General features: G+C 40.6%; 1 protein-coding gene and 1 long non-coding RNA gene across 5 annotated transcripts; one reads left to right on the top strand and one right to left on the bottom strand.

Moving 5' to 3' along the window:
* Positions 1-33975: 33975 nt before the first annotated feature.
* Positions 33976-51976, bottom strand: LOC134349312 (uncharacterized). Of its 3 annotated transcripts, XR_010018639.1 has the most exons (5): positions 51748-51976; positions 51256-51348; positions 45364-45471; positions 39830-39960; positions 33976-37647 (listed from the first exon to the last, which is right to left on the bottom strand). It is a non-coding gene; the product is annotated as an uncharacterized LOC134349312 (long non-coding RNA). The 3 variants fall into 3 exon arrangements; XR_010018637.1 differs by having other exon boundaries at positions 51256-51976; XR_010018638.1 differs by lacking the exon at positions 45364-45471 and having other exon boundaries at positions 51256-51976.
* Positions 51977-52143: 167 nt separating this feature from the next.
* ube2d2 (ubiquitin-conjugating enzyme E2D 2 (UBC4/5 homolog, yeast)) lies at positions 52144-86448 on the top strand. 2 transcript variants are annotated; one of them, XM_063053417.1, is made up of 7 exons: positions 52144-52542; positions 80764-80827; positions 80933-80964; positions 81056-81133; positions 81210-81315; positions 84451-84544; positions 85363-86448. In XM_063053417.1, exons 1-7 carry the CDS (start codon positions 52519-52521, stop codon positions 85406-85408), a joined length of 444 nt encoding a protein of 147 aa, XP_062909487.1. In that variant the 5' UTR covers positions 52144-52518; the 3' UTR covers positions 85409-86448. The 2 variants fall into 2 exon arrangements, with proteins under 2 accessions (XP_062909487.1, XP_062909486.1); XM_063053416.1 differs by having other exon boundaries at positions 52470-52542; positions 80913-80964; positions 85363-86220.
* Positions 86449-127923: the final 41475 nt, after the last annotated feature.

The following is a 127923-nucleotide window of genomic DNA, read 5'->3' as shown; positions in this document are numbered from 1 at the left end:
AGAGCAACTTGTATATGTATCTCAACATTCAAGATTGTTTAATGTCAGCTCCAGTCCAGAAGTGTAAAGGAGAATAAAATATTTGTTACTCCAGATCTGATGCAACACAAAACTGAACACATTAAGATAAAGAACTCAATAAGTAAAACCACAATAAATATAAATACATAAAATAGATTGATTGTAAGTACCTCCATAAAGTGATGCGAGACACAGGAGTGCCTGTACATAAGGTGACTCTAACAAGAAATGATAAAGTAGTGGTGGGATGGGTTAGTGGGTGGAGGTATTGATCAGCTTTACTGCTTGGGAAAGTAACTGTTTTCAGTCTCGTTGTCCTGGTGCAGATGCTACATACCTTCCTCCCTGATGGGAGTTGGACAAACAATCCACAAGCAGGGTGGGTAAAATACTTCATGATCCTTTCTCCTGAAAGGGCCTTTGTCGGGTACCTTTCTGTATCCTGATGGTGGGTGATGTAGCTTTGATTATCCATTGTGGAACTTTCCTGTCTACCGCTGTGCAGTTTCCACACCAGTTTGTTAGGATGCTCTCTACCACGCATCTGTAGAAGGACTTGAGTATTGATATGCATATTCCAGCTCAGAAAGTAGAGGCATAGGTGAGCTTTTTTGATTATTCTGGGACCGTGAGAGGCTGTGCGAGATGTGCTCTCACACGAGTTTGAAACTATTTATATCTATATCAACATCATTTAATTTATGAAATACTTTCATAAATGTAGCACTTTGATCATAGCAACGCTTCTCAAGACACTTAAGGAACATTGTCAACCGTCAATTTTCACCAAGCTACATAAGGAAATACTAGGCTTGCTCAAAGAGGAAAGTTTCAAGGGATACCATGTTGAAAGGAAGGAACAAAGTATAGAAGTAATAAAATTTATATAGGGATTTCAGCGTCTTCAGCTATCTAGTCCCAATGATTGACGGAAAGCTAATATCTTCCTAATAGCTTTGATTCTAAATGAAATTAAATATTTTGTATAGAAATTAATATACTTGAGTAAATGTGCGCTAACAAATTTGTTCGGTGAATACTTCTATGTTTATTGAGATTGTTTTAAATTTCATTAGAACAATATTATGGACATCTGCTAAGTTTTCAAGCATATGAGTTCATTTTATTTCTTTGAGCATCTTATAATTGTAGAATATAGGAACAGTCTTAAAGCCAAAGATATGCTAAAATCAAGTGTATCCTTGTTCTTTATCTGTTTCTATATTTGTATATAGAAATTCTATTAATACAAATATACCTTTTCAAAAGACTTTCCCGAAAACAGTTTCACTTTATCTGTTTTAAGCCTGTGGTAAGTTGTCACTTGGTATATTTCTTTGATCCTTTTAAAACAATGTTACAATTCACTAACACACATCAAAGTTGCTGGTGAACGCAGCAGGCCAGGCAGCATCTGTAGGAAGAGGTGCAGTTGACGTTTCAGGTCGAGACCCTTCGTCAGGACTAACTGAAGGAAGAGTGAGTAAGGGATTTGAAAGTTGGAGGGGGAGGTGGAGATCCAAAATGATAGGAGAAGACAGGAGGGGGAGGGATAGAGCCAAGAGCTGGACAGGTGATAGGCAAAAGGGGATACGAGAGGATCATGGGACAGGAGGTCCAGGAAGAAAGACAAGGTGGGGGGGACCCAGAGGATGGGCAAGAGGTATATTCAGAGGGACAGAGGGAGAAAAAGGAGAGTGAGAGAAAGAATGTGTGCATAAAAATAAGTAACAGATGGGTTACGAGGGGGAGGTGGGGCCTTAGCAGAAGTTAGAGAAGTCGATGTTCATACCATCAGGTTGGAGGCTACCCAGACGGAATATAAGGTGTTGTTCCTCCAACCTGAGTGTGGCTTCATCTTTACAGTAGAGGAGGCCGTGGATAGACATGTCAGAATGGGAATGGGATGTGGAATTAAAATGTGTGGCCACTTTCTCTGCTTTCTGCTTTCTGATCCTGCTTTCTCTGGCGGACAGAGCATAGATGTTCAGCAAAGCGGTCTCCCAGTCTGCGTCGGGTCTCGCCAATATATAAAAGGCCACATCGGGAGCACCGGACACAGTATATCACCCCAGTCGACTCACAGGTGAAGTGATGCCTCACCTGGAAGGACTGTTTGGGGCCCTGAATGGTGGTAAGGGAGGAAGTGTAAGGGCATGTGTAGCACTTGTTCCACTTACATGGATAAGTGCCAGGAGGGAGATCAGTGGGGAGGGATGGGGGGGACGAATGGACAAGGGAGTTGTGTAGGGAGCGATCCCTGCGGAATGCAGAGAGAGCGGGGGAGGGAAAGATGTGCTTAGTGGTGGGATCCCGTTGGAGGTGGAGGAAGTTACGGAGAATCATATGTTGGACCCGGAGGCTGGCGGGGTGGTAGGTGAGGACCAGGGGAACCCTATTCCTAGTGGGGTGGCGGGAGGATGGAGTGAGAGCAGATGTACGTGAAATGGGGGAGATGCATTTAAGAGCAGAGTTGATAGTGGAGGAAGGGAAGCCCCTTTCTTTAAAAAAGGAAGACATCTCTCTCGTCCTAGAATGAAAAGCCTCATCCTGAAAGCAGATGAGGCGGAGACGGAAGAATTGCGAGAAGGGGATGGCGTTTTTGCAAGAGACAGGGTGAGAAGAGGAATAGTCCAGATAGCTGTGAGAGTCAGTAGGCTTATAGTAGACATCAGTGGATAAGCTGTCTCCAGAGACAGAGACAGAAAGATCTAGAAAGGGGGGGGAGGTGTCGGAAATGGACCAGGTAAACTTGAGGGCAGGGTGAAAGTTGGAGGCAAAGTTAATAAAGTCAACGAGTTCTGCATGCGTGCAGGAAGCAGCGCCAATGCAGTCGTCGATGTAGCGAAGGAAAAGAGGGGGACAGATACCAGAATAGGCACGGAACATAGATTGTTCCACAAACCCAACAAAAAGGCAGGCATAGCTAGGACCCATACGGGTGCCCATAGCTACACCTTTAGATTGGAGGAAGTGGGAGGAGCCGAAGGAGAAATTATTAAGAGTAAGGACTAATTCTGCTAGACGGAGCAGAGTGGTGGTAGAGGGGAACTGATTAGGTCTGGAATCCAAAAAGAAGCGTAGAGCTTTGAGACCTTCCTGATGGGGGATGGAAGTATATAAGGACTGGACATCCATGGTGAAAATAAAGCGGTGGGGGCCAGGGAACTTAAAATCATCGAGAAGTTTAAGAGCGTGAGAAGTGTCACGAACATAGGTCGGAAGGGATTGAACAAGCGGTGATAAAACTGTGTCGAGGTATGCAGAAACGAGTTCGGTGGGGCAGGAGCAAGCTGAGACAATAGGTCGGCCAGGACAGGCAGGTTTGTGGATCTTGGGTAGGAGGTAGAAACGGGAAGTGCGGGGTGTGGGAACTATAAGGTTGGTAGCAGTGGATGGGAGATCCCCTGAGCGGATAAAGTCGTTGATAGTGTGGGAGACAATGGCCTGGTGCTCCTTAGTGGGGTCACGATCGAGGGGTAAATAAGAGGAGGTATCCGTGAATTGTCGCTGTGCCTCGGCAAGGTAGAGGTCAGCACGCCAGACTACAACAGCACCCCCCTTATTGGCGGGTTTAATAATAAGGTTAGGATTAGTGTGGAGCCAGTGGAGAGCAGAGCGTTCCGAAGGAGTGAGGTTGGAATGGGGACAAGGTGCGGTGAAGTCGAGACGGTTGATGTCCCGTCGGCAGTTAGCAATTAAGAGATCCAGAGCAGGCAGAAGACCAGAGCGGGGTGTCCATGAAGAAGAGGAAGGTTGAAGACGGAAGAAGGGGTCATCGGTGGGGGTAGAAGAGTCCTTGCTGAAGAAGTAGGCTCGGAGACGGAGACGGCGGAAGAAAAGTTCCGCATCATGGCGAACACGGAACTCACTGAGGTGTGGGCGAAGGGGGACAAAGGTGAGGCCCTTACTGAGAACAAAGCGTTCTGCCTCCGACAGTTGAAGGTCGGAGGGGATGGTAAAGACCCGGCACAGATGAGAGCTGGGATCAGAGGGGGGAGGGGGGAGGCTGGGGGTGTCAGTGGAGAGGGGAGGGTTGGGCTGAGAGGAAGGTGGAGCCTCTGAGGGCCCAGAAGTTGACGGTGGGATCTGAGGAAGACGGGGCTGCGGAGTAGTGGTGGGGGAAGGGGAGACGGGAGTCACAACAGCCGCACATAAAGACACGGCCTGGAGTTCAAGGCTACAATTACAATTAAAATTACAATTCACTAAATATGTTGAATTATCAATAAAGATGATACCTCAAGGAAAGGTATCATCTTTACAGGGCAAGGTGGCAGGAAGTATGGAATGAAAAACTGGTTTATTAAGCCTGTTGCTTGAATGGTATTGATGCCAAATTATTGTATTGGGACAGATCCAGGATGCTAGACAGTGTTCAAATTCAAAGTTCAAAGTAAATTAACTATTAAAATAAGCATCATATACTATCTTGAGATTCATTTTCTTGCAGGCATTTATGGGTAAAATAGTAGCAGAGCAGTTAGCACAATGCTATTACAGCTTCAGAGTCAGAGTTCAGAATTCAATTCCGGAATCCGCTGTAAGCAAGTTTGTATGTCCTTCCCATGTGTGTGTGGTTTCCTTTGGCTTTTCCAGTTTCCTCCCACAGTCGAAAATGTACTGGTCATTGTAGATTGTCCTGTGATTAAGCTCGAGTTAAATCAATTGGTTGCTGTACAGAGGGGCTCGGTGGGCTGGATGGGCCTGTTTCATGCTGTATTTCCAAATAAAAAAAGAAATACTATGGAATTTTATGAAAAGCTATACACAAACAAAGCCTGTCAATCAACGTGCAAAAGAAAAACTGAGCAAATAAAAATAATACTGAAAACTTGAGTTGTAAGGAGTCCTTGAAATTGAGTCTGTAGTTTGTAGGATCAGTTCAGAGCAGTGGTGAATGAAGTTGTCCATGCTGGTTCAGGAGCCTGATGGCTGTAAGGTAATAATTGTTCCTGAACCTGTTGGTGTGGGATCTAAGGCTTCTGTACCTCTTGTTCGATGGTAGGAGTGAGAGGAAAGCATAGCCTGGATGGTGGACATCTTTGATGACGGATTCTTTCTCTCGTGGCCATAGTCCATGTAAATGTACTCAATGGCGAACAGATAATGAAACCAATCAGAGTAAAATTTTAATGTTACTAAGATACCTCTGAATAGATGAATTAGGGGCTTGAGTAAGTCACTTAGCATCTCAAGCCAGCTCTATCATTTATAAGTTGAAGGGTGATCTGATTGTAATGATAACTCTCCATTCTCATCTGCCCTGGTAAATTTCCCTTCTTTCTTTATCAAGAATCTATCTCTGCCTTAAAAATATTCTACTTCCAGTGCTCTTTGAAGAGGAGTCTTCCAAAGATAAACAAACCTCTGAAATTTCTCCTGGGCTGTGTCTTAAATGAAAATCCTCTTCAGCTTAAATAGTGAACTCCATCTTTAGATTCTCCCAGAACAAACGCATCCTCTCCACATCCACTCAGTCACGGCACTTGAAGATCTTACATGTTTTGATCAACATACTCCTGGAATTACATCATCTATCCCTTCCTGGAAAAATCCATCATTTCCCATGTTAATACCTTTCTACTGAGCTCCCCTTCTGCATTTTCAGTTATCACATCTTTATAAGGTTGATCCACTTCCCCAGGACTTAATACAAATCCTCAATCTTCCCTAATTATGTGGCTCACTGGATCACAGGTTGTAGAATGGTTCCAATACAGTATAACTCCCAGTTATCCCAACAGGATAACTCCCAATATCCACATTTCCTGTGTCCTCACCCACCACCCGACCAGTCTCTGCAGCCAGCACATAATTCTTTGAAACTTCTACCACCATCCCACCACCAAACACATCTTTCCCTCCTCCCCCACTCCACTCCCAGCTTTCCACAGGGATCACCCCCTACATGACTCCCTTATCCATTCGTCCCTCCTGTCACTTATCCTTACAAGCAGAACAAGTGCTACACCTGCCCTACACCTCCTCCCTCACTATCATTCAGGGCCCCAAATAATCCTTCCAGGTGAGGTGACACTTCACCTGTGAGTCTGTTGGGGTCATATACTGTGTTCGGTGGTCCCGGTGTGGCCTCTTGTATATCAGTGAACCTAACAGAGATTGGGAGACCGCTTTGCCAAGCATCTATGCTTCGTCTGCAAGAACAAGCGAGATCTCCCAGTGCCCACCCATTTTAATTCCACTTTCCATTCCCATTGCGATATGTCCATCCATCGCCTCGCTCTGGTACTCTAACCCCCACTCCCTCTCTTCTTTCTTCCATGGCCTTCTGTCTCTTTCATCAATCAACTTCCTAGCTCTTTGCTTCATCCCTCCCACCTCCAAGTTTCACCTATCGCCTGGCATTTCTCTCTTCCCTCCCCACACCTTTCAAATCTACTCCTTGGCTTTTTTTCTCCAGTCCTGCTGAAGGGTTTTAGCCTAAAATGCCGACTATACTTTGTTCCATTGATGCTGCTTGGCATGCTGAGTTCCTCCGGCATTTTGTGTGTGTTGCTCAGATTTCCAGCATCTGCAGACTTTCTCTTGTCTGTGAACTATGCAGAGGAGATTGTTGGATTGTATTATTACGCTGCAACTCCTATGAGCACAGGTACCAATAGCAGTTTGTTGCTGCGTGACAATTGCGTAAATTCGTGTAGGCTTTCATCTTGTACTTTGAAGTTTATCAGCAGCAACACTCCAATGCCTTTGGTTGATTTACCTTGTTTAAGCAAGGACAAAGAACTGCAGGAGCTTCAGCATCTGTAGTCAGCTAAATTAAACAGCTTCATAAGTTGCACAAAGGGAACAACATATTTGAAGCTTGCTTTAAAAAAATCAGTTCACCCACCATTAGTATTGCTTGGTTGTTGTGCTTTACCGCCTGCATATCACAGTGCCTCCCTCATGGCCGTCATCTTGCTGCTGCAGAATTGGTTCTATTCTTGACTCTGAGTTACGTATGCCCTTCAGAATGCCCAAGATAAGCTCCAGCCTTCGATGGGCCAGCTTCACACTGCAAGGTGGTGTGCTTGCCCCTTGCCGTTTGGGGAAGCAAGCCTGGCAAACTGGTGAGATCAGTGGAGGAGAGGCAGCAGCTGCTGGGGTCAGTTCCCGTGCGCTCTCGGGGTACCAGGCAAACAACACACAGACTGCACATTATTGTAGCCCTTGAATCCTGCCAATTCTGGTAAATATAGCACGGAGTGCAGTCCCAGCTACCAGCACCGATGTCTTGCAGAGCAACAAGCTGCTGTCCCGGAGAACCAGTCTGCTGCAAGCTCCGTCAGACTGAAACTCTGTCTCAGCAGAGGCAGAAAATTGCTTGCTCAGCTGCTGTGTTTCCTTGGCATTGCCCTCACTTGGCACAGAAGTGGAAATCAATTCCAAAATCACAATGTACCTGCTCCTGAGAGTGTGTGGACATGAACTCCACTAAATCCTCGCATGATAACTAGGTTTGACACTGCTGTAAGAAATTCAGTGTGCTGATCTAAGGTCTTTTTTCCAAATACCCACCTCTCATCAGACGCCTCTAAGGCAGGGCTACTGAATTGACTCGACCTGGGCTTGAGACAACACCATCCCATCCTGACTGCAGTCCTCAGGTGCCCGGATTCTTCCCTCATGAGGTGTGCCACTCTAAACTCCTCTACCGCTGCCAGTAGCTGCAAAAGGACAGGTGCACTGATCAAATAATAGTCATAGTCATAGTCATAGTCATACTTTATTGATCCCGGGGGAAATTGGTTTTCATTACAGTTGCCCATAAATAATAAATAGTAATAGAACCATAAATAGTTAAATAGTAATATGTAAATTATGCCAGGAAATTATGAAATAAGTCCAGCACCAGCCTATTGGCTCAGGGTGTCTGACCCTCCAAGCGAGGAGTTGTAAAGTTTGATGGCCACAGGCAGGAATGACTTCCTATGACACTCTGTGTTGCATCTCAGTGGAATGAGTCTCTGGCTGAATGTACTCCTGTGCCCACCCAGTACATTATGTAGTGGATGGGAGACATTGACCAAGATGGCATGCAACTTAGACAACATCCTCTTTTCAGACACCACCGTGAGAGAGTCCAGTTCCATCCCTACAACATCACTGGCCTTATGAATGAGTTTGTTTATTCTGTTGGTGTCTGCTACCTTCAGCCTGCTGTCCCAGTACACAACAGCAAACATGATAGCACTGGCCACCACAGACTCATAGAGCATCCTCAGCATCATCCGGCAGATGTTAAAGGACCTCAGTCTCCTCAGGAAATAGAGACAGCTCTGACCCTTCTTGTAGACAGCCTCAGTGTTCTTTGAGCTGCTGTTTGACTGCTGGAGCTGGCACTGCCATCTCTTCCTAAAAATTAAAGTTTAGTTCAGGAGTGCTGCATATGCAGGGCCCTTAACATTGTCAGTGATGCCTCCCACCCGTCCAAATATCTCTTTGGCACCCTACCATCAGACAGGAGGTACCACAGCATGAGGACAAGAACTGTTAGGATGGGAAACCGCGTCTTTCACCCAGGCTATAAGATTACTGAGCTCCCTGCTATCAGCCAGGTCTCACTACGTATCGAGTGCCAGTGATGTTATACTGTACTTCTTAAACTTTTATTATATGTACAATAAACGCTAGGCCAAACAGGGCCATTAACAAAAACTCTCAAATGGGAAACGAAGCCTACACTGCGGCTGAAAAGAGCATCTAAATATTAAATGAATAATGCTAGTCTTCAGAGTCAGTTGACTCGACAGTCCAATTTCTCAGGCAAGGCCGAATACAAGTAGGCAGAAAAGCGTTGCTGTACTGGGTTCAAGTTTCGACAAGCACTGCGACGGAAAGAATTGAGTTAAATACTATCACAATGAAATAATAATTAGCTGACATGTGCATATTCATGAGCACAATTCCCGTATCTGCTGCGCTGCTGAATCTGTGGTTGTGTCAGGGCAGCCCCTGAGCCACAAACTTGTGTCCACTGGAAGATGTCCTTCCAAGATGTCCTTCGCTAGGATCCAAGTATATTCTTCTACACCATACCCTTCCCAATCCACAAGACTCTGGACTTTACCATGTACCTGGTGAGATGCCAGGAGGTGCCGCACCATATAGACAAGGGAACCATCTACCAGGCGGGGAGGAGGGGTGACTGGGACCAGGGGAGAGGTAGTAACTGGCTTGAGCTGGGAAACATGGAATACTGGCTCAGTCTTCAGTGATGCTGGTAGATGCATCCAGAGTCAAGTGCCTTGTTGACAGCCTTTTCCACTACAAACGGTCCCACGTAGTGTGGTACCAATTTGCGGCTCTCGACGTTCAGGGGGAGATCCCTTGATGCCAACCAGATCTCCCCTCCGGACTTGAATGGCCTTACCTGTCGACGGAGCTGATCAGCCTGCTGGGAATGTTGTTTCTGGGCGTGCAGCAGAGAAACCCTGACTTGTCTCCAGGTGCGCTTGTAGCGCTGGATGAGCTGTTCAGCATCGGGAACTCCTATGTCAATCTCCTGATCAGGGAACAGCGGGGGCTGGAATCCCTTCTGGCATTCAAAGGGAGACACACCGGTGGAGGATGACTGGAGGTTATTGGGGGCAATCTCTGCCCAAACTAATTGGGAGCTCCAGAACATGGGGTTGGAAGGGGCAAGACAGCGCAGGGTTGTCTCCAACTACTAGTTCACTCACTCATTCTTACCATTGCATTGGAGATGGAATCAGACGAGAGGCTGGCCATGGCTCCGGCAATACAGCAGAAAGCCTTCCAAAAGCAGGAAGTGAACTGTGGTTCACGATGTTCTATGTTCTATGTCTGAGGAAAGCTATGAAGCCTGAACACATGTTGAACTATGAGTGTAGCAGTCTCACGAGCCAATGAGATTTTGGGAAGGGCAATGCAGTCAGTAGCCTTGGAAAGTTGATCCGCAATGACCAAAATGGTGATGTTTCCATTAGACGGGCATCCCAGTGATGAAATCGACTGAGACGTGCAACCAGGGGCGGTGGGGCACAGGTAGTGGACATAATAAACCTGCAGGATGCTCGCACTATGTCTTGTTCCAAGTGCAGGTGGGACAGGCAGATACAAAGTTGTGGACACCTTGGGACACAGATGGCCACCAAAATTGTCTTTTTATAAACTTCTGGGTCCGTTGAATTCCTGGATGTCCAGCCAGACAGGAGGAATGACCCCATTCTAACATCTTGGAAAACACCGCCGCAGGGACAAGCAGCTGGTTGGGAGGTCCCCCATCCGGGCCTGTGTCCGACTATTGGGCAGCCCTCACCCCTGCCTCTATTCCCCAGATCACTGAAGCAGCAATACATGAGTGAAGAAGAATGGGCTCTGGATCGGCATTGTCCTCAGATCCGTCGAACTGCCGTGAGAGAGCATCGACCTTATTATTCTCGCTGTCGGGACGATAGGTGAGGATAAAATTGAATCATGTGAAGAAAAGAGCCCACTGGGCTTGACAGGAGTTGACTCTCTTTGCATCTTGAATGTAGGAGAGGTTCTTGTGATCTGTCCAGACCAAGAATGGAAGCTCTGCCCCCTCCAGCCAGTGTCACCATTCCTCCAGGGCCTCCTTGACAGCCAGAAGTTCCCAGTTCCCAACATTGTAATTCCTCTCGACCAGAGTCAAACAATGGGAAAGAAAGGCACAAGAGTGCTATCCGCAGATGAGCACTGAGAGAGGACAGCTCCAATGCTGACATTGGATGCATCCACCTCGACAATGGATGGCTGTGACGGGTCTGGGTGTTGCAGCAGCGGGGCAGTGGTGAAAGGTCACTTTAACTCTGAAAATGCTTGGTCGGCATCGTCCATCCAATGGAATACTGCTGAGGTCTTCCAGGAGAGTGCATTAATTGGAGCCGCAATAAAGCCGAAATTCTGGATGAAGCGGCAATAAAAGTTCACAAGCCTCATGAGGTGCCATATCTGTTTGACTGTAAATGGTTTGGGCCTCTCTGTAACTGCCTGAACCTTACTAGGGTCCATTTGAACACTAAATGGGGTAAGTATATAGCCCAAATACGACACCTGGTCTTTATGGAATTCACATTTTTCAGGCTTGGCGTACAAGTTATTTTCAAGAAACCGTCTGAGAACTCTCCAGACATGCTGGACATGCTCCTGATGAGAGTGGGAATAGATAAGGATGTCATTTAAAAACACAATCACAAACTGATTCAACATGTCCCTGAGCACATCATTAACTTAGGCCTGGAATACAGTTGGCCAGACCAAAAAGCATCACCAGGTACTCATAGAGGCTATTAGAGGTGTTGAGAGCTGTTTTCCATTCATCCCCTTCTCTTATCTGAACCAGATTGTAAGCACTGCACAGATCAATTTTGGAAAATATGGTTGCTCCCTGAAGATGTTCAAAAGCAGACACGAGCAGGGGAAGAGGGGAAGTAGCAGTTCTTCACAGTGACGTTGTTCAGGGGCCGGTAATCGGTGCAGGGACGGACTTTGCCATCTTTCTTACTCACAAGAAAGAAGCCTGTTCCTGCCAGCGAGGTTGACAGATGGATAAACCCCATGGCCAATGCCTCCTTGATGTATTGGCCACCATTTCAGGACGAGAGAGGGAAAAGAGCCGGCCCAGGGAAGGACTAGTGCCAGGTAGGAGGTCTATGGCATAGTTGTATGGCCAGTGTGGGGGCAGGGTGGTGGCCTTTCTTTTACTGAAAACCTCAAGGAGATCTGCATATTCAACTGGAATCCCAGACAGGTTCACATCCTTAGCTGACATAGGAGGGGATTCATGGAATGGAGCTTGATTTGGACACAGAGAGGTAGACAGGCATGCCAGTCCCCACTCTTGGAGTACTTTCAGAGACCAATCAATCCATGGGTTATGTCAGGAAAACCAGGGGAGATCAAGTACCAGTAGCAGTTCAGGTGAATTAACCAGATAGAAAGATGGTTCTCCATGATGGTTGCCTTCAAGCACCAGTTGGAGGGGTTGGGTGGAAAGGTGGATCTGGCCGGTGCCCAGCATCCAGTGCCTTGATGTTGATCTTTTCTCTTAATTCCTGAGTTAGAACTCCTCATCTTTGAGCTAGAGAGATGTCCATGGGATTCCCAGCCGCACCAGGGTCGATAAACACCTTAAGTTCATGGGTCTGAGACCTTCACAACAAGGAAGCTATGAGCATTACAGAATTACGGGAAGCTGACTGAAGAGAGAACCGGCCCATCAGGATTCCCCTCCCTGCTGACAGGTATTCCCTTTTACTGGACGCTTGGAACATGCCACCCGGAAGTGTCCTGGATCACCATAACAGAGGCAGGAACCTGTTCTCCAGTGCTGCTCTCGTTCCTCCTGAGATAGGAGCCTGTGCCCTACTTGCATAGGCTCCTCCTTGAACTGGGTACTGGGTGGTGAGGGAGGGAGAGTGGGCGAGGAAAGACGGTGATCAGACGTAGGAAGTTTGAAACACATTTTCCCTGCACCACTCAATCACCCAGTCGTCAACTTGAACAGCCAGATTAATCATGTGTTCCAGACTATCCTGCTCATCCCAGACAGCGATTTCATGTGAATTCCTGCGCTCAGTCCATGTTGGAAAGCAGTGATGAGAGATCTCTCATTCCAACCCGTCTCTGCTGCAAGGGTACAGAATTTAACTCCATAGGCTCTCACCATTCCTCTGCCTTGGCGCAGGTCCAAGAGTCAGTGGGCAGCCTCTTGACCCCTTATTGAAAGATCAAAAACCCTCCCTAACTCCACCATGAAATGTCGGAATGACTGGGCTGCGGGGTATCCTTGCTCCCGTAAAGCGTTGAATAGGCTGGGTGGAGTCCATCCAGAAGATTAACCATGTACGCCAGTTTTTGCGCATCATCTCCAAAATTACCAGGCTGGGCTTGGAATATTAGCTTGCATTGGATAATAAAATTACTTCAACCATCAGGATCACAAGAATATCTGCCTGGCGGTGGAATACTCGATTCCTGGATGGACGTGGGAGTCTGTGGGGGTCCGAAGGCGGGAGTCAGCTCTGGTCCGGGTCTGGGTATGGGAGTGGGAGCATTAGTAGCAAAGATTGCCGGGGCAGCAGAAAAGGAGGACCTGCAAGATGCTGGGAGTAGAACTGAGGCGGCCAGAGGCTGCTGAATTGCGTTGGCAAGAACGTTAATGGCTGTCACCTGATGCTGGCTGTCCACAGTGAGCTCATGGATGGCGGTCGTGAGTGCAGAAATCGCAGATACCTGAGTCCGATTGTCTGCAGTGAGCTGTTCCACCTTTGCGGCTAAGGATGATACCTCTTCCTCCAGATGAGACTGGGCTTGTTGGCACGAGATTATCTGTCTCATTGCCTCCGTAACTTCACTCAGAACAGATTCCATTGCCTGTAGCTTGTCTCCTACCTGACCAACGAATCTCATGGCCAAGGTCAGCTGCTCTCTCTCTGCTGGGTCCGTTTTTGTGAGGTGCTGTCACTAAGTTCAGATATGGCCCAAGCACGGAGTGAGAGACACTGAAGTGGGTCGATAGTTCACAGACTTTAACGTGAACAGTTAGAGCAGCGGTCCCCAACCACCGGGCCACGGACCGATACCGGGCCGCAGAGGATGTGCTACCAGGCCGTGAGGAAATGGTATGAGTCAGCTGCACCTTTCCTCATTCCCTGTCACTCACTGTTGAACTTGAACATAGGGTTGCCAACTGTCCCGTATTTGCCGGGACATCCTGTATATTGGGCTAAATTGGTTTGTCCTGTATTTGCCCCGCTAAGGTAGAGCATTCCTATGAAACCTTTCGTGCCAAAATGGCGTAAAGTGCAGAAGCAATTACCATTAATTTATATGGGAAAAATTTTTCAGCGTTCCCAGACCCAAAAAGTAACCTAACAAATCATGCCAAATAACACATAAAACCAAAAATAAATAACACTAACATATAGTAAAAGCAGGAACTATATGATAAATACACAGCCTATATAAAGCAGAAATAATGTATGTACAGTATAGTCGGGAAGATGAAGGCAAAACCGACTTGTGGGGGAAAAAAATCGGCACGTATGCACATGTGCACACAGGTGCCTGCGCAAGGCTTCATGGTCATGGTAGTCTTTCCTGGGGTAAACACAAGTGTCCCAGGATTTGACTGCTACTTTTGTCCCTTATTTGGCAGTGAGAAAGTTGGCAACTCTAACTGTAAAAGACATGTTGAGGTGAGTTTAACCCTACTTCAACACCCCTCCTCCCCCCCGCCGGTTGGCCAGTCCACAAGAATATTGTCAATATTGAACCGGTCTGCGGTGCAAAAAAGGTTGGGGACCCCTGAGTTAGAGGGAGAAGGAAACAATAAATGCTTGGCCAAACAGGGCCGTTAACTGAAAATCTCAAGTTGAAAACGAAGCCTGCACTGCAGCTGAAAGAAATAACTGAATATAAAACGAATAGGCTAGTCTTCAGAGCCAGTTGACTCGACAGTCCAATTTCTCAAGCAAGGCTGAATGCAAGCAGGCAGGCAGCGAAGCGGTGCTGTCCTGGGTTCAAGTCTCGACAAGCGCTATGATGGAAAGAATCGAGTTAAATACTATCACAATGAAATAATAATTAGCTGACATGTGTATATTCATGAGTGCAATTGCTGTATCTGCTGTGCTGCCAAATACATGGTTGTGACACCAACTCACTGCTGCAGTTAGAGGTTACCACTTATTTCAAAAGGGCGATAATCATACAATAGCAACGTGAGCTGCCTCAAAAACTATCACCCTGTGCAATTCCCATCTACTATGATGAAGTGCTCTGAGAGGTTGGCTATGGCTACAATCAGCTCCTACCTAAGAAAGGACCTGAACCCATTGCCTATCACCACAATAGGAGGATGCAATCTCACTCACTCTCCACTTGGCCTTGGACCACCTGGACAATAGTAATACCTACGTTAAGCTGCTGTTTATTGACTAAAGTTCAGCATTCAACACAATCATACCCTCAGTTCTAATCAACAAGCTCCAAAACCTGGGCCTCTGTAGCTCCCTCTGCAACTGGATCCTCAACGTTCTAAATGGAAGACCACAGTCTGAGGAGATCAGAAATAACACCTCCTCCTTGCTGCCAATCAACACAGCCGCATCTCAAGGATGGGTGCTTAGCCTACTGTTCTACTCTCTACACCTATGATTATGTAGCTGGGCACAGCTCAAACACCATCTATAAGTTTGCCGATGATGCAACTATTGTTGGCAGAATTTCAGGTGGTGATGAGAAGGCTACAGGAGCAAGACAGATCAGGTGTTTGAAAAGTGTTGCAGCAACTACCGTACTCTCAACATCAGTAAGACCAAGGGGAATTGATTGTGGAATTTAGGAAGGGGAAATCAAAGGTAAACACACTAGTCCTCTTCGAGGGATCAGAAGTGGAAAAGGTGAGTATTTTCAAGTTACTGGATGTCAACATCTCTGAGAATCTATCCTGGATCCAACATATTAATGCAATTGCAAAGAAGGCATGACAGCAACTATACTTCATTTGGAGTTTGAGGATAATTAGCATGTGACCAAAGACACTCGCAAATTTCTACAGATGTACTGTGGAGAGCATTCTAATTGGTTACATCACCATCTAGTATGGAAGGGCTATTGCACAAAAGCTACAGAAAGTTGTAAACTCAGCCAACACCATCATGTGCACTAGCCGTCACACCATCCAGGACACCTTTAAAAGGTAATACCTCAAAAAGCCAGCATCCGTCATTAAGGACCCCATCACCCAGGACATTGCCCTCTTCTCAATGCTACTATCATGGAAGTCCAGGAGTCTAAAGACATACTCTCAGCTGTCAGTTTAAGATGGCACTACTGAACGTGTGAGACTGGTCATTCAAAAGGCAAGAAATTTGAGTAAAAATATTTTATGAAATACATTGTGGTAAGTTATCTCCGCAAACAATGAAGAGGTGAGTGAAAGTGAAGTGAATTCAAGGGATGAACCGTGCTGGTATGTTGCAGAATCCACGCAGATCGATTGAGCCATGCGGAGAGGAGAAGCGGAGGCCGAGGAGTTCTGAAACTTGTACAAATGGACCGGGTGCAATGTTGAATCGCTGTTTTCTGAGCCGATTTGGAGATATCAATAATGGCTTCGAGCTAGGCAATGAAATCTGGGAGTTGCCTCGAGCGAGTTGCTGGGCATTGTGTTCTAGGCCTGGAGCCTTTCGCGACAGTGGTGCCCAGATCCTAGTGCAAGGTATGGTATGCTGTTTCAACAATTTAAACAGTATACTGGGAAGAAAGGGCATCAGGATCAGCGGTAAGAGCCAATTTTGCTTGCTGTCTCGTAATGGTCACTCCTCTCTCCGTGGCTGCTCCATGCCACTAATATGATGGACTGATACCAAGGCTTGGGCGTACTCCAGGCTGCTCCAAGGTTTGGGTCTAAGGACTCTTTTTGTTTGGAATGTTGTTGCTCACTTCTATCGTTTGCATGATTTATGGTTTTTCTTTATTTCTCTGTGCATATACTCACACACACACACACACACACACACACATACATACACACACCAAATACTACTGTAATTCATAGCTTTTTATTAAGTATTGTAATGTATTGCTGCCACAAAACAACAAATTTCACAACATATGCTACTGATACTAAAGCTGTTTCTGATTCTTATTTTGAAGCGTGAAAGAAAGAGAGAGAAAGAGAGGAAAACAGAAATAGATAAATAGATCAGGGACATGCCAAAGGAGAGATGTGAAGAGGAAGAGAAGAGATGGATTTTACTGTGGAAAAAATATACTGAATTGATTTTTGTCATTGAAAACCTCTAACAAGAAGTGAAAACTTAACTTGATTTATTATGCATTGTTTGTGAAATCAAACAAAGCTGAAACATAATTTGAATTACACTGCAACTTGTCATGTTAATCTTGTTGTGTGTCCAAAGTTAGTTACAAAAAGCAATAGTATAATTGAAGATTTGAATTTGGTTGCCTTTTGTGGACAAGCACTTGTCTGTATTGGCATGATGTAAATATTGCCAGTAATTGTAATAATACATTGAACAAAGATGTCCCAAATGGCAAGTTTGCAAATTTTAAGAATAAAATACATTGTGTGAAAATTTTGCAAATATAAGGATGATTAGGAACAAAGAAGGATGCAAAATGAACTTTTATAAGGCTGATCTATTGCATCTGTAAAGTGATTAATCACTAGGATGATCTAGTTGATCTCACGATTAAAAAACATAAGTATTGTGTGGCTAATTTCCTATCATCTTTCTGAAAGAAGTGACATCATTAAATAGCTAGAAATTGTAGGCATCCATCTCCTGGAGCCAAATAATAGGAAGACTGATTTTAATAATGTAATATACATGATTTACATAATTTAACCTTTATCAATGAGCAGTGAAGGGTGAAAATAGTGATAAATATTTCTGTACTGAAAAGAAAAGATTGTGAGCAATGGAGGAAGATAAAAGGTTAGATAATATGCAATTTTATTATCTCAAAATGAGAGAAATTTGCATTAGACTGGGAAAAAAGTAAACTATTATGGACCATAAAACATAAATACGCCAAAAATATGTTGAAAATGCATTTTGACAGGATTTTCCATGGGACCAAATGCTCTTCTAACAAAAAATCCAAGTCTGTAGATGTAATCAGCATTATGAGGTTCTGAGGAAATGAATCGCATTTCCCAGTTCTAGGAAATTTTGAAGGCTAAAACAGAAGACCGAAGTTCTCAGGAACCCAGGACAAGGAGTTTATTTCCACACTCATGTAGGTGGACTCAATGACTGAGTCATTGAGGCTTTGGTTAAGATGTAGAAATTATGGAATATTTAGTATGTCGAAACTAGTTACAATGAACATGAAATGGAGAGTAGGTGATTAATAAGAAAGCAGAGTGTGCATGACAAAATCACTAAGGAAATAAGCACTCATTTACATTAAAACTACATTAATCCGATGTTACTTTTTCAACTGTACTTTTTTTTCCATAGATACTGCCTGGCCTGCTGAGTTCCTTCAGCATTTTGTGTGTGTTACTAGAGGAAACAACACTGGTGGAGAAGCTACCTCTCAAAGTTCCTCTGAATTTTATTTATCCCAGTGATATTTTTCACTTTTTCTAAATCCCTGACAGCATAGGCTAAATCTGTCACATCTTTCATTATAGGAGAACCATGTTATCTAAGGAATCAAACATTTGCTGTGAGCTGCAAGAAGAAAAACGATGTGAACTGTACCTGTGTAGAAACCTGTGTGGGTGAGTTTTTAAAGTGGAAAATTCACTGCATCAGCAAAGTTCCATTCTCTCAACCTCTTAATTTTTTCAGATGCTGTAAATGAAGTGTGAATGAGAGGCAAGAGTGGATATTGACACTAAAGAGGTAGTAATGTGGGACAAAGAAATGGTGGATGAATTCAATAAGTATTTTGTATCAGTCTTCACTGGGGAAGACACCAGTAGCATGCTAGGAATTAGACAGGGACAGAGGGCAGGAGTGTAGTTGCTATGACTAAGGAGAAAGAGCTTGAGAAGCTGAAATGTCTGAAGGTAGATAAGTCTCTTGGACCAAATGCACTATACCCCCAGGGTTCTGAAAGAAATAGCTGAAGGGTTTGTGGAGCTATTAGTAGTGATCTTTCAAGAACCACTACATTCTGGAATAATTCTGGAGGACTGGAAAATTGCAAATTACACTCCTCCCTTTAGGGAAGGAGAGAAGCAAAAGACAAGAAGTTAAAGGCCATTTAGCCTAACTCAGTGATTGTTAAGATTTTAGAGTCCATTATTAAGGATGAGGTTTTGAAGTACATGGTAGTATGTGATAAAATAAGTCAAAATCAGCCTGATCTTCTTAAGTGAGATACCTTGCTTGACAAATCTGTTGGAATTTGCTGAATTTGCAGGGGCCTGCTGAAGGGTCTCGGCCTGAAATGTTGATTGTAATTTTTTTCCATAGATGTTGCCTGGCCTGCTGAGTTCCTCCAGCATTTTGTGTGTTTTGCTCAGATTTCCAACATCTGCAGATTTTTTTTCTTGCTTCTGTTTCCTCTAGTAATTGGCATAATCTCAGGTTAAGGGGTAAATCACATAGACCAACATGAGGAGGAACTTCTCCTCTCAAAGAATTGTGATTCCTTGAAATTCTCTAACCCAGAGAGTTCTATTCATTGAGTCATTAGATCTACTGTATTCAAGGCTGGCATGGAAAGAATACTTGACAATAGGAGTTATTGTGAACAGAGCTCTTTGGTGATTGTAGAGGACAAGAGGCATCCCCTACACAAACAGTTCAGTGCACCACCTCGCAACTATACCTGAGTAAGTATAAACTAGGATAGTTTCCCGGGAGTGTTTCTCATCCAAGCTTCACATCACAGTGACCCAGTTAAATGTTTCCTTACTTCATTATATCTCCGAGGTACTCTCCTTGTGACCTGAGAAAAATTGATAGTCACGTTGGAACTTCTGAAAGGTGTCTGTTTCCAGGGCGGCAGGCCCCTGGAAACAGCCAGCATAATAGTGTCAGCACAATAGTGGACTTAATTGTGGTAGAAGGGGTGGAGTAGGAAGTGGAGTGTGGGGGTGAAGGTCAAAGAAAGAACTCTACAGATCCTGAGAAACAGCAACATCAAATGCTCTTATTATGGTATTGGCACTTCCACCACTTTGACTCATTGCTGTTAAATTCTGTATGTATTAATAAAAAAAATCACAGAGCAAGCACTGAAAAATAGGCACATTTGATACCTAATATTTAGATAGGGAGACAAATTTGAAAGAGCAACATGATTCCTTCAAGATGGAAGCACTGAGAAAGGCATTTGATTAGCCATTGCAAGGGTGCTTTTGAATAATGTCAGATTATTTCTTCATCTTTATAAAGAACCAGCAAAAATGAGGGTCAATTTTATTCCAGTGTACTTAAAACACCAAGCTCTAAAGCTACATTAAAAATAAGATCATAAATGATTTATGCAATAGATCTGCAGAGGAGAACAGCACATCAAATCTCCAACACAAAAACTCATAATAGGGTAATTTCATCTCAAAAGTGAATTTCTTATTATTATATCATAGCTAAAAAGATTGAGTAAAAATTAGAAAGTTTCCCGGAAAGAAATCAGAGAATTATCTAGTGTTGTGGCTGAACAACTGTGGAACGATACATACTAATTAATCTATACTCTCGTCAGAACATAATGCACACTTTTATTCAATTTAGTGACGAAAAATTCATATTAATGTTACAAAGAACAGATCAATATACAGAATTGTTAAAATAAACTAAGTCCCTAAAAATGCACCCCCAGATAACATGACAAAAATCTATATGAAAAGTAACGCAATCAATTTCTATACAGTTCAAGGAATGTGTATTCCAAGACTGTCAAGTGGGGAAACTATTTGTTAACTCATGCTAACTAGATTTAATAATTCCTTTCATATTGCTACATAAACATACCTATCTAACAAGCAGTGGAAATAGTTTCACAGTATGGACTATAGCAACTGACAAAAGTCACTTACCACTGCTTTTTCAGAGGCAACTAGGAATGTACAATAAATTCTAGGCTTGTCTGTGATTAACATATTTCATGAGTTAATTAAGAAAATCATTTTTGATAATCTGGTCTTTGAGTTTAGGCTTGGGAGTCCTAATAACAGCATAAATCATAAAATGTTTAGAATCATGAGCCTTCCAATCTCATGAATGTCAGCTGACTTCAAACACCACATGGCTAAAATGACTGCAAGAACCTGTTAGGAAGGCAGCAGTAAGCACACTCTCACAAACTTAACCACATGCCCAATTCATTCTCATCAGGTGGGCTGCATTAAAATCCTCTGTCATTTATGTGTGAACTTGAAAGCAGAAATACATGCTGCCAGAACCCTTGTATCACAACGGTAATTAGGAATGAGTCATAGCTAAAACGTTACACCTTTGACCACCTAGACTGCCTGTACTTAAATTTCCCAGATCATTTGGGATGAATTTTGGCACTCTTATGCCAGATTATTATAAAGGTTAGATGATAACATCACAGAAACAGCAAAACCCATGCCATAGATAAAATTGCTGTTAGGAATGAAGAATAATACAATAATATGACCAGAAAGTGAAACATATGAAAATATACATGAAAACTAACATTCCAAATATCATTATCCTGAAGTAAACAACTACTGTTCTCCACTTATTAGTGTGGATTTTGCAACAGGGCATATGAACCTTAGAGAATGATTGGACACACAGCTGATTTAACCAAGTTTGTTTAAGAATTGATAATGTAATAGCAGAACATTGGAAAAGAATGATTTAGAGCCAAATCATGTGAAGAGTGAAAAATAAAGTGAAAGGAAGGAAGAGGAAAAAAAACAGAAAGGGAAGTTATTTTTATTTTTCTTTCCCCAGTTTTAATATCAATAAGCCTCAACAACAATTTACAGTAGAAACAATTTTCCACAGTTTAAAATGTTCCTTTTCTGAGCTGAAACCAATGCTTTGTAAGATGTAAACATTAATCCCTACAAAAAAGTATTTATTCTGTTAATTCTAACTCTCTTTATGATAAGTTTAATGGAAAAAAATCAACAATTTTATGACAGTCACAAAGATGCTGAAATTGAACTGAGTTCTTCACAAGCTATTGACAGACTGGTTCAAATTATCCAGAATTCATTTTGAAGTATAGCAAATAATCAATATCTCTAACTTACTATATTGTTTTTGATTTTTCACCTTACTAATGATGGATGAGATTTACTTGTCATTAGGACTGCTATCCAGCAACTTTAGTAGTGCCACATGTTCCTATATGATACATGAGGTTGCAGGGTCTTCTGAGTTTACAAGACCACTTTGATAAATAATAAAAGTTGGCAATTACTATAAAGTAAAACTGTATAGAGTAAAGATGGGGCATCCAATATGATATTATTTATTTCATGCCAGACTGCTGGTTATAATTGCAATGTTTTCCCCAGGAAATTTGGAGTTGTAGTTTATTGGGAAATAATAATTGATCATTCTTCACTCATCATGAGTCTACTTATCTGTCAATGTTACACCTATTTAAAACAATCATACAGCAATTATTTTATTATAAGAATGGAGCAAATGAATAAACAGTCATAGAAACATAGAAAATAGGTGCAGGAGTAGGCCATTCGGCCCTTCGATCCTGCACCGCCATGTATTATGATCATCCAACTCAGGACCCTGCACCAGCCTTCCCTCCATACCCCCCGATCCCCGTAGCCACAAGGGCCATATCTAACTCCCTCTTAAATATAGCCAATGAACTGGCCTCAACTGCTTCCTGTGGTGGAGAATTCCACGGATTCACCACTCTCTGTGTGAAGAAGTTTTTCCTAATCTCAGTCCTAAAAGGCTTCCCCCTTATCCTCAAACTGTGACCCCTTACACTGGACTTCCCCAACATCGGGAACAATCCCCCTGCATCTAGCCTGTCCAACCCCTTTAGGATTTTATACGTTTCAATCAGATCCCCCCTCAATCTTCTAAATTCCAACGAGTACAAGCCCAGTTCATCCAGTCTTTCTTCATATGAAAGTCCTGCCATCCCAGGAATCAATCTGGTGAACCTTCTTTGTACTCCCTCTATGGCAAGGGTGTCTTTCCTCAGATTAGGGGACCAAAACTGCACACAATACTCCAAGTGTGGTCTCACCAAGGCCTTGTACAACTTCAGTAGTACCTCCCTGCTCCTGTACTCGATTCCTCTCGCTATAAATGCCAGCATACCATTCGCCTTTTTCACCACCTGCTGTACCTGCATGCCCACTTTCAATGACTGGTGTATAATGACACCCAGGTCTCGTTGCACCTCCCCTTTTCCTAATCGGCCACCATTCAGATAATAATCTGTTTTCCTATTTTTGCCACCAAAGTGGATAACTTCACATTTATCCACATTAAATTGCATCTGCCATGAATTTGCCCACTCACCTAATCTATCCAAGTCACCCTGCATCCTCTTAGCATCTTCCTCACAGCTAACACTGCCACCCAGCTTCGTGTCATCCGCAAACTTGGAGATGCTGCATTTAATTCCCTCATCCAAGTCATTAATATATATTGTAAACAACTGGGGTCCCAGCACTGAGCCTTGCAGTACCCCACTAGTCACTGCCTGCCATTCTGAAAAGGTCCCGTTTATTCCCACTCTTTGCTTCCTGTCTGCTAACCAATTCTCTATCCACATCAATACCTTACCCCCAATACCGTGTGCTTTAAGTTTGCACACTAATCTCCTGTGTGGGATCTTGTCAAAAGCCTTTTGAAAATCCAACTATACCACATCCACTGGTTCTCCCCTATCCACTCTACTAGTTACATCCTCAAAAAATTCTATGAGATTTGTCAGACATGATTTTCCTTTCACAAATCCATGTTGACTTTGTCCAATCATTTCACCGCTTTCCAAATGTGCTGTTATCACATCCTTGATAACTGACTCCAGCAGTTTCCCCACCACCGACGTTAGGCTAACTTGGTTAATTCCCCGGTTTCTCTCTCCCTCCTTTTTTAAAAAGTGGGGTTACATTAGCCACCCTCCAATCCTCAGGAACTAGTCCAGAATCTAACGAGTTTTGAAAAATTATCACTAATGCATCCACTATTTCTTGGGCTACTTCCTTAAGCACTCTGGGATGCAGACCATCTGGCCCTGGGGATTTATCTGCCTTTAATCCCTTCAATTTACATAACACCACTTCCCTACTAACATGTATTTTGCTCAGTTCCTCCATCTCACTGGACCCTCTGTCTCCTACTATTTCTGGAAGATTATTTATGTCCTCCTTAGTGAAGACAGAACTAAAGTAATTATTCAATTGGTCTGCCATGTCCTTGCTCCCCATAATCAATTCACCTGTTTCTGTCTGTAGGGGACCTACATTTGTCTTTACCAGTCTTTTCCTTTTTACATATCTATAAAAGCTTTTACAGTCAGTTTTTATGTTCCCTGCCAGTTTTCTCTCATAATCTTTTCTCCCCTTCCTAATTAAGCCCTTTGTCCTCCTCTGCTGAACTCTGAATTTCTCCCAGTCCTCAGGTGAGCCACTTTTTCTGGCTAATTTGTAGGCTTCTTCTTTGGAATTAATACTATCCCTAATTTCTCTTGTCAGCCACGGGTGCACTACCTTCCTTGATTTATTCTTTTGCCAAGCTGGGATAAACAATTGTTGTAGTTCATCCATGCAATCTTTAAATGCTTGCCGTTGCATATCCACCGTCAATCCTTTAAGTGTCATTTGCCAGTCTATCTTAGCTAATTCACGTCTCATACCTTCAAAGTTACCCCTCTTTAAGTTCAGAACCTTTGTTTCTGAATTAACTATGTCACTCTCCATCTTAATGAAGAATTCCACCATATTATGGTCACTCTTACCCAAGGGGCCTCTCACGACAAGATTGCTAATTAACCCTTCCTCATTGCTCAAAACCCAGTCTAGAATAGCCTGCTCTCTAGTTGGTTCCTCGACATGTTGGTTCAAAAAACCATCCTGCATACATTCCAAGAAATCCTCTTCCTCAGTACCTTTACCAATTTGGTTCACCCAATCTACATGTAGATTGAAGTCACCCATTATAACTGCTGTTCCTTTATTGCACACATTTCTAATTTCCTGTTTAATACCATCTCCGACCTCACTACTACTGTTAGGTGGCTTGTACACAATTCCCACCAGCGTTTTCTGCCCCTTAGTGTTATGCAGCTCTACCCATATCGATTCCACATCTTCCCGGCTTATGTCCTTCCTTTCTATTGCGTTAATCTCATCTTTAACCAGCAACTCCACCCCACCTCCTTTTCTTTCATGTCTATCCCTCCTGAATATTGAATATCCCTGAATGTTGAGCTCCCATCCTTGGTCACCCTGTGATCTCAACTATATCATAATCATTAATAACAATCTGCACTTTCAATTCATCCACCTTGTTACGAATGCTCCTTGCATTGACACACAAAGCCTTCAGGCGCTCTTTTACAACTCTCTTAGCCCTTATACAATTATGTTGAAAAGTGGCCCTTTTTGATGCTTGCCCTGGATTTGTCGGCCTGCCACTTTTACTTTTCTCCTTACGAGATAACCTCCAGGTAACAGATTTTCCCATTGGTTGTAAGAATTTCAGATGAGCAGAATGGTGGAAATGACAGAAAATGTTCACTCGACTTAGAAGAATTAACAATTTCTACTTAAGCTGAGGCAGTGCAGGTTGACATCTCATGACCTTAAAAGGTCACCAGAAACTTGAGATGGCATTTCTTTCCATTAATCCCACCTTTGTCATTGTCATTGTTACATAAAATTTAGACTAAAACATGTTTACAGTATGACTAAAGTTATCAATGAGGTCTAGATCTCTGGAAAAAAAATGGCTATGAAAGGAACCTTTTCCTTTTAAAATATGTGCCAGTTCCTTTTACAGATAAATTCTGATGCAGATTTAATCACCTAGCAAATAGATAGAATGGAGCCTTTGCTAAAGACTGGAAATGATCCAGGAACACTTGATCACCATGGAAACACCAGCTTACATATGCACTGAAGCAAGGTGATGCTCAGTCCCTGAAGACAATAGTAAAGCTTACAGAAGTGCAAAGATTCATTAATTTGATATACTGTTATGATATTATAACATTTCCACGTTACTTAATGTTTTGTTTGCAGGTTTTAAAATGTCTTCTTTATCTCGGCATATATATTTTTACCTAATTCATTCATGAAATTATACTGAAGATTTAGTATTTAAACAATAAATATTCTCCATTTTAACCAATACCTGGCTGAGGTCACCCATAGCGAGATATCCTCCAGGTAACAGATTTTCCCATTGGTTGTAAGAATTTCAGATGAGCAGAATGGTGGAAATAACAGAAAATGTTCACTAGACTTAGAAGAATTAACAATTTCTACTTAAGCTGAGGCAGTGCAGGTTGACATCTCATGACCTTAAAAGGTCACCAGAAACTTGAGATGGCATTTCTTTCCATTAATCCCACCTTTGTGGCTCCACTACACCTCATTTTCTAATGTTTACCATGGAAGCTATTAGACAACAATTTTAACTTCGACTTCTCCATCGCCAAGCTTCAATTGAAGATGTTCTTTTACTTATATGAATACAATTTACACATTCCTACATGCAATCCAATGAACCTCTAGGTACATCCAACAGCAATACTGGTGAACAGCAAACTGGCATTTAGCAATTTATTGGATCATAAAGTACAGCATTGAGTTGTTGTCCACTCTTGCAGATTGAGTTCATCCCACTCCTCAACCCCTACCTCACCCTTCTTTTTATTTTATTCCTTTTATTTATTCAAATGTCTTTTTATGGTTACTAATGAATTTGCTTGCACCATTCTATTCATCGTATAAAACATTTTTTTTCCTCGTGTCACCGTTAGTCATTTTCTCATTCTGGGCACATCAGTAAACACATTACTCCGCCATTTCATTTTTCAAATTTAAACACCTCTATCAAATCTTACAGTATTCTCTGAAAGAGGTGAAACAGGCTCAGCTTCTCTCCTTGGAATGGTAACCCCTTGTCACTGGATCTATTTCTGTAAATTTATTCAGTAAACCTTCACATCTTTCCAGAATATGGTGCCCAGAATTTTATGAATGGCTACCATAACTTCCTGACTTTTATACATCATCCATCTATTTATAAGGTATATTTCGTTAAGCACTGAGTTAGATGTGTTCTTGCACCCTACCTCCTCTTAAAATGCCACAACTCAACCACCTGCTAAGCTGGAGGGTTCCTTGATGAAGTTATACACGGTTGGACAACGTGCAGAGATATCAACATACCACACTTCTGTCCCCCCAGCTGTTTCACACAATGTTTGTGCCCATATTGCTACTGGAATAAAAGTAGATATGTATGGCATCCATTACATGCAGCAGCTTGCCTTTTAAATTTATTTTACAAAATGCATCCAGTTCACTGCAGTGTTGCAGAATATAAATGCCCTCTGCTGTTGCTCTGGGCACAATGCAAAAGTAAAGCTAATAATCAAACAGCATTTGGGGAGGATTTTGCAGGCAGAGTTAAAATGTTATTCATTTGACAGTAATGTCAGATACTGATACTACGCCCGGATAGTGGAGAGCACACCTGTGGCTGTCCCCCTCAGTAACAAATATCTTGTTCTGGATGCTGAGGGGATAACCTGACAGGGGACACCCACGGTGACCGGGTCTCTGGCAATGAGCCTGGCGCTGTTGTGCAGGAGGGAAGGAGGGAGAAGAGGAATGCGGTAGTCATATGGGATTCCATAGTCAGGGGAACGGACAGGAGATTCTGTGAGCCTGATAGAGATACCCGCATGGTGTGTTGCCTCCCAGGTGCCAGGGTACGGGATGTCTCGGATCGGGTCCAGAATATTCTGAAGGGAGAGGGCAAGCAGCCAATTGTCTTGGTACATGTTGGTACCAATGACATAGATAGGAGAAGGGAGACGGTCCTGAAGAGAGATTTCTGGGAGTTAGGAAGGAAGCTGAGAAGCAGGACCTCCAGGGTAGTAATCTCGGGATTGCTACCTGTGCCACATGCTAGCGAGGGCAAGAATAGTAGGATCAGGCAGATGAATGCGTGGCTGAGAGACTGGTGCAGGGGGCAGGGCTTCAGATTCTTGGATCACTGGGATCTCTTCTGGGGGAAGTATGACCTGTTCAAAAAGGACGGGTTACACCTGAACCCGAAAGGGACCAATATCCTGGCGGGAAGGTTTAATATAGCTGTTAGGGAGGGTTTAAACTAATTTGGCAGGGGGATGGGAACCAGAATGATAGAAGGAGGAAGGGGAAAACAGAAATAAATCTAAGATAGTGAGCAGTAACGATGTCAGGAAAGACAGGCAGGTGATGGGGCAAATTTGTAGCCATTGGGATGAGGTGCAGTGCAATAAAGTTGCAGTGCAATTAAAGCGAAAAGTACCAAATACTGGTCTTAAGGTGTTATACTTAAATGCACGCAGCATAAGGAATAAGGTGGATGATCTTGTCGTACAGCTACAGATTGGCAGGTATGATATTGTGGCCATCACTGAGATATGGCTAAAGGATGCATGTCTCTGGGAGCTGAACGTCCAAGGATACACGGTGTATCGGAAGGATAGGAAGGTAGGCAGAGGGGGTGGCGTAGCTTTACAATATTCGTAAGAAATTATATCAGATCATTAGAAAGAGGTGATATAGGATCGGAAGATGCAGAATCTTTATGGGTTGAGCTAAGAAATCGCAGGGGTAAAAGGACCCTGATGGCAGTTATATACAGGCCTCCAAACAGCTGCAGTGATGTGGACTACAAATTACAACTGGAAATAGAAAAGGTTTGTCAGAAGGGCAGTGTTATGATAATTGTGGGGGATTTTAACATGCGAGTGGATTGGGAAAATCAGGTCAGCACTGCATCTCAAGAGAGAGAATTTGTAGAATGTCTAAGGGATGGCTTTTTAGAACAGCTTGTTGTTGAGCCCACTAGGGGATCAGCAGTACTGGATTGGGTATTGTATAATGAACTGGAGGTGATTAGAGAGATTGATGTGAAGGAACCTTTAGGAGGCAGTGATCATAACATGATTGAGTTCCCTGTGAAATTTGAAAAAGAGAAGCCGAAAACTGATGTGTCAGTACTTCAGTGTAGTAAAGGAAATTGTAGTGGCATGAGACAGGAACTGGCCAAAGTTGACTGAAAAGGGACACTGGCGGGAAGGACAGCAGAGCAGCAGTGGTTGGAGTTTAAGCGAGAAGTGAGGAAGATGCAAGACAGGTATATTCCAAAAAAGAAGAAATTTTCAAATAGAGAAAGGATGCAACCGTGGCTGACAAGAGAAGTCAAAGCCAAAGTTAAAGCAAAGGAGAGAGCATACAAGGAGGCAAAAATTAGTGGGAAGACAGAGGATTGGGAAGTCTTTAAAAGCTTACAAAAGGAAACTAAGAAGGTCATTAAGAGGGAAAAGAGGAACTATGAAAGGAAGCTAGCAAATAATATCGAAGAGGATACTAAAAGCTTTTTCAAGTATATAAAGAGTAAAAGACCAGTGAGGGTAGATATAGGACCGATAGAAAATGATGCTGGAGAAATTGTAATGGGAGGTAAGGAGATAGCAGAGGAACTGAATGAGTATTTTGCATCAGTCTTCACTGAGGAAGACATCAGCAGTATACCGGACACTCAAGGGTTGCAGGGAAGAGAAGTGTGCGCAGTCACAATTATGACAGAGAAAGTACTCAGGAAGCTGAATAGTCTAAAGGTAGATAAATCTCCCGGACCAGATGGAATGCATCCTCGTGTTCTGAAGGAAGTAGCTGTGGAGATTGTGGAGACATTAGCGATGATCTTTCAAAAGTCGATAGATTCTGGCATGGTTCCGGAGGACTGGAAGATTGCAAATGTCACTCTGCTATTTAAGAAGGGGGCAAGGAAGCAAAAAGGAAATTATAGACCTGTTAGTTTGACATCGGTGGTTGGGAAATTAATGGAGTCGATTGTCAAGGATGAGGTTACGGAGTATCTGGAGGCATATGACAAGATAGGCAGCATGGTTTCCTTAAAGGAAAATCCTGCCTGACAAACCTATTGCAATTTTTTGAGCAAATTACAAGTAGGCTAGACAAGGGAGATGCAGAGGATGTTGTATATTTGGATTTTTAGAAGGCCTTTGACAAGGTGCCACACATGAGGCTGCTTAACAAGATAAGAGCCCATGGAATTATGGGAAAGTTACATACGTGGATAGGGCATTGGCTGTTTGGCAGGAAGCAGAAAGTGGGAATAAAGGGATCCTATTCTGGTTGGCTGCCGGTTAGCAGTGGTGTTCCACAGGGGTCTGTGTTGGGGCCGCTTCTTTTTACGTTGTACATCAACAATTTGGATTATGGAATAGATGGCTTTGTGGCTAAGTTTGCTGATGATACGAAGATAGGTGGAGGGGCCAGTAGTGCTGAGGAAACAGAGTCTGCAGAGAGACTTGGATAGATTGGAATGAATGGGCAAAGAAGAGGCAAATGAAATACAATATTGGAAAGTGTATGGTTATGCACTTTGGCAGAAGAAATAAATGGGCAGACTATTATTTAAATGGGGAGAGAATTCAAAGTTCTGAGATGCAACGGGACTTGGGAGTCCTTGTGCAGGATACCCTTAAGGTTAACCTCCAGGTTGAGTTGGTGGTGAAGAAGGCGAATGCAACGTTGGCATTCATTTCTAGAGGAATAGAGTATAGGAGCAGGGATGTGATGTTCAGGCTACGTAAGGCACTGGTAAGACCTCACTTGGAGTACTGTGGGCAGTTTTGGTCTCCTTATTTAAGAAAGGACGTGCTGACATTGGAGAGGGTACAAAGAAGATTCACTAGAATGATTCCGGGAATGAGAGGGTTAACATATGAGGAACGTTTGTCCACTCTTGGACTGTATTCCTTGGAGTTTAGAAGAATGAGGGGGGACCTCATAGAAACATTTTGAATGTTGAAAGGCATGGACAGAGTGGATGTGGCAAAGCTGTTTCCCATGATGGGGGTGTCTAGTACGAGAGGGCATGACTTAAGGATCGAAGGGCACCTATTCAGAACAGAGATGCAAATCAATTTTTTTAGCCTGAGGGTGGTGAATCAATGGAATTTGTTTCCACAGGTGGCAGTGGAGGCCAAGTCATTGGGTGTATTTAAGGCAGAGATTGATGGGTATCTGAGTAGCCAGGGCATCAAAGGTCATGGTGAGAAGGCGGGGGAGTGGGATTAAATGGGAGCATGGATCAGCTCATGATAAAATGGCAGAGCAGACTCAATGGGCCAAATGGCCAACTTCTGCTCTTTGTCTTATGGTCTTATGAAACAAAGAAGTCACAAAATTGGATGAATTTTAGATGTTTGGTTGGTTGGTTGCCAATTCAAAACAATAGGTGGTATAATAAAAAAATAAAGGAACATCATTTATGTGAGCAATTTTCACAACTTTAAGTTGCCTTCTATTGGAATTAAGTTAGAATTAATATGATTTCATTACTGAACAAGGTCCATGCAGCTAAGGAAGTCTCTTTACGTAGCTCTATTCTACATGTTAAAACCTCGTACGAAGCAGACAGTGGAGTCAACGTTAACCTTAGCCCAGTGGCACATCTCAGGCTCCCATTCTGAGCTGGTTACCAGGAGCACAAAAGATTGAGGTTAGAAATTGAGTGACTAAATGCACCTGCTGCCTGAGATGCTAACTGACTGGTCTCTGAAATGAATTAAAATACGTAGGGTGCCACAGTTGTGTGGTAGCTAGTATGACACTGTTACAGCTCAGGCATTGGAGTTCAAAGTTCAATTCTGATGCCATTTGTAAGATGGCTGCACGTTCTCCCCGTGATTGCATAGGTTTCTTCTGGGTGCTCCAGTTTCCTCCCACAGTTCAAAGATGTACCGGTTAGTGAGTTAATTAGTCATTATAAATTGCCCTGTGATTAGGCTAGGGTTAAACATGTGGGTTATTACATGGCATAGCTCATTGGGTGGGAAGAGCCAGTTCCATTCTGTATTACTAAACAATGAAATGAAATGAAATAAAATAAAATATCCATTAAGATCAGATTCCATTCAAGAGAAAATCAGAGTCACAGTAGAACAAGCTGGTTTTGTAAACTCCTTTGAAAGCTCCCGTTCTACTGGCTCCTTCTGCACAAATTGTCTGCCAAAATTAGACGGTGCTAATTTTTCAAATTTCAAGGTAAATTTACCATCAAAGCACATACAGGTCACCACATACTATCCTGAGATGCAGTTTCTTGCAGACATTCATAGCAGAATAAGAGAATAAATGAAAAACTATTGACAAGTACTGACAAACAACCAATCTGCAAAAGAAGACGAGCTGTGCAAAACAATAGTAGTGGATATAAATACATAAATAATACTGAGAACTTGAGGTGTAGAGTACTTGAAAGTGCATCCATTAGTTGTGGAATCAGTTCACTGTTGGGGTAAGTGAGATTAATCACGCTAGTTCACGAGCCTGATGGCTGAAGGGTAAAATCTTTCCTGTCCGGGTATCCATCTTCCATTTGAAAATGATACATGTCAAGTTCTGTTTTTGCATACCTCGTTAGTCAACATAATACAATATTTTTTGATTTACATTAGCAGAGGCCAACCATCTAATCATCATGCTCTGAAATTCCTCTCCTACCACTTAACAGATTCTTTCAACAGTCCTAAAATTTATATTATACCAGCCTTTTGGTCACTGGATTTAATGTTTTCATCTCCATCAGATTAACATTTTAAAAACACCTTTATAAGGTGCTTTGGAAGATTTTCTACATTATAGGTACCATATAAACCTATGGTTAGGCAAAGCCTGAGTATATTTATATCTCAGTTATTTCTATCAATATAGTTATATCTCATTTTTTCTTACAGCATTGAAAAAAAGTCACAAGACATAGGAGCAGAACTAGGCCACCAGGCCCTAAAAGTCCGCTCCTCCATTCAATCATAGCTGATACTTTTTTCCTCTCCTCAGCCCCATACTCCAGCCCTTTCCCCATAACCCTTGAAGCTGTGTTCAATCAAGAACCTATCAAGCTCTGCCTTAAATAAATCCACCGACATAGCCTCCACAACTGCCTGTGGTAATAAATTCCAAAAATTCACCACCCTCTGGCTGAAGAAATTTCTCCACATCTGTTTTAAATAAATGCCCCTCTATCCTGAGGCTGTGCCCTCTTATCCTATACTCCCCCACCATGCGAAATATCCTTTCTACATCTACTCTGACTAGGCCTTTCAACATTCAAAAGCTTTCCATGAGATCCCCCCCATTCTAAATTCCAGTGAGTACAGACCCAGAACTATCAAACGCTCCTTGTATGATAACCCTTTCATCCCAGAATCATCTCTGTGAACCTCTTCTGAACCCACTTCAATGCCAGCGCATCTTTTCTTTGATGAAGAGCCCAAAACAATACTCAAGTTGAGGCCTCACCAGTGCATTATAAAGCCTCAGCATCACATCCCTACTCTTGTATTCTAGACCTTTTGAAATGAATACTAACATTGCATTTGCCTTCCTCACTGCCAACTCAACCTGCAAGTTATCCTTTAGGCTGTTCTGCACAAGGACTCCCAAGTCCCTTTACATCTCAGATTTTTGGATTTTTTTCCATTTAGAAAATAGTCTGTATATTTATTTATACTACCAAAGTGCATGATGATACATTTTCCAACATTGTATTTCATTTGCCACTTTCATGCCCATACTCCTAATCTGTCTACTTGTTTCTGCAGCCCACCTGTTTTCTCAACACTACTTGCCCTTCTAGCAATCTTTGTATCATTTGCAAATGTGGCAACAAAGCCATCCATTCCATCATCTTAATCATTGATATACAGCATAAAAAGCAGTCCCAACACCAACCCCAATGAAACACCACTAGTCACTGGCAGCCAACCAGAAAAGGATCATTTTATTCCCACTCACTGCCTCTTACCAATCAGTGAATGTTCTAAACGTGCCAGTAACTTTCTTGTAATGTCATGGGCTCTTAGCTTGGTAAGCAGCCTCATGTGAGGCACCTTGTCAAAGGGCTTCTGAAGTCCAAATATACAATATCCACTGCATCCCCTTTATCAATCATCTAATTTCCTCAAAGAATTCCAACAGGTCCGTCAAGCAAGATTTTCCCTTAAGGAAGCCATGCTGACTTAGTCCTGTGTCACCAAGTACTCCATAACATCCTTAACAATCGACTCCAACATCTTCCCAACCACCAAGGTCAGGCTAACTGGTCTATAATTTCCTTTCTGCTGCCTTCCTCCTTTCTTAAAGAGTGGAGTGGCATTTGTAATTTTCCAGTCCTCTGGCCCCATGCCAGAGTACAATGATTGGAAACAGGATTGGAAATAGGATTAGTTTATTATTGTAAAATATACAGCGATACAGTGAATAGCTTATCCTGCATATTATCATACAGATCAATTCATCCCAGTACATTAAGGAATTACAAGGTAAAACAATAACAAAATGCAGAATGAAATGTAACAACTCCAGAGAAAGTACAGTGCAAATAGACAATAAAGTGCATGATCATAACAATGTAGATTATGAGATCAAGAATCAATCGTATTGTTCTAGGGAAGCCTTATAGCAGGGTAGAAGCTGTCCCTGAGCCTAGTTCTTTCAGGCACTTGTATCTTCTGCTGGATGGGAGAGGGGAGAAAAGAGAATTGTCTAGGGTGGGTAAGGTCTTTGGTTATGCTGGGTGTTTTACTGGAGTAGCACAAAGTACAGACAGAATTCACAGCAGAGCAATGCCATACCAAGCCACGATACATTCGGACAGTCTTTACCGACCTTTCAGAGCATTTAGATTAATAATTTTTCTTTTGACCTAATGAAAAGTCATGGTTAACATAGAATATAGAACAGTATAGCACAGTATGGGCACTTAAGCCCACAATGTTCTGCCAACCTGTAACCTACTCCAAGATAAATTTAATTCTTCTCTCCCACTGAGCCCTCTATTTTTCTTATGTCCATATGACTGTATTCTTAGGTATTCCTAATGGATCTGCCTCTGCCTGACAATGCATTCCACACACTTATCACTCTGTGTAAAAAAACTTATCTGACTTCCCCTATACTTTCCTCCAATCATGCCCTTTCATACTAGTCATTGCCACCATGGGAAAAGGGAGCTGGTTGTCCATACTATCCATGCATCTTATCATTCTATCAAGCCATCTCATCTTCCTTCACTTCAAACAGAAAAGCCCTAGCTTGTTCAAACTTTCCAAATAAGACGTGTTCTCTAATCCAGGCAGCATCCTGGTAAATCTCCTCTGCACTTTCTAAAACTTCCATATCCTTCCTAAAATGAGGCAACTTGAACTGAATACGATACCTTGCTGCTCTTGAACTCAATCCCCTGATTAACTAAGACTAACACACCATACATCCTGTTAACCACTCTATCATCATGTGCAACAACTTTGAGGAATCTGTGGGAATGTACTGCAAGATCCCTTTGTTCTTCTGCGCTGTTAAGTATCTCACCATTAACTTTGTACTCTGCCTTCAAAGTCAACCTTCCAGGGTCTATTACTTCACACTTCTCTGGATTTAGCTCTACTTGCCACTTCTTAGTCCTGCTCTGCATCGTATCAAAGTTCCATTGTAGTATACTACCTTCTACACTATCCACAACAGCATTAACCTTCATGTAATCTCCAAACGTACTATCTCAACCTTCCACTTCATCTTAAGTCATTTATAAAAATCACAAAGAACAGGATCCCCACAACAAATCCTTAAGGAACATCCCTAGTCACTTACCTCCAGGCAGAATATTTACTACTGCCCTCTGCCTTCTGTGGGCAAGCCAATTCTGAATCTACACAGCCATGTTTCTCTTGATTCCATGCTTCCAGACTTTCTGAATGAGCTTACCATGGGGAAACTTGTTAAATCCATATACACCACATCCACCACTCTACCTTCATCAATTTGTTTTGTCACTTCCTTGAAGAATTTAATCAAACTCAGCAGGCACAACCTGCCCTTCACAAAGCTATAAACACGAGAAAATCTACTGATGTTGGAAATCAAAGCAAAACTCACAACTTTTCATGTGAACTGATGAAATCTAAGCTATACTGACTTTCCCCATTCAGATTATGCTTCTCCAAATGCTCATAAATCCTGTCTCTAAGAATCCTAACAGTTTGCCTTCTACTGATGTAAAACTCACTAATCTATAATTCCCAGGATTATCCATATCATCTTTTTTGAATGAAGAAATAACATTTGCCATCCTCCAATCTTCTGGTACTATTCCTGTAGCAATTTTCCCACAGCAATTTGGAGTATATCCCATCCAGCCTTGGGAACTCATTTATTCTAATGTTTTCAAAGGTTCCAACACATTCTCTTCCTTAACATCAACATGCTCCATTATAATAGCCCATTCTCACATTTGTCAATGTCTCTAGTGAATACTGAAGCAAAATATTTATTAAGGACCTTCCATACCTCCTCAGACTCTGGGCATGTTTCCTTTTTTTTAATCTCTGATTGGTCCTGCCATTGTGTTAAATATCCTCCTGTCCATGCACGTGTAGAATGCCTTGGGGTTTTCATGAATACTACTCACCAAGGCCTTCTCAAGTCCCCTTCTAGGTCTCCTAGGTTCCTCCTTAACTTCATTCCTGGCTACCTTATGACCTTCAAGAGCCCTGTCTGACCTTTGCTTCCTAAACCTTAAGTGTGCTTCCTTCTTCCACTTGACTAGATTTTTCACTTTTTTTGTCACTTTTAACATCCTTTCCTGCCTCAATGAGACCAACCAATCCAAAACACCATGCAAGTGATGCCCAACAATCTCCACACTTCCTTTGTACATTTCACTGAGTATCTGTTCCCAATTTATACTCCAAAGTTCTGGCCTCATTTCATAATTACCCTCCCCCTAATTAAATATGTTCCGATACCTTTGTTCTCTTATCCCTGTGCAAGACTAAGCTAAAGGTCAAGGAGTTGTCATCATGTTTCTTACAAGTAGCTCCTGGAACAATAGCTCCCTTCACAGAGGCCACCTTAACTGTTGAGTATTTCCTACATCTTCTGCTTTTCCCTGATTTCTTCCAGATAAGAGTATGAAGAGACCGTCTCTAGATATGTGTCACTCTAGAGACTCAAGAAACAAGAGAAGAGGAAGTATTTTATTGTTGAGAGTGTTAAAGTAATGTTAAACAGAAGTTCTATTTGTCATCTCAAGTGGAAACAAAATATCCCATGGTGTCATCTTTAATAAGGTTAATCAGAATCAGGTTTAATATCACTGGCATATGTCATGAAACTTGTTGATTTGCTGCAGCAGTCAATTGCAATAATAATAAAAATCATAAATTAAAATAAATACATATACATTATAAATTAAATTAATGGAAAGAGAGAGGAAAAAATACTGAGGTAGTGTTCATGGGCTCATTGCTCATTCAGAATTTTGATGGTGGAGGAGGACCTATTCCTGAAGTGTTGAGTGTCTGTCTTCAGGCTGCGGTACCTCCTCCTTGATTGCAGCAACAAAAAGAGGGCATGTCCTGGGTGATGTGGTCCTCAATAATGGAGGTCGCCTTTTTGAGGCATCTCCTTTTGAAGGTGTCCTGGGTGCAGAGTAGTCTAGTGCCCATGATGGAGCTGGCTGAGTTTACAACTTTCTGCAGCTTCTTCTGATCCTGTGGAGTGACCCTCCAGACCATGTGGTGATGCAACCGGTTAGAATGCTCTCCATAGTACATTTGTATAAATTTGTGAGTGTCAATTCCCTTCAAATGCCTAATGAAATTTAGCTGTTGTCGTGTCTTCTTTGTAATTGCATTAATACGTTGGGCCCAGGATAGATCCTCGGATGTTGAAACTCGAACTTAAAACTGCTCATCTTTTCCACTTCTGATCCTTCGATGAAGACTGCTATGTTCCCTTGACTTCTCCTCGTGACATCCACAATCAATTCCTGATGTGGAGTGTAAGGTTTTTGCAGCAACACCACTCAACCAGCTGATCTATCTCGGTCCTGTACGCCTCGTCACCATCTGAAATTTGGACAACAGCAATGTAGTTATGTAATCAGCAAATTTACAGATGGCATTTGAGCTGTGCCTAGCCCCCTAATCATGAGCACACAGAGAGCAGAACAGTGGGCTAAGCACGCATCCTTCAGATGCACTAGCGTTGATTGTCAGTGAGAAGATGTTATTTCCGATCCGCACACACTGTGCTCTCCTGATGAAGAAACCAAGGATCTAGTTATTTTATTATCCTGACCAATATTTATCTCTCACCCGACTTTTCTATAAGTCAATTATATTGTTGTTTGAAGGTGTTTTCCATTTTACAACAGTGATTACATTTGAATAGTACTGTTATTAGCAAAATGGCACATTTAGATATCCCTGTGGTCGTGAAAAGCAAGGTTTCAAATGGTTGTTTATTATCAGAGAATGTATACAGTATACTGTATAACCCGAAATGCTTGTCTTTGAAGACATCCACGAAAAACAAAAGAACCTCAAAAGAATGAACATAAAAACATTAGAACCCCAAAGCCCCCTCCCCCCGTACAAGCTACAGCAAAGCATCAATGCAATAACCTCCCCTTCCCCCCCCCAACTGTCCACTTCAGCATAAATCATCAATGCCCACCACCCTCTGAGCAACAGCAAAGCACCCAAAGAGAGACCATGATCTGCAGTGAACACAAACTGTTGTTTACCGACAGTTCTATATGCCTCAGGCTCTCTCTCACTAACAAGGCACAGAAAAGTATCACCCATTTTCACAGTGAAAGGGGAGACTGGCAGTCACTGTTATGAATATTATAGATAATTTGCCCTGATGGACCAGTTATACCATAATTCTCAGAAGCTGCAATGTCCTTTATAGGCATAGTTTTAAGACCACGGTGACATCTTTCATTCTGGTGCTCTTATTGTTGGTTGCTGCTGTGCTGCACAGCTAAACTCTTCATGGAATCCAATGGGTATTTCCAGCTATCTATCAGCAACATCTTCAGCTCTCAGGCAGAGAAATCTGCCCACTGAACCTGCGGCGGGTTAGACTTAACACATATCAGCAATCCCAATGAAATCAGTGGGAGAAATCAGATGGCAGGGAAAAGTAAATTTATGTTAATCAAATTAATTTTGAATATATGTAATGCAAAAAGGGCCAGCAACATTCAGCAGTAAATTTAATAGTGATTGAGGAAAATCGCTCATATTTACCTTCCAGTTCCAGGTTTGTGTACTTAAACTACAATGCCATTCATTGGATTATTTACATAATACTTTTGTTCTTCTCCATGCTGAATTTTAGATTGGAATTGCTTTATCGTTGTCACATGCACCAAGATTCAGTGAAAAATTTATCTTGCATACAAAAACACAAGATTCTGCAATTGTTGGAAATCCACAGCACACACGCAGAATGATTTGTGTGTTTTGCTCTTGCACACAAATCAGAATATTACACAGTGCATTGAGGTGGAACGAGTTAAAATGATATCAATGCAGAGAAAGTGCAGTGCAGGTAAACAGTAAGATGCAAATCACTACAAGCTAGTTTGGGAGGTTAAGAGTTCATTTTATTATGCTTGGGAACCATTTGATAGTCTTATAACAGCACAATAGAAGCTGTCCTTGGGTCTGGTGTTGTGTGCTTTCAGGCTTTTGTACCTTCTGTCTGAAGGAAGAGAAAAGACTGAATGCCCCAAGTAGTTAAGGTCTTTGATTATGCTGGCTGCTTTACAGATCCAGTGTGAAATATAGATATAGATATTCCATAGCCCAAAGGAAAATTTTTAATGTTGGTGGATGGAGGTTTAACTATCAATCTTCAGTGATGCCAGTGAAGTGTTGTTACCCTGCAATGTCTAATGTGCAGGCATTTACCACTAGATGGTACTGTATCCAAGAGAAAATTGTTCCAAATCAGATTGGTCAATTATAAGGAACAACTTGCAGTTATAAACCAGTAAGAGAAAAAATATCCTGGGCTGTTGACAGAAGAGTTATAAACAAGTTTTAACACTAAGTTACAAGATATTAGGTGGGCGATCCAAGGCCTGACTGGACCTAGAGATTTTAGGAGGAGAATTCTTAGTTTTCAAAACCTCAAAGTTCCTTTCTGGTGCATTTCCTATAATATAGTAAATGCAGCAGCTAATTCATGAATAACACGGTCAAACAACTGAAAATAAAAACATTGTAAACCTACCTCACCATTGTAGGAGCTTGGAGCAGAATATTATACCGAGCCCAAGTAGAACATTCCAGGAATTTGGCATTGGTTTTCCATATGTTCCTTATATGGCTTAAATAAGTGCAGTCATTGACCAGGAGCTAAATCTTTAAGTATAGAGAGTTAAAAGGTAACTGAAACTGTAGCTAATTTTGCTTACTGTAACAGTTTAAAAGAGCATTATAATCATATGAAGCAGAAAATCAAGGGAACAAAATCCTAACCTATTCAACCTTTCCCTACAACTCGAGTCCTGGCAGCATTCTTGTAATTTTCTCTGTAATTTTTCAATCTTATTGATATATTTTATGTTAGTAGGTGACCAGAACTGCATACAATTCTCCGAATTCTCATTCAGCTTCAACATAACATCCTACTCCTGTACTCAATGCCCTGATTTACAAAGGCCAATGTGCCTAAAGCTCTCTTCATGATTAGTGACACCACTTTTAAGCCATCATGGATCAGTATTCCCTGTGCCCTTCAGTTCACTGTTTAAATCCTACCATGGTTTACCCTTCCAAAGCCTTTTTCTTCTTTATTAGTTTTACCTGCTATGCATCTCCTCAACCAGGGTGCAAATATCCCTTGAAAATCAAGGTTAGTTAAACCTGTTTGGCATATCCTATATTCCAACAGGAAATACAAACCCCATACTCTCAAAACTTTTTTACTTTTGAATGCCTCCTACTTACCAAGCATAACATTGTTCCTTTCTGCACTTTGCCATTTCCCGAGCACTTTTGGTCTGTTTTCTTTTTAAGACAAGGAAAGCTGCAAGGAACCAGCCTAATTCAAATCCAGGACCACTTGCCTCAAAGTCCACTGCAGATACCACACCACCACTGGCTGGCTAAGCACAACTTTGCCAGGAAACGAACTATCTCAATCCATACCTACCAAATCCTTTCTGATGCCTTCAAAATTGGCCTTTTAGTTTAGAATCTCAACCCAAGAACTAGTCCTATCTTTCTCCATAATCTTGAAACTAATGAAATTATGATCACTAGACCGAAAGTGTTCCCCTACATACACTTCAGTCACCTACCCTGTCTCATTTCCTATAGGTGATCCAGTAGGTGTGACTTCTATAATTTGATTCAGGAAACTTTCCTGAATATATTTGACAAACTCCATCTCATCAAGTTCATTTACTGTCTAGGAGTCATAGTCAATATGTGGTAAGTTAAAATCACCTATTACTATCTTTTTCTTACAACTGTTACCACTATACAAACTTGCTCCTGTAAATTCCATTGGCTATTGTGTGGTTTATAATATCATAAGACCATAAGACGTAGGAGCAGAATTAGGCCATTCAGCCCATCAAGTCTGCTCCACCATTCCATCATGGTTGATCCCTGATTCCACTCATCCCCATACACCTACTGTCTCACCACATCCTTTGATGCCGTGACCATCAGGAAACTATTAACTTCCATCTTAAATATACCTACGGTTTTGGCCTCCACTGTCTGTGATAGAGCATTCAACAGATTCATTACTCTCTGGCTAAAAAAAATTCCTCCTAACTTCTATTCTAAAAGGTCAGCCCTCAATTTTGAAGCTATGCCCTCTTGTTCTGGATACCTCCACCATAGGAAACATCCTCTTCATATCAACCCCATCTAGTCCTTTCAACAATCAGTAGGTTTCAATGTGATCTCCCCTCCCCCCACCCCCACACACATTCTTTTTGAAATTCCAATTAAGTACATATGATGTAGAAGCAGAATTAGGCCATTTAGCCAATTGAGTCTGCCCTACCATTACATCTTGACCGGTTTATTATCCCCTTCAACACCATTCTCCAGCCTTCTGCTCATAACCTTTGATGTTCTTACAAATCAAGAACCCATCAAACTCTACTTTACATATAGCAAATGACTTGGCCTCCACAGTTGTCAGTGGCAATTAATTCCATAGATTTACTACCGTCTGGCTAAAGAAATTTCTCCTCATCTCTGTTCTAAAGTTATGTCCTTCTATTCTGAGGCTGTGATCTGTGATCCTACACTCCCCCCCCCCCACCTTTAGGAAACATCCCCTCCACATCTACTCCATCTAGGCCTTTCAATATTTGATAGGTGTCAATGAAATTCCCCCTCATCCTACTAAACTCCAGTGAGTGCAGAACCATCAAATGCTCCTCACACGTTAATCCTTTCATTCCTGGGATCGTACTCAGGAGCCTCGTCTGGACCTTCTCCAATGCTTAGATAAAGCTCCCAAAACATATCACAATACTCCAAGTGCAATCTGACCAATGCCTTAGCATTACATCCTTGCTTCCCCATTAACATGCCATCCCCTGCTTATTGCTCAGTCCCTTAGTAGATGAGCACTTCAGTTTGTCCTGTCTAGAACATTAGTGACATTTTTTCCTGATTCCTAGTAATGCCACCTTCCCCTTCTATCACTTTTAAAACAGAACCCCAGAACACCGAACTGCCAGTCCTGCCCTCCCATAGCCAAGTTTCACTAAAGACTACAGTATAATTCCACATGCTGATTGTTGAGACCACCTTACCTACAATACTTCTTGCATTGAAACTCCGAACGTTCTTCCCACCATGCTCAACATTTTGGTTCCTGTCTTTGTATGTCGACTTAACATCAAAGTTCCTCACAACCACTTCACTATTTGCCCTGGCCCTTGTAATTAAAATTATTTTAAAATTTGTTCTGTGTTCCTTTCTTATTTAGCTCAGGGTATTCACACATGCATTTACAAATAAAGGATAAACCACATATGTGTACAAGGCCATAAGAAAGCACTTTATTAGAACTAGCACAAATGCAATACAGAAAGGAAAACAAAAATCTATAATAGTAGTAGTACAGAAATTAAAATATTGCTTATCATCCACAAAACAAGCCAATCTATGCTATGTTGGAGGGTAGCCACAGATCAGACAATCTTACACAGCCTATTTTTTCTCTCTCTTAACCCTGACTGGACATACTTGCCCCTATCTTCTTAGCAATAGCACTAACCATGACCAAGCCTAAGACAAAACTCTCTCACTGCAACAAGAAAGTACCCCTTTCTATACTGTTCAAAACCCCTTTCACTAGTACTTTTCCATCCCTCAGTGGTACCAACTGCACTCCCTCATCTCTTACGACCTTCAGCCCAGACAAATGTTTTTTCACCACTTTCCATCATTAGGGCTGCAAACTTGAACTTCCTTGACTTTCTCAAGACATTGCCGTGGACTGGTCCTCTTGTACTTTCTCATAACTTGGAGTGGGATTGTTAACACCATTTTGTCTTACAGACTACCTTTTTATTTCAGCATATGTCTAGGAAAAATCACATTTAACTCTTTCCTTACAGCACTCTGGTTCCCATTCCCCTGCAATTCTAATTTAAACCCCCGGAGCACAGCGAGCAAATCTTCCCACAAGGACATTCGCTCCCCCTCCAGTTCAGATACTAACTGTCCAACAAAGACATTCACTCCCCCTCCAGTTCAGATACTAACTGTCCAACAAGGACATTCCCTCCTCCTCCAGTTCAGATGCAAACCTTCTCACAAGGACATTTATTCCCCCTCCAGTTCAGATGCAAACCTTCCAACAAGGATATTCGCTCCCGCTCCAGTTCAGATGCAAACCTTCCCTTCTGTAGAAATCTCACCAGCCCTGGAAGAGAGCTCAATAATCCAAAAACATGAAGGCCTCCCTCTTGTACCATCTCCTTAGCCATGTTGTTAAACTGCATTATATTCCTATTTCCGGCCTCACTGGCACATGGCACAGGTAGTAATCCTGAGATAACAACCCTGGAGGTTAGGAGCACCTAACTCCCTGAACGCACTTGGCTGGATCTCGCCACCTTTACTATGTCAATGACCATGACCTCTTACTGCTTACCCTTCTCCTTAAGAATGCTCTGGACTCGATCTGAGATGCTTCTGAGATACAATACAATATGGGAATTGCAACCTCCTGTCTCTTCTTCTAACCAATAGATCTCCTACACTACTGCTCGCCTCTTTCCCCCTTCCCCTCTGAATCACAGAAACAGACGGTGCCAGAGACATAACTGCTGTTCCTCCGCTAGGTCATCTACCCCCTCCCCCATGGTATCCAAAAAATATACTTGTTATTGAGGGGCAGCCACAGGGGTACCCTGCATTGGCTGTTTATCCCATTTCCCTCTGCTGATAGTCACCCAGTTACCTGTGTCCTGCACATTAGTTGTAGCTACCTCCCTGTATCATCAATCAATCCCTCAGCCTCCCAAATGATCCATAGTTCATCCAGTTCCAGCTGCCTAATATTGTAAGAAGCTACCGCTGGCTGCATTTCTTGCTAGTGTAGTCATCAGGCACACTGGTGTTTCCCTATCTTCCCACATCCTGCAAGAGGATTCCACTGTCCTGCCTGCCATTCCCACTGCTCTAAATATGTAATAAGAAAGAAACTACACTACTTCTTGCTGAAGCCTCCTGAGCCAAAGCCAGTCCCATTTTAACTTGTCCCACTCAACAATGGCTACTCTGCTTAAACTTAACTTACTTTAATTAGCCTTTGCCAAGTGCCTAATGATTACAAATCCACTGAATGTTCCAATGGCCCCATTCGCTTTTTAAATCTGGCTGTCACTTGCCACTGCTCACGCCATCTCAAGCCGGTTGGATCAGGTGTAGGAGAATGAATAGAAATTTGAAAGAGGCAAACAAAATCATGAAGGATATAGATTGAGTAAATGCAAGCATGCTTCTTCCACTGAAGTTGAGGTGAGACTAGAACTAAAGGTCATAGGTTGAGAACCAAAGGTGGAACCTAAGGGGGAACTTCTTCAATCAGAGGGTGGTGTCAATATGGAAAGGGCTGGCAGTGGAAATGGAAGGTGCACATTCGGCTTCAACATTTAAGAGAAACTTGGATTAGCACATGGAAGGGAGGAGTACAGAGGTCTATGATCTGGGTGCAGGTCAATGGGACCAGACAGAATAATAGTTCAGCATGAACTGGTTGGGCCGAGGGATCTGCTTCTTTGCTTTAGTTCTCCAACTCTACATTGTTGACTTTGCATACTCTATCTACATAGGCAAGACTTAATTCATGTTTAGATTATAAACCAAGTACTAGTGAGATAATTCACCACTAAATCAATGCAAGATGAAGTACAATATCTTTGTACACATACTTGCATACAGTACTTACTTGGGCTCTTAAAACATTTCTTGTTTTAAAAAAAATTCCATTGCTTAAGCTGTTCATTTCCTATATGACCACAACTTCAAAATCTGTAATTATTTCTTCATTAGCACATTCACTATGAGGTTATTTCCTTCTAATACATTCATATCAGATAATCCTATCAAGGTTTAACAAGATCTCAAGCATAAGCTGGTGCTCACAACACTGACCCTGAGATATATTAGAAGACCTCAATTGTGTTTTTTTTAAATCTCAAGGATAAACTTTAGAAGTTCTAAAATGAACTCACAGCTGAATATTTTTGATACTTTGTTTTTATATTAGTTTCAATATACCTGGTTCATTGAGTGCTGTTTAATGTACTCTGTAGGAAAGTAATTTTTTATTAAGTAGCCAAGAGTACTTCAATTGCCTCCAAAAAGATACATCAAATGTTCAAAAATCTGAAATGAAACAAAGATTGCAATTGCACAGCAGATCCAACGTAAGAAAGAGTGCATGTCTCAAGTTTATAAAGTGTCTTTCTTAAGACCTTCTATTGTTTCTTCCAAACATTGGCTAAAGTAATAGCAAGGCCTTTACTCCATAATGCTCTCTTTGTATTGTTCAGTACCCTCTACAATGTAATTCTGCCATTACCCTGGCACAAAAAAATCCCCCCTAGGCACTCGACGCCAGTATTTAAAGAACACTAATGGTATTGAGCTAAGTGTTCTGCTTTCCCATTGTCCATGAATGTCAGGGGACAGAATGCTCATACAACTGTTAAAATGCAATTCTGCATTTCACATGATATCAAGTATCTTGCATCTGTCCACAAATACTGTGCAAATTAAGTATGCATCTAACTGGGGTAACAACAGAATGGTGTTAAAATGTCTACAGAACATATGTCATATCATTCCTGCTGCCATTTAACTGCCCTTACTTTTAGATGACCACGAAGTCACCTCGTGATGGGCCTCATGGATGAATACAAGTCTTAGATCAGATGGATATTAGGATCCCAAAGAAATTTTTAATGTGAAATTGTAGATGCTCCTCAGAGCATCCAATCCAGTATTCAAAGTCATGCTCACCTGCAAATAAGTGGATCGTCAACAATTTGCATTTAACGAACACCTTTAACTTAATTATAACAAAACACATCAAGTCACGTGAGAATGTAACCAAAGGTTCAGTTGAACAAAAAAAAATGCAAAGGGGCAGTGAGATTTAGGGAAGAAATTCTTCTGCTTGAGGTTGATGCTGTTTGTACCATAGGCACCAATACTGACCAATATTATAACAATGTAGGTGCAAGACCATAGGGTCTGAAATTAAGTTGAACCAAGGGAATGGGAAGCCTGGGAGGGCAGGGGTAATAGGTAAATCAACTATGCAAAAGTAAGACACTGGGTAGAGTTCTTCTAAGTCTAAAGAGAGTAAAAATTGGGTGTGTTAAAATGACAACATTTCAGAAGCAAATTAGAACAGCGTGGTGCCATGAGGCTGGAATAGGGTTCTTCACGATGCCCAATTACATAATCAGAGGCTTAGCTCTGGGTCCAAGGTTGCAAATAACTTGGCTCAGCCTTCAGAAAAACTGCAGGAACTTTTTCAGCAATAGCCAGATGATCTCAGTTTCACTCAGAGTTGGAAAATGACATGATGAACAATGTGTAGGACTTCTTGAAAGAAAATGCTTCAGTCCTTCATCTTCTGTTCCACATGTGCTCTTTCAAGCCCATGGCCATTTTCCATTTTACTTCTGCCTTGAAATTTGATTTGCATTTTTTGGACATTAAGAAATTCAGTAGGTCCTCTCTGGTACAGAAGTTGTTTGAGAACAGTTTGGTTAGAGATGCACTTAGTTCTGGATTACAGATCCTCAATCGACTGCACACTGCATCCAGCAGACTTTTTTTTCCTACATTACATGGGCTTTGTTTTAAATGATGTCACATAATGCTTGGCCTAATTATATTTGGAGAAAGATAGGAAGCAAGAATAAATGGAAAATCAAATGTCCAGAACAAGAGACTCTGAGATCTGGCTCCGTAATAACCATCAGACAAGATGAATTGGCTGGCATGAGAACAGTAAAGAAATGAGTGCAGTTGGAATGACCTTATTAATATCAATTGAGAATCGTTTATCTGCAGACCACTACAGTGTTGAATCCCAACTATTATTACCAACCTTGATAAACATGATTCATCTAATTGCAAGTTAATAGCGGCCACTGAAGCTTCATAATCACAAACATGGGGTGTCGAAAAAATGAACACAGTATTTCAAGATTGCCCAAACCTCAATTCTTGAGGTATCCATTTTTTAAGTTGAAGCAGAAAACAAATGGCTAGTGGGAATTATTGATGCATACTCAGTAAAAGTTTGAATAGCATGCATTGTTGCCAGCAGGTTACTCCTACCCTCTTACATTCACATTTTATTTACACAGTATTTCTGGGCATATGCAACATGTTTGTCATATGCAGAGAGTGCAGTAATGTACTTTAACAGTTGTGTGATCTTTCTGTTGCCCAATAGAGTACTGTACTGCAAACACTCTTGAACAAAGGAAAAGCAAAACACTATAAACTCAGTAACACTGAAAAAGTTTAAATGTCGGCACAGATTTCCTGAATGTTTCATTCTGGGTGGGGTCATTCAGTGATGATCAACAGTATGTACAAACGTAGAAAATATAAATAGGAGGCCACTCGGACCTTCCAATCTGCTCCAACAATACTGGCTTATCATCTATCTGAATACACATTTCCACTCCCTCCACACACTCTTGGGATGCCTCTGCATCTGAAAATTTATCTACTTTAAATATTTTCAACAAATTGCCATGTGTAGCTCTGCAGTAGCAAATTTTTACAAATTCAACACTTGGAGTAATGAAACTTCTCCTCCTCCTAGCCCTGAATTTCTGGTGTTATAAGCTAAAATTCTGATCCCCGAACCTCTCTCATTTTTCTGAGTACTATACTGGTGAATACAAATCCAAGCAAACTAATCTCGCCTCTTATGCTGCTCTGCTACTCTAGGATTATCATGACATTCACTTCAGTAACTACCTCTCTTCACTGGCAATACTTCGCCTATATTTGCTGATGTCCACAAGAGATTGAGAGGGGCAGGCTAGTCAACTGTTTTACACCCTGGCTCTCAGAGTCAGGAGAATTTCTAAGTGCCATCTTCAAGAGTGAACCAGGTCAATTCTCTTGGGTTTTATCTTCGGAATACATGACATTTCTAGAAGAGTCATAACCAATATTGCAAATGAAGCAAGTGTTTTGCTCTTAAATCAATTGTAACACAAAAACATTTCATTAATTTATCCCATGCTAATATCAACTTTACTACTTTCTCCAGAAATGTCTCCTGAAATCTTCATGTGATTCTTCGATCCTTGCTTCAGGCCCATTAGATTCTTCAGTAAGGCCTTAGGAAATTCAGGGTCAACTCGGTGAGTAGGTGCAGCTGAAGAGAAAGTGAACGCTAAAAGAGGCTTATTACTGTTCGAATTGGATCTCAATGAACTCTGTAACAGCACTGTGCAAATAGTGGAGTTGCACACCAATATCTTTCCAAAGGACCCATGGAGTTACAGTTGCCTTAAACTCCTGCCATTGAAATTTGGCAGCCATTATCAATTAGAGAAAAAAAATCAACTGCATCTAAAAATTAGTCAAAGGTTACAATCCTTTATTGATACTCATAATATTATCATACTTAAGGGGTAGCACAAAAAAAATTGGTGCTAACACTCCAGCTGCTCAATCGATTTCAATGATTTGTGCAAAGTCAGGGTCGGCCATGGGTGTTTCATCCCAGTTGTTTGCGAAGATGATACACAAGCCAGGGCAGTATGACATGCAGAGCAAGCTGCTGCCCATGCAGCAGATTCCCACTCTCCATACATCTGATGAATCCAAAAGAACTGCAGAGATTGACAGAGTTTGGCACCAGTGGCGTTGCAGCAGCTGCCAGTCAGCGTTGAATTCAACGTAGGGCTACCCTTAGGGGCTCCAGCTTTGTTTCTCACCCCCTCCCCCCTCGGTGTTTACTCTGAAAGCCTTCCCCATGACTGGGTATAGCCACAAGGCAGCACAAGTTTGAGATCAGTTTTCCTTTTCCCAGATGAGCTGCCAATCACAGCTGACAAACCCCATCTGCCTGATGCAACTGGTTTTAAGGCGCCCCTTCTAATATCAGTAGAAACTGTTCTGCAAGGTTTAGTAACTAAGCTACATGTGAAGGCCAAGAGGTGGACGTGGTTGTCAGAGGCTAATTGATTCGCACACCACTGGGAACGTTTAATATAGTGGGAGCTTATCCCCATTACCCCCTCCCCTCCCCTCCCCGGGCTATGACAACTTTAGGAACCTCAGGCAGAATATGTACATTTACTGATGTTACAAAGCCAGATTGTAGAAGGAAGATTATGTGGAAAAGTTGAAGTATATTAGGCCATTTTGAAACCATATCTCAAACATATATCTGCTCTTTTTACCCAAGGAATGATACACTTTTTTAAAAAAAATGGAGGGAGTGCAAAGATTTATTCAGTTGATAGTAACACAATCTGCTGGAGGAACTCAAGTCAAGCAGCATCAGTGCGAGGAAAGAAAATGATGTCGTTTCAAGTTAAAATCCTGTACCAGTTTGGAGAGGTGAGATAGTCAACATAGTGAGAGGTGTAAGAAAACAGGCAGTTGGTGTCCCCATTGTATCTTCATGAAGCTGATTCCTGGGGAGGTGTGTTGTCCCATGAGGAAAATTATTATAGACTCAGCCTATGCACTCTAAAGTTTAGAAAAATGCACATTACAACATTAAGACACACAAAATTCTCTTAAATCTTCAGAGGGTGGATGCAGGATGATAATTGCCACATCTAGAAGTCACAATCTTCCAATAAGCAGCTAGCTATTTTAGACCAAGAATGTGATATGCTGACCACAGCTCAACATTATTGTGATGAATGGCATCAAAAGCACATCAGATTGATGAATAGCCTCTGACAACCAAGTCCATCTCTTGGCCTTCACATGTAGCTTAGTTACTAAAAAATGGCAGGGGAAGAGGGGGTCTTAATGGTTAAGTGAACTTGCATAATCACAGTTTTCACTGGCATCATTTATTTGAATTCAACTAAAATTACTAAGGAGAGACAGCAATATTTTTATATTGCTGATAAAAGCAATTTTATATTGATGATATAGATTCACATTACTTGCAATAAAAGGCAATTCAGACAGTGATGAAACCAATGCCCATGTAACTCATGTGATGTAGGTTCATGTTTCTAAGCTAAAATTGAGAATAATTATAGTCCAAAGTATTTGATGATAATGCCACACAAACAAATAATTTTAATAATCAGGAAAACAGAAGATACTGGGAGAGTTTTGGGAAGTCACTAAGATAAAAGATCAGCAATTACCCTATTGTATGGCTGTGTAGACACAAGTGACTAAATGGTCGACGCTTGGTTTTTAAGTCTTATTTTCTATTGATTTTGTCACAAGAAAATTTATCACACATAATCAATTCATGACTCTCATGACACAATTTGGAGCAATGAAATTATCCAGATTTTTAACCTATTCGTTTCAATACCCAACACTGCCATAAGTGAGTGACACTATCACCAAATACTTTATACCATTATTCTCAGTTTTGGCTTCAGAACAAGAACCTACATCACATTGGCTACATTTCATCACTGGTGTCTGAATTGCCTTTTATTGAAAGTGATCTGAACCTATAACATCAACATAAAATGGACTATATCAGCAATATCAAATATTGCTGTTTCTCTGTCATAATATTTAATTGAATTCTAATGTATGATGCCAGTGAAAACTGTCATTATGCAAATTCACTAAAGCATTAAATGAAAATCTAAAAACTGCTGACCTTGGTAATAAGAAATAAAGGACAAAATACTGGAAACACTCAACTCAGAAAGCATGACCAGAAAAAGAAAATTAACTTTTTTAAAAAAAAGTTTTTAGTTAAATACTTGATACCTCTGTGGTTTGACTATAAATATGTAACAGAATAAATGGAACATAACATTTATGAATATTTAAGTACATACCACACAAGATAGAAATAAAAAATATTTCTTCAAATAAATTTATATAGTGCTTTTCAAAACCACAGAACATCTCAAACCACTTTGTGGCACAATATAAAATCTATTCACCACTGTAATATAGACCCACCTTGATAAAACTATAGCCAACACCATACGACTCTTAAAACCATAACATTTCATTCCAAAGGGTGGACGAGTTTAAGAGCTCATCTTTGCAAATCTAGACAGCGATGAAAGAATTAATAGTTAGAAATTTCAAGAACAGCAATTCAAAACGCCGCAGGTAATCGCGAAACGGTGACATTACATGGAGAAGTTGACAACGTTCTACCGACTGAATTAAAACATAACACGATTCTAATGAAAAGGTCGATACTGAATTTGTAGAAAATAAACAAACTATTTAACTATATAAAAGCAAGAACGCCCAGTAGAATAAGTCAAGGTGACAAAAAGGCTACAGATACTGGAGTCTGGAGCCTATGGACTACATTTTTGAAATCATAAAACATTCCAAACGACTTCCAACTTCAGTTACTTATAATTGAACAGTGCATATGCGATAAACCCGAATAACAAATACATTACGAATGCCTAAGGTCGAACGCAAATACACTACATTTCTAATGAAGCACCAAACACTACGCATTCAATCTACTTTTAGGCCTGAAACATGACACATATGACGCTACACTCTTCTTAAACGCCCTGCCCTGCCCTGCCCTGCCCTGCCGCCCAACTAGATGGCGGACACCGCTCCGGAATCCGATTGCAGAAGAAGTCGCTCCCCCTCCGAGGCAGCACAGCTGGCCGCCGCTCCCCTTTGCGCCTCCGGTCGCGGCGCGGCGCTGCGCTGGGCGGGCGGGCGGGCGGGCGAGCGGGCCGGCCACCTGGGTTACCACACCTGCGCACTGCCCGCCTCCCCTCGACGTGTCGCGAGAGCAAGCAGACAATCGAACCGAGTCACTCACCGGTAACGATCCGCCTTCACTTCCTTTCCGGAGAGCGCTGAACCCCCCACTCCAGGCGCTGCTTCTCGTGTCGTCTCAATCCCGCCCGGGGAACGGCGAGAAAAGTCTGCGGCGCCCAGGCAGATACGCCGAGGGGACAGTCGAGGAGGAAGATCGGGGAAGCGGAGAAACGAAGGGTGTGGAAGTGGCTGGAGTGGAGAGATTTTGGGGGGGTTGAGAGCAGGTTTACTTTCTCTCCTCCTCCCTTGCAGCGGGCGGAGTGGTACACGGGGACTACTTTAAAGCGGCCGGTCCCTTCCATTTTCTCGGCTTCTCCGAGCAGACTCGGCGGCTTTTCCGGGTTCGCCTTTAACCCTGTTGTTGTCGGAGAGGGGAAACCCGCAGCCACCCGCCCCGAACCCCGCCCGCATAACCAGGCCATGGCTCTCAAAAGAATCCATAAGGTAAGCGGTGTCCGGCCTAGCCACACCCGGCCCGCCTCGCCTGCTCGCTTTTGCTCTCCTTTTCTTTCTTTCCTGAAAAGCGCCCGGGTCTGCCCGGCCGAGTTGTCGCCTCCTCCCGTCCGCCATGGCCGACGTTCGGTGTGTGGTGGGCCTCGGGGCCCGTCTTTCCCTCCCTCTACTCGGAACGGAGGCAGGGAGGTGGTCACTTAAAAGTGAAAGTAATCCCCCACCACCGACCCCCTGTTCCGCGGGGCCACTTATCTCCTTTCTTCCCCCCTCCCCCCCACCGCCACCCCGCGGTCGAGTGGTAGGTGGAGGGGGAATAAGATAAAGTGGGCCTCCGTTCCCCTGTTGGTTTAGGGTTGGAAGTTGAAGGCGGCTGGCCTCACCATTGGTAAATGTCACGGTGCTGCCCACAGCCCTTGACCGAGGCCTTGGTGCCACTGACTCGGCGGAGGCCCCGGGCCCGCCTCCCAGTGAATCCTGCGGGTCGGACCGATGGCCCGTGCATTCCTCAACCCCCCCCCCCATCTCTCACCCACGTTCGTTGTGGGTGTAATATCCGCCGGGAAAGTTCCCATGTGCGCTGCTTCTCTCGATCTGTCAGTTTCAGAAAGGGGAAAAAAATCAAAACCGATCCTTCCTGCCTGGCGACTGCGGCCTGGCGGAAATGTGTAACTTTTAAATAAGTGGTACGATGTAGCTTTTTCAAAAATGTGCTGGTAGGTTGGGGTTTTCTCTTTTTGAATTGGGGGACATCTGGACAGCTGGTTTGGTTTATAAACTGTAGTTAGTGAATTCGAGGATTTAATGTTTGGGTTCGGTTGTTGGATGAGTAGAATAAGCATCCATTTCGAGGTAAAAGTTTGGCTTTTTTCTGCGTTGTAGCCAATGTGTTTCTACCGGTACCTCCATTTTCCACTGATTAGTACAGATGGTAAGTATAGGCTTGTGATTGGATTTGTCACTTAAACAAATTATTTATGGATCGAATATTTGCATTTTATGATTGGTAATAGAGGAAAGCTAGATTTTTGTTTGACTTCAAAAATAAAGTTGTGTCGGTAAATTCGGGTGATCTTTCTTGGACAGTATTGGTAGTTTTCTTTCAAAACTAATTTCTCATGAAAACTTGTTCTTGCCAGCCCTGAGGCCAATATCATTTACTGGAAAATTGTGTGATAATTTTGAATGCAGGTTGTTCCTTCGATTCCCAAGCAAATGTCAGAATGCGAATTACAACAAAAATGGATTGTTTTATTTTGAATTTGTATGTTAAGTACTTCATTATCATGAAGTATGGTTATTTGAGTCTTGACTTAGTGACAAGCTGGATCAAATCTGCTTGATTAAGAAGAGTTCCTATGCCACTTTAAAAAAAGAAACTCAGATTTCTAGTAACTTTGTCACTCAACAAAATCTATAGAATTTAAATGTTTCACTCTTATAATCTAATCCTCCATCGGCTTGCCCGCCATATTCTCCAATTTGCAGCTTTTGTGAACATTGGATTCTTGTTCCTCTTCATTTGATTGCATTACTCTTTTTCACACGAAAGGGACGAAAACTGATTTTTTTTTCACTAAAATGCTTTTACTACTTTATCTAGCTTTCTTTGGAGTCTCTTGTTGATATTCAAGAAGATTTTGATTTATTGTTTTTAAATAGTAAAGTTAATATTCTTTTCAGAACTGGATGCCTTTAAGTGTCTAGATTTCACCTTTTTTCCTGACATTTGGCAAGATCAAGCAAGTTTGAACTGCCATGCAGAATCCTATACCTTGTGCATTCTTTAGAAGAAATTGAAATATTGTATACAATTTCCATCATCGAGGAGGAGTCAGGCAAACATAATTTGGAGAGGGTGTGGTGAAAGAGAACTGATATAAGTATGTGAGTTTCCCTGATAAGCTGGAAGTATTTATAGTATTACTTTATGTGAGATTTAATATTGAAGATCCATTGATTGCAGACACAATGTTTGATAGAGATTCTGCTCTTATAGAAGTTACTTCAAACTTGGATGATGGAAGTTTGTCAGATGAAGTTATTTTTGAACTATTCTTCACTCACTGGTAAATATATGGATATCACCGACAAGTGAGGTATTGGGCTGTTTTTGTACCAGATGAATAAGTGTCAGAAAAAGTGAGTATGGTTTCCAATATTAAATAAATCACTGGTATTTTCTAATTGTTCATTCTGACTCTCCCAGTTTAATTATCTTGGTGTGTATCCATAATTCAACACATTAAAGAATTGTGAGGGCATGTTTTAAAATAGGAGGGTATTCTTTGCATCATTTTTTGCCATTATGTTTTGACTCCTGCTACAGCAGTGTGAACCAAGACTTCTCATCATTTCATATGTCTTAGTTTTATCATGCTCTCTTATTGTATCTAATGGGTCCTTTTAAACAAAGAAGCTCTGGTTTTCTTTAAGCCCGCTATATGCCAAGGCCCTGAGGTCTGTAATATTTGAAGTAGTGGTTGATAACTGTATTGAATAGTCTTCCAAGTAATGTCTTTCTTGCTCTTTCTCGTCTTTCTCTCTGATCACTCTTCATACTGCTTCCCTGCATCAAAGTGTAACTGAATGTATCTGAGGTGTTTTGGGATATGGCTAACATGTTTACCAGTGTATCACTGTGGCCTCTGGGATTTTGATTTGAACAGATGCAGTATATTTAATCGCTACACTATTAGATAAAATGCCTTGCCTTTGTATTGGTAAAAGTGGATTCATTCTGCAATTTGTGCTGAACAATCAAGGTGCATGTAACTATTTCAGAACTTGTTACAAATATTGTATCCTTGAGTTTCTTCTTTCAGCTCTTTTCAACACATGGTGCACATTCTACTTGATGATCATCTTGGAAGTAAATAATAGAATTCTTAATTTGGAAGGAATCCCTGATGCAATATTTCAGTGGATTTGGTAAAATTGACTGCATTGTATATCTCCTTGCCCAGAAGTTTACTGGGTCTTTCATTTGTCAATATATCTAATTTGAAGTGTTTGTACCAGCCATGATAGAAATGAAGTTGAACAATTGGTCCAACAAATAATCACAATTTAGTTTACATCGGCCATGAAGGCTACCTTGTTATTCCTTTGCATTATCTTGTAATTTATGATAATTTTGTCTTTGCACTGTACTGCTGCAAATCAACTTTCACATGGCAGTGGTAATTTGATGAATTTGTGTTAATAAGTACTTCCTCCTTGTATTCAAATTTTCAGTATATAAATTCTCGTGATACTCATTTAATTCTAACCAGTCCTTCTGTAACTGTGCCTAATTCTGATTGAATTTTAAACTTTTGCCATCGTTTAACTCAATAGATACATGAATCATGGATTGAAAACTTCTTTAAATCCACTTTAGAGGTTCACTATCTGACCTGTTATAAAATGGGTTTAAGTCAGTTGAAAATTGTGATTAGAAAGTTTAGTTTCAGGTCAAGATATGCGGCAGTGTCCCAACTCTTTTGTTTAGATCAGGATAACGTTCTTGGGCAACAGTTGTATTCTTATACTCTGGTCTTGAAAAATATTTATTATCGAATTGAAAATTTTTCAGTTGTATGATAGTGATGGGTTATGGCAAATAAGTATTTTTGCAGGATTTGTATTGGCCTGAGTCGTCGTAATTTTTCCCAAGTACCTCTAATCCAGTAATATTCAAATTCCAAGCTACAGGTAAATTGTATCCAGTAAAGCACGCTTCCTAGTTTCTGATGGAATTCTGTCCTTTATAGAAAGATCACTTCAACTTCAGGGACTATTCTCTAGATGAGTTTTAATGAAGTTTATTTTTCAATTATGACACTTTCATTCCAGTGTTCTTATACTTTGCCTATCTGTAAATAAGAGATCAATCTTACTATTGAGGTATGGAATTACTGTTTTACCTTGGTGCATCCCAGTTAACAGCTTTCAGTGCTTCCTGTTCATGCTTCTGTATTTTGCTGAAGGAGGCACTGGAAGGATAAGGGCATTTCTAATGTAATTAAACAGTTTTTTCAGTGAGAGTTTGCCTTGTCTAAACTCTTAAATGATATTTAGGATAACTTTTTTCTTCAATCTTTCAGCAGCACATCAAGGGCCTTGTCATAAAATCTGATTGATATTTTTGCTTTGCATTTCTCTTTCTTACCATGAGCTGCTATTGAGTTACTGTCTTCTTAAAATAGCAAATACAGTCGGCCCTCCTTATCCACGAGTTCCGCATGCACGAATTCAACCAACTGCGAATCGAGAAAACCCAGAAGTGCTCTTCCAGCACTTGCTGTTCGAGCATATATGGACTTTTTTTTCCCTGTCATTATTCCCTAAACAATGCAATATAAGAACTATTTTACATAGCATTTACATTGTATTGGGTATTATAAGTAATCTAAAGATGATTACAAGTATACGGGAGGATGCGCATGGGTTGGCGTGGATTGGGATTGAAAAAAATGGAAGTTCCCTTACTAAGTAAGTTGGAACAGGTACATCCAGTATTATTTAGCGTCAGTCAAACGTTTGTCTTAGTATATAGTATATATTTTACCTTTATGTATATAAAATACTTAAGAAATGTACGTTTCAGCGCTGTTCGATCCAGTGACAGATTGCTCCTGGGCGCGCTGTCCATCCGGGTTGATGTAGAGGATCAAAAACCCAAAACCCAATAGTTAAACCACTGCATTGCTTAGTAATAATTGTGGCTTTAATCGGGCAGGGCCTTTCTCATTTTATCCTTTAAAATTGTTCCGATCGTTGACCGACTGCAGCCTAATGCTTTTGTAATGACCGATGGCGTTTCACCTCTTTCTGATTGCTTTATTATTTCCACTGTATTTTAAATCGAGATCATGATTATTTTCATGAACAGAAACATTGAGGATTCAGAGCTCTGCCGCCGGGTCCTAATGCCCACTGCTCTGAGACAGGTTAAATAAGGTCTGGGGTTCCGCTGGGTCCTAAGGTCCACCGCATTGAGACAGGTTGAATAAGGGACTTGAGCATCTGCGTTTTTGTTTTGGTAACCGCGAGGGGTCCCGGAACCAATCCCTCGCGGCTAAGGAGGGCCGATTGTACTGTGAAAATAGAGAAAGACAGTGCCATCTAATAGCCGAGTAATTTGTGGAATTTTGAGACAGTAAGGAACAAAATACTTGAAATATTAGGACACGAACTTGTTTTCACTTCAAAAAGAAATATTGGTAGGGATGCTCTAAAGTTACCTGGCCTTAAGAGCAGGAAGTTTGACAATTAAATTTGTCTAAATGTACAATTTTGCAGTCTTGTATACTGTTCAATGTTCTACCTGGGTCCAACTTGTTCTGTGTATAAATTGCTACTTTAGTTAATTGTCAGAGCAGTGATTTTGGAAAAATGCTGGAGAAGAAATGCTTGTTATTGAGAAATACATTTGGACCAGCGATATAAAACAATTGTCTGCCAAATGGTTGGTGTAAGGCATGTGCAGATATCTCCATACTGCAGTGTGCTGCCTGTTGGTAATCTTTGTTCTGGGGTTAAATTGAATATTGGGCAAGTTCATCTTGTGTAGAAGATGCTCCCCAGACTCTAGTGATTGCACTATCTAGATGGCACAGAGTTGAGAATGGGAACTCCGCATTTGCTGCAGTGACAAGAAGCTCAAAGCAGGTCACTCAGCTGCCACTCTGTCAATCATGACTGAAGTTCAAAGTACACCACAGCTAATCCCCATATCTCTTGTGCTGAAATTAAAAAGTGAAGCAGGTGCTGTTTGCTTTACCCATTTCTGTACAAGAGAAGGAGGATGCACCGTTACTGGTATCATCTTAATATTAGGAATGGGAAACGCTAGCCAGAGTTCTTAATTTACGCTGCCCTGTTGGCTTTGTCAGGATTAGAAACGAGATTGTCACACGCAGTTTAAATCAGAACCAATCTTAATCAAATAGTTTTTGTTAAAAGGTAAAAAGGTGGCAGCATATTGAAATGCTACTCACAAAAAATTCAAGCATTAAAGTATTCTGTTAATGTGTGAAACAGCAGATTGAGGACTTTTTAAGTGTGTATTCTAAAACTTGTATCCTCCAATATTTTATATTTGCACCAGTAATGAGTAGTTAGGCTAGTATTAATGATATGTTCAATGAATTTGCTGATCCCCAGATGCACTGTGAACATACAAGATATTCTGAAGTTGATTAACAAGATACAAGAAAGAGCGACAGGCAGATAGGGATATAACTCATATGTTCTCAAAGTCCTACTAGTCTAATCTTAAACTCCCTTTCTTGCTGATGGGTTATATGTTCACCAGAAAGATTGCAATGTCAGAGATTACCTCACACCTCCAATTAAGGATATACAACCATGTTGACCTTGCCAGAATGCTAATGTCCAAGAAATCAGAAATGTTATTTAATAGTTGCTTTGTTCCAGGTTTTGTTGTATTTTCAGTAAATAAGCTTGTGTGTGTGGTAGGGAGAAGGGAGAAGGCAGAAGACAGGGAAGAGAGACTGAATTTCATATAAAAGTTGATGAAGATAATTTACTATTATTGCAGGCATGATAAGATTAATTAGTGACTTCTAACTATGCACTCACTCCACATCTAATCCTTCATCTATAAATCTGTTGGCAACATGGATGACTTCGAGGAAATGTACTAAAGGTAAGCAAGTAGGTTTAGAGATACAGTTCTGGTTGAACCCTTTGGGATCTAAATAATGCACTCGAGTAAAATGGTACTCTACCTCAAGTGGAAATACTGTTAAATATGCTTTTAAACATGTGGCTTGTTTTTTAGAAATAATCTGGGTTGTGTGGCGGGTTTCCCTAGCTATGATTCAGCAGTGTGGTCAAATTAGCAACTCAGCCTTGGATGGCACAACTTGGGACCCCTATCCTTGAAATGCTCCTGAAAGCTGACAGTTTTAAGCTATGAACTTTAATGAAATGCTCAGCATTAAACCAATGGTTAATAATTTTTAAGCCAAAACACTTCCCTATGCCTCTTTAAATTGTGTGTATTGCATTAAATCATCGGGGTCTGAAATCCTATGGGAGTTTACCCAGCATGATGCTCTGGACGCTTGTGCCAGAACAAATTGGACTATGAAGGCACATTATGCATGGACTTCAAATACTGAACTGGAGTTCTAATTGTAGATGCTAGCAGAAGTTAGTAAAAATTATAAACCTTTTGAATTCTTCCATCAATACAGGGGTTTGGGGCTTGTATAGGATATATGCTTACATCCACCGGAACCATTGTTTAAAAATCAATGTCATAGTGCGCTTCTTGGTGTCTGAGAACTTGCACTTGCTTTGAGAATTCACCATGATAGTACTAACAGTGGGTAGGCAAATTGGCTTGACAGTGTGATACAAAATTCAGTAATCTGGGGAAAATTGGGCTTTTTGGCTGAGTAGCAATTTTGTTTTCTCTATGAATACCAGTAAAACTGGTAATGACAGCAAATAGTGTCAGAAACATAACCTATTGGCTTGAACTATTTCACTGATCCAATTTTTTTTTCTCTGTTTCTGATCACCACTATTCTGCCCATTGTGAGCACTCCATGTCTATTGGCCATGTCATGTGGTCCACTTTTTAAAACGAAATGTTTGGTAATGCTGGCAGTACTTTAAATGAGAAATTCTGCAAACTCAAGGTGAACACAGGAGAGATGTTTGTCAATGTAGTTCAGTATGGAGTTGTTAAACCATACTGGAGGCTTGTCTGATGCCTGAAATGTTAGTGAGTAACATTCTAAAAAGCATGCTGTTGTATGTCAGCCATTTGGTATTTCAATATTATAATTGTATGAAAGTTAATTTGGTATTTTGGTAGGAAATGCAATTTGGATCGGTTGACTACTTTTCCTTAGATGGGTGCATAGGGTTGGCAATATTGGCACATTGCTGGAAGTTAATTCGTCTTTACCTTTTGGTCAAGGTTTAATACCACATTATCAGTCTGTCAGGGGATTGCATTTAATGTTCAGGCGTTTATGTGAAAAGAAAGGACAGAGTGATGGGAATAGGAGTAGATCATAATGGACAACATTCTACTGCATTGTCAATCTGCTCAACCTGTCGATACACTATTGGTATCCTGTGAACTTTGCTATCCCACCTATTTTTCTGTCAAATGTGAATGTGTTACCTTGAATGCCGTGGGTTTTTTTGTGACTTAATACTTGGCAAGGTGCACTACCAAATGCCTTCTTGAAGTCCAACCCAAAGTTCCCTTATCTTTGGGCAAGACTTCAAATCAAAATTGTACATTTGTCAGATGTTTCCTTTTTACAAAGTTCTGTTTGGTTAGATTAGTTTTCCAAATATGCTGCTTTTCCCAATTATAAATATTTGGCAAATTGGTATACAGTTACACATGCTTTGACCTCCTCATTTTTTAAATGGTGTTACCCAAGTAGTTTTCCAGTCCACTTTTCCCAAAATTGTTTTAGAAAATTAGAATTTATTTTAAATAGCCTCTTTTTGAGGATCATAAGCCATCTAGGTGAGAAAACTTGTCCGCTTTTAGTCTGTTAGCTTACTGTTTTTATTGGATTGGCCCCCAGTATTCAATATTAATGGGATGCTTTATCTTGCATTAAAACAATTTCTATAACTCCCTTGCTATTTCCTTGTTCCCCATAACTATTTCTCTATTCTCATTCTTTTGGAGGCAAAATCCCCTGGACCCTTTATGTTAATTTTCATAAGCTACTTACTACTTTGGCCTAATAGTTTATTTTTTCATTCTTTTCTAGATTTTTAAAGAACAAGATAAGTTAAGTCCACTAGCATTTTTGTCCTTGTTTTTAATTTTATACTATAGAATTTCCTTGGTTAACTCTTGCTCCCTTGGAATCTTTCCCCTTTGGACTATTGTTGGGTGTGTGTGTGTTTGTTTTTTTTGCTGAGTGGCCTGAATTCCTCTGAGTAGCAGGCAAGCAGTGACAGACATTTTTTCCTGCTAATCCATCATGCCTGTGCACTTTAATCACATTATACTCACAACTTCCTCGGGGGGTCTTTAGCTGAGGTAATTTATTAAACCTATCTTCCTTAACTATGACAAAGTCTAAAGTGGCTAATATTTTTAGTGGCATTAATGAGGTGTTCTCTAGAAAGCTAACCCTGATGCTTTCTGAGTTTCTCATACTGATTTTTTTTCCCCAACTTGATTATCTTCATGAGATTAGTCTCATCTATTGCACAATTCTATCTGCATATCTCTCATCTTTTTAAAATCTGCCTTTTCCTACAGTATGCTTAGACTATTTCTATACACTATTCCCATCAGTGCTACCTATCCTTCAGTTTTTTGAACTTCACCAAAATGAGTCTGAGACTGGTTTGTATCTTGGTGTATGATTTAATAGTTCTACCCAGTCACCTTTTCCTCTTGCATATCCTTCCTAAAAGTTGTATACTCAACAATAAATTTGCATTGACTCCCATTGCAGCTACATATTCATTATAGTTATCAAATTGTACACATTCACCTCTTAGTTCATCACAATCTATCTAATAGCACATTAATCATCTTGTTGTCATCTTGGTTCTGCTTTAATGGGACATTTTTGTACAAATTGACTTTTTTGCATGACAACTGTTTACAATTTCATTTTCATTAGGTGTAAAAACATGGCTCATCTTGAAGTCATGTAGCACTGTAAAAATCACATTTAGCAGTTTTGCTTAATGAACAACAAAGTACAGATAAGTTTGTTTTTGGCTGTTGTAGATCTAAGAGTAGCTTCTTTAGCAGTGTATTCTAATGCTGCTGCTTTTGGTTCTCAAAGGCATTTGGTGGTATGTAAATGATTTTTTTTAAATATAAAGGCTCCTGGAAATTTGACTGGTTCAGCTGACAAGCTCATGAATGTTCTTTATAAAAATGATGCATAGTATGCTGTTTCTAAGGAAGTGTAGATTTGAGAACAACTTTCCCCTGTAATTCCATTTTTTTTCTTTTTGCTTTGCAAATTATTTTGGGACTCTTGTTATTTTGGTTGATCTTGCAGATTTGTCATACTCCAGCAGTAAAACTTGGCGACCTTGGCCTCACTACCTCCTTGTGCAATTGGATCCTTGATTTCCTCACTTGCAGAGCTCAGTCAGTTCAGATTGGCAACATCTCTACATCTTCATCAGCCCAGATGCACCACAAGGCTGTGTGATTAGCCCCCTATCTTACATGTTTTATATTGATGACTGTGAGGCTAAGTACTGCTCCTATGCCATATTCAGGTTTGCTGATGACACTATTGTCATTGGCTGAATTGGAGGTGGTGACGAATCAGCATATAGGAAGGAAACTTAAAATCTGGCTGAGTGGTGCCACAATGACCTCTTACTCAATGTCAGTAGGACCAAGGAGCTGACTGTTGGCTTCAGAAGGAGGAAACCAGAGATCCATGAGGCAGTTCTCATTGGAGGATCAGAGGTCGAGAAGGTCAGCAACTTTAGATTCCTCATTTTCAGCATGTAAGTGCCATTACTAAGAAAACACAGCAGAGCCTCTACTTCCTTAGGAGTTTGTGAAGATTTGACGTAACATCTATAAAATTTGAACAAAATTATAGATGTGTGCTGGAGAGTATATTGACTGGTTGTATCACAGCCCAGTATGGAAACATGAATACCCTTGAACAGAAAAAAATCATACAAAAAGTAGTGGATATCCAGCATTGAGCACATCTACATGGTGCACTGTTGTAGAAAAGCAGCATTCATCATCAAGGACCCCCACTGCCTGGACCATGCACTTTTCTCACTGCTGCAATCAGGAATAAGGTACAGGAACTTCAGGACTCACATCACCAAGTTCAGGAACAGTTATTACTCCTCAACCATCTGCTCTTGAACCAGTAAACAATCTTTTCTCTGATACTGTACTTGACAGCAAGTGTGGGCTATGATTATTTGCTACTCAAAGGAAAAACAAGGTTTGTAAAAGGTGAGTAAATTTGTCCCACAAAGACTAAGTGGTGATGAAATTAGTGAATTAAGTAGAGAACTATTTTCTGGTTTGTAGTGAAGCAATTGTAAGAAATCTGAAAACTAATAGAGAACACTTAGTGTTGTACACCACCACATGCAGAACTCTGCAGTGCATATTAACAACAGTTGTGCCTCCTTGTAACTCCATCCAAGTGTCTCAAAACCCTGAGCATACAACTGTTTCAGTAGTTTCTTATTCTTTGGATTCATTGTTTAGTGTAAGCTAGGATAAGTGTTCTTGTGATTAAATGGCCACCATGCTTCACTGAAGAAACCAAGGGATGTGCAGAACCAACTAAAGTTATACTAAGACGAGGTAAACAATGGTTGCGAAAAAGCTGCATAAAAGTCAAAGTCAGGTTCTAACCAAAAATACCCCAGTACTTCCTGAAATAAACTTGTAAATTGTAAATATTTTGTGGAGGTGAAAGGAAACTTCAGCTAATTAGAAGATTGTATGGACTAGAGGATGATTGGGTTCCAGCATTTAATTGTTTTTTCTAGGCAATACAGAAATTTTCTAATGAACCCAATGAATTAACTGAAGTGTAAGAAACAAAGCCTTGGTAAGCTTCAAAAATGTAGAAACTAGATGGCATGTGGGAATTGGCCCCCAGAGCATTAAAGGGAGCATGGGAGCCAGCATCCAATGGACCGATGCCAAACTATCATGATCTCCTAACACATCTTATCACCAAACACATATTCTCTCCTCCCCCGCCCCCGGCTTTCCACAGGGATCTCCGTGATTTCCCTTTTCCTTTCATCCCTCCCCACTAGTCACCCTCTTGGCATTTATCCCTGCAAGGCCAAAGTGCTACACCTGTCCCTTTACCTCACTCCTCACCTCCATTCAGGGCTCTTAAAAAGTCCTTCCAGGTGAAGCAACACTTCATCTATAAATCTGCTGGGATCTTCTATCATGTCTGCTGCTCCCAATGCAGTCTCTGTTGAGATCAGTTGTATATTCAGAGACCACTTTATCGAACACCTCCATACCATCCACCAAAAGCAGAACCTGGTGGCCAAATATTTTAATTCAAATTCCCATTCCCGTTCTGACATGTCAGTAAGTGGCTTCCTCTTGTGCCAAGATGAGGCCACCCTCAGGGTGGAGGAGCAACACCTTGGTTTCCATTTGGGTAGCCTTCAATCTGATGAATATTGATTTCTCCTGCTGGTTATTTAAAAAAAAACTTCTCCCTTCCTTCTTCTATTCCCCACTTTGGCTTTTACCTTTTGTCACCAGCTCTTCACTTACCCCTGAATTCTCTCCCCCCCCCCCTCCCCTATGGTCCACTCTTTCGAATCAGATTCCTTCTTCTCTGGCTCTTTACCTTTCCTGCCCACCTACCTTCACCTACTAGAAGGAACTGGATACCTTCTAGCTATCCTCCTTCCTCTCTCCCGCCTTTTTATTCTGGTGTCTTCACCATTACTTTCCAGTTCCGAAGAAGGGTCTCAACTTGAAAAGTCAACTGCTCGCTTCCATAGTTGCTGAGTTCCTCCAGCATTTTGTGCATACTGCTTTGGATTTCCTGTATCTGTAGACTTTGTCGTGTTTGATTTATAAATGGTTACATAGCAAATATTTGGAGCTTCACTGCAATATATATTGCTTACTTTGATGGTTTAATTTTGAACTTTGTTTTGAAGAGTGGAAGAAATAGAATATAATGATCAAAATTACATGCCCCATCGCAATATTTCAAAAGGTAATATTTAGATTGCTAGAAGATGATTTCATTCAAATAATTGTGTGGGTGGAAGGCCATTTTTTTTTCAGCATACTCTTGGATGTAGTTTTACTTAAAGCAGGCAGGCTTATATCCAATTAAGACCATAAGTGACAGGATACTCTCCTGAAGGGCTTTGACAGCAGTAAATGCCCCCCATCCCTGATTTGTCAGCTGTCAAATTGCAGCTGCTGTGCCACACAGCTTCCACGAATGGTTTAGTTCACTGTCCTACAGTAGCTTTGGGCAATGAAGCTTTCACCAACCCAGTATTAACACCAGCTCAAGCATCCCTTATTCATTTTGATGTTTTAATTCAAAATAAAAGCCTAACCTTTTTGGTGGCATAAAGGCATGTGGCCTCTGGGAAGTATTGTACTTCTCTTTGTTGCAGAATGCGTCTTGGAATACATGGCTTTGTGTACACAATTGTGTGCTCCTCCGAATAAGATGAAATGGCTAAGATTGTCATTGAGGCACAATGACCTAAATTTTCTTTCATGGGGAGGAGCTACATTCATTTGCAGTAGATTCCATTAAGCTTGTGGTTGGATCTTGCAAAACTATGTTATCTTTAAGATCAATCAGAATAAAAATACAGTGCAGGAACAAACCCATTGAATGGATGAAGTGGCTAAATAAAACTATTGAATGAGTTAAAACAGATTGTAGGGAAATGGTCAATATTTTGGATTATTGACATCTGTGTTTTTTAAACTTCATAACTTTATTCAGGTAATGTAGCGCTCTAGTGCAAATGTACCCATTTCGCTGGTATTGGTTATACCTAGGTCATGGATAAGATGGATTGAATAGATTGTTCTTCGAAAAATGTGCAAGCTGTTCTGCATTTTCCTAATACTAAACATATATACTTACAACAGAGAATCTGTTTATACTGAATTAAGGATGTTTGTGCTGTTGACTAGAAACTAAGTTTATTTACTTTTAATTTTTGCAGCAATTAGATTGATGCTGCATGTATTCAAATAGAATTGGGTGTTATTGTTACATTTATAGTGATGCCTTGAAAAGCTTGTCTGGTATATTCATGCAGGCCAGATCACACAATACATTGAGGTAGAACAAGGTAAAACAATGAAATGCAGAGCAAAATGTAAATCAGGAAAAAGTGCAGTGCAGGTAAACTAAAAGGTAGAATGAGGTTAAGAGTCCAATTTATTGTACAAGGAAACTATTTAACTCTTAGAGCTGTGGTACGGAAGCTGTTCTTGAGCCTGGTATGTGCTTTCAGGCTTTTGTATCTTCTGCCTGATGGGAGTGTGTTTGAAGTGGGTGGGGTCCTTGGGTGTTTTACTGAGGCAGCAAGAAGTGTGTATATATATATGTGTGTATATATATGAGTACATAGCAGAGGTTGATTTCTGTGACGTGCTGAGTTGTGTCCACAGCTCTCCAGTCTCTTGCACTCACGTACAGAGCAGTTGCTATGCCAAGCCATGATTCATCCAGATATGGAGTGCTTTCTATGGTACATCAGTTAAAAATTGGTGAGGGTTAATGAGGTACTGCCAAATTTCTTCAGCCTCTTGAGGAAGTATCGGCATTAGTGAGCGTTCTTGGCTGTGATATCTACGTGGTTGGACTGGAACAAGCTATTGGTGATGCTCATTCCTAGCAACCTGAAGCTCAACTCTTAACAGAGTTGATGTAGAAAGGAAAATGTGCATTTACCACCCCCCCCCCACTCCTTTTGCTTTGCTGACATTTAGGGAAGCATTGTTGTCTCAACACCACATTACCAGAGTCCATGAGGATTGGGGGTGGAGAGGGTCAGTGACTTGCAAACCAGCTCCTCTATTTTGAGGAGCTCAGTTTGCTCAGATTCAGCATGCTGTCTAAAGTTTTTTGAAAAACTTCTATAGATGCACAGTGGAGAGTATGCATGGTTACATGATTGGAAACACCAATGCCCAGGAACTGAAAAGCCTACAAAACATGGTGAACTTAATCCAGTCCATCACAGGAAAAGCTCTCCCACTGTTGAACACAACTGCAAAGAGCACTGCCGCAAGGAAGTGTGGCTGTGCTCTCCACCCAGGCTGTGCTCTCTTCTTGTTGCTAATATTGTGAAGGAGGTTCAGGAACAGTTATTACCCTTCAACCTTCAGGCTCTTGAGCCAATGTGGATAACTTCTCAAACAATGCTGGGCTGAACACTAAGCACAACATGCGATCTCACTTTCAAGTACTCTACAACTCATATTCTCAGTTGTAATTTTTATTTTGTATCTGCAGAGTTTCTTTTGCACATTGGTTGCCTCAGACTTTCTTTTGTGTTTCTACTGTGATTACCTGCAAGAAAATGAATCTCAGTATATGGTGACATATGCATACTTCGATAATAATTTTACTTAGAATTCTTTCCTTCCTGTGCTCTGACTGTCTTATTTGACATGCAGCCCACAGATGCAGGTATCATCTGTAGACCTATAGATGAAGTTAGAGCAGATTCTGGCTACACAGTCATGAGTGTACAAGGAGTAGAGTAGGGGACTGAGGAGCACTTGTGGAGCACTCGTGGTCCAGATGTTGCTCGCAATCATTACTGATTCTGGTTTGTTGGTCAGGAAGTTAAGACCCTAACTACGCAGTAAGGGGTTAACTCCTGGGATCTAGATTTTGGTAATAAAATTGCTTAGAATTAATGTGTTGAAGATTGAGCTGTAGTCAATAAACAATAGTCTGAAATGGTTGTCTTTGAATCCAGATGTTTCAGGGATTAGTGTAGGGCCAAGGAGGTGGTGCCTGCCATAGGCCTTTTCTGCCAGTAGGAGAGTTGTAGTGGGTCAAGGTTGTTTAGAAGGTTGGGCGATGTGTGCCATGACCTGCCTCTCAAAGCACATGATAGATGTCAGAGCTACTGGGCAGTAATCATTTAGGCACATTATCTTTCATGGTGCTAGTGGGCTTAAAGTAGATGGGAAATAGACTGAAGTAGGATCATGTTTAAAAGTGTCTGCAAATACTTTATACTTGTCGCCAAACAATTGATACTAGAATGTACAATCATCACAGCAATATTTGATACTGCGCTTCATGCTCCCTGAAGTACAAATCGATAGTAAATTAAAAATTTAAATTATAAATCATAAATAGAAAAGGAAAAGTAGGTAGTGCAAAAAAACCGAAGCTGGTCTGGATATTTGGAGGGTATGGCCCAGATCTGGGTTAGGATCTGTTCAGCAGTCTTATCACAGTTGGAAAGAAGCTGTTTCTAAATCTGGCCGTGTGAGTCTTCAAGCTCCTGAGCCTTCTCCCAGAGGGAAGAGGGACGAAAAGTGCGTTGGCTGGGTGGGTTGTGTCGTTGATTATCCCGGTAGCACTGCTCTGACAGCGTGCAGTGTAAAGTGAGTCCAAGGATGGAAGATTGGTTTGCGATGAGTCCAAAGACGGAATACTCCCACCATTTGATCCTCACAGTATCTAAGGACATAGCTAGGGTCACCATGTGGGCCAGATGCTTTGTGGGTTCGCTCTCAGTAAGACTGCTTGTGTCTGCATTTTGACTGTGGATTCAATTGCACTGGAGGCTGTTGGAGTGTGTGGTGATGTACCATTCCCTTCTATTCTAAATGTACATAGAATGTGTTAAAGCTTATGAGGAAAGGATGTACTGTGGTTGGTGATGCTGCCTGACTTCACTTCGTACCCCATAATAAATAGCATGTAAACCTGCCACACTGATGGCAGGGACTGTTTGGGACTCTTCTTTGGACTGGTACTGCCTTATGACATCTCTAACTTAATGGAGAATATGTCTAGATTTCCTATACAGGTCAAAGTCCCTTGATTGCTGAGGAAGAGGATTTCTTGGAATGTATGCGGGATGGTTTTTTGAACCAACATGTCGAGGAACCGACTGGAGAGCAGGCTATTCTGGACTGGGTTTTGAGCAATGAGGAAGGGTTAATTAGCGATCTTGTCGTGAGAGGCCCCTTGGGTAAGAGTGACCAGAATATGGTGGAATTCTTCATTAATATGGAGAGTGACATAGTTAATTCAGAAACAAAGGTTCTGAACTTAGAGGGGTAACTTTGAAGGTATGAGACGTGAATTAGCTAAGATAGATTGGCAAATGACACTTAAAGGATTGATGGTGGATATGCAATGGCAAGCATTTAAAGGTTGCATGGATGAACTACAACAATTGTTCATCCCAGTTTGGCAAAAGAATAAATCAAGGAAGGTAGTGCACCTGTGGCTGACAAGAGAAATTAGGGATAGTATCAATTCCAAAGAAGTAGCATACAAATTAGCCAGAGAAAGTGGCTCACCTGAGGACTGGGAGAAATTCAGAGTTCAGCAGAGGAGGACAAAGGGCTTAATTAGGAAGGGGAAAAAAGATTGAGAGAAAACTGGCAGAGAACATAAAAATGGACTGTAAAAGCTTTTATAGATATGTAAAAAGGAAAAGACTGGTAAAGACAAATGTAGGTCCCCTGCAGACAGAAACAGGTGAATTGATTATGGGGAGCAAGGACATGGCAGACCAATTGAATAATTACTTTGGTTCTGTCTTCACTAAGTAGGACATAAATAATCTTCCAGAAATAGTAAGGGACAGAGGGTCCAGTGAGATGGAGGAACTGAGTGAAATACATGTTAGTAGGGAAGTGGTGTTAGGTAAATTCAAGGGATTGAAGGCAGATAAATCCCCAGGGCCAGATGGTCTGCATCCTAGAGTGCTTAAGGAAGTAGCCCAAGAAATAGTGGATGCATTAGTGATAATTTTTCAAAACTCGTTAGATTCTGGACTAGTTCCTGAGGATTGGAGGGTGGCTAATGTAACCCCACTTTTTAAAAAAGGAGGGAGAGAGAAACCGGGGAATTATAGACCGGTTAGCCTAACGTCGGTGGTGGGGAAACTGCTGAAGTCAGTTATCAAGGATGTGATAACAGCACATTTGGAAAGCGGTGAAATGATTGGACAAAGTCAGCATGGATTTGTGAAAGGAAAATCATGTCTGACGAATCTCACAGAATTTTTTGAGGATGTAACTAGTAGAGTGGATAGGGGAGAACCAGTGGATGTGGTATATTTGGATTTTCAAAAGGCTTTTGACGAGGTCCCACACAGGAGATTAGTGTGCAAACTTAAAGCACACGGTATTGGGGGTAAGGTATTGGTGTGGGTGGAGAATTGGTTAGCAGACAGGAAGCAAAGAGTGGGAATAAACGGGACCTTTTCAGAATGGCAGGCGGTGACTAGTGGGGTACCGCAAGGCTCAGTGCTGGGACCCCAGTTGTTTACAATATATATTAATGACTTGGATGAGGGAATTAAATGCAGCATCTCCAAGTTTGCGGATGACACGAAGCTGGGTGGCAGTGTTAGCAGTGAGGAGGATGCTAAGAGGATGCAGGGTGACTTGGATAGGTTGGGTGAGTGGGCAAACTCATGGCAGATGCAATTTAATGTGGATAAATGTGAAGTTATCCACTTTGGTGGCAAAAATAGGAAAACAGATTATTATCTGAATGGTGACCAATTAGGAAAAGGGGAGGTGCAACGAGACCTGGGTGTCATTATACACCAGTCATTGAAAGTGGGCATGCAGGTACAGCAGGCGGTGAAAAAGGCGAATGGTATGCTGGCATTTATAGCGAGAGGATTCGAGTACAGGAGCAGGGAGGTACTACTGCAGTTGTACAAGGCCTTGGTGAGACCACACCTGGAGTATTGTGTGCAGTTTTGGTCCCCTAATCTGAGGAAAGACATCTTTGCCATAGAGGGAGTACAAAGAAGGTTCACCAGATTGATTCCTGGGATGGCAGGACTTTCATATGAAGAAAGACTGGATGAACTGGGCTTGTACTCGTTGGAATTTAGAAGATTGAGGGGGGATCTGATTGAAACCTATAAGATCCTAAAGGGATTGGACAGGCTAGATGCAGGAAGATTGTTCCCGATGTTGGGGAAGTCCAGAACGAGGGGTCACAGCTTGAGGATAGAGGGGAAGCCTTTTAGGACCGAGATTAGGAAAAACTTCTTCACACAGAGAGTGGTGAATCTGTGGAATTCTCTGCCACAGCAAACTGTTGAGGCCAGTTCATTGGCTATGTTTAAGAGGGAGTTAGATATGGCCCTTGTGGCTACGGGGGTCAGGGGGTATGGAGGGAAGGCTGGGGGGGGGTTCTGAGTTGGATGATCAGCCATGATCATAATAAATGGCGGTGCAGTCTCGAAGGGCCGAATGGCCTACTCCTGCACCTATTTTCTATGTTTCTATGATTTGAATGCTGTAGTTTTAAACTTCAATAGGGTGTGGATCTTCCATTTCATCTATAGTTTCTGGTTTGGGAACACCTGGAGTATCCTCTGGTGTACAGTCATTGATACACTTGCTTGTGATCTCCCTGATGGTGATGTACTGAGCTAGACCAGCAGCTATGTCTTTGAATGAGCTTGGCTTGATTGTTATCTTTGGTTATATAGCAGTGATTGGGGGTGTCCAGGAATCATGTTGTTTCAAGACTGTTCACCACAGAGTATATATGATTGAGTGCCAGCTTCGTGTCCTTCTGAGGTGGGATATATCCTGTCATCAGGATAGCTGAAGTGAACTGTGGTAGTTAGAATGGGTGAGCAGGAGCTGCCCAGAACTGTCATGTCCAAGGAGTCATGTTCAAGCAACCCCTCCACCTCTAATTTTGCTTGAGGATGCTGTATAGTCTATCTGGTGAATTGAGAAGCCCTCGGGTGGAATAGCACAGTCATGTGAAGCAGGTGTAAGCCATGTTTTGGTGAGACATTATGCATAGCAGTCCCTCAATTTTCTTTGCTAAATCAGTCTTGCCTTTAGTTCATCAATTTTCTCAGTGTCCTAAATGTTAACTTCTCATTTGCTTGGAAGGCGTGTGCCTTGAATCCAGCAATAGCCCTGCCACCCTACCACACTTCCAAGATAAGTAGCCGCATCTGTTCAGTCCTGGAGTGGAGTCACTTGGGCTGGAAGGTGGTGATGGCTTCAAAGACGGTCCTTGATTCAGCTGGCCTGTGAAGCAAGTTGTTCCCATTCAGGTCTGAAGGTGCTGAAGAGGAGTGGGCTGCCCCTGCAAGTAAGTGGGAGCCTCTGTCAGCAGCAGTCATTTTTTTTAAACTGGATCCATTCTTTCTCAGTTCAACACCTTTAAACTTTGAGTTTGTTCTGATCATCACTTATTGATGTATGCAGATACTTGAAGGAATTTCTAAGTATAGTTGACTTTCATTGTGTTAACAGTGTTCAATTATAGTAATTTTTAATCTCTAGATTGCACTGTACATAGCCACAAAACAACAAATTTCAGTGGTAATAAACCTGATTCTAATTTTGGACAGTAGTAGCCAGCTACCCCTTTGTAGAAATCGGAATGGTTTCCTTTATCATGGATAAAGCTTTGCAGTCCTCTTCATTTGAATGTACTCTTTGAGGAATCCCATTATTCATAAATTGCACAGATGAAATGGATGTGTTTGTAATTGTCATCTTGCATCCAATGGTGGCATCTTTTGTTCATTAAATTTTAGACTGCTTGTTTTCCTTCGGTGTAGAATCATTGGTTTTCATTTCTTGCTCATAATTTCAGTAATAGTTGACAGTTGCTACCAAAGAATTTACAATTCTGACATACTATTTTCAAAGGCTTGATTTTAAGCAGGGTATTGCAAGTCTTCAATATCCATAGAAATTGGTGTCCTCTCCATTTCATGTTGTCGTTTTCATGCTGACTGGTTCCTTGGTTGTCCAGATGGTAGCCTGAGGTTGTTGTAGCGTCATTGTCAACTCATGGTGAACCTATGGATAGATAGTGTATTTATCCTTGGGGTTTCTGTGGTAAGTTATGAAAGTAGATTGCCAGGCCTTTCTTCCACACAGATACTGGGTCCAATCCAGATTTGAACTTCGGACCATCCACCTCGAAGTCCAGTGCTGATACCAGCACCTAAGATTACCCATCAAAAAAAAAAAATCAGTGATCCCTTTTACAATTTAACTTGCACGTAAATGTGAAAATTAGCATGGGCTCTTTGGAGTGGTAGAAGTCTGAAGACACCTTGCAGATCCGGATCTGGGCCGTGCCCTCCAAATATCTGGACCTGCATCTCGGTTTTTTTGCACTACCTTACTTTCCATTTTTCTATTTTCTATTTGTGATTTATAATTTAAATTTTTAGTATTTACTATTGATTTGTAATCCAGGGAGCGGGAAGCGCAGAATCAAATACCGCTATAATGACTATACGTTTCAGTATCAATTGTTTGGTGACAAAGTATAAAGTACTAATCATGAACATAATTTGCACTTGTCAGTTATGCAGGCCAAATTTTAACCAACTATCCTTGTTCATTAGTTTTTTGCCTCTGATCAACTTTGTGAGAAAATGCAAAATGATCTCTAATATTAATTCATCACAAAACTCAATGATCTAGCCACATGTGATAACAAACTATAGGTGAGAACTTTGGGTTTAATTGACATAATGTGGAAATGTAATTACATGAAGTGATGCAGCAGCCATAGTTCAGAATTGGCAATCAGTAACAAAGCAGTGGTATTCTAGAAGAAAAGTGTTCCTTCCCCCCCCCCCCCCGATACGAATTTCTGCAACAACATTTTTTCTTTTCTATTAGGTACTAGTTCAACTGGGGATCATCAGTGGTAAACTTCTCAATTTTGGAATTGCAGTATGAATTTTTAATTGACTTTCTTATAGAGAGTGCCATGTTTTTAAAAAAATGCAATAGTAAGGTAGAAACTAATAACTTTAAAACTTTTTGTTTTTTAATACATGGGATTTTAATTGAAAATTGCAGTTGAGGCTGGGAGGTTTCCTTGGGACTAATTGTGATGTGCACCATTTTAATAACTCCAGCAAATTTTCAAGGTATTTTGCAGTGGGGCTATATTATTTCAAATTTGCATACTTAATATTTCAGTTCTCTACAAAATGTTACATACTGCAAACTGTTATTTTGCTGAATCGTGATTAACTGGATTTCCTTTTATCGATCTCATGGTTTCTCTCACTATATCTGCCGTGAATTAGTAACTGAACCAGTCCCATAGATGATTCCTGATAAATTACTGAATCCAGAATGATAGAATTTGTAATCTAAGAAATATTGAAGTTATTCAAGGATGTCCTCATTGCAATAACATTGAAACATCAGTTAATTTAGAATTTTATAGTAGAGAATAGGGGTCTTTGGCACAGCTTTAATAGTTTTGTAGAAAATCAGTGTTTTAGCTAAATCCACTTTTTATAATGACAGATGTGTTTTGAATTCAAAAGAATGGCATGGTATATTGTAAAATTCATTTGGCAAGAAATGAGTGAATTAAACTACAGTTCATATATAAAGAATAACTAATCCAAACTTGCATACTCTGCTTGGAATTCTTAGTGTTGCTGAGAAGTTAAGTTGATCACGTTTGAAGTTGCTATACTTAGCCCTTCAACCTAAATATAGGCATGTATACATAGGCATCGCCTTGGGCAATCTTTTGGGATTACAGATGACTGACTTTTGGAAGGGGTGGTAGTCTGAGGGATGGCTAAGGCCAATATAGACACCATAGATTCCTTTCCTCTACATCTTTCTGAGTTGAAATGACTGAGCTGTTAGTCTTGTGAATTGACTCCTTGAGCACCATTTATAGAATTCTAAACTATTTGTATTAAGTATGAAGCCTATTGGTAGACAAAGAACCTGAATTTGGGCTAATTTTATTTTTTTTGTGTATTTTACTGTTTTTCTGCAGTTGCAGGTATTGTAACTGGAGAACTCTGACCATGTGTAGATTTGATTTTATTGAATGCTTTTGTTGGAACATCAGATTGTTCTCTTGCTCGACTGGCTAGAGGTGGGGGGGAGGGGAGTAAAATTTGTGTCTCGTTTTTAAAGTGATTTCTTCATTCATAAATTCTAGCATCCATTCTAAAATCAAAGTTGATTCTGATGTTTACTTTTTCTGACAGTTTCCTGGTATTTATGATGTTTCTTTCCAATCTTCTGTAGACTCTTGCTCTGTATTTTTTGTCCTAGTTTTTATTATCTGGTCAAAACTGAAGTTTAAAATCAATGTTCTCTAAAGTATTTCACCATAAGTAAGAGAATCTCCCTTTTATACAGCTATCTTCAGAAGAAAAATCTAGTGTTTTTATAAGGTTAGTTCCCAGGTGCACCCAGCAATTTCCAAACACCAACAATAACATGATCAAATAACCTTTTAGAAGTCTTGGGGCATGAGTTATTTATAGATTTGATGCATGGGATCTTTGGCATTCTTTGCAAAAAATCCATGAGATTTTTAATATTTAAAAATGCAACATTTTAACTGATTCTCAGGAGAATGAATATTTAAGGGTGACATTGAGCACATGCAAGTCCTGCATAAGGAGTGAGAAACCTCAAATTATTCCCTACTTCATCGATGGAAGAGTCTGGCTCCCATATTGTTAGCCATCTCAAAAACCAGATTATGAAATATGTTAATTTTCATCCTGTAGGACTGCCTAAAAACATAAACTGAAGTTTTAATTACAACCCACATTTACCAGTTATTTTACAGAGGCAGTGGATTCCAGTTGATCAAGGCAGCTGCTTGTTTGGGACAGCTCTTAAAGAACTAATCGAGATGGGATTCCCTTTGTTTATTTGAAACACTACGTCACTTAATTGGGACAGGAGAAAACATACAGCACAATACAGGCCCTTCGGCCAACTGAGCTGTGCCTAACATGTCCCTACCTTAGAACTACCTAGGCTTTACCCATAGCCCTTTATTTTACTAAGCTCCGTGTAGCCATCCAGGAGTCTCTTAAAAAGACCCTCTCGTCTCCACCGCCGCCGGCACCCCGTTCCATGCACTCACCACTGTGCGGGGGAAAAAAAACAAACAAACAAACAAAACAAAGCTTACCCCTGACGTCTCCTCTGTACCTACTTCCAAGAGACTTGGTGAACAGTTTCTAACTAGTGTTGGTTAGACACTTGTGTGACTGTTAGACACTGTGCTGTATTTAAAGCGAGTGGTTTTTAAATATTGCCAGTTGCATGTGTCTTATGTTTGAAAAGCAGTAATTTTTGCCAGTCATAGTTGGTGAGAAATAAACAGTAAGAGAATATGGAACTGCATTGCTCACTGCGGCTTTAAGCATTGTGGTTTGGAGATGCCAGAAATGGCCAGGAGTGAAAATGAAACAATTTCACTACTTCCAAGTTAAGAACTATAAAGGATTTGAAGGTGTCAGCAGCTATCTTGAATGTTCAAAGTTTAAAAGTAAAATTTATTATCAGAGTACATGCATGTCACCACATACAACTGGGATTCATTTTCTGGGAGCGTACTTAGCAAATCGATTGAACAGAGACTGTAAAACAGGATGGACAACAAACTGCAAGTGCAAACATAAATAAAGAGTTATTAATAACAAAGCCTGAAATAACAATGTAGAGTCCTTAAAGTGAGACCATTGGTATGGGAAAACCGGAAGTAGAAAGAGTGTAGTTATCCCCTTTTGTTGAAGAGCCTGTTGGTTGTGGATTATGATTAAAAAATGAAGATTTGGAGGTTGCAGTCATCGAATGGATTGCATGAAGCAATCCATTATCTGCACTTGGTGTCTATACTGATTTTGTTTATGTACATTTGATCAAAGGAACACACATAGCGTACGCTGGATGAATTCCTTCGATAACTATCAGGCACTAATACAGTTTTATAGTAATGTAGAGGTATTGGTAGTGCTCTAATTTGTTCTGTATTTCATTTAAATGCATAAATTGTTGCTCAGTTAAGTGGTAGTTTATATTTTTGTTTCCATGAAACTTTGGCCCAATTAGCTTTGTATAATTTTTGTGTGGGCCAACCTTTTCATCTGCCTTTTATATAAAACTTGCGAAAATGGATGTATCACACTGACCAGTAGCCAGCAATTTATTTGCACTGCAGCATGAAGTACAGAACTTATTTGGGTCTGGAGATAGCATATTTAACTTCGGACTCACCAGTGATTTTGGGGCTTGTTTCCTGTCAGGCTAAACTGAGGGCTTGATGTTTTTTATCTGGTAAATGAGCAGTTTTGTGCTCATGAGGTTACCAAGTTGGATGGAGCAGGATAAAGCCCTCCAGCCCCGTGTGCCTGCTCTGCTATTAAGTAACTTGAACAAACTCAGTTCCTTTAATGAATCATTTTTTTAAAATGCTATTGATAATGTGTTTTTAAATGTTTGAATTATTTCTGATTCAAAGCACTTCAAAACAGTGTAAGAGGTTGCAATGCCTCCAGGTTATAGCCAGCCATGAGACTAGCATGAGAAGTTTAGTGAGGTGGGGAGGATGAATACCAGTGCTTGTATAATACTATAATCGTCTATATTTGTCATTTTTGAGATTATGCGATTCCTAACAAAACCAGCATTTACTAGGAGTGGTGCTGAGCCACTGCTTTGAATCACTTGGAGACTTGTCTGGCAAGCGTGTTTGCATGGCTGATGGGAAGGAATATCCTGGGAACTAAAGGATTAATGTATAAGGAGTGTTTGATGGTTCTGGACCAGGACTGGAGTTTAGAAGAATGAGTGGGGGAATCTAAGACGAAAGGACACAGCCTCAGAACAGAAATCCTTCTAGGACAGATGAGGAATTTCTTTAGCCAGAGTGTGTTGAACCTGTAGAATTCATTGCTACTGATGGCCATGGAGTAGGAGTCTTTGGGTATACAGTGGCATGCAAAAGTTTGGGCACCCCAGTCAAAATTTCTGTTACTGTGAATAGCTAAGCGAGTAAAAGATGACCTGATTTCCAAAAGGCATAAAGTTAAAGATGTCACAATTCTTTAATATTTTAAGCAAGATTATTTTTATTTCCATCTTTTACAGTTTCAAAATAACAAAAAAAGGAAAGGGGCCTGAAGCAAAAATTTGGGCACCCTGCATGGTCGGTACTTAGTAACACCCCCTTTGGCAAGTATCACAGCTTGTAAACACTAAGTCTTTCAATTCTTGTTTGGGGGATTTTCGCCCATTCTTCCTTGCAAAAGACTTCTAGTTCTGTGAGATTCTTGGGCCATCTTGCATGCACTGCTCTTTTGAGGTCTATCCACAGATTTTCGATGATGTTTAGATTGGGGGATTGTGAGGGCCATGGCAAAACCTTCAGCTTGCGCCTCTTGAGCTAGTCCATTGTGGATTTTTGAGGTGTGTTTAGGATTATTATCCTGTTCCTGTTGTAGAAGCCATCCTCTTTTCATCTTCAGCTTTTTTACAGATGGTGTGATGTTTGCTTCCAGAATTTGCTGGTATTTAATTGAATTCATTCTTCCCTCTACCACTGAAATGTTCCCCATACCACTGGCTGCAACACAAGCCCAAAGCATGATTGATCCACCCCCGTGCTTAACAGTTGGAGAGGTGTTCTTTTCTTGAAATTCTGCACCCTTTTTTCTCCAAACATACCTTTGCTCATTGCGGCCAAAACGTTCTATTTTAACTTCATCAATCCGCAGGACTTGTTTCCAAAATGCATCGGGCTTGTTTAGATGTTCCTTTGCAAACTTCTGACACTGAACTTTGTGTTGAGGATGCAGGAAAGGTTTTCTTCCGATGACTCTTCCATGAAGGTCATATTTGTGTAGGTGTTACTGCACAGTAGAACAGTGTACCACCACTCCAGAGTCTGCTAAATCTTCCTGAAGGTCTTTTGCAGTCAAACGGGGATTTTGATTTGCCTTTCTCGCAATCCTATGAGCAGTTCTCTCGGAAAGTTTTCTTGGTCTTCCAGACCTCAACTTGACCTCCATCATTCCTGTTAACTGCTATTTCTTAATTACATTACGAACTGAGGAAAGGACTACCTGAAAATGCTTTGCTATCTTCTTATAGCCTTCTCCTGCTTTGTGGGCATCATTTATTTTAATTTTCATAGTGCTTGGCAGCTGCTTAGAGGAGCCCATGGCTGCTGATTGTTAGGACAAGGTTTGAGGAGTCAGGGTATTTATAAAGCTTTGAAATTTGCATCACCTGGCCTTTCCTATGATGACTATGAACAAGCCATAGTCCTAACAAGCTAATTAAGGTCTGAGAGCTTGGTAAATGCTATCTGAGAGCTCAAATCTCTTGGGGTGCCCAAACTTTTGTATGGTGCTCCTTTCCTTTTTTTCCCCACTCTAAAATTGTACAGAACAAAAATAAAACACTAATTTTGAAATGTTGGAAAGAATGTTTCATCTTTAACTTTGACTTTTGGAGATCAGTTCATCTACTCACTTAACTATTCACAGCAACAGAAATTTTGACCGTGGTGCCCAAACCTTTGTATGCCACTGTATTTAAAGTAAGGTTAATAGCTTAATTTGTAAGGACATCAAAGTTTATGGGGATAAAGTAGGAGAATGTGATTGAGATGGAAAAGAAAATGGAGCCCACATGGTTCTGCTCTAATACTATATAGTTTAAAGTAATTGCATTTCCAAGTCGAAGGTGTGTGCATTGGATTAGACTCTGCAGGTGGTATTGTTTACAGGTTCCTGATATCTTTTATGTGCTAACAGATTTTGAAGGTGCAGCTACTGTGTTGGTGGTGGGTGGGTGGGTTCCTTTGGGGTAATGGGTTGGCAGCTTTGTCCTGGATGATTGTATACTCTGGTAGTAATGTCAAAGGCGTTTAGACTTAGTGATGTCGGTGTCAGGCAAAGGTGCGTTACTTAATCTGTATCGAATATTTTCTAGGTCATGTTACATGCAAGCGTTGCTTAATTTACTGGGAGTTGTAAATGGAATTGAATATCTCATAATCATCAGAAAGTTAAGTGTTATGGAAGAAATGTCAGTGATACATTTGGGGCACAGGGCATCCTGTAGAAATGCTCTGAGGTTCAACTAAACCATATTCCTTTCCATGAAGTATGATTCCTCCAACTTGGTTACCCATTGACTTCAATTTTACTATAGCCATGCAGTCAGAATACTGCGTTGATGTCCAAAGCCATTCCTCCCAAATTGCCCATGAAATTTGGCTCTTTGCTTTTATACTTGGATTATGGCAGTGGCGAAATTCGAAACTGGCCATTGGCAAGTAGATTATTGTTGAGTAAGCTCTGCTTGATAGTGTTGTCAGTAATAGCTTCCATCAGTTTATTAGTGGAGCAGTAATTAACTAGATTTGAATTTGTTGCACCTCCTATCCGGACAATGTTCTCACTGAGTGGATACTAGTATTGAAACTCAAATGGAACAGCTTGGTTAGAGACTGTTCCAAATGCAGATTTTTGGGATTATAGCTGAAATGTTGACTGATTGTATTAGCCCTGTGGAATATCCAGTGGTCAGAAATAGACTATTTTCTCAATATAACATGGAATTTAATTGATTATTTCACACAGTTGACAGTTACTTTCATATTTCAAACTTGGCACCAGTTCTTCTGGAATGCAAACATTCAATAGTATTTCCTATTTGATCTTTAGGAGTTGAATGATTTGGCCCGAGATCCGCCAGCACAGTGTTCAGCAGGTCCAGTTGGTGATGACAGTAAGTACGTTTTGTAAGTCGATCGTAAGCAGTTTTTAAACTTGTCTCGATTTTGTTCTACAGCAACACTAATATATGACTTAAGATTTTTAATTTTGTCTGCAGTGTTCCATTGGCAAGCCACAATAATGGGGCCGGTAAGTTGAAATATTACTACCTTTTAATCTTAAAGAATGAGGTTGCAACTTTGGAAATATTTTGAACTCATTAAAACTTTTCCTTTAACAGAATGACAGCCCCTATCAGGGTGGTGTATTTTTCTTGACCATTCACTTTCCCACAGATTATCCCTTCAAACCGCCCAAGGTAAGTTTTTTAAATTCATAAGTTTTATTATGTGTGAGTTTTGCATTGTGAGTAACTTTAGTTTGTATCTCTCCAGGTTGCATTTACAACAAGAATCTATCATCCAAATATTAACAGTAATGGCAGCATCTGTCTTGATATTTTACGGTCACAGTGGTCCCCAGCATTAACTATTTCAAAAGGTACTTCGATCTTTTTGATTACAATCTGCATTAACATTAATGCGTGCTCCTCAAATGAAAATATCAGTCACAAGTAAACAATTCTTCACTTGTGATAAATTGTTTCTACCTATAAATATGATAAATCATGATATTTTGCTTTGTCACTTAGTGCATTTCTTAGTAAAGCAGATGTAAAGCTATTCATTGTGTACCTTTCATCAGTTCTGCAGAGTTAATATTCTTGTCAAACTATTTTGAAGTGTTTCTGTCTTGTATGTATTTAATTAGGTTGCTGTCCCAGAGTGGCACCTTCAAATGCTGTTATTTGCTAGAGTTGCCATGAGTGGCAGCCCTAAAACAATTGTGATCTTTAATAATTTAAAAGAAAGTTTAAAGTTGCTGCCAATGAGTTAATTTCTACTCGGTATATTATGGGGTCTAGTGATACAGCGCTGAGTAGGCCCTTTGAGCAAAGCCGCACCAGCAACCCCCATTAACCTCAAATTAACCCTAACCTAATCAAGGTATAGTTTACAATGACCAATTAACCTACACTGTATGTCTTTGGACTGTTGGATAAAACTAGAGAACCCTGGGAAAACCCATGCATTCTATGGGGAGGTTCTACAGACTCCTTAAAGGACACCAGGATTGAAATCTGAACGTTTAATAGCGTTGCGCTAACTGCTAGGCTACCTTCATAGTATATAAAATATTAATGCTAAATCTGTCCCTTGTTTATTAAACTAAAATTGACAGTATATTCCCAAAAAAAACACAAAACATTCCACTGCTTTGCTCTTGCTTAGAAGTTAAGTTAACCCTCATATGCATTTGGAATGCTTATTGGGAGCACAGTGGCCTACTGCCACATGGTTTGGAGCAATTACTAGTTTATTATTATCAGGTGTACCAAGATAATGAAAAGCTTGGCTTTCATATTGTTTATACAGATCAAATCATAACACGGTGTGCATTGAGCTAAAATAAGGTAAAGTAATAATGCAGAATAAAGTGTAAAAGCTGCTGAAAGTGCAGTGCAGGTAAATGATAAGTACAAGATCGTAACTAGATAGATTGAGGCCAAGAGTTCATCTTGTCATAAAAGAAGTCCATTCTAGAGTCTGATAATAGTGAAACTGACCTTGAACCTGGTGGTATGTGCTTTCAGGCTTCCATATTTTCTGCCCAATAGTTTTGGTGGATGGTAGGTGAACTGGTGGGAGTTGATAGATAGGCTTTTTTTTTAAAAAAACAAGATACCTACTGCATGTTCCAAAAGAAACTAGAGCCATAGCTGCTATGAATGGTGAGATTTTATTGATTCCTTCCAGCTCAAAAGTGGTGCACAGCGTTTAAGTAGGCTATCATTTGTCTTTTTACTAGAAATCATATATATTAATAGTCAATAATGAAGATCCTATATAAATATTCATATTCAGAATCAGGTTTAATATTACCACGTTAAATTTAAGGCAGCAACGTTCTATTTACAGTATTACTATTTATTCAGCATTAGAAATAAAACGTCTTTCCAGTTAAGATCTGGCTTCAGCTACAATAGATTGTTGATATGTCCCACTGTTATGAATTTAAAATTATTTGCTTTACAAGTTTTCACTATAACAATGTTTTATTTATGAATGTTTTTTAAACTAATGAATAACACTAGCTATTACACTGAAATTCTGGCAATGCATTTATCTGTTTTTAAGTTACAAATGTTTACTTATCAAGGTGTTTTCCAAGAATTGATTCCTTATGTGAATTGAGGAATCCTTTTAACTGCTTGCAGAACCAGCAATAAGCTAGTATGCAGTAAAGACTTGAAGATGCTGGAAGTACTTTGATCAGTCGTGATCTACTAGAAATAATGCTAGTTCAGGTGTAATTGGACATAAGCTTTTAAACAAGCAAGAAAAAAAAACAAATGACCTGTTGGTATGGTGACCTAATTAAAAGGTTAATGTAAATGAAACAAGCAAGAAGCAGCAATGAGTCTCAAGAAACTGTGACTTAATACTGTGAAACCGAATGCCAGCACCTACTGTTTGGCTGTTGGAGAGAAATGGGTGCAATGGTTGAATTCCATGTTAATTCTAAAGCCTGTAAAGTGCTCAAATCAAAGCATGAGATACTATTTAGATTAAACTTCTCAAATTCTGCTTCTGTACTTGAAGAAAGTAGATACCAAAAACTTGTAGACTGAGTAGTGATGATTGAAAGTAAATATTCAATCAATTTGTAGTCATTTCTACACTAGAAACAAAATTGCATTTACTAAATACTGTTAATGTTTTATCTAGTTCATGGAGGTCTGAATGTTAGGAAGGAGAAAGAGTTGGATGCAGATATTGCAGATGCATCTATGTATAGATAGTAACAGGTACTGCTGACCAACATTGAGATGGTCCTATGTTCCTACCGAGGCCAAACTATCGTATCCTGTGGCAATTGTGCTAAATGAGATGTGCTTGGAATAATTTCATAGCTCAGCTGGGTCCCTGTGAGGCACTGAGGGCTATCAGCTGCGTATGTTTTGTGACTTGGTGAATAAACAGTGTTTTTGTGCACCTGAAACCCTAGTCTGCATTGGGTTTGGGAGGAACTTTGAATATCCCAGTGAGTAACAGCATTGGATTTTATAGATGGGGTGCGATATTACAACCTGTGTGGTGCTGATTGAGAAGCAAATAAAATTTCTGTTGTGATGGTTGAGATGGTAATTAAGTGGACCACTTTGTCCTCGGTGTTGGTGTGCTGTTTGAATGTTGGAGTGGCAGTCATCCCAGGTGAAGGTACAGTGGGAAGCCATTCACTGTAGGAGCTTAGCCTCTAGTAAGTGGGTAGTTTCAGCTGAACTAAACACCAATACAGCAAATGTCTCTGTACTTGTCAATTTTGGGACAAGTAGCCAAATATTCGAGCAATTGAATTATTTAATTGATTGCATCCAATTTTCCTTTCCACAAAATTTTGCTAGAAATGCCATTGGGTCACGATTTATTCAGTTCTAAATTCTGGTGGTGTATAATAGCATGCAGAGCCTATCCAGCTAGTTAGATGCATTTATGGTATGTGTGAATGGTAGTTTTGCCATGGATAATGGAAGTGTAAGCATTTTTTAACTACATTTTAACTTTTTTCCCCCAGTTCTTTTGTCCATTTGTTCACTGTTATGTGATCCAAATCCAGATGATCCCCTAGTGCCTGAGATTGCACGTATCTACAAAACAGATAGAGAAAAGTGAGTAAATTCTTTGAATATTTAAGTTCTAATGTGCTGCCTGTGCAAAATAGTTTGTAGCCTTGAATTTGAAATGTTTTTGATTGAAGTAAGATGCTGCTTGTTTCTCCATTCAGATTGCCAATTAGATACTAATATAATTTCCAAGCTGTGGTGAAAGTTTCTGAATTTTGCTTCGATTGTGCATTTCTTCTTGACCTATTACTTGTATTTTAAATTTTTTGTAAAGTGTACTGACAGTTGTACAGTATGGAGCCCATCTCTTCCATGCTGACCAGTGGATAACCATTCCTATTTACTTGCCCTCTTCAGCTGCCGTCAAATCAGCAACGAAAGGGTATTTGAGATTTGAGCCTTTTTAGTCTTGCTTGCTCTTGTGAACGAGATTCTCAACTGCATGAATGCTGAAAGATTATATCACAATTGGTAATGTGGATATTTCATCTTGGCCAAGTGTCTGTTTTGTGTTTTTAGATGGTAACTTATAAAACCCATTGGGCTCAAAAAAAAAAATTAGGATTAATTTGAGGCCGCAAACACGAGGAAATCTGCAGATGCTGGAAATTCAAGCAACACACATCAAAATTACTGGTGAATGCAGCAGGCCAGGCAGCATCTCGGCCCGAAACGTCAACTGTACCACTTCCTAGAGATGCTGCCTGGCCTGCTGCATTCACCAGCAACTTTGTGTGTTGATTAATTTGAGGGTTTTTTTTGATGAATGGACACAGTGATCAGAATGCCTACTCTCTGTGCATCTTAAATTGAACAAGTGTTTTTGTGTTTTTACTTTTATAATCTTTCTCTTTTACTTCCAGGTACAACAGAATAGCTCGGGAATGGACTCAGAAGTATGCAATGTGATTACATTAAAATGTTGACGAACCTCTTAAAATACAGCTGGGGGAACTTGCAAAACAATTTTTTTTGGTTTCCATTTGACTGCTTTCTTTGAGCCCACGCCTCTTTCCCCTGTGCACATGTTCACCTGATCCAGCAGTGCTGCGTTGTTTTGTGTACATATTTGGAACAGCTGATAGAAATGCCCCTCTCAATTGTTTGAAATTCTGACTACTTACAAAGCAAGTGTTAATGTCCAGTTCTTCAATCATAACATTTTTGTGAGACTAAAAGCATTCCTATTCATTGTAACAAGATTGTTTAAAAATTCAGGGTTTGAGTGCTTCCGAGGATGGGAACTTTCCCTTTTATAAATGTATGTTGGAATTCTTTTAAACTCATAATGGTTATGAATAATAGAATGAAGAACTTTAATTCGTTAAATGTTTTGCAGTTTTTATGCTGAAGAATGCAAATCTACATTCTAGTTAAACGTTGGAATGGAAAGTTGAAAGCATACTTGTCCTATGAAATTAAATGGTCATTTGAATTGTCTCCCTCAACAGTTAAATGGATTAGAGTTATTAGTTAGCCAGTCATTCAATTTTCCTGCTCCTCTTTGGTTTATATTTGGCTTGCAATGAATGACTTGCTAATAACTCTAATTTTCTTTTTTTTTTTTTTGTTTTTGTTAACTAATCTTAGCCTCACCTGGATGTAAGGATAAAAATTCATGACTGAACTTGTGTATATTTAATGACCCAAAGGCTCTCCTGGAGCTTGTATGTTCAAAATGATTAATCTGTGTAATAAACTGATTACTAAAGTCATTAAGTATTTCTCTGAACAGGGTACAAGACAAACTAAGCATTACCATGCTATAACCTGCTGGCAATACTGAGCGTTTCTTTAAAAAAAATTAGCGGCTGGCATCTGAGATCATGTCCACATTTGTAATTTAAGATTGTTTGCAGTACCCTGCTTGCTAGGAACCACCTATCTGTAGTTTCATTATTACATGATCAAGATTTGTATTTCAACAGCTAAGAAATGGTACCTGAAACTGTTTATTTTGAGTTAGTTAGCCTATTAAATTTTGGTCACTGGATTTTTTCCCATTATATTTTCTTTGCATATTGCATAGTAGATGTTATTGGGGCACACTGCCTGAGACTTGCATTGGAGAACTTCATAATGAAGTAATTGAGTGATTGCACTAATCTTGCAGCTGCATATGGAACACTTATGGAATGATCCAGTTTTTTGTAAAACTGATCTGCATCAGAAATTGACTTTTGCCATATGTACCCTGCATGTTCACCTATTATTAGATGTTCTTCAGCTATAGTGCTCTGAACTTACTGTCCTTCAGATAAAACTTCAATCTGAATTCTTCAGCCACTTGCTTTGTTCTTTTATTCCTGGATGGTGGACCATTCGAGAAGAGCAGTGGGCAGAAATTGCCTCCAGCTTTTCTAAAATTTAAGAATTACTGTGACTTTCATTTGGTTCATGTAGGCTTGTTGAACAGGCTATCCAAGTAATATCATTTTCCTGTAAACTTTGTTTTTGAAGTTACTCCGTCTCTTGGATTAGGTGAATTTTCATCTCCTCCAGCAATTCTTTCTAGATGATAACTTGATGTATTTGTTTGAAACTCTTGTTTCCAGTGTTTTCACAAACCATCTGTCTCTTTAGTCACTGTTGGCCACTGGAAATGTTTTTCCTCGGAAGGATAAAACCTTCATAAATTAAGAATGTTTCTCTCCAATGTGTTTTCCATCTTACCACCTTTCTGGGTAACCTGAACTTTACATCCCTGCTGATTTTTTTTTTTAAACTAATTTTTCCTTAGTGTGGCTAAGTGGCATGTCTTTCCAGATGGAATCCAACCAGTAATTTAAGACTAGCATACAACTTCTGAATTCTAACTCCAAAAATAAAATCACTCTCTGGTACCCTTGGGCCAAACCCAGGGTTTATTTTCCAGACTATTGGATGTTATAATACCTATCAAAAACACGTCACTTGTGGAGTAGTGTAATTTTCAAGTGAATAAGGTGAATTTAAACTGAGTGGAAAATGCAAGCTTGTGCTCATTGGGTTTCAAGTTGAAGTTTTGTTTTCAAATCAGCTCCTGTTCCCATGCCTGACTCTGAATTCCTGACTGATAAGTTCTGATTCAGCTTTGGCCTCTCATCCCATTCATTGTAGATCCTTGGTCTGCATTCTGGACCAAGAGTTAGAATGGTGCCAAGCCATCAGGATTTTCAAACGATCAAATGCCAGATTATCTGGGTTTTCTTGTACTAAATTAGGATTTCCTAGCATTCGAGATTTGAAGGCACTGTTTCTGCTCTTGCACCTGTGCACAGTTTAAACAATTTCTAGCGTTTTCTACCAATGTCAGTCTTTCAAATTCAAATGGTCTTTGGCCACTTGTTTCTGCCTCCTGAACTCTAGTTGCCATTCCTGCTTGCTTCATTCTAGCCAGCTCATGTAAACTTGGAAATTTTTACCCAAACCAAGTTTCTGATTTTTTTTTTCCTCTTTCCCCACCCCCAGGAACTGCCATTATAATACCTCGAGAAGCAAAATTAATACTAGTCCTCTTGCCTGCAGTTACTCATTATTGTAATCTGCTCTCCATCCATCAACCAACATTGTGTTTAATCCTTGGCTTTGATTATGTTAACAAGTCAGATACACATGCTGGTATTAACCAGCTTCCAAATGACATACTTGTTTTCTGTCACAAGCATTTGATTGATGGGTGTATGCTTACTGGATGCTTTCTCCTTTTGCAATGTTTGTCAGTGTTAATGTTGAAAGATTGGCCTCTGTTTCTGGTCCCACATTCAATCTTAACTGTTCTTGAAAGCAAGTGAAAAGTGTTTCTAAGTGTATAGCATTTGGAATTGTAGGCTGCAAGTATACCATCAGGCTTCTTCATCAGCTGAAAGGCTTGGTCTAGCCATGATTTACAGGTACTTCAGAATGCATTAATCCACGACTAATTTAGTGACCTCGTTTTCTCTTTTTTAAACCTGTATGCAGACCTGAGCTGCTGCTTTTTGCAACTGGTTCCATGTGTGCCCCTTATTTCTCCTGCCAACTGTACCTGCCCCCTCATCACCAAAAATTTCTATGGCTGGCTTTGAAGTTGTCAGCATTAACACCTTTTAATGGAATTTTATATAGTGGTGACGGTGGATTTTTCAATGAATCTGTTTATAATATCGAGCTGTTTTGAGGGCGTTTCCATATAACCCAATTGAAATAATGGTTTTTGTAGACGTGCTGATTAGTTTCTGTCACCTTTTCTGTGTATGAAAGAAACACAGGTTTATTTTAATTTAACATGTGGGTAAAGCTAAGTTACTTTTGCATATACTGTCTTGTGATGTAATCAAATCCAAATGATGAATGCTCTTACCCTATTCTACTTAAACGGAATGCGGGTATCCAGACAATAAGATGAAATTGCTTTAATGTGGTTAAACTTTCAAACAGTTGTAAGCTAATTAATTCTAATGTCCGGTTAGCTCTGCAACTGTACTAGTCAGTTGTAAAGGCATGAACACTCAGTTTGAGCAGATTCTGGCAGCAATATACCAACATTTTAAGTCTTGAAAATTCAGGTATTCATGCATTTAAATATTTACTGTTAGAGACTTAAACCTGAAGAGAAGTGTATTTAACATTAATCTACTTTTGATTCTTCTCTTTAGAAGAAAACAGTCCTCTAGCACTGTTGGTAGTTTGAGGTTTCTTTTATTACTGTTTAGTTCATAAATTCTATGTTTGTATACCATTTAAGCCAAACTAGCTTTCATCTTAAGGTAAACAACAGGAATTCTGCAGATGCTGGAAATTCAAGCAACACACATAAAAGTTGCTGGTGAATGCAGCAGGCCAGGCAGCATCTCTAGGAAGAGATGCAGTCGACGTTCCTTCAGTTAGTCCTGACAAAGGATCTCGGCCTGAAACGTCGACTGCACCTCTTTCATCTTAAGGTGTTTTGTCACTATTCGTACTGTAACTTTGAAGTCAGCTATACAAACTGAGCATTGTTTGATGCAAAATATCATCGGTTTTTGAGCAGACCTGAAATTTACTATCTGGATGGAGTAGTAAGTGAATCAATTTTTCCTGTTAGATGAGTCAGTGTGGACTTTGAGGTCGCTCAATGTGTACCAAGTGTGAACTATTGGCAGTGTTCACTACTACTTGGTCACCTGGATATGGATTATTCTTGAAGTAATATCAACTAATTTTGTATTCTCCATGCAAGGGAAATTGTTATTTGGAAGCTTTGGGATGCAACCATGTTAGAAATTAACTTCAACTGGATGAGATTTTGTAATTAGCCTACTGAGTTGTTTGCTATTGAATTTTTTTTGAGCAAAACATGTCCACAAAAATTTAATGATCTGCAGTGTAGATTTCACTTCCTAATGTCCCATCAAAAGGTAATGATTCAGACCAAGCATTTTATCTCCAATCTTGCACACAGCAAACCAATTAGTAAATTTGATTTTTAACATTTTATGGAGCACATAAATTTTATATGCATGGAAGCTAAAATATTGTAAAATTCAAAAGTGCAGTTTTGAAAAAATGTAAATTTTTATCAAATTAGATTTGAGTCCCAAGAGTGATTCAACAGTAATTATAACTTGCTACTAGAAAATTTTAAGTTTTTTGAGTGGTCCTGATCTTGTTTACTGAATTTTCAGTCACTATCAAATATGACATGCCCTGTCTAGAAGGAAATAGTTGCTCCACAGTTCTTAAGTGGTGAATTCTCTACTTCTACAATGACTGTTTTCACTAAGTTCATACTTTTGAATTTGACACCAACATCTGTAATGTCAAAATGTCTTGCATAAAGTGCTTACAGACCTTGAGTATTGCTGAAAACTTCTTAGAATTATCTTTGGCTGTAATGTAAAAGCTACTTTGTTGGAACATTCTACTAAACAGTTTTTGAGCAGCAGTAGGAGCTTGCTGCTCAAAGGGTTGGTTTGATTGCTATTTTCTATTTTACATTGCAGGTAAGAAAGTTTAACCTTGAAGCAACACAAAAATGTGGAGAAACTCGGTGGGTCAGGCATTTTCCCTCAGAGGATGATAGTGACACGGTAGGGGTTGAAGCTGAGGTCAGGGGAATGTAAAAGGCTGGAAGGTCTCAGCCTTTTCCTTCCATTGATGCCTGCCCTGCTGTGTTGCTCCAGATGTCCGACATGTGCAGTCTATCTCTATCTTACTAATTTACCTGAATTGTATCAATGCATGTATCTCCTTTAAGTGTTTTCTCATCTTGAGGTAAGTAGCAGAATATCCTGCGACAAGTGTACTGACTTCCCAAAATCTGTTTCGCACCTATAAACCATCATAAGTGTGTGGTGAAATACTCCCCAGTTGTATGTATGAGAGCTATTGAAACAGTATTAAATTGTGTCATCCAGGACATGACTGCTTGATTGGCACTCTGTATACCATTTTAAATGGCTCCTCGACCTTGACTGCAATATTTACAAAGAGATGAACCTCTCCCATGCTTTTCTACATTTCTCAATTCATTTATTGAATCTAAATTAGGACCTTGCTAATCAACATGGGTTGCATTTGCTGGAAGGGCTGCAGCAGTTCTGAATGGTGAATTTCCACTATTGTCTTGAAAGCATTTGGGAACAGGACAATAAATCTAGCTTTTGCTGTGGTGCCCACATATCATGAATAAATAGTCTAGTGCATCTTTCCTTTGTTAGAGGTAAACCAGAATTGGAAAAATGAATGGTTTCTACACTTCAGTTTAGGAGTGTTATAAGTTTTCAAAGCTGAGAATTTTGGATTGAAGATGTCATTAGCACATTGTGGTAAGCAATAATTTTGGTTAGTGCAATGAAATGCAGTTATTTGTTTGTGATGAAGTGAACATATGAAGCAATGGATCTTAGTTGAATAGAATGATATGAGCATGCAGCAAAGTATGATAGAATTGTACTTGCCCTTTTTGAATTTTGTATAGAATTGTACATTGCTTTTTTTTTGCAGAAACATTGTGTTAATTGGGATTTTTCTGTTTTTAAAACTAAAAAAAGAAACCAAAAACACCCTGAAAGTACCTACTTGGTTGATGGGGTGTGTTTTTGTTTTAAAGACATATGACATGCTTGACTTGATTGGAAGAGGGATCTATTTCAGGAGTCAATGTTGTGGCTTTATAAAACTCCAGGTTGCATCTAGATTGCAATTAATTCTAGTCACCCCATTATAAGAGGTGTGTGGAGACTTAGCATGCAGAAGAGGTTTACCAGGGTACTGTGGACTAACAGGTATATGCTTGAAGGAGAAGTTGGACAAATTTGTTTTCTCTGGAGCAGTGGATGCTGAGGAGTGATAGAATAGAGATTTATAAAATTGAAGATAGCTGGTATCTTTTCCAGGATTGAAATGTTTAATACCAGAAGACATGGATTTAAGGTTAGTCAGGTAAGTTCAAAGGAGATGTGCGAGACAAGACAGTGGGTGACTGGGGTGTGCTGCCAGTGGCTAGTGGTTGAAGCAAATATGGTGTTCAGAGGTACTTAAATAGGTAGATGAATGTTCAGGAAATTGGGCATTTGATTGCTGCTTAGTTCAGCACAACATCATGGGCCAAAGGGCCTTTTCCTATGCTGAGCAACACAATGTGGGATGAACTCAGTGGGTCAAGCAGCACCTAAGAAAGGAACAGTTGACATTTTGGGTCGATCTTTCGTTGGGACTGGAAAGAGGCAAAAGCCATAATAAAAAGGTAAGGGGAGGAGCACAAACTGGCAGGTAAGAATGTTGTTTCTGCTCCTGTCCTGTACTGTTCAATGTTCACATTGCTTGAATTGTCTTTTTAATTGATCTTCTGGTTTGGTGGCAACATTGTTTATACACAGCACCTTTACTGTAAATTGCCAAACAGCTCTGTGGCTTAAATCAAAATTGTTTAAATATTTCAGCATTCCCATTTTCATTTCTTGCAAGCAAAAATTCTATGCCAATATTTGCCATGTCGGTCATCTGTAACATTGAATTTAAATGCTTGCTTTTTTCTTGCTGGCCCCATTTCTGTGTTGTATCTCTATTTCACTAGATACTGAACAGCATATTGATTTGCTCTCTTCGTTTCGTTATTCAAGTGGGCAGATTATATTGTGGGAAAAAGTTTAAATAGGCTACGTTTGTGTCCGCTGATGTTCAATGTGAATGAGGACTTGACTGGAAGAGATCCTGTGCGTGGTTGTGAAGGCATCTTTTGTAGCAGAATTTAGAAGTAGTTCAAAGAGAGTTGGAACATAATTGTTGGGAATACATAGTTGAGTTTGCTGTCAGACTGGTTTTATGCTGAATGGTGGAACTCTGATAAACCAATCCTTGCTCTTTATTTTGAATTTTTCTGCACACTCATAAAACTTCCCTTCTCAGTGTTGACATTATGAATATCTTGAGGTTAAATATTTTGTTAAATCTTAATTTCCTCATTCCTTTCCATGTAATTTTATCACCTTCACATGGTTGATTATTTGAGACCATGTCTTACTAAACATCAGAAGAAAGGACTTGTTTATTGACTCCATAAGCATTATTTCAATTCATTTGTGTTGCCAGAGACATTTGCTCCCTTTTAAATCTACTGTCGGGGGTGGGGGAATACTGGTAATGCTCAGATCAGACAGCACCTAAAGAGGAATATACAGTGGCATGCAAAGGTTTGGGCACCCCTGTTCAAAATATCTGTTACTGTGAATAGCTAAGCAAGTAAAAGATGGCCTGATTTCCAAAAGGCATAAAGTTAAAGATGACACATCTCTTTAATATTTTAAGCAAGATTACTTTTTTATTTCCATCTTTTAAAGTTTCAAAATAACAAAGAAAGGACAAGGGTCTGAAGCAAAAGTTTGGGCACCCTGCATGGTCAGTACTTAGTAACACCCCTTTTGGCAAGTATTACAGCTTGTAAATGTTTTCTGTAGCCAACTAAGAGTCTGTCAATTCTTGTTTGGGGTTTTTTTGCCCATTCTTCCTTGCAAAAGGCTTCTAGTTCTATGAGATTCTTGGGCCATCTTGCATGCACTGCTCTTTTGAGGTCTATCCACAGATTTTTGATGATGATTAGGTTGGCGGACTGTGAGGGCCATGGCAAAACCTTCAGCTTGTGCCTCTTGAGGTAGTCCATCGTGGATTTTGAGATGTTTAGAATCATTATCCTGTTGTAGAAGCCATCCTCTTTTCATCTTCAGCTTTTTTTTTCACAGATGGTGTGATGTTTGCTTCCAGAATTTGCTAGTATTTAATTGAATTCATTCTTCCCTCTACCAGTGAAATGTTCCCCATGCCACTGGCTGCAACACAAGCCCAAAGCATGATCGATCCACCCCCATGCTTAACAGTTGAAGTTTTCTCCAAACATTGCTCTTTGCGGCCAAAAAGTTATATTTTAACTTCATCAGTCCACAGGACTTGATTCCAAAATGTATCAGGCTTGTTTAGATATTCCTTTGCAAACTTCTGACACTGAACTTTGTGGTGATGATGCAGGAAAGGTTTTCTTCTGATGACTCTTCCATGAAGGTCATATTTGTGCAGGTGTCGCTGCACAGTAGAATAGTGTGCCACTACTCCAGAGTCTGCTAAATCTTCCTGAAGGTCTTTTGCAGTCAAACGGGGGTTTTGATTTACGAGCGGTTCTCTCAGGAAGTTTTCTTGGTCATCTAGACCTCAATTTGACCTCCATCATTCCTGTTAACTGCCATTTCTTAATTACATTACAAACTGAGGAAATGGCTACCTGAAAATGCTTTGCTATCTTATAGCTGTCTCCTGCTTTGTGGGCATCGTTTATTTTAATTATCAGAGTGCTAGGCAGCTGATTAGAGGAGCCTATGGCTGCTGATTGTTGGGGCAAAATTTGAGGAGTCAGGGTATTTATAAAGCTTTGAAATTTGCATCACCTGGCCTTTCCTAATGATGACTTTGAACAAGCCATAGCCCTAACAAGCTAATTAAGGTCTGAGACCTTGGTAAAAGTTATCTGAAAGCTCAAACCTCTTGGGGTACCCAAACTTTTGCATGGTGCTCCTTTCCTTTTTCCCCCATTCTAAAATTGTACAAAACAAAAATAATACATTAATCTTGCTTAAAATGTTGAATGTTTCATCTTTAACTTTATGGCGTTTGGAGATCAGTTCATCATCTACTCACTTAATTATTCACAATAACAGAAATTTTGACCAGGGTGCCCAAACTTGCATGCCGCTGTATAGTTGTCTTGTCAGACCATTGACCCGTCATGTTAACTCCTTGTTTAACTCCCACCAATGCTGCTTGAGTATTTCAAACACCTAGCAGATGATAAATATCAGTGTTTCACTTTAAACTTTTCAATCTTGGTGTGAAATGTGAAATATGGTTTCACATTAGTAAGCTGATAATATGTTATCATCTGTTTTTTTTCCATTTAAGCTATCAAATCCTAGAATACCATGTTGAAGGTCGTGTTCCATTCTTCATTAAGAATCAGCATTCCTTTGTATACGAATTGTTTTAGAAGGGATGTATTGTTGAGAGGGCCTTTTACATGAGCTTTTTATTCCTTTGAAGATGAGTGCTGCTAACCAATGCCTGCACTGGTTATTTCACTTCCATCGAAAAGTATTCCTGCTGTAGCCTTGTTTTCGAGAGTCATTTTTATTTTGACAGCAAGTAACTGATTTTATAATGTAAATGGAGGAATGGAACAAGTAAAACAATTACTTTGGAAGCATAATAAATGGGCATAAGCATAAGCTAATAGAGTACTAGATTAATTCTTCAAATAGACAAGACATGCAATAAATATCTAGGTAGAATGGGTCAGAAATCCAGGTTTATTTGGGCTGCAATAAGCAAAGTTTTTTTTGTGTTTCTAATAGGCTAATTGGGCATGTATCATATGATCACAGCCCTAAACAGCTTGTCTAAAACTGATAAGTAGCTGCTTGTCAACATTTCTTGCTGCTTTTGGAGATCAGCTGCTGCTGCCACTGCTCCTGATTGGCACTGGCAAGCATCATTACCAGCTCATACAATCAACAGTGAGAATTCCCTACTGTCAACATGAATGCTGCATTATGATATGTGCTGACTTGAGTTGTTAGTAATAGCTCTCCATTCTATTTTAAACATTCAAATGGTGAAAGAATGAGCAGGAAGGGTTGAAATATTTTGGATATCAAAAAGGGTACTTTGGGGGAAGAGGGCAGATTGCAGTAAATGATTGTTTTGCATTTGCCTTAGTAACATACTGCTATTGTCACAGTAAAGGAAGCTAGAGTAGACAGATTGGATGGGAAAATTTTCAACAACTTATTAATTTTAGTACCCATGTGTTAAAACATCACCTCATGAATTGGGTACAACCTGAGTTCCTAAGGAAACTGAATAAATGTTAGTAAATATCTGCTACAAACTTCCAGTCTTGGGTATAATGGGAGAGTAATGAAAGACTGTGTTGCAATCCTTTTTGAAAAATTAAACCTAGTCACTGAGTTGATCAGGAAAATGCTTAGATATTGATTTAGGGCAAAGTGAATTGGTACTACAAAAGAGTGAAGACACAATAATAGACACACAATCGGCCTAAACTAATAACACAAACAATTATACTTTTACATTGTTTAATCATTCATAGTGCAGGTTGGAAAAAGTATTTGAACCCTTGTATTCGATAACTGGTGGAACCTCCTTTAGCAGAAGTACCTCCACCAAACATTCCCTATAGCTGCTGCTCAGACTTGCACAATGGCAAGGAGGAACTTTAGACCCTTCCTCCATACAAAACTGTTTCAGTTCAGTGGATACAATAAGGTCTTTTAAGAGCCTCTTGGATGGGTACATGGAGCTTAAAAACAGAGGGCTATGTGCGAGGGAAATTCTAGGCAGTCTCTAGAGTAGGTTACATGGTCAGCACAACATTGTGGGCCGAAGGGCCTGTAATGTGCTTAAATTTCTACGTTCTATCAATATTTCTGGGATACCTTGCATGAACAGCCCTTTTCAGGTCATGTCACAGCATCTCAATTGCGTTAAGGTCTGGACTCTGACTTGGCCATTTCAAAACACAAATTTTCTTTTTAAGTTACTGTTTTGCTTTAGATCACTGTTTTGTGGCATCATCTAACCTCTATTAAGCTTTAGGTGACGGACCACTACCCTGACATTCTGCTGTAAAAAGTCTTGATACAATTTTGAATTAATTGTAAGCTGTCCAGGCCCTTGGGCAGCAAAGCAGCCCTAAACCATGAAGCTCCTTCCACCATGCTTCACAGTTCGGATGAGGTTTAGGTTTAGGTTTTGGTGTTGGTGTGCAGTGCCCTTTTTCTTCCAACCATAGCAGTGTGCATTTCTGCCAATAAGTTCAACTTTTGTCTCATCTATTCTCAGAACCTTGTCCCAGAAGTGTTGTGGAATATCCAAGTGGTCTTTTGCAAATTTGAGACATGCAGCAATGTTTTTCTTTGGAGATTGTTGGTTTCCTCCATGTTGTCCTTCCATGAGCACCATTCTTGTTCAGTATTTTTCTTATGGTGGACACACGAACAGCCTCTTTAGCAAGTTCTAGATATTTCTGCAGATCCTTTACTGTTACCCGTGGGTCCTTCTTCACCTCCCTCAGCGTTGCACGTTGTGCACTTGGTGTGATCTTTGTAAGATGCCCACTCCTAGGAAGAGTAGCAACAGTACTGAATTTCCTCCATTTGTAGCCTTTTCCGGTTTCACGCATCTCTACAATTCTTGTAACGTCCTTTCTGATTGAGGCATGGTGCACATAAACAGATCTTTCTTGAAGTCCAGTGTCCTGTGTCTTTTATAGGATGAGGCACCTTTACAAACCACACCTCCAATCTCATCTAATTGATGGGAAAACCTGACTCCAAATAGCTTTTGTAGAAGGCAACACCTCAGAGGTTCACATACTTGAGCTAGACTGTGATTGCTTAAATGGTGTACTCAATATTGACGAGAAGTCCAATTGTTTATTAGTTTAGGCAGATTATGTTTGTCTATTATTGTGACTCGGCTGAAAATCATACCACATTTAATGAGTAATTAATGCAGAAAGCCAGGTAATGGAAAAGGGATCACAAACTTTTTCTTGCAATTGTAGTTCTGTGCTCAAGGTATAAAATATTAATAGAATTTTATATCAAGATTTCAGATGTTTCTAAGGAACAGATTATGGTTTTACCGGTTAGAGGAAAATATAACTATGTTCCTACAGAGGCAATGGAATCATTAATTCACCTAAGTTTTGATAATATGTAATTAATAGGAGCATGCAAAAGTTAAAGAAACATGCTTAACAAAATATGGTGATTCATTTTGTCCTGAAGAATAAGGGAGGCAGTATAACCTTTAAGAACTTCAGTATAATAAAAAGGGTACTGGATCAGAGACATCGAGTGGGCGTTGCAGATGTATGGTGTTCCCGACTTTCAGAAGCGTCATAATGTAAGGAAGTAATGCTAGACAAGGTATAATTGATTTAATGGGACAAGTCTTCTGGGCTGCAGCTGGGAGCTTGAACGGGTATATATATATATTCCGCCTTTCCAGTTAAGCTATACTTCTGGACTTGAAGTTGGTCTAATGCTTGCTACTAGAGAATTGCTTCTCTGCTCTTTGTGTAGATTTGGAGAGCCCATTCACTTTAATTTGAATTCTGCATATTGTTTATAGCAAAATACTGATTACTTCATGTTTAATGGCTTTTACCTAAAGATTTTTTGTACCAATTATAATAGGTTTAAATGAGTGGCATTGAAAATGAATTACAGGTAGAGCAATGATCATGAGCACACGGCCGTAAAAGATTTTGAAACCAATACAAAATAAACATGGGAGTGTGTGTTTTTTTAAAGCACGTTGTGTTTGGGGGGAGGGGTAAGAAGTGAAAACCCCCTCTGTAGATCGGAGTCGACCATGGATAATGCGTTGAATCTGTTGCTTAAGCAGCAGGCTCCATCTCTCCACACAGCTGACTGCAAAGGAACAGCAAAGACTGATACAGTTTGGCACCAGTGGCATCACAGGATGGTCAGTGTTAAACTCAACGTAGGACTGCCTTGGAGACACCAGTTTTGGATTTTTCCTTGGGGTTTACTCCCAAAGCCTTCCCCATGAGTGGCTATAGCCACAAGGCAGCGGAGGTTTGACAGCAGAGTTCTCCTCGTGGGGGTTGGGGGTGGTGAAGTACAGTGGGATTCATGGATTGCCATAATGGGTCAAATTTTCTGTTTTTATAAATCCCTTCCTGTAAAGAAGTGAAACGTGACTTGAAAGCCATAAATATTTTCTGAGTAAATGCAAATCCATTGGTTACTAAACAGTAATTATGTACTTTCATATGAACAATCAGCATTGTTTGAATTTTGTACATATTTAAATACCATTGTTGTATATTATGTCAATTTAAAACCCAGTAATTGGTAACTAATCAAATGCCATTGTATGTAGTAATTAAACTATTAATCCAGTATTCTCTTTTACATTGATTATTGATTTTAACTCTGGCCCCTTCCAGGCCTCTGACCACAAAGGCACTTTTTTTTTCTACAATCCACAAGGGAATTGTAAATTCTGAATTTTTATTCAATTTTTGTGAGTCCTCTTTATATATTTTCCCTTGCATCTTGATATCATTCCTGAGGTGTGGTGCCCAGCATTAGGTGCAATAATACGATAGGGGATTGACTGATGATTTAACTACTTTGATCTCTCCATATTTAAAGCATTGATCCATTTTTTAAAAAAAACAGCAATATGACTTCAGGAACGTTTACTACCAGGCTTTTCTGTTGCTACCTCCCTTTTAAACTGTAAAAGTCTCTTGCTTGAAGCAGTCATAATTTCTTGAAATCAGTTGATAGCTTTTATTACTTTCAAGTGTACTAATAGCATTTGTACTGAAAGGCATTTGAGCTACAAAAAAGATGCAATGAGCTGTGTTAAATTGTCTAGTTTCTGTTTGTCCTAAACAATAACTGATTTTAGAGAATCAAATGTCTAAATGGAAATTCAATCTTCAATTCCATTCATTGCTTAATATATTTTGTTAGCTTCCAGATACTGTACTTTAAATCATTATCAGAGCTGTAGATTCTCAGCTGAAACACAAGGTGGAGCTAACATGACACTGTATGGACTAGTTTTCCCATACAGTATTGGGTTCCAAGCCACTCTGGCTTTATGCTTGGCTCATGTTGGCAAATAAAATCTAACCAGTTCATATAGGTTGTAATAGTGAATTTCATTGTTCATTTGTCTGCAGTATTTCTACTGAATGTAATTAGTTTTATAATGGTAAAGCAAAATACTGTATAGACAATGAGGTAGCAAGGGATTTAGCTGTTTGCATGCAACATCTGTACAGCCAATGACTATTTGCACTAATTCTAAATTTTATTCTCCCAAAATTCTGCCCAGGTTTTTATCATACTCAAGCCAGGAGCAATTTGCGTCAGCCAGTTAAACTAACAGCATTGATCAATTCATTTATTATTGTCACAACTATTGAGGTACAATGGAAAAACCTGCATTCAATACATAAACATTTCAGCATGTCAGTCCCATTGAGGTAGTAAAAAGGAAAATAACCAAATGCATAATAAAATGTTAGAGTGCTGTGTAAGCAGACAATGGGGGGTAAGATGATGACAATGTAGACTGAGGTCAAGAACCAATCTAGTACAAGGGGATTGTTTATTAGTCATAAAACAGATATAGAGGCTGTCCTCGAGCTTTTCAGGTTTGTACGTCTGGGATGGAGTTGGAAGAAAGTGGGGTGGGTGGGGTCGTAGATTGCAAGCTGTTTTTCTGTTGCAGTGTGATGTGTAGACATGATGGAAGGGAGGCCAGTTTCATGATCTGCTGAGATGTACCCAGGATGGTTTCTATCATAAAAAGAAAATCTGATGTTGGAAATCCAACCAACACACAAAATGCTGGAGGAACTCGGCAGGCCAGGCAGCATCTGTGGAAAAAGTACAGTAGACATTTCTGAGACTCTTCAACAAGACTAGAGGGGAAAAAATGAGTAGAGTTTAAAGGTGGGGAGAGAGAAACAAGGTAATAAGTGAAGCTGGGAGCGGGGAAGTAAAGAGGTGGGAAGTTGTAAGAGATCATGTTGGGAGAAGTGGAAATCTAATAGAGAACAGAAGGCCATGGAAGAAAGAAAAAGGGGGAGGAGCACCAGAGGGTGGCAACGGACAAGCGTTAGGGTTGGCCACTAGGAGATGCCACTTACTCTAGCAGATTGAGTGTAGGTGCTTAGCGAAGTGGTCTTCCAATCTATGTCGGGTCTCACTGATATGCAAGAGGCCACACAGGGAACACCGGATACAATAGATGACTCCAACAGACTCACAGGTGAAGTGTTGTCTCATCTGGAAGGATTGTTGGGGCCTTGAATGGCGGTGAGGGAGGAGGTGTAAGGGCAGGTTTCACTTGCAAGGATAAGTGCTGGGAGGGATAAATGGACAAGGAAGTTGTGCAGGGAGCAATCCCTGCATAAAGCAGAAAGTGGGGGAGGGGTGGAGATGTGCTTAGTTTTAGGGATGGTTTCTATGTTTTTAAAAAAATATAAGTATTGGTGAGGGTCAATATATTCTGAGGAAACTGGTGTTGGTAAGCTTTCTTGACCATGCATCTATGTGGTTGGACTGGGAAGTGCAATTGGTCATGTTCATCCATAGGAAATTGAAGCTCTCAACGTGCATGATTTTAACGCTGTCTAGGAAATTGATAAAGAATCGACTAAGACCAGTGAATGTTAAAAAGAGACATGAATATTTCAACCCATATGGATTACTAGTCATGTTGGACAGTTCTGTTTTGAAATGCAGTGTTAAACATAATTGGATCAGAAAATATAACTAATTCATTTCCTATGTGGTCTTGCAACTGTTTTCCTATAGTCCCTAATCCTCTTGTGAAGAGAATTCTGGAGGACACCTTTAAATGTATTTGTGGTAAAGATTGGTTCACCTCACTTGAGTCCTAAATGTCTTTCCCTTTGTCCTGAAAATGTGTCCCCTTCCTCTTTGCCATCCATTCTCTCTCTCCCCCCCCCCCCATAAAAAAACAAAGAAACATTTGCATTGTGCTTTGAAACCACAGCCTCATGGTTAGTGCAATACTTACAGCTTGGGGAGTCAGTTCAATTCTGGTGTCCTGTGCATCCGTGTGCGTGTGGGTTTCCTCCCACAGTCCAAAGACATGGTGGTTAATCGGTCACTGTAAATGTTCCAGAGATTAGGCTATAGTTAAATCATTGGGTTGCTGGGCAGCACAACTTGAAGGATCTGTTTCTCACTATATCTCTAAATAGTTTTTTTTTAAAAACTAGTGAATACTGAATAACTGTAGAATACCAGTCTGTCCTGATAGTATGGGTGTACTCGCTTCATTAGTCCTGATGAAGGGTCTTGGCCCGAAACGTCGACTGTACTTCTTCCTATAGATGCTGCCTGGCCTGCTGTGTTCCACCAGCATTTTTGTGTGTCCTGATAGTGTTGTCATTTTGGTAATCTGGTGTACCATTCCTTCCTATGGGAGGAGTATAATTATTCTGTGGGGACTAAAACTGAGCAATAGTTTGGGTATAGAATGGGGAGGTAATTCTGGAAGACCTTGCTCTATAATCACTTTATTACAGTAAAGGTTAATGTACTAGTGGCTTGCTGTTAATAGCATAACAACTTCCTAATCTCACCTTTAAGTAATTTGCCTTTTTTCCTCCATCAATATAAATTATCTACACTCTGCCAGGTATTTGTCCACTCACTGAAATGTCAAAATCACATTCGTTCTTCTGTGTTTATGGCAATTTTTGGGCACATTGTGGTCTATTGTATGTATTGGAAGCAATCTTGTAGATTGGGTTTCCAATCAATGTGCACTATGCTGCCAGTACCAACTCAATGCAACATATGGCTTCAGTATATACCATCCATTTTAAATTTGGAAGTCTGTGGCCTTAACATGCGTATGTTATTATGGCCCAGTCTGTGTTCCTTCTCCAACATATATTACATGAAAATGTAGTAAAACTAGTATAATTTGCCTTAAACATATTGGGCTTCTGGTGATGGTGAGTGCTGGAATCAAACCAGAATTGTGCCTTTGTAGTGAAGGTGGTGCAACTCAGTTGTATTCTGTATGCGTTGATAATAAATGTACTTTGAAATTTTGAACTGTTTTTCACAGTACTCCAGATAATGAGCATTATGCTGATTTGAGTTCCTAAGTAATAGTTCAACCTTGTACAATGATTTTCCACCATCTAAGACCACAAGTTTGTGGTAGTTTCTTGGGCAAAAAATTTAATTTAAAAAAAAATCACAAGAATTCAAGTATCAAAACAAAGTTGAACTCTGTCATGGAGTCTTAAAGTCATGGAGGACTATAGCATAGAAATAGGGCCCTTCAGCCGATGTAGTCTGTTCTGGCCATGTTTTCTGCTCTCAAAAGCCTGCACAGGCTATAGACCTTCATACCTGTCATCCATGTGTATAACCAAATTTCTCTTAAATGTTATAATTGAACCAGCATCTACAACTTCCACTAGCAGCTCATTTCACCTTTTCATCCTTATGACCTCTAGTTCTAATCTTGCCCAACTTGACACGAGGAAAAAGCCTGCATGCATTCACCCTATCTATACCCCTCATAATTTTGTATGCTTATATACAATCTCTGCAGTCCAATGAATAATATCCTAGCACATTTAACCTATTCTTGTAATCACTAACTTGCCTAGATAATTAGAATATAGTGAACATTTAAACCATAGTTCTCATGGTGATTTCGATTACTTGTTAGATCTTCTGCCTGTGTCATTTCTCAACTTTTCTAAGTGTGGCATGAACAATAATCAATTGGAATGCTTGCTGTGAGGCAAGATTCAAGCTCAATTTAGAAAACTACCAAGCATATCTAAATACAGAAGCGTTATCATTTTTCACCAACCATGCACTAGTGTTTCAGTGCACAAACAGGTCAATCTAGTCCATGCTGACAAAGATGAGAAAATGTGCAGATACTGGAAATCTAAAGCAACACATATACACACAAAATGCTGGAGGAACTCAGCAGGCCAGGCAACACCTATGGAAGAATGATGAAGGGTCTCGGCCTGAAATGTTGACAGTTTACTCTTCCATAGATGCTGCTCTGGTTCCAGTCTCACTCAGCCTTGGGTGGGAGGGGGTGGGGGTGAAGCCTGCATGTATTTACACTATACTGCTCAAACTTTGTATAATTTCCCCCGTTCTACCCTCCCTTTGGAAACAAACTTAGTGACATATGCATAGTTGCTTAAATGTACTGAGTTTTGGATTTTAATGCTTAAATAAAGTAGCTAAAACGTGTACCTTGGGTGTATTGTATTGGCTTATGATTAAATCTCAAATTGTTACAGGTATGACTGGTGAGCTGAGCATTTAGTGCTCATTCCCAGGTCCTTGAAGGCATTGTATAATCAGTCCATGTAATGAAAAGCTGTTGGATAAGGAGCTCCAATATTTAGACCCAGCAAAGAAGAACGCCTTTGAAGGAGATTGCTGGACCTGTTTATCATCCTGTTTGCTTCCAAATTTAGCGAGCCTAAAATACCAATTGAAATGCAGTTTCAGATTCTGTGCCATGTATTTAAACTCCAAAAGTTTTTCTTCACACTCCTGGATTTGTGCCTTGCTGGTGAATAGGCAGGAAATGAGTCACTTGCTTGCGAGAATAATGCATTGCCTCTCTTGGCCATAGCACTTGAGTGTCAAGATACTTGTTTGTACTGAATTCACTCAGTAGTGGAAAATATTTAAGAACGCTTGGGTCTTTGTCACTTTAACCCCCTCAGCAATTTTTTGAAGTCTAAGAACAAAACTGATATAATTTAATCTTTGGTATTTTTCCAGTAAAATTATTAAATGCCCTATTTCGAAGTCACTATTGTTATTCAGTCCTTTTCATGGGGGTCTGACCCTCATGCAATTGAAACACAACTTCACTTATGTAATCCAGATCTCGAAGAATTATGGCCAGTGTACCATCAGCCAAGTTTTTAATTTGTTAATATAGATACAGATATGCCATGGGTTTGTTTTGCAAAAAAAAAATCACAATCTACCCTTCCCCAATCCAAAATAAAAGATGATTTACTCAAGTTTGACTATTCACATAATTAGTCTGTACCTTTTAACTCTGCTTCATTAACACTTAATTCCAGTGTCATTCCCAAATTTGCAGATCCATCATCCATGTCTACTGGAAGACTGGGACAATCAAATGCTTCTTTCCAGATATTTGTACTAATGCTCACTTTCATATCAAATTATTTTTAACTATCAGTCTGGTAATTTGATTGAAATGTTCTCGCCCTTGAAACTCAATATAGATGTACTTTTAATTTTCATTTTTTTTCTTGTCTGTTACTTTCCCATTGGTATTTGAATTTGTGCTTCTGTAGTTTCACGTTTTGGCCACTGGATGGCATTGTTTGCAAATTTATCCTGCTTCCCCATAATTTTTTTTCATTTATAACTAATTTTCACAATTTCATATGCATAAAATATTGCATTTAAAATCTTGTATCAATTTTTAAATCTCATTTGTATCTTTTAATGCCCTTTATTCAAGCTTTAATGGTAATCTACTGAGCCATGGATAACATCCTGTTCTCTGCATTTTCCAACAAATGTTAGATGTTAAAAATAAAGCAACCTTTGCATGTATAAAACTGAAAGTTAGACCAATACTTTTTCTGCCACTTTTAAGATTTAGTTGCTTGTCTTTTACCTAGGAGACTTGAGCTACTGAAGATGAATTCTCAAAAGCCCTGGAACGTAAACAGTTGCAGTTGTGTTTATCTTGTAAAAACTGCAGTCCTAATGCATGGTTTCTACTTAAATGTCAAAAGTTTCCTTCTTTCTCCTGCACATGCTGCTTAAACTGCATCTGCCATCTATTTATCTATTTGGTCCTGATCACTTTCACTGAGAAACAATGCCATTACAGCCTCATTTTTTTTTTTGTACATGACAATCGGCTCCCCTTTGCTATTTAGCCTACTCTCCCAGCATACTACTTGCCATGTGCAAGCAAACCAGAGTAACAAAAAGAAACTTACAATCAAACATAGATGGCACTACACTTCAGTTTGAGCTATGGAGCTGACGGACTACTATTGGGTTACTCTTGATATGTCTTCCTTGCCTATAAATGGATATATTCAATACTTATTCTTGGGTACCACATGCTTCATTTTACTCATTAAAACTGAAAGGAAAGGTAGTGTTGAAAGGGATTAGTTTTCATACTGCAGCTTGAAGTTATAAACTTAATCCACGTAAGCAGACATCCCGCTCTGCAAAAGCTCATTGCAGGGAGGTAGCACCCCGCCCCCCACAACCCCATATCCTCCACCCCCTCGTCGACCTCCAAGGGTGTATGTAATACTTTGTTTAGTGATTTTGTCTAATCTGTAAACCAAGTTGGGTACATGCAGCAAATGTGACATTAAAATATGTACTTGTATTATATTATGTTTATTCTATTACAACTTTAAGCAAGTCTACAGGGAGTTTGGCCTCATCACGTAGGATATCAATAGTGTAGCTTCTTGACAGCTAGCCAGTTAGTTTAAATCATGGGTCCCTAACCTGTTTTGCACCATGGACCGGTTTAATATTGACAATATTCTTGCGGACCGGCCGACCCCAGGGGGGTGTTAAACGCAACCGGAATATAGGTGATAGGTCAACTATATCTCACTTGTAAGTAGCTAATACACTCATTTTCGTTTCTAAAGGGGTTTATCTAGCAAATTTAATATTAAACACCGCATATTTTCCTCGCATGAATATAGTGATAAGTCAATTATAACAGTGGTCCCAAACCTCTGGGCCGCGAAGAATGCAGCAGTTGCCAGAACACACCCAGCACATCTTTAAGAAAAAAGCCGAAATAAACAAGCTAATTGATTAGATGCTGTAAACATGAGGAATTCTGCCGATGCTGGAAATTCAAGCAACACACATCAAAGTTGCTGGTGAACGCAGCAGGCCAGACAGCATCTCCAGGAAGAGGTACAGTCGACATTTCGGGCCGAGACCCTTCGTCAGGACTAACTGAAGGAAGAGATAGTAAGAAATTTGAATGTGGGAGGGTGAGGGGGAGATCCAAAATAATAGGAGAAGACAGGAGGGGGGAGGGATGGAGCCAAGAGCTGGACAGGTGATTAGCAAAAGGGATATGAGAGGATCATGGGACAGGAGGCCCAGGGAGAAAGAAAAGGGGGAGGGGGGGAAAACCCAGAGGATGATCAAGGGGTATAGTCAGAGGGAGAAAAAGGAGAGAGAGAGAAAGAAAGAATGTGTGTATATACATGAATAACGGATGGGGTACGATGGGGAGGTGGGGCATTAGCGGAAGTTAGAGAAGTCAATGTTCATGCCATCAGGTTGGAGGCTACCCAGACGGAATATAAGGTGTTGTTCCTCCAACCTGAGTGTAGCTTCTCTTTACAGTAGGGGGGGCCGTGGATAGACACATCAGAATAGGAATGGGATGTGGAATTAAAATGTGTGGCCACTGGGAGATCCTGCTTTCTCTTGCGGACAGAGCGTAGGTGTTCAGCAAAACGATCTCCCAGTCTGCGTTGGGTCTCGCCAATATATAGAAGGCCACATCGGGAGCACAGGACGCAGTATATCACCCCAGCCGACTCTCTGGTGAAGTGTCGCCTCACCTGGAAGGACTGTCTGGGGCCCTGAATGGTGGGAAGGGAGGAAGTGTAAGGCCATGTGTTGCACTTGTTCCGCTTACAAGGATAGGTGCCAGGAGGGAACATCAACCATCTCGACCTCACCGCACCTTGTTCCCATTCCAACCTTACTCCTTCGGAACGTTCTGCTCTCCATTCCCTCCGCACTAATCTTAACCTTACTATTAAACCTGCTGATAAGGGGGGGTGCTGATGTAGTCTGGCGTACTGACCTCTACCTTGCCGAGACACAGCAACAACTCGTGGATACCTCCTCTTATTTACCCCTTGATCGTGACCCCACTAAGGAGCACCCAGCCATTATCTCCCACACCATCACCGACTTTATCTGCTCAGGGGATCTCCCATCCACTGCTACCAACCTTATAGTTCCCACACCTCGCACTTCCCGTTTCAACCTCCTACCCAAGATCCACAAACCTGCCTGTCCTGGCAGACCTATTGTCTCAGCTTGCTTCTGCCCCACTGAACTCGTTTCTGCATACCTTGACACAGTTTTATTCCCACTTGTTCAATCCCTTCCTACCCATGTTTGTGACACTTCTCACACTCTTAAACTTTTCGATGATTTTAAGTTCCCTGGCCCCCACCGCTTTATTTTCATCGTGGATGTCCAGTCCCTATATACTTCCATCCCCCATCAGGAAGGTCTCAAAGCTCTCCGCTTCTTTTGGATTCCAGACCTAATCAGTTCCCCTCTAACACCACTCTGTTCCATCTAGTGGAATTAGTCCTTACTCTTAATAATTTCTCCTTTAGCTCCTCCCACTTCCTCCAAACTAATGGTGTAGCTATGGGCACCCGTATGGGTCCGAGCTATGCCTGTCTTTCTGTTGGCTTTGTGGAACAATCTATTTTCCAAACCTATTCTAGTATCTGTCCTCCACTTTTCCTTCGCTACATCGACGACTACATTGGCGCAGCTTCCTGCACGCATGCTGAGCTCGCTGACTTCATTAACTTTGCCTCCAACTTTCACCCTGCCCGCACCTAGAGATGCTGCCTGGCCTGCTGCATTCACCAGCAACTTTGATGTGTGTTGCCCAAGTTTACCTGGTCCATTTCTGACACCTCCCTCCCCTTTCTAGATCTTTCTGTCTCTATCTCTGGAGACAGCTTATCTACTAATGTCTACTATAAGCCTACTGCCTCTCACAGCTATCTGGACTATTCCTCTTCTCACCCTGTCTCTTGCAAAAGTGCCATCCCCTTCTCGCAATTCCTCCGTCTCCGCCGCATCTGCTGTCAGGATGAGGCTTTTCATTCCAGGATGAAGGAGATGTCCTTTTTTAAAGAAAGGGGCTTCCCTTCCTCCACCATCAAGTCTGCTCTCAAACACATCTCCCCCATTTCACGCATATCTGCTCTCACTCCATCCTCCCGTCACTCCATTAGGAATAGGTTTCCCCTGGTCCTCACCTACCACCCCTCCAGCCTCCAGGTCCAACATATTATTCTCCGTAACTTCCACCACCTCCAACGGGATCCCACCACTAAGCGCATCTTTCCCTCTTCCCCCCTCCGCTTTCCGCAGGGATCGCTCCCTATGTGACTCCCTTGTCCATTCGTCCCCCCCCATCCCTCCCCACTGATATCTCTCCTGGCACTTATCCTTGTAAGCGGAACAAGTGCTATACATGCCCTTACACTTTCTCCCTTACCACCATTCAGGACCCCAGACTGTCCTTCCAGGTGAGGCGACACTTCACCTGTGAGTTGGCTGGGGTGATAAACTGCGTCCGGTGCTCCCGATGTGGCCTTCTATATATTGGCGAGACCCGACGCAGACTGGGAGATCATTTTGCTGAACACCTACGCTCTGTCCGCAAGAGAAAGCAGGATCTCCCAGTGGCCACACATTTTAATTCCACATCCCATTCCCATTCTGATATGTCTACCCACAGCCTCCTCTACTGTAAAGATGAAGCCACACTCAGGTTTGAGGAACAACACCTTATATTCCGTCTGGGTAGCCTCCAACCTGATGGCATGAACATCGATTTCTCTAACTTCCGCTAATGCCCCACCTCCCCCTTGTACACCATCCGTTTTTTATTTATATACACACATTCTCCCCCTCTCCCCCCCCCTGACTATACCCCTTGCCCATCCTCTGGGTTTTTTTCTCCCTCCCCCTTTTCCTTCTCCCTGGGCCTCCTGTGCCAAGATCCTTTCATATCCCTTTTGCCAATCACCTGTCCAGCTCTTGGCTCCATCCCTCCTCCTCCTGTCTTCTCCTATCATTTTGGATCTCCCCCCTCCCCCTTTCAAATCTCTTACTAACTCTTCCTTCAGTTAGTCCTGATGAAGGGTCTCGGCCTGAAACGTCGACTGTACCTCTTCCTAGAGATGCTGCCTGGCCTGCTGCATTCACCAGCAACATTGATGATTAGGTGCCACCCGGCACGTAAATGTCGGCCCAGATCAGAGATGACGAAATCGGCAATTGACTCTGATCTGGGCCGACATTTATAGGCCGGGCGGCACCTAATTAATTGGCTCGTTTATTTAGGCTTTTTTCTTAAAGATGTGCTGGGTGCGTTCCGGCCACCACTGTATTCTTCGCGGCTCAGAGGTTGGGGACCACTGAATTATAAGTCACTTATAAGTCAATAGCATCATAACATTTTAAGTAACGTTTGGATATTAAACACACAGTGCATATTTTCCTCATATGAACATATAAAATCATTGCAACACACCAATATCGTTGAATCAGTGGGAGCCCTGGGCTTGTTTTCCTGCAACAACACGGTCCTATCAAGAGGTGATTGGAGACAGCGATACTGGAAAGGGGTTCCTTCTGTCCAGTCTATTCTGCAATTTAGTTTTCGTTGCATTCATTGCAGAAAACTGTGCTTCGCAGTGATATGATGTTGGAAATGGAAGCAACATTTTCAGTGCTTTCAGAGCTATCTCGGGATATTCAGCCTTGACTTTGATCTAGAATGCCGGCAGAGATGTTATGTCAAACATACTTTTCAACCCAGTGTCATTTGCAAGCTCGAGGAGTTGATCTTCTTCCCGCGCTGGCATGGATATTCACCAGGGACATTCACAAATGCGTCACGGACCCATTCCTTTGCACATCTTGGGTCACTGATGACCTTGCGTGCCTTCAAGTGTGTGACAGGGAATGAGGAAAGGTGCAGCTGACTCATATTGTTTCATATCGCCAAATCATATTGTTTCTTTGCAGCCCGGTGGTTGGGGACCACTCTTAACACGAAGAGAGACCCATCAGGATGCTCGCTCTCGTTCTCCCTCTCCCTCTCCCTCTCCCTCTCCCGCTCAAAAAAAATCTATTTCCGGGATTGTATATAATTTCTGGGTGTCGGGGAGCCACTATCGATATATGGGAGACTCCTGGAACTTCCGGGAGAGGTGGGATGTCTGCGTAAGAATTAAAATTCATGAAATATGGCTTATTAAATTAATACAATTAAAAGGTCTGAGTCATAACTTGTTTCACTGAGCAATGTCAAGGATATACAGGATCTTGTATTTTGAATGCATTTCATTTTGAAAGTTGCTGAAAGACAAAAACTTAATATTCCTTTTTGTATCTTGAGCTCTACCCCACCCACCCCTAACATAAAATCTGCATCTTTTTCATTGCATTCTCTTACTCATTTACTGTCTCAAAGCTTGTTGTTGGAAGTTCACCTCCTATTCCCTCAGCCAAATTGTACCAAACTGCTTCTGTTTACTTTTTAAAATTGGGGACAAATTCACTGTCCCTTAAAATATTGTCTCCTGAACAAAACAACACAATTTTTGACTACCTATCCAAATCCAACCTCCCAAAGTTTTTTAAAATGTTGCCCCAAACTTGAATCAATGAAAGATGCTTAGCAGTTGTGCAAAGGCCAACCAGAGCAACAGGTCCACAGCAGATGCCACCTCATTGGATCTTCACTCAGCCCTGAAACATCTGGATAGAAAAGATGCTCTTTATCAACTACAGCTCAGCATTCAATGTCATTATCCCCTTAAAACTAATCAATACTATCACCTCTTGTAAAGCTAAATCAAATGATATAGGTGACAATAGAGCATCACTTTCAGATGAGCTTAATGCCTTCTATGCTTGCTTGCTTTGACTGTCAAAACGTGGCAGAGGAACCATCACAAACTCCCACAGTCCTGGGTGCTCCTGTGACTTCAGTCTCTGAGGCAGATGTGCAAGCAGCATCTGAAGGGTGAGACCATGAAAAGTATCTGGCCCTGATGGGGTAACTGGCCAAGTACTTTAAAAACTTGTGCTGATTAACTGGCCAAGAGTGTTCACTGAGACCTTTAATCTCTCGTTTCAGTAGTCTGAGGTAATGTGCCTCAATGACCAGTGACACTTAAATCCACAGTAGTGTTTTATCACCACAGACAATGGTGATTAAACGTATCTACTCTTGCCTAGAAGCTAGATCTGCTCCAATCTGCCAACCAGAGCAAAAGGTCCACAGCAGATGCCATCTCATTGATTCTTCACTCAGCCCTGGAACATCCAGATAGAAAAGATGCTCTTTATCGACTACAGCTCTGCATTCAATGTCATTATCCCCTTAAAACTAATCAATAACTCCAAGATCATGGCTCAATACCTCATGCAATTGGATCCTAGATTTCCTCACTTGTAGATTTTAGTCAGTTAAGATTGACAACATCGCCATGTTCTCCATCAGCACAGGTGCACCACAAAGCTCCATACTTAGCCCCTTGAACTACTTGTTTTACACTTCTGTGTAAAGCTCCAATACCATATTCAACTTAGCCCAAGACACCATTGTCATAGGCTGAATCAAAAGTGGTGATGAATCAGCATATACAGTGCTTATAAAAAGTATTTACCCTGCCTGGAAGTTTTCATGTTTTCTTTACAACATTGAACCACAGTGGATTTAATTTGGCTTTTTTGACACTGATCAACAGAAAGACTCGTGTCAAAGTGAAAACATCTGCACAAAGTGATCTAAATTAATTAGACATAAAACTCAAAGTAATTGATTGCATAAGTATTCAACCTCCTCAAGTCAATGTTTAGTAGATGCAGCTTTGGCAGCAATTATGGCCTTGAGTCTGTGGATAGGTCTCTATCAGCTTTGCACATCTGGACACTACAATTCTTTTCAAAACTGCTCAAGCTCTGTCAGATCGCATGGGGATCATGAGTGAACAACTCTTCAAGTCCAGCCAGATTAAGGTGTGTACTCTGACTTGGACACTCCAGGACATGAAAGTTAAGCCATCCCTGTGTAGCTTTGGCTTTATGTTTGGGGTCATTGTCTTGTTGGAAAACAAATCTTCCAAGTCACAGTTCTCTTGCAGGCTGCATCTGGTTTTCCTCCATTCGTTTTACCCTCTACCTTCACAAGCCTTCGAGGGCCTGCTGCAGTGAAGCATCCCCACATCATGATGCAACCACCACCATGTTTCACAGTAGGGCTTGTGCGTTTTTGATGTGCGGTGTTTGGCTTGCACTAAACATAGTGTTTAGTCTGATGGCCAAAAGCTCAATTTTAGTTTCATCAGACCATACAACCACCTTCCATCTCACTTCAGATTCTTCCACGTGCCTTCTGACAAACTCTAGCCGAGATTTCATGAGGTTTTTTTTAATCAATATTGGCTTTCTCTTTGCCACTCTCCCATGAAGCTGAGACTGAAGAAGCACCCAGGCAACAGTTGTATGCACAGTCTCTCCCATCTCAGCCACTGATACTTGTAATTTTTCTCCAGAATTGTCATAGGTCTCTTGGTGGATCCCTCACTAGCCCCTTCTTGCAGTCACTCAGTATTTGAGGACAGCCTGCAGCCTGCTCTGGGCAGACTTACAGCTGTATCATATTCTTCCCATTTCTTGATAATTGACTTAACTGTACTCCAAGGGATATTCAGTGACTTGAAGATTTTATTGTATCTATCTCCTGACTGGTGCTTTTCAGTAACCTTTTTGCAGAGTTGCTTGGAGTGTTTTTTTTCTTCAGTCTTGTTTTTTGCCAGGATACTGACTCACCAGCAGTCGAACCTTTCCAGGTGTATTTTTACTACAGTCAATTGAAACACCTTGACTGCACACGGGTGATCTCTATTTTACTAATTATGTGACTAAAACTAATTGGCTGTACCAGTAATTTTGTGTGTAATATTAAAGGTTGATTTGCAACTTATTGTGTTTTATATTTGTAATTAATTTGGATCACTTTGTAGAGATCTGTTTTTACTATGAAAAGTCTTCTGTTGATCAGTGTCAAAAAGAAGCCAAATTAAATCCAGTGTGATTCAATGTTGTTTAAAAAAAAATGAAAACTTCTGGGGGGGGGCAGGGGTGAATTTTTTTTTTTTACAGGCACTGTAGGAGGGGGATTGAAAATCTGGATGAGTGGTGCCATAACAACCTCTTACTCAATGTCAACAAGACCAAGGGGCTGATTATTGACTTTAGGGGAAAGGTTCATGAGCCACTCCACATCAGAGGTGGAGAGGGTCAGCAAATTTAAATTCCTGCGTGTTATTTTAGAGGACCCTAGGCTCAGCATGTAGATAAAAGCACAGTGCCTCTACTTGGTAGTTTGCGAAGGTCACGCTGAAACTCTAAAACTTTGACAAACTGCTATAGATGAGTAGTGAAAAGTGTATTGATCAGCTGCATTACAGCCTGCTATGAGAACACCAATGCCCTTGAATGGAAAATCCTGCAAGAGGTTATGGTAAAGCCCTCCACATTATTGAACACCTCTACAGGAGGAAAGCAGCATCCTTCATCAGAGAAGCTCACCACCCAGGACGTGACCTCTTCTCGCTGCTGCCACGAGGACGAAGGTACAGGAGCCTCAGGACTCTCACCACCAGGATGAGGAACTGTTATTACCCATCCTGAAACAAAGGGGATAACTTTACTTGCCCCATCAATGAAATGTTTCCACAACCTGAGGGACTCACTTTCAAGGACTCATCTCATTTTCTTGAATTTTTTTGCTTATTTATTATTATTTCTTTCTGTATTTGCATAGTTTGTCTTTTGTACACTGTACTTGTTGAATGCCCTAATTGGTGCAGTCTTTCACTGATTCCATTATGGATTTATTTATGTGCCCACATGAAAATGAATCTCAGGGTTATATATGGTGACATATATGTACTTTGATAATAAATTTACTTTGAATCTTGAAATGTGTGCACCATATTCCCCAGAAATGTGTGTTTGAATCATTCACATTTTGCACATTCTGCAGTCAAAATCAATCCAGTCACATGACAGCTTGTGATCATGAATACGTGAGAATAAATTGGCTAAGATACCAAATTAGTAAAATGGATAAATCTGTTTTAAGAAAGGAAATTAAGGGAACAACTGTCTTGTGTCTAACTTGTGTGTGCCTCCAACAGGGTTGACTTGCACTCAAAGGTATTGAAAAATGGGGATTAAATGATGACTTTGCTAACCCTGCTCACATTCCATGAATAAGAACTGGCTTTACTGTTGAAAACATAAATCCACTCTATCTACTTTGTAGGAACACTTCCATGACACAAACAAAACAGCATGGCAACGCCCACCCCCACCAGCAAAAAAGCATCAGTACCCTCCACCGTGAACTCAAGCGTACAGCAAAGCATCATTAAAAACAGACTTGCAGTACCCAAAAACTACATGTTCGCCTGGTAATTTGATATACCACTGTGTGTGTGTCTGTCTGTCTGTCTGTCTCTCTCTCTCCCCTTCCCTCCACCTCCCAATAAAGGAAAAAAAGGTGTCCTCGTTTCGCAGCAAGAGGGGAGACATAACAAACAACTCGCTGATTTATAACGTTAAAAGTCTGTTGTGTCGCTTTTTCCAAGCTCTGTGCTAGGAGAGTCAGCACCAAAAGGTGCAGATCTCCGGGTACACAGCCCCCAGCAGCTAACCAGCTGCCGTCGATGTTCCATGTTCTCCCGCGATGCTTCAGTCAGGGGCACTGGCCTACAATCAGCAAGTCACCAGAACCACAAAATCCTGGAACCCTGAAGGCATGTTCGCCTTCCAGGCCGCATCCTTGGAGTATCAAAAAGCAGCCAGTCGTGAGGCCCTGAGAGCGGGTCCCACTTCCACAAAGAACCGAAGTCAGAGTGTAACTTCAGGTCAGGGTCTTCAAAAGAAACCTCCACACCCTGAAAAGGGAAAAAAAGGATATCAAATGTAGAGATAAAGTTGATACTGAAGATGCAAGCAAAGGAGTTGCTGCTTAGTGCTATCTTAAATTTGCTTTACCTCTATCTGCTTTTTCAAACCCTGGTGTTTCTCTAGCTTCTCATATTCTTCCTGATGTTACTATCATTTGGGTTTGCCACATCTATTGCTGTCTTCTGTTCCTTGTCCAGTATTACTACACCTGGTTGGTTAGCCAGTACCTGCTTATCAGTCTGTATTTGGAAGTCCCACAGTACCTCCGTCGTTTTCCACCACCTCCTCGGGTGTTTCCCATTTGGACTTGTGAGTGTCCAACCCATACCCAGCGCAGATGTTCCTGTGCAATTCCCGCAACTTGGTTGTGCAGTTCAGTGTATACTGTCCCTGCCTACATCTTGCACTCTGCTCCTACATGCTGGGTGGTTTCAGTGGATTCCTTGCACAGTCTGCACCTTGGGTTTTGTCTGGCGTGATAGACCCCTGCTTCTGTTGCTCGTGTGTGCAGCATGAGCAGCACCTCTGTGCTGCCCCTCAGCCCTGCCATTTCCGGCCATTGGTAGTACTTTATATGTCAGCCACTTCTGATATTTTGCAATGGTGCATCCCATGCTGCGGTTATCCTGCCATGGTCTCTATTTCTCTGGCTCTGCTTCACCTGCTTCCATTTCCATATCCCCTGCCTGCTGTCTGAAGTATTCTAGCATGCTGTCCTTGTGGGGGGAGGGGCTATCTTCCTTACATACTCATGGATGTTTCACATTTTGTCCAGGACTGTGGCCTTGACACTTCCAAGTTCCCATCCTCCTTTATTCCAGCAGGTGTACAATCGCTTGACGTTGGACTTTGGATGGAATCATCCATGTACTACTAGTTTCCAGGTTTTGATATCAGCAGCTTCCAGTTTGTTCCTTAGCCAGCACACTATTGCAGCTGGGTAGCTGACCGGTAGGGCAAATGTGCTGATGGCTCTGATCCTGTTCGTCCCATTCAGTTGGCTTTTTATGACCCATCTCACTCTTTGGAGGTACTTGGATGTTGCAGCCTTCCTTGTGTCCTCATCGTGGTTTCCGTGCACCTGCAGGATCCCCAGGTATTTGTAGCTGTCCTGTGCATCTGGTACGTGGCTCTCAGGTAACCCGACTTCTTCAGTCTAGATGAGTTTGCCTCTTTTCACTACCATCCGGCTGCACTTTTCCAGTTTAAATGACATCCTAATGTCTCTGCTGTGCACCTTGTCAGGTGGATTAGTGAGTCAATGTCTCTGTCATTTCTGGCATACAGCTTGATGTCATCCATGTACAGGAGGTGGCTGATGGTCATTCCACTCTTGAACCTGTACCCATATCCACTCTTTGAGATAGTCTGGCTGAGGGGGTTCAAGCCTCTGCAGAACAGTAGTTGGGATGGTGCATCACCCTGGTATATTCCACATCTGATGGTTACGTGCTATTGGCTTTAGGTTAACTTCCAGCATTGTCCTCCAATGGCCCATTGAGTTTATTACTTCCAAATTTATATATGTATATATATTTAAATATTTTTTTTGCAGTTTGTTTTTTATTATTATGTATTACAATGGACTGCTGCCACAAAACAACTAATTTCATGATCTATGCCAGTGCTATTAAACCTGATTCTGGATCCCCCTTAGCTTTTGCCACTCCGGAGTAAACAAATCCAAGCCCCTCTAACCTCTCTCATAGCAAATGCACTCAAATTCAAGTAGAATTCCTTTAAAACTATACCCTCTTCAGAACCTCCACATCCTATAAATGGGTGGGGAGGATTGAATTTAATACACTAGAAGCAGCTAACCAAAATGTTATAAACAACACACATCAAAGTTGCTGGTGAACGCAGCAGGCCAGGCAGCATCTCTAGGAAGAGGTACAGTTGACGATTCAGGCCGAGACCCTTCGTCAAAATGTTATAAAGCTGTCTCAACTAACACGTCATGATCATTTCATTGTATAAACCAAGAGTTCCTGTATTTCATTTGAATTGCAGCTATCCACCATAAATATTCAAGGAAAAATTACAGAACAATGAACTTAATGCAATTCTGGTTTGAATTTGCTTGTACCAAAATAAGCAAGGGCTGATTACAGATTGGATTGAGTGATCGGCTGAAAGCCTGACAAATGGAGTTTAATGTGAGGGGGTGTAATATCATGCACATTAGAAAAGGAGTCTGAATGAAGAGTGAAGTACAGAAGTGTCTAGATGCTCTAGTGCATTAACCTCAATGTTAGCAAGCAGGTAAGTAGCATGCTGGACATGTTTAATAGGGAGGTATTGTTATCTGTACAGATTACAACTGGAATACTGTCCCCGGTTTTGGTCTCCTTGCCTGAAAAATAAATACAGTAATATAGTTGGGCATGGAGAATGGATACTAAAAAGCTATTCAACATGACAGCAATCATATCCTGATTAAATCACAATATCCTGCCACTCAACGTCGTAAGACCTTTATGTTCATTGTAAGCTCTGCAAATAGTCCCATCAGTTCTATGGTTCAGAAATAGACCAACCACATCTGCAGTATAGTAGACACTCAGCTTTAGCCACCACAGCATACCTGAACTGATGAATGTTTCAATACTCTGGATGCCAGAAGCATGAAACTAGTGTAAAGTGTTCGTGGAGCAGATTAAGATGTCTCCATTGCTGTTTGCTTAGACAATTCTGCTACATTCTAAGGTACAAATGTCAATATTTAAGAAGCACAATTCTAATTGTGAAAGAAAAGACACTAACATGTTCATAGTTGATGTAAATAGTTAGTAAAATTAATGGTGCAATAAAATCCAAAGACTGTAACGAAGTTGGCTTTGACCCTGGGGAGTGAACTGTTCTGCACTGTAACTAAAGCTGTAAAAGGCCTACAATGGTGACAGGTGAGTCATCAAATAAACTTCAGCAAAATGGCTGCTTTCTTTCCCTGCTATTTTAGGGAAAAGTGCAGTCTTGATGTACGGGTATTTGGAATCTGTATTTTAAATATCCAGTGCACACAGAGGGAAATGAAGTAGGTAGGCGAGCTCTAAACAAACTCTTTGTTTGTAGCTAAGGAAGAGAGGAGGGGAAGAAATAGTCCAAGTTTGATAACATTTTTAGAAAGAGGTAACAAGAGGTGTCTTATGATATTGCAGGCATTGAAAGGAATGCAGAGCTGAGCTGAGAAGTGGCAGATGGGAGTTCAGTTGGGAGATTTGAGTTCAATAGTTGTGAGGTAATGTTGCAGCTCTATGCAATTGATTAGACCACATGTGGAATATGCATTCAGTTCCGGTTGCCTCATAGAAAGGATGTTGAAACTTTAGAGGGGGCAGAGGAGATTTACCAGATGTTGCTAGGATTTGAGTACATGTCTTATGAGGAAAGGCTGAGTGAGTTTAGGGCTTTTCTCTTTGGAGAAAGAAGATGAAAGATGAATTGATAAGATGTATATAAGATGCTGAGGCATATATAGTTAGCGGCAAAGGCTAATACAAGAGGGTATAATTTTAAGGTGATTGAAAAGCATGGGTGAGTGACACCAGAGGGGTTTTTTTTGTGATAAATGCATGGAGAATACTGCCAGCGGTGGTGGTAGAGGCAGAAACTGATTAGGGACATGTAAGAGAATTCCAGAATGGCACAAAGAGGAAAGAAAATTGATTGATCTTCGAGTAGGTTAAAAGGTCCGTACAACTTCGTGGGCCTTGTTTTCCCAGTTGGTTGCAAATACAGCTGCAACTTGTTGCTCATTGCGTTTTGGCTGTTGTACCTAAAATTTGCATTGTTCTGCCAGTGAAAGCGACAACTTCAGCTGTCTCTTGCTCTCCAGCGCTTTTCTTAACGTTTCCTTGATCTTCCCGATTAATCCTGCTCCCCAAACAACGTACGATATTTTGCTTTACAAGTTCTGTCGTTTGTTTTTAAATTTAAAAAATGAAGCCACATAAGTTAAAACCTGATCATTAGAATACATAAACTGCATTTTCCCCTCTGCTTGCGGAAAGTATGCGTAAGCAAGCCCATATATCTCCCAAAACGCTGGTAACAGGAAGCAAGCAGTTGGTCGCTGATACACGAGTAGCGGACGAGTTGCCGTGGAGACAGAGAATGGCGGAAGGCACTGCGGAACGAATGGTGCGGTGGGAAGGCCAATCCGCGCCTCTTTTGGTGACGGGTGGCTCTGCAATGGCGGCGCGGGGAGGTAGGGCCTGCTGCGGCCTGATACATGGGCGTGTTGGGGAGGGGTTCCCTAGGTTCTTGTCCTTATTTTCAAAGATGCAATTGCGCCGGGGTGGTCGGTGAGAACGACCAGTCTGTGAGAAAGCTTAAGGTGGTGCCTGCTGTGAGAAAGCGTGGTTGGATCGATGTGCCCGACGCTGCCTGCCATGCCATTTACTGCTGCAGGATGGTGACTGAAGCCTTCCCCACGCAGGCAACGTTACTCTTGTCCTGAGGCCATTTCCTCACTAATGCATAACTTGGAGTTTAATAAGATGCGGATTGAAATATGTGGAATTGCTGTCAAATGATCCGGACCTGGGGGAAATGGGTGTATATTTAATTTTAATTTGTTGCAATACATTTTGAAACAACCGGGGTGTTATTTGGTATAAACATAAAAGCGAAGCTTCTAAAGCCATCTTTTCGGAATTGTCATTCCTAAACTAGATTAAGTACTGCCACCGAACAATAATTATTGAATAGATCTTATATAGATTTACAATTAAATTAAACTTGAAAGGTAATACTTCGCAGAGACTAGGTATTGACCTAATAATTATTTAAGAAAATGTAATTTTCATTAAAATTCACGATGAAGCTAATATTCGCGATCCATTTACCCACCTTGTATCGAAAACTTGTAATGAATTCCTCATGCTTATAATAGCATCGATTTTCTAGTTCCAATCCCTGTTGTAAAACAGTACTCATCATCTCTTTCTTTCAACTGTATGTTTTGCTGCAAAGAACTGTGCATTTAATGTGAGTAATAAATGTTATGCAACTTGCTCTAAGGTTGTATTTTTATGCAATGGATTAGTTCTTTAGCAATTAACAGATGTTTTCTATTTGCAGTGATGATCTTAACTAAAATATAAAATAGTATTTATTCCATAATCTGCAAATGACTCAAAACTATTTTTAATTATCTGAACCAATGTTAAATTTAAGTTCCCTTAATGTGATATTTTTCCAATTGTAGCTCGCTGGGCAGTAATTCCATGTGGACTAACCATTGGAGTAATGGTTAGTGGCTATTTTCTGTATCATCTGATCAAAAGTAGATTAATGAAGAACAGAAGAGTGAACCCAGCAATTGACAAATATGTTTTTGAGGTAGTTCACAACTTTGATGTAGAAGATTTGGATAATAAAACATGCTTCTGCAGATGTTGGAGATCAAATAAGGTTAGTGATTTCAAGCTCAGGCAAAAGTGCATAATAAGAGTAGTGTTCAGTGTTGGCAGTTTTACAGAACAGTACACACTGCAAAGGATTAGTTAGTCCACAATATCTGCCTCCATTTGATTTTGTTAACGTTATGAGCAATCTAAAACACTAGAAAAAAAGTTTTCTGTTAGGGAACAGCTATTGTGTGTTAGGTATTTAGGTTGTTCTTGAGATTGTGAAGATTGTTAATAATTTCACTAACTTTGATTGATACAATATGAGGAGTTTGGCCTTAACCATTCAGTTTGTGTTTTTTAAGGAAGTATCTATGTACTGTAAATGTAAGACTATTATCCTTTTTTAAAAAAAAAACAAGCAATAGTTTAAAGACAATTAAAGAGCATTGATGCAACTGTGTTTCTGACAGGAATACTTAATAAGAGGAGGTTTGCACTTTGATTGTGATGTTCTGTTTACCCATCACAGCAGTGGTCATACTAGAATAATAAAAACATAATCATTTTAAGAAGTGCTTTGGCTGCTTGACTATTTTTTAACCTTTCCTGCAACTAAACCAGCTTTTTATTTTATGGGAGTGGGAAAAAGACTAAAGAAAATCAGAATAGCCCATAATATTTCTGATTGTGTCTTTAAATTGAGACTGTGAAGTTCAATATATTTTCAGTTAGTTGTTTTCCTCATTTCATCAACATTCAATAAACATTTTCATGAACAGAATGTTTTAAGAATCAGAATTAGGTTTATTATCACCGGCCTATGACGTGAAATTTATTAACTTAGTAGCAGCAGTTCAATGCAATACATAATCTAGCAGAAATAAAAATAATAATAAGTAAACAAGTAAATTAATTACAGTACGTATATTGAATAGATTAAATAAACATGCAAAAACAGAAATACTGTGTATATTTTAAAAAGTGAGGTCGTGTCCAAAGATTCAATGTCCTTTTAGGAATCAGATGGTGGAGAGGAAGAAGCTGTTCCTAAATCGCTGAGTGTGTGCCTTCAGGCTTCTGTATCTCCTACCTAAAGGTAACAGTGAGAAAAGGGCATGCCCTGTGTGCTAGAGGTCCTTAATAATGGATGCTGCCTTTCTGAGACACTGCTCCCTGAAGATGTTCTGGGTATTTTGTAGGCTAGTACCCAAGATGGAGCTGACTAGATTTACAACCTTCTTCAGCTTCTTTCGGACCTGTGCAGTAGCCCCTCCATACCAGACAGTGATGCAGCCTGTCAGAATGCTGTCCACGCTACAACTATAGAAGTTTTTGAGTGTGTTTGTTATCATGCCAAATCTCTTCAAACTTCTAAAGTATAGCAGCTGTCTTGACTAATACTAATAAATAACATCTGAAGTCTGTTAAGATTTATGAGTAGTTTTCTCTTGTCCTGTATTTTGAATTCAGCCTGAACACAACCCAAGTTGGGTAAACCAGCTGAGGATTACAGAGCAGTTTTGTACAATTTTACAAAATTTATTAAAGCTGCGCAAATGTTACAAATAAGTATAGACCTTAGAAATAATATGAGATAAATATTTTGAAATTTCCAAACTTAAAAGATAGAAAATGTTATGAACTATTATTCATGAATATAGCCCCTCTACCTTACCATAAAAGCTGGCCGGTGGTGTGATGGGATCTACACCAGCCTTTGAGGTGAGTTGTTCATGGTTCAAATCCGGCTGGCTCCTTGCACGCTTTCCATGCTGGGTTGAGCGTCAAACTAGCTATTTGGCCTCATAATGAAGCAGCATGCGCCACCAGGCACAGAAAGCTACAATGACCTTACCATAGGGTACTGCACTATATCTTCAAGTGTTAACTGTAACCCATTACATTAAACTCGCAGTTCCATTATCAGTTGGCACAGAAGTCTTTCCTACCTGCTCTTTATAATGCAAAAATAACACCTGTAACAATTTGCTTGCTATACATTTTCCCTTGATTGTATTATCTAATTAACTTCTGAGTCGCTTTTACAATGAATCTGATCATTTATGTTTTTGACACTAACAATGGGGCTTAACAACAGGCACCATTTAGCAGTAGTGTGACTGTCAATATAATAGGATTTCAATTGATGGATGTACTTCAATATTGATTTTAAATTTCACTGGGATTCTACCCATACCGATCTTTAGGGGTTATTTATTTCTTATATGTACAATAAAATAATGCTTTCGTGATTGGTGAATCTTTCATAAACTCTGCTAGCTGTTCATATAAAAGTAAAATATAATATCTGAACCATGTTATGTTGCAAGCTGAATGTTCTTTTAATCCACCCATGTAAATACATGTTTAATAAAGTGCATGCACCAAGTCTTACAGGTCTGAATGAAGTAGAACAAAATAAACTTAACTTGCAGTATTATGTTATCGCATAATACTGCAATTTCCTTCAATAACCAAGTAGGTCCTGTACTGCATTGACCATTACAGTAAAATGCCAGGGATCAACATCTCTCAGAATCCTTGTTGGTGTAGCATTCTTCACCAGTGTGGTGTGATATGTATTAGTGACTTAGACATGAACGTAGGAGGTCTGATAGGAAAGTTTGCAGGTGGCACGAAAACTGATCTGTGGATAGCGAGCAATGTTGTCTCAGATAGAAAGATAGGCAGTGTTGGCAGATGGAATTTAATCCTGACAAGGACAAGGTGAAGCATTGTGGAAGTCAGTTGGGGATAGGATATGTTCAACAAAGAGTATAGCAGCAAGGGTTATTGATGAACAGAGACCTTGGGGTTCACGTCCAGAGTTCCCGGAAAGTGGCAACACAGGTAGATGAACTTTTTTCACAATTCTGTGCCATGCTTGTCTTTGATTGCAGTATTTTATTACAACTTTACAAACTGGTGCTTTGCTCTCACTATAGAAAGGGTGTGGTTTCCCTGATGAGAATGCAAAAGGAATTCACAAGGATGTTGTCCAGATTCAAGGACTTTAGTTATAAGAAGTACTTTGATAGGCTATGTCTGTGTTCCTGAACAAAAGGAAACCAAAGGCTGATAGAATGTAAATAGCATAGATAGGGTACATTCAATTTGTCCTATTGTAGATTGTATTGAAAACATTAGGCCATTGAATCAAACGGAGAAATGGTTCTAAGGGGGATTTAAACATTTTTTTCATCTAAGGCAGAGTAGTTAACATCTGGAGCTTGCTGCCAGAGGAGGTGATGGAATGAGATACCATCACTACAGTTCAGAGATATTTAGACAGGCAGTTAAGTAAGAAAAGTGTAGAAGAATAGACATAACGCTAGCACAGGATTAGTGTAGAACAAAATGGTCGGCATGGACTTGAAGACCCACAGGCCTGTTTATGTGCTGGTCAAGGAATGGACTTTATTGTGACACAATGGTATTGATTCCTTTTCAATTCTACCATTGGTACCAACATTGTTACCAATTTTGTACAGTATAAGGAATTTAATGTAAAATCATGTCAGCAGACGCTGTTGTCTTCTGCACAACACTTACTACATACTTTTTTCCCATTCCTAACACAAAAACCTTACCTTTTGTATTGTTAAACATTGATCAGAGACTATCAAGATTTTTCTTGCTGATTGCAAGGGTACTTCGCTAGCCCACGATATTGAATTGAATTAACTTTATTACTTACATCCTTCATATACGTGAGTAAAAATCTTACATTATATCTCCATCTAAATGTGCAATGTGCAATTTATAGTAATTTATAATAAATAGTATAGTATGTACAACAGGACAGTCAATATAACATAGAAATACAGTTGGGTCAGCATGAATTAATCAATCTGATGGCCTGGTGGAAGAAGCTGTCCCGGAGCCTGTTAGTCCTGGCTTTTATGCTGTGGTACTATTTTCTGGATGGTAGCAGCTGGAACAGTTTGTGGCTGGGGTGACTCAGGTCCCCAATGATCCTTCGGACCTTTTTTACATACCTCTCTTTGTAAATGTCCTGAACAGTGGGAAATTTACATCCACAGATGCACTGGGCTGTTTGCACCACTCTCTGCGGTCCTGCGATTTAGGGAAGTTCCCATTCCAGGCAATATTTCAGCCAGTCAGGATGCTCTCAATTGTGGCCCTGTAGAAAGTTCTTACGATTTGGGGGCCCATACCAAACTTCTTTAACTGTCTGAGGTGAAAGAGGCACTGTTGTGCCTTTTTTTTAACCACACAGACCACGTGAGATCCTCAGTGATGTTTATGCCGAGGAGCTTAAAGCTGTTCACCCTCTCAACCCCAGATCCATTGATGTCAATAGGGATTAGCCTGTTTCCATTCCTCCTGTAATCCACAACCAGCTCCTTTATGACATTGAGGGAGAGTTGTTTTCTTGACACCACTGTGTCAGGTTGATGACTTCTTCTCCAGGCTGCTTCATTATTATTTGAGATTAGGCCAATCAGTGTAGTGTTGTCAGCAAACTTAATTAGCAAAATGGAGCTGTGGGTGGTGGCACAGTCACGGGTATACAGAGAGTAAACGAGGGGGCGTAGGACACAGCCTTGAGGGTTGGAGGTGAGGGAGCCCACTCTTACCACCTTTTGACGATCTGACAGGAAGTTCAGGATCCAGCTACACAAGGCAGGGTGAAGGCCAAGGTCTCTGATCTTCTTGTCGAACCTGGAGGGAATTATGGTGTTGAATGCTGAACTGTTGTCCAAGAACAGCATTCTCACATATGCATCCTTCTTCTCCAGATGCGTAGGGATGGTGTGTAGAGCTGTGGCTATTGCAATGAGTTGTGTTGGTAGATGAATTGTAAGGGGTCCAATGTGTATAGGACAGGGGTCCATAGAAGTAACCAAAAGACTTTCTTCTTAAGCCCATCACCCCTACTGGGGCATAGGCTACCAATAGCAACTTGCTGGAGTCCTCTGTCCTCGGCCGAAGGTTGATTGGCCCTGTGGCTTCCACTTTCACCACACGACCTCATATGTCTTCTAGGTGAAGATCCGTCCTCTTTCAGGGATGAGGTCTTTGGAGCTCTTATTGGCATTTTGGTAGATCTGCATTTTTACAGCATGTGGTTGCTAGCCATGTGCTCTACTCTCCTGCTTTGGCAGTAGGGCTTGGGACTGGCCATGATGGAGTTAATTAAGAGACTTTGGATTCACAATAATCCATACTGGTTGTCTCACCCACATACACTAACCACATGCTCAGGACCGCTGAAAAAAGCTAGTCAGCTCCATCCTGGGTGCCAGCCTCTGTAGCATCCAAGTCATTGTCAATGCATGGTGCCTCAGAAAGGCGATGTCCATTATTAAGGACCCCTAACACCCAGGGCATGCCCTCTTCTCATTGCTAACATCAGGAAGGAGGCACAGAGGCCTGAAGGCACACTCTGTGATTCAGGAACAGCTTCTTCCCCTCTGCCATTAGATTCCTAAATCGACATTGAATCTGTGAGCACTACCTCACTTTTATTTTTATGTATATACACACATATATACATAATCTGGTTTTGCACTATTCTTAATATAACTATTAATATACATATACTTATTGTAATTTATTTCTATATTTGCATGTATTGCATTGTACTGCTGCTGCTAAGTTAACAAATTTCACGACACATGCGGTGATAATAAACCCGATTCTGAATTCTCCACAGCTTCACGAGGTTACGTGATGTGCAAAATACACAAGGAAAATTTTGTTTGTCATGACTACTTTTACTGTTGTGTGATGACGCAGGCCTTTGTTACGCAATGGGTCCAGTTCCTTTTTCAGATTTGACTGTGCTCCAATTATACTCTTTGTCCCTTTTGGATCCGGTTCGGTTTATAGTTGGCAGGAGGACTGGAACAAGCTGTAAATTGTTATCTGTTCTCATTTTATTCCTTTGCAAACTGACTTTTGTTCTGTAGCCAGCCAGCCTCGAGATAATCTGGTTACAAACTTAAACAGTTTTAATATATACTCGAATTGGTACTAAGCAGAGTTAACTGAGTTCCATTTGAGAGTGAACAATTTCAAGTTCCTGGGTATCATTATCACTGAGGATCTAACCTGTTCCCAACCAACGTTCCCTCCAAGGTGTACACGCACACATCTTTTGCTGCTAACGCACAAAGGAAATAAAACTGTGCACAAAAGGTTATCACTCTCTACGTCGTTGGCATGTTAAGTATATTTCACAATCTTACACAATCACGTTTTCTTTTCCATTTTCTGATGCAGGCAGTGTTGGCAACATGGAGTTTGCGATGATTTGTCTGTGAACTTTAGAACTGGCTTATATATACTGTTCTTATTGAAGAAATTATTCAGTGCGTGCATGTCCTTGTTACTGGGCAAAAAATAGGCCAGTTCTTGCACAGACTGGTGCAAATTAGAGGGAATGTTGGTCCCAACATATCAATGCAGCTATAAAGAAGGCAAGACGGTGGCTATATTTCTTTGTGAATTTGGGTAAATTTGGTTTGTTACCTAAAACACTCAAACTTCTACAGTGGACATCATTCTGACAAGCTGCTTCACTGTCTGGTATGGGGGTGGTGGGGTACGGAATTGATCAAAAGAAGCTACAGAGAGTTGTAAAATTAGTCATCTCTATCCTGGATACCAGCCTCCACAGTATCCAAGACATCTTCGAGGAGTGCTGAATCAGGCTATGTTCACACTGGATCGGATAATTTTGAAAAAGCTGGTTTTGTGTAAAAACCAGGTGTTATTGAAAATACCTCCGTCCACATTAAAATGGGTATTTGGGCGAATCTCTTCCCATCAGGCATGCACAGGACACATTTACAGAAAACAAGCCAAGAGGAAATGGTATACTGTTTCCATTTCTGCGGTGGCGGCGTGTATTTCCATTGGTCAAAAACTAGAGTACTTATAACAACAGTGAAAGAAAATTTTCAACCATGTCTTCGAGGAATACAAAGAAAACCTCTGCTGGAAAAAGCAGACTGGACTTCTTCGTTTGGACAGACGATGAAGTCGAGCTGCTTCTGCGTGTTACAAAGGAGAAAAAGCTTCGGTTACGGATTTATCCGGTCTAGTGTGGACATAGCCTTAGAAAGGTGGCGTCTATTACTAAGGACCCCCATAAGCCAGGACATTCCCTCCTCATTGTAACTGTCAGGAGGGAGGT

This window comes from Mobula hypostoma, chromosome 7 (assembly GCF_963921235.1).
Source record: "Mobula hypostoma chromosome 7, sMobHyp1.1, whole genome shotgun sequence".
Classification (NCBI taxonomy): domain Eukaryota; kingdom Metazoa; phylum Chordata; class Chondrichthyes; order Myliobatiformes; family Myliobatidae; genus Mobula; species Mobula hypostoma.
This window is presented reverse-complemented; position numbering and strand designations above follow the sequence as displayed.

Coding starts and splice junctions, on each gene's coding strand:
- ube2d2 (XM_063053417.1), top strand. CDS start 52,519: ATGGCTCTCAAAAGAATCCATAAG. Junction 80,828..80,932: donor AGGTCCAGTTGGTGATGACA/GTAAGTACGTTT, acceptor TTTTGTCTGCAG/TGTTCCATTGGCAAGCCACA. Junction 81,316..84,450: donor AGCATTAACTATTTCAAAAG/GTACTTCGATCT, acceptor TTTTTCCCCCAG/TTCTTTTGTCCATTTGTTCA.